The sequence below is a fragment of the Protopterus annectens genome, chromosome 1.part0, assembly GCF_019279795.1.
Source record: "Protopterus annectens isolate FY-2018-M chromosome 1.part0, PAN1.0, whole genome shotgun sequence".
Taxonomy (NCBI): Eukaryota; Metazoa; Chordata; order Ceratodontiformes; family Protopteridae; genus Protopterus; species Protopterus annectens.
The window spans coordinates 625,657,739-625,801,917 of NC_056725.1; positions in this window are offsets into that span (position 1 = coordinate 625,657,739).

The following is a 144,179-nucleotide window of genomic DNA, read 5'->3' on the forward strand; positions in this document are numbered from 1 at the left end:
AGCTCGTGAATTTTTTGTTTATTTGATATAACTCAGTATCCCCTCTTAAGTTACGTGTTCGAGACCTAGTCTCGATGGGATCTCTGACATACGGTCTTGGCTTTGGGGTGACAGCCGGGTATAGCGGAGGTGGACCAGCTTGTCCACTCACTTCATATTCTGGTAAGGGAAGCAGAGGGGGAGGAGGGACTGATGCTATTACCAAATTATTGTCTTCTTTATCTAGACACATAGCTTTTGAATTATTACTTTTTTGTTCCCTACTGTTTGTCTCCTCAATCCACCTGTGTGCCTGAGGAATGCCTAATTGATGTTGCTTTTTCACCTGACCTTTTGCATCAGTTTTAAGCTGTTTGATAAGTTTAATAAGTGAGGATTTTTCTAATTTGCCATCAAATTCATATTTATTAACCCATTTTGTATAGTACCTAACATTGTCGGCACACTGTAATTGCATATATTTTGCATCTTCAGTTAACAGTGGATCTTGGGAACGTTTTGTGCACTTATTACTCATATTGTTCTGACTGTTAAAATGTTACGTAACCCTCCTTATTTTCACGTGGTACCACGATTTCTCTTTTTGACAGTTTATCTAGAATAACTGCCTTACCTATTCTGTTTCCCTGATCTATGACAAGACTGCAATCTTCCTGTCCCTGACTTGTACAAAACAAATCTCCTGACAGATGATGCAAATCAAGTCCCTGATCTAAAACAGAAAAAAGGTAAATCTCACCTTACCTGAGCCTCCGTGCTTGATCACCTAGTTCGATGGAAAACCATTAACTTGTCCTCCAGTTGCAGATCAGAAAAGTGGCTGGCCTCTTTTGAACGACAATTCAGTCGGAGGTCTTTCAGAGCAGAAGAACCGATGTGGTCTCTTCCCCGTACAGTTTCATGCCACCTGGCCCATCTGACCTGAGGCGATGCGAGAGTTTCCGGTCTGAAGGACCAATCTGTAAAAGGAAAAACAACTTCAAAAAGATCAACACACGGCAGGTTCAGGTTAAGGCACTTTAATCTTGCAGAAAGGAGACAAAAACATGCTAATACAGAGTTTGTCTAACTAGAATCAGGAAGTGAAGCCATTCTTATACATTTCTTACAAGACATTGCCTACTAAGCTGACGTAATAAATCACAAGTTCTTTCAATATTATTTCATAGCAGCTGTTTATCCATGATTTTCTGCTGGCATATCAAGTTTACAAAAAAACTTCCTAAGAAAAACAACATGGCCTTGATGACCACCGGTCAGATACAACTTCTCACTATGCAATGTTACCATTCAAGGTACTATGGCTAATTCGAGCACAAAGCAAGTACAGATTATAGTTCATTTCTTCAAGCAGTCTTTGTTCAACTATATCTATCTTTTCTGCAGCTGTGCATGTTCTCATAACACGAACAGAGCTGATTGTTCAAGTTCAATAACATTATAGAAAACAGTATTGTTCTATTCATTATTTTCCTGACCTAGTAGATAATCACATGCTTCTCAGTAAATTTCCAAAAGGCATAAACATGAATTTTGCTCTGCTACCAAATACTAGGTCAGAGAGCATCTTGCAGTTTCAGAAAGCATATTGCAGTTTGAAAAGCATCTTGTATTTCATACAAAACTAAGCTATACATAAAATAGAATGAAATGTGTTAACCCTTTTAGCTTCTAATAAACATTAAACATATACATTAATACATATTTTTCTAACAACATCCTACTTTCATATGTTGTTGTAGTGTTGCATTCTGTAAATAGTACTGTAGTATTAAGGAATGTTCCCAGACTGTTGAACGCAGTTAAAATGTGTAGGAAGTTCAGTATAACAATGTTGGAAGTCCCAAGAGGTCAGTCATATAGAACAACTGATTGAGACTAAGAAACCATTGGAATGCTTTACACCAATTCCCTGATAGCACAGTGTACTGTGATGCCAACTGTAATATTTTTACCAGACACAGCAGGGGTTCGAATCCCGGGAGTGGTAGTAAGTTGTATGCTTAATCATACCCCACAACTATACCGATTTTGTGAGAATGCTCAGATAGAAACCTCTATGCATAATCAGACCCAACTGTACAGACTTTGCTAGAATGTTCAGATAGTACACTGTAAGCATAGTCATAACCATCAACTGTACAGACTGTGGCAGAATGTTCAGGTAGTAAGCTCTATGCATAGTCATACCCCTCAACTGTTCTGATCTGCCAGCATGTCCAAATAAATGGCCCAAATCTGCTTCCTGGTAACCTGTTCCCCTGACAAATCAGTGTGATGATCCAAGAAATGTAGGCAGCTTATACTGACATATAATGGATAGTCAGACCTGAACATAAAAAGAGACTGTATATGGAAACAAACCTGTCATTGTAGCATCTCACCCAAAGTGTATGACAGCTATTCCAAAATATGTCACATTAACACCTGCATCCTGTCAAGCCTTGACCAGAGTGTGTGCAATAACGGATTGTTAGATATGTGCATAACATCAACATGGAATCTTGGAGTATGTGTAGCATTTGTCAGGTTGTGTTAACAAAGATTTTCTCCACAGCTATAACAGGGAATAGGTGTAGACTGTAGGTACAACACAGGTCATGTATATACTTGTCTACAAGCATGGAATCTGGGAGTATTTGTAGAAATTGCCAGGTAGTGTTAACAACGATTTTCCCAACAGGTATATATGGTAAGAGGTGTAGACTGTAGGTACAACACAGGTCACGTACATACTTGTCTACAAGCATGGAATCTGGGAGTATGTGCAGAAATTGTCAGGTAGTGTTAACAATGATTTTCTCAACTGGCATAACAGGTAAGAGGTGTAGACTATATGTAAGACACAGTCCACGCATATACTAATCTACAAACATACCATTGTACAAAGTAAGGACATTGGGTCGTGTAATAATACATGTAAGGGACAGATCACTGCAGTGACTAAGAAAGTTGTGAAAACTACAGCGATATATTAGTTGTTACTTGACCTCTCTCTCTCTCACCCCCCTCCATATGTGGAACAATAACCTTATTACACACCTCAATGGGTACGTGTACACTCCAAACTGTTGTTGGGACATATGTCCTATTGGTTTATAAATATTCACATTTGGTTCTATGCATGTGCCATGTTAAAATACTCCCATATTGGTGGCCTGTTTCCATCAATGAAACCTGCATGCTGTTGTAATGGCTACTGTTGTCCCATATATGCATGTGTTCTGCTTGATCTGCAACAGTTGTAAACTGGTGTCTTGGGTTAATGGTAATACCTATGCACACTGTTATAACTAATCCTGAATGCTGTTGACTATGAATAACTGATATCTTTCTTAAAACTGCAACACAATAGCTTGTATGGGAAGGCCGGTCCCAGTGGACCACCTATTCCACCTCAGCTGGCCATGGCACAGGGCACCAGCACATATGGGGCCTAGCCTGGGACCTCCTCCTCAGTTGGCCCTGCACCACCTTCGGATGGAACCACTGCAGGAGATGGGGCTCATCCCCGCCTGGGAGCGGGGGTAGAGAGGTACCTGTCACCCAGTGTCAGGTCCTGGCCGTGGTGTGTAGGGAGCTTGACAAGGAGATTCAAGACCCGTTATGCCAGCTTGAAGGCCACATGGCACAATTAGAGGGTGAGCCTGCCCCTCTTACCCAGCCCCCAGCACATCCACCTTTGGGGCTGTAAAGATGCAGTGCTGACTGCCCATGGATAGGGACCTCAGTCCCACTGTTTCCATTTGGGGGCTCATGGGCTTGCGACTTCCAAACACCCCAGCCCGTCCAAGTGTTTACCCCCAAATGTGTCATATACCGCCCCTGCATGCATCTTGTTTGTCTTGTCTGTTAACCTACCAAACCTACCTCCCCAAATATACCTACTACCCCTCCCCAGTATCTCACTCTCACCAGCAAAAGAAACAAAAGGGCAATCTGTTCCCACAAAAAAACTCACCCCATACATAGCTGTCCATTTCACACACCTGTCCACTGGACACATGTAATCCAGTCTAATTGGCATCACAACTTATTATTGTTATCCTCATCTCCACCCAGGGGTTTGAATGTCCAAATCTTCCTCAAAATTCAGTGTATATGCACAGCTGTTGCTGTAGAAGAAATGGGCAGCTATTGACCTTCCCTACAGCCTTCCTGCACATCCCTGGCTATTTTCCCTACCGTCTTTCCCTCTTTGTGCCCCTTTTTTCACCACTTTCCTATCAACCCCTTTTTCTTATCTTTTAAAGAAATTAGCACATGGGTAAGCAGGAGTAAGCACTTTTAAGTAACACTATGTGTGGGTGATACAACAGCAGTGGACTGATGGCAGCAATGGCAGTGTGATATACTCACAGCCCACTACAGAACAATCCCCGACAGCATGTCATATGTGCAAAGCTTGGTATGTAGGTGGAGGACAGAGGCTGGAACACAGGCACGAATGTGGAAAGCTGTAGCCATACACTAAGCAAGTTACTGGTGTTACAGGATAGTCTACAACATACCCTTAGTCAGGGAATTGAGGTTAGAAACAGAAATGGATGTAGCCATGTACTGATAGCACTCAACACATGCACTGCCAGAGAAATATCTGATACAGGACCTGTGTGGTGGACAGACAACACATGATAGGCACACCTCTGGCCACCAAGGGGATAGGCCCACAGTTGAGAGCTATGCAGACAGACTGCATTCCAAGGTAAACTAGTATGTACACACACACCCTGTAACACCAGTACTATACAAAGCATAACACAACTCTACTCACACTCTGTCTGTAGTTCCTGAACCTCCTACAAATATGTAGCTGTCCTCAGTGTGCTGGTTCTCCTGTAAGATGTATAGCTACCTGCTGTCAGTAACACTGATGCCCACGCACAGGAAGGATGTCCATCACACAGGAAATGTAAAGGGACCACGCCCACATGATGTAGGTATTTAGAGTGGGTGGTTGCCATGACAGTGGTAATTGGAAGTACTGCACATGTGTAATCATATATATATATATATATATATATATATATATATATATATATATATATATGGCTATCTGGATAATAATATGTATATATATTTCCACCATATGTTCTGGACATGGAGTGTAGCCCTACCCCAGCCTCTATAGTTCCACAGTCATAGGTGCAAGGGGATGTCAGGTATGAATAGCAGGTATATTAGTAGACTATTGCTAATGTCATTGGGGTTATCTTCACAGACCTGGTGTGTGTGGGAGGTCACATCTGCTTATAACATGTGTGCCATTGGCTACTGACAGAAATCCTAAGGACATCATAGTAAAGTACCGCTGCTAGCAGGTAATGCCCCTGTGGACTGCAGCAGAGATATTGGCCAATATATGTGACATTCTGATGCACTCTGTACAGTCCAGAGGTATACACATAAACCTTTAGTGCTAAACATGTGTACTGTGCCTTACAATATGGATGTAGACAGCTATGTAGATGGGTATAACACATAACAATTGGAATACATTTGCCACCATAGGTTATGCATTCACACACCCCTATCTGCCCTGGCACATAATAACTGCTGGTACAGGGGTGCCACGGCCACATATTACCCACTAGATATTGACATACATCTGTACAGCATACCATTGCTCTGTCTGACATACATGACTGTTAAGGCAGGCCTGGAAGCAGTACATCTGGCAAGTATCTGCACATGACATCTCACTGGGTAAGTACACTAAGCTGCTAGGCATGTAACAATGCACCGTGCAGGCTACAGGTAGACTGGCTCAACACTGGCCTACATCTCCTATGGGGGAATGCACATGTACCTGCATATATAGCAGGCTCTACAGGCATGTCACAGCACAGGGCAAGATACACCTGTGTGAAAGTACATTACCACAACCAATGTGAACACAGCCACATATGTTAAGCTTGCATAATATTACAGTATATGGACTATCTGTTCGACATCATACTCATATGTGCCACTCACAGACTGACCCTACATATACTGGGCTGCTACACAGTTTGGTCTGATGGCTGTCTGTGGTATGGGGCATGTGTGTGTAAGGCCCTACAAACATGTATGCCAATACGGTACCATACAGTGGTGCAGCATGTAACATCGGATAGGATGAGACCTAGAACAATGACATCTACCACAGTCTGTACACAAGCTAAAGTACATATTAACAATATACACACTGTCAACGTTCAACAGAAGTACACAGACCTCAGTACTGTACAAACATCCACAGAATGTCCAGGTTATGCCATGAAATATAACCCCTACCATACATAACATGAGTAGCAGTCTGATATCTCACTGGCTTGTTATCAGATATGATGACACTAATTATGGTGTACAGCACATATGTACCACTTCATGCATGACATATGTACAACGGTTGACAGAGATGTGGCTGGAAGCACATACACAGGGACAACAATGACATGTTGCTGTGATAACCTCATACATTTACTGTTGTAACAGGGTTTTTACAACATATGTCCTTTGTGGGATATGAAGTCAGTAACTGTCACGGCTTTCACCATCTGCAGACTGCAATCCTCACACTACCTTCTGCAGTCCACAGATAGATGCTCCATGGGTAACACATGAAATCAAAGGCACAACACACAGCCCAGTCTGCAGATGACCCTGCAGATGGGGATTCCTCATAAACATGGAACTGATGTGGCAGGTATCGAGACATGTAGGACAGTCATATCCACACACACACTGTTAAACCAACAGTACTCCCAAATGCAGTATAGCAGCACTTACAGTCTGTAGTCAGGTCAGGTGCATCACCCTCCTGTGTGTTGCCCATTTTCCACAGTGTATGCTGTTAGAGGTAAATCCCCAATCCATCTAAGATGCTGTTTGCCAAACAACAGATCTAGTTCCTGTTCACAGTGAATGAAAAGGGCCAGCACCAACATGATGTTCCTAGATATTGGAGTGTGTTTCCATGCAATTGGCTATGGGAATGTTACCACAGCTGTGCCACTTGAAATCAGCTAGGGGAGGGCTGAAATTCATACAGAGACCATCAGATGATCATGAGCATCACTTAAAATACACATGCTGCTGCCAAGCAAAGCAATTGTAGGTCTCCACATCCACCAGAGAGGGAGTGAGAGAGGTAGACAGAGGCAAAGACAAGTCAGGGAGAGGTGGGAGAGTAAAATCTGAGCATGTTTGTGTCACACACCTATCAGCACAGGGTATCAAACCCCTGACACCTATGTAGTGCTATTACAGTTCTATGCAGTTAATGGATGTGCCACATGGGTTAGCTGCTGTGGAGCCCTCAGAACATATATGTGATGGTAACTGACATCTGCAACAGGGATATGGTAGCTATACGGTAGGTGATGTACATGTGCCTGTCCGCATGAACAGGTGCCAGCATCAACACAGCCACACTCTCACAGGGACGCACACACATTGACACACTTGGCAGGGCCAGGATTACAACTCACCTATAGTGGGATTGTCACAACACATCACTGTGCAGGTATCACATGCACCACACGGGTCATACGGGGGTTGTATGAGCAAAGGGTATGGGGAGGTGTTTGACATCAGACAGCATGCTTCAGTATGCCCATGGAGGGGTTGTAGGGAGTGTGGATGTGAACATATGCACCATACAACACACACACAAACACACAGGGTGCCAGTACTGCCATGCATGGGTGCATGTCTGCATGGGTGTGTGGTGGTCGACTGTGCCAGACGTCTGTACAAGTCTAGGCAATGGGTATACCTTGGCATCTGGCCACATGCCATTGTGGCTCAGGGCTGTAGTGTCTGCATCTGCCCACACAGGTGGGTATTTTATCCCCCATCCAGTCACCTGGGTGACTATTGTGTGTGGCCAATGTTGTGCATCACTTGCCATGTATGTGTTCCTTAGTCCATGACATGGACGGTGTCTGGGATGTGCACAACTCCCACATGCATGTACAGTGACATATGGAACTGTACCTGGGGTGTCTGGCCCATGTTGTGAACACAAATTATCATCAGATGTGCCAGTCTTGCACACCTGTGGCAGGATGTGGTAATGGGCAGCAGGTTTACCCTGCACCTACATTGATAGCATGCTAACAGCATTCCCTGGTGTCAGTGGCATCTGTCAATACAGGGTATGTTAAGCAAGTATATACTGCTGCAAAGTCAAAGGTACAAAGCACAACGAAAAAGTTGAGGTAAAAAACACAAACCTTTATCAAACACAAAGCTTTCAGGTACAAGACCCTTTCTCAATGATAGACACAGGTACATTAAAACACAGTTTCAAGTTTAGAGTAATAGAATGTGTTGTTAGCTCTATCAGGGGAGGGGACTTATGTAATCATTTAGATAATAAAGAATACGAGTGGATAGTAAGGCTAGCAGCTAATATATCCCCTGGATTAAATTTTGATGTTTCCTTAAAACCTGTTCTAATAAAAATACAACACACTAAGTTAAAATAACATAGGTAATGCATTTGCGTATATATGTGTGCATGTAAATATAAGTACACAAAAGTAAGCAAATATATGTATGTATGAATTTTATCTAATTTTACTTGTTTATGTTTTAAAATTATAAGTAATGTAATTATTTTAATGCATTAGTCACATGACCATGGCTGCGGGTCACGTGATGTATTGGGCGTGTATTTAATGTCTGATTTTAATGTACCTGTGTCTATCATTGAGAAAGGGTCTTGTACCTGAAAGCTTTGTGTTTGATAAAGGTGTGTGTTTTTTACCTCAACTTTTTCGTTGTGCTTAATACAGGGTATGTTGTCAGGCATGGTATGTTCTTTGTGGGTCACATGTGATGGCACCACAGGTGTTGCAGGTGTCCATTGGGGAACATGGGGAACGTGCACTGTCTGCATGTATGTGCATATTGGACAGATGGACAGGGTTTCATGCCCTCTGTAGCCCACAGCTATCACCCCATAGTTACTATCAGTAGCCAATATGCAGTATACTACCCACATACTGGCTGTTGCCTAGGCATGTGTGTGTGTGTGTGTGTGTGTGTGTGTGTGTGTGTGTGTGTGTGTGTGTGTGTGTGTGTGTGTGTGTGTGTGTGTATAAGACATGGGTTGAGAGTGTGCTCTGGGTAATACTGGGGGTGCTAACTGTGATTGCCTGGCGTTGATGTCACATGTATGGGTATAGCTTTGCACCCCAGCTATTTCACATCTGTTATCCCTGTACAGTGGACATTGTGATATATAGTAGGGCCACCATATAAGAAATATGCACAACCCACTCCACATGGGCCACACACACACACACACACACACACACACACACACACACACACACACACACACACACACACACACGCACACACACGCACACAAACACACACACACCTATCATGTCTGGGAGTAGAACCTCTGCCTAAACAGTTTACTACACTACAGCACTACGCGGTTATAGTACACACCATGGAGATTACTGTCATACCTTTTCCCCAAAGGTGTATATCACATTGGATGACATCAGCAAGATTGCCAAAGTAGGACATTCAAATTGTAGTGAGTGTGACTACCCTAAAATGCATCGCTCCCTACACATACAGTGACACACACACCAAACATTCACAACTGACAGGTGTGGGTATAGAGCCCCTAACAGAGGTCTATATCAAACTACAGCATGGAGCTGCTATAGGATGCACCATGGGGATTACTGAAAAACTCCTTCCCCAAAGGTGTATTTCACAATGATTGCCAAAGTAGGCCATTTGAAATGTATGCATGTGACTAGCCTAAAATGCATTACTCCCTACACAGACAGTGACACACACACACAAAACACCCACAACTGACATGTGTGGGTATAGAACCCCTAACAGAGGTCTATATCACATTACAGCATGGAGCTGTTATTGAACACACCACAGGGAATAGTGGAGAGCTCCTTCACCAAAGGTGTATTTCACAATGAATGACAACAGCAGGATTGCCAAAGTAGGCCATTTGAAATGTAATGCATGTGACTAGCCTAAACTGCATTGCTCCCTACACAGACAGTGACACACACACAAAACATCCACAGCTGACATGGGTGGGTATAGAACCCCTAACAGAGGTCTATATCACACTACAGCATGGAGCTGTTATAGGATACATCACAGGGATTACTGGAGAACTCCTTCACCAAAGGTGTATTTCACAATGAATGACATCAGCAGGATTGCCAAAGTAGGCCTTTTGAAATGTATTGAGTGTGACTAGCCTATAATGCATCCAGAACTGCCATGGGTGGGGATGGAACCCTTCCACAGTTTTAAATCACACTACAACAGTACGCAGGTACAGGATGCGCTATGTAGATTACTGGGCTACCACGCTATGTAGATTACTGGGCTACCACCTTCCCAGAGGTGTATTTCTAGGTGGGTGACATCAGCAGCCTTGCCAAAGTTGAGTATATGAATTGTAAGGAGTGTGAGTACCCTAAAAAGCATTGCTCTCTACACAGTCAGAGACAGACAGACACACATAAAAACACACACACAGTTGCCAAGTCTGGGGTTAGAACTCCTACCTAATTAGTTTATTACACTACAGCAGTACACAGTCATGGGACGGGCCACAGAGATTACTCGGGTGCAACTTTCCCAAAGGTGTATTTCCCATTGGATGACCTCAGCAGGCTTGTCATAGTAGGGCTATGGGGAGGGCAGTGTGTGAATGGGCCATAACCCATTCATCTAGGGGTTGACACGCCACATGCGGGCACATACGGGGTCATAGGTACGTGTATACAGCTGCTAGATTACTACTTCTTTGTACAGTCATGTTGCATAGCTGGCACATGCACCACATAGTCTGTAATGCTGACAGATACTGGTGGCTAGTATCTGCAGTGAGTGACATCTGCACCTCATGTGTTTGGGGCCCTTTGACTGTGTGCTGGGTGGGGCAGGCCTGGATGGCTCCTTGTCACAGTCACCCTCTTCCACATATCTATGTAGGTCTACCTTTAGCTTATTATAGTGTGTTGTCCTGACATATATGTCTGTATTCCTATCCACTGTGTGTGCAAGGCATGAGTGGTGCATACTGATGAGTGTCTGCACTAACAACTGCAACTGCCAGATATGTCTGGTCCACTGGTGTTTGCAGACATGGCCTTCATGTGTTTAAGTGTGTGAGCATGCCCAGTATGGCCGTCTGTATTGAATGTGTGGATCGTGTCCAGGTAGTTTGTGCTGCAGTGCTGACCTTTGTGTTGCACACCAACAGGTAGCATGCTGTCTCTGCAGGGTATCCATCGATCATTTGGCTTTGACTGTTACTACATTTCTGCATAGCAGGGAGGGCACACCTGACTTTTTCTACATTTCTAGAGAGGAGTGGGGGGGGGGCACACCTGACTGTTATTACATTACTATGTAGGATGGGGGCACACCTGACTATTACCACATTTCTACACAGGATTGGGGGGCACACCTGACTGTTATTACATGACTATTTAGGATGGGGGGGCACACCTGACTATTTCTGCATTTCTACACAGGATTGGGGGGCCCACCTGACTGTTATTACGTTACTACGTCGGATGGGGGGGGTACACCTGACACTTGTACACAATTGCTATGACTGTACTAAGATGTCAGGTACTCCATTTCATTCTGTATTCTTACCTATCATGCTGACTAGAGGCATAACAGTGTACTACAGATCGTTGCGTTGGTTGCCCTACATATTAGTGTCTGACTTCCTACCCTTCAGAACTAACAACCCACTGCCTGACCTGATATAGTTTGTCTGTATAGACCTGGGGGGAGGTTAACCACAACCTTCATTCAGGGGCCACAGTACAGGCTTTGCTTGTGTTTGTTTACACCTGTCTGCTGCCTGGGACTGTTGTTGGGTTTGTGAACCGACCTGACTGGCATGTGTGGGTCATATGGACACACATGTTGCTCAGCACATATCCTGCAGTGGGTTTGTCACCCTGTGTAGCACTGGCTACTATGGTGACTCCAGTATGTGTTACAGATGTCATGGTGCCACTATGGGTGTCTACTGTCTGCTGCCATAACATTCAGCCACCCAATTCCCTTGCATGCTCACATCCATACCATAGCTACAGGTAAAGACACATTCTACTCCATTTGGCAATTGGTAGGTTGATTGACTTGCCTTGAGGGTGTGCCAGGCTTGCAGAAGATGCTGGAAATCTGCCTATGTCGGATGCACATAGTACACTCCCTATACATGGTTGAGCACAGGTAGTGTCATGTTTGGCATCCCTTTTACTGTATGTGCGAGTCAGAGAGAGGTGCCATTCCCTAGATCCCTACTGTGTCAGTGCATGTGCTATGCATTGCCTCTTTTCTGCAGCCACGGCATACTGGGCACACCTCCATCTGCCTACTGGGGCAGGCTCAGATTGTTCCTCCTCTGCATCAGTCTGTGCCTGTGCAGGCCTTGGCATTGGTGGGGGGCTGTGTGGCCCTGCCCCATGCTGTTCCTGATGCAGCTGTTTCTGCAGGATCGTATTGTGTAGCATAGCACATACCATAACAATTTGGGTGTATGTAGCTGGTGAATACAACAAGGCTCCACCGGATGTGTCCAGACTCCGGAACCATGATATGAGTATCCCAAACACATGCTCCATTATATGTCTGGCCTGTGCGTGTGCCTCATTATGGTGTTCTTGTTCAGTTGTGTGTGCATTTCTGATGGGTGTCATCAGCCACGGCTCCAGTGTGTACCCAGCATCCCCCACTAGGTGACCGTAGGAGATGTCCCCATTGGCAAATCTCTGTTACAGCTGTGTCAGATGCCATATGTGGGAATTGTCATAGCTTCCAGGGCAGCCAGCACACACATTCATTATAATGCCCTGGGCATCACATACGACCTGGAAGTTGATGGAGAGGATGCCCCTGCAGTTGATGTAGAACCTACCCTACTCACCGGGTGGTGCTTTGATGCATATGTGTGTGCACTCTATAGCACTCACTACCCCAGGGTATTCTGCTATTTGGTGGAAGAGACGCATATTGCTGATCAACACCTCATGGATGTTGAAGAAATATACGTGCTTACTGGCATGTGCTGACATGGCATCCAGGAACTGGTGGAATACTCTGGATGCTGATGCCTGTGAGATCCCCATGATATCCCCAGTTGTGCTTTGGGAGGTGCCTGTGGCTAGTATACCTAGGCCTACACATACCTTGGTATCCACTGGGATGGGTTCCCCTCAGTCAGTTTGGTGGGTCAGGTGTGGCTAGCACAGCTCAACAATTTGCTGTAGGAGGTCTCTGTCCACCCTATAGCACTCCACTATTTCCAGCTCATGTAGCCCTGGTAGGTTACCCTGGGTCTGTACACTCTTCTCCATCTCCTCACTATGGGTTGTTCAGCAGCATTCACATCCTCACCACCCTCAGCCTCTTGCACATGTTTTTTGATGTTGCCTGCTGCAGCCCTTTTCATTTTGTAGGTTTGTTTGTTAAAATTTCCCCACTTGTATACACCAGTAGTGTAGAGTGTGGGAAAAACCAGAATGGTAGGTGTTAGCATAGTTTATAGTAGTGTTCTAGGCTGGGCTGGTCTGCTGCCTGTGTAATTGGCTGATTCTGATACATTTCACCTGCCAGCTAAGCTAGTACTCCTGGATTACCTTCCTACTGCTGTTTTCCCTTCCCATTGCCTTCCTGTTTAAGCCCGGGGGTACACCGCATGAACAGAGTGCTCAAATGTGCACACTGCTGTATTTCCTGGTTTAACTTCTTTTTTCTTCATGTATAACCTGGTGCGCAGTGCACACACTTGCTTAGGCTTTGTAAAGAGTGCTAGGCAGGTTTAGACATACCCCCTAGCTTAGCTGTGCTAAGCTAGGAGCAAACCCCAGCCACAGGGCTCCAATCTGCTTACACCCCCCCTGATGTCACCTAACTCCTAGGCTTTCACCAGGCTATTCCTACTCTTATACTGTTGGGACCTGACTCACATGCTGGGGAAAACTGGGATTCACTATCCTTCCCCTCATTTGCATAGGATTGCCTGCTAATGCAAAGTTACATGTCTCACACTGTGCCTCCCCCTTAGCAGCCACTACTCACTGGTCAGGTTGTCTTCTGCCTGCCATTGACTTGCATGGCAGAATACTGATTTTAGTTAGAATGCTTATTTTAGGTTTATTTTATTATTTTCCCCCGATCCCATTTGAGCGCCGCTGCCCTACACTTAAATGGCTGAGATCGGCTAAAAGAAATAAAAGTTTTTTTTTTTAATTTTTTGTTTTGTTTGCAATGCCAATGGCCTTATACTTGGCCATTGGCATGCTTACTACTTGATATGCAGCCTTTATTTGGAGCTGTCATAGCTCCATTTTGGATTTTGCAGAAATTTACTCGGTTACTAACCGAGTACATTTCTGCAGATAGCACTAGTTTTGCATGGACTGTTGCAAGCTTCCTGGATTGCAAAATCACCTTATTTGCATGGATTTCACCTGCAAATGGGGTGATTTGCATACCAGGGCTTAGTCCATGCAAGATTAGCGCAGGAGCGCTAGTGCATGCTCCTGCAGGCTGTTCCTGGATCGCACGGCAGACATATTGCCTGCTTGAGCTCCTGCACCGATCTTGCACTCTGTGCTAGCTTTTGAGTATCTGGGGTAGAATCCTTTTTAATCTATACTCCTAAATACTTCATTTTATTGTGCCCCCATAAATATGTATATTTCTGGACCAATTCATGTGTGGACATATAATTTACAGTTTTAGCTTTTGTTTTGTCTTCGTTAGTTGTTATATTCTGAAAAGACATGAAACTGATATTTCAAAACACCAAGATGTCCTTTTCTGGGTTTATCAGGCACAAAATAATATCATCTGCAGACAAAGCCAACTTTTCTTGATTACCTTACCAATTATATCTTTGAATTTATGAGTCCCTTTGTTTCTTTGCCAATGGCTGTTAATATAAAGCAAATATCAAAGGGGAAAGAGGACACCTCACCTGGTTCCTCTGTTCAAATGCAACTTGTTAGAGAGGAACCCTCCCAATTTAATTTTTGTATCTCATCCCTCATATATCTTCCTAATTAACCTTATTATTGTATCAAGGAATGCAAATGTCCTACTCATAAAATCCCAGCTTACTCTGTCAAATGCTTTTTCTGCATCAAGAGTCTCCATCAACAGTGGTATTTTCTTACACTCTGCTTCCCTCTGGCTCATCATTTTTCTATTAAAGTTGTAAAATGTTTGCCTCCCCTCCATAAAAGTATATTGATCTATATTTATCAGTTTTGGTAACACCTTTGCCAATGCTTTAGCTATTATAGACATAAACACTTTACAATCATGCTTAAAAATTGAAATGAGACAACATGAAGCTGGGTCTGATGGGTCTTTAGCATCTTTGCGTATTACAGCCACCATGGCCTTCTTTCAAGATGTTGGTGCTTTTGCTCTTTTTAAAATGCTGTTAAACAAATTTTTCCAGATCGTTATCACTTTCATCCCTCCTAGCTTCCAGATTTCCACACAAATAATATCTCTCTTCCTTTGGACTTTTTTGCACATTGATTGTACATCCTCATTTCTACCTCATTGCCTCCTACCTTCACTGTTAATTGTTGAATCTCAACTACCTCTAGCCATGGCATAATTAAGTCTTCCATAAATATTTACATTTTTACTTCTTGATTTCCACATTTCCATGCTTTTATACAAATTTTCATAAAATTTCCAAAAAATCTCTAATACTGCTACAGGATCTCTGGTTATTTTTCTTAATATAGGCACCCTAAGTTTGTCAACGACCCTTTCTACTTTATGTTGCCCACTTCATTGTGCTAAAGTGTTTGTGCTCTGGGGTTATAATCAAAAACAGTCGCTTAACAGCAATTGTTCTGAACTCATGTATATTATCTACATACTACCTAATTTTCTCTTTAGTACTCTGCACTTGTGCCACTTCTTTTTCTGTAAGATTTCTCCTAGTCTGCAAACTTTAACTTTTGTCAGCCTCTCTAAATAATTCATGTTACTTCTTAACCATATCTCTTTTTCTTTTATTGTGATTATATGTTTAAATTCCACTTTCATTTTATCCTACTTACTAACTATGACTTCTGAAGAAATTTCTGTCTCCCCTAATAACTCTTGAATAATTTCCATTACTCATTCCTTTAATTCCTCACTTTTAGCAGGTAAGTGGGGAAGCACCACTGTCTCATTTTTTAATTCATTACCCTGCATTTTTATCTTAGTTGTTTTTGGTGCATGATCTGAAATAATTATTGGATATGTGTCGAAGCCTTTAACTAAATGCACACGTTCCTGTGAAATGTAATGTCTGTCTAGTCCAGGCCAGTTACTGTACCTTGAGGAATACTATTTATATTTTTTCTGAGTTCCTACTACTGAATTCACATCTTCTGTACCAAATATTTTCATAACTTTCTTCAGTAATCTACAATTTTTGTTATATTTTCCCTTCTAGGTCTTGAGACCCTCACATTGTAAAAGTTGAAAATCATATTTCTGTCCCTACCTGCAAGTAATATTCCATGCTGAAATCTGATTATTTCTCTAAACTTTTCTTAAGCCCAATAACAACAGTTTTAAGTGGAATATAAAAACATAGCAGTGTAATCCTCCTCCTCTTTTCCCAGTAGCCCCTTACTATCACACATCTACCATTACTATCATATTTTTCTTTTTATATCAGTATTGGAGCTCCTCTATCAATTAGTATAAGTACTCATCTTTTCCTTTGTCTCTGATACTCCGCTGAAATTCCTTCCTGAAATCCTTTCTTTATCAAATTTACATGCTTACAAGTTTCCAAATGTGTCTCATGTAGCACTGATATTTACACTCTGCATTTCTTAATATAATTAAATACTCTTTCCTTTCTGTTCATACCTGTGAGGCCATTCCCTTTCCAAAGTAATATGGATAGTGAAGTCATTCTAAGTAATTATTATTCCCACCTATTATATAGAACAACTTTTTTAAATGTCTATTTCTAGCTTTTGTGTTACATGTATCCACTAATGTTTGGCAGGCTGATCTTCTACACGTTTGTTTCTTGTCATCTCCATTTGAGCTTATGTCACATTTTACCAGACTTTTTATTTTAATGAAAGCTCTCAACCTAAAAAACAAACACACTCTCAGAATACCCCCATAACTTGTTAACCCAAAGCAAATACATAAAGCTATGCACATCTTCAAATAATGTTTAACCCTCTTGATATGAGGAATTTCCCAAATTTACACCTGCAGCCACAGGCATTATCTAACCTATAATTAAGGAGATCCATGCTAAGATCCAAGTTACAGCTTGTGTTCCTGCTTACACTAATTGTTTTTGTTCTTGTTTTATATTTATTCCCTTCCCAGATGTGAAAAACAGCATGTATGCTTTCAGAAAGCATTATCTTTTTGAGTTTAAAAAGTGCTCTGTTGTTTGTGGCTTTCCTCTTATAGTCATCTTGTCTTAATGGAAACATAAGAACAAAATGTACAGCTGCCCTCAGCTGCAGACTTCTCAGCTCACATTGATCATTTATTTGCTAATGGAAAACTTGTAATTACATTCTGGGTTCTGTTATTTACTTGCTTACACAATTTTTTGAATTAGATTAAGCCAAAGGCCTTAATCCAAATATTCTCCTGTGCAAAAAGTAAGAGAAAATATATAAACTCTCTGTATATATTATAATATGTGCACTTTTACAACCCCATTCCTGACTTCAGCAACCCAAGATTACAACATATTAACTTAAATGTGCTTTTGTCCAGCCTTTCTCTTTTTACATTGCAATGCCTACATTTCTTAAAACTAAACAAGAAAAAAGAATAAAGACACTTGTTTAATTAATATCTCTATCACATGCAAAACTAACTGAAAATGCTTTACCATATAACATGCAAGGCATATCATAAAATGTTTTATACAAATACTGTTAAGAACAAAAAATGTTTTATTCACAGCTACCCTTTTTCATTTTCCCTCCTCTTAGTGTTCTTCCAAACATTAATGAGATAAAGTGGGGTATATGCTTCTCAGGCTTTATTGGCAAAGTCTCTGTATGAGCTTTATTATCAGAGGAATGAGAAGCAGAGTCTCCTTTTGTTTGATGGCTCACTTTTTGATGGACAAACTTTTGTATTTCCTTCTTAGCCTGTTCTGCATCCAAACACGATTGTGATCCCTAGGAAAAAAAATATTCTTAAGACAGCTAGATACAGCAGCTTGAATCTCACACCTGCCTCTCAGCATTCCTTGATTGCTGGGATAAATTTTGTAGGTCCATAGGATGTTACTAGGATAATGACCCTAGAGCCTTTACAAGCCTAGCCATATTCTTTCCCAGTTGCCTCACTTGTCAGTGGTTAGGTGAATGAAGTTCACAGAGGCAAGGTTCTGTGGTAGTTAATGCTGACTTCCTCTGTCCAGGAGGGACATGGGTGCCACCCCATGAGTCAATTTGCATTCACACATCCATTGATCAAGGTTGCATTTGAAGAAGATCAGGGAGGGGCTCTGTTTCACATGAATTGGAAGCTTGTTCTAGAAAAGTGGCAGTCTCTGGGAGATGTATATATCTCTCAAGCATGACCTATTCATGTCAGAGGTTAAATTAAGATCCTTGGAGCAAGTAACTCTCCTGCAGTTTGATTTACGAATGTGTAGCATTTCCATCAGGACCAGGTCAGAGACTGCCCTGTAAGTTAGCCACTGGTCACCCCTGGCTTACAAGGCAGTCTTTGACTTGCACTAGTCTCTCATTTTTTTTTTGCTTCTCTTCTGCCTGGTGTACAGTGAATAATCATTTTCCAAGCATTCTACTGTCTCTAATTTGTAATACTTTGCCCTTCTTCCACATTTGTGTCAGGATCAACTCTTTCTGCTTGTATGATTGCAACTTTACTAATACAGGTACTGACTGCTTTCTCGTGGCCAAGTTTGGAATATACAGACAATGTGCCCTTTCAATTAACAAATCCTGCTCTGGAATACCAGTCCAGTTGCTGATCTGTGCTTTTGTGAAATTAATAAAGTCTGTTCCTTCAAGTTTCTTTTTGTATGGCAGAAAATGTCAGTTTTTCCATGCGTTCTCTGTCCTTTAACTCTACCATTTTTTGAAAATACTTTTCTTGAGTAGTTTCATACTCAGCCAACTTTTTCTCAATTTCACCTGTGATTTTTGCAGTTTTATCAGTTGATATTAATAGCTGTTTAAATATTCTTCCATGTTTCCAACATTTTGTTATTCGAGTATGATATACTCCTTCAATGTGATATGAGCACATTTGATTTATTTTGATTTATTTTTTCCTATAGATTATTGGAAGTTATGTCTTACAGCAAAGCTGGAGCTTGAGACACTTTTTGCTGAACAGCTGCAGGATTCTTCCCACGTGGTGTTTTCTCTTCATTTTTTTTCAGGGTCTCTATGTTTCTTCTATGCTGGCATCCAGGCAGCATACTTAGTAGCCAGTAACTGAATTTACTAAAACTGGCAGAGTTACTTGTCCTTATCTCTCAGTTTTTTTTCACAATGGGAAAGCTGGAATTAAGCTGTCAATCAGTTTGCAAGTTTGCAGCTATCTCGGAATTCCCAGCGAATGTACATCTTATACTCTGACAACATTCTCTCACCATTCTTCTTCTTCTTTATCTATACTTCTTTTGTTCCTAACTCTTTATTCCTGTACTCCTTTAATTAGTATTACAACCCCTTCCTTTTGATCTCCTACTATTCTTGCAAAGAATATCTCTTTCCAGCATTTCAGTACAAAGCGTTCATGTTCTTTATCATTCACATTTTCATGTAACATTGTTATCTGTGCATTACTGTTGTGGCTATAAGTCTTGTCCTGTTTTTTCCTGTTTACCAACCCATTAACATTACAAACTCATAAGTCAAATTGTGCCATAGCAAAGTTGATATTTATTCCACTTATCTAATGCTCTTTTTATCTTTGTTAAGGTCAAGTACTTCATAATCTGTTTCTATCACTTTTGTGCTACCTTTTATACTTCTGTGTAATATTGTTCCCAAATGAACCGATTCTTTCATTGGAACACACAGTCCCTTGCCTACCCACTAAATAAAAAGCAGTTTAACTATATATTTTTTTCTCAAGGCAATAGCGCTACCACTATGTGGTAAAAATCAGTGAAAGCATCTGCTAGTCTTTTCTAATCAGACTTAAATGCTGATTTACTCGATTTACTCCTTTGGGATGGTCAACACCTAGTATGCATTACTGATCTGTTTATTTCAGTTGTCTGCAGCATTTTATTTCTGAAGCTATTTCTCTCTCTATCAGTGCATTACTATACCTGTTCATAAGTTAGTACTAGGCTAACTGCCCTTGTGGGCTATTTTAAGCCTAACCAATTACCCCATGTGAGTATCATACCCTGCACCCTGTGTCTGTAAAATAAACACATTAACCATTATGCCAACCTCCTTATAGCAAGGTTATCTGCATTGTTTCATTTAGTGTATTTAGTTTTATGTGTTGTTCATTCCTGCACATTTTTTTATACTTTCCCTGTAACTTTCATAAGATATTTTAAATTCTGTATCTGTTTTCCATAGGTCAAACTTAACTAACCAGGAAAACAAACAAACTTAACTATCCACCCACATTGACCTTACCCTCTTGCAATTAAGCACAACTTATCAAGGAAAGCAAATTGCATTCCAACAGCACTGGAGACAGGTCAGTCTGCAAAATACAAATTTCACATTCTCAAGCCAGTTAACAAAAATGACTTTAACGAAACAGCATACAGGGTGATGTGATTATTTGTAGGCTTTTTCTTATTAGTTTCAGAGTTTTTTTAATATCTTCTAGTGTGCTTATTTATATTTTAATTATACCAAGCATCCTTGGCAATATGTGTGTATGTATATATATATATATATATATATATATATATATATATATATATATATATATATATATATATATCTATATACATATGTAAACACACATGTATATATATCCCTCATTTAAACAACTCTCCTTAGTTTTCCTGATGCATTATTTTTTTGTGAATCTTGCTAACATTTGGTCAGCATACTTGTCTCATTAACTTTGCATTCATTCCTTGCTTTAGTGCATGCATTGCCAGAACGTTCTACAATATTTCCTTATTGTTTCCATTATATAATCGGTTTCCTTTTTCATTCAGAATTTACTTCTTTCCCTTGTGTAGAGTATTTGTTGAAAGAAATGTAATAGAATTTATAGGACTTTCATCAGACAACATGTAGCATAATCTCTCCATTCATTTATATATAGACTTTCATTTAATGTAAATATATTAATAAAATACTTATTGTCTCTCTGGTACTTGTTGATTTCAATGGTTTTAAAATATCAATCAGAATGCAATGCACATGTTGGTTATATCATATCCTTTTCCATATGCATATTTATCTTTTTAAGTCATGTCCGCACTCAATGTCTCCAGTGCATTTTTTATGGAATCTCTCACTGTCTTTAAAAACTGTTTCATTTTTCTTTGGCTTGTCCATTACTTTTGTTTGGAAAACAGGAAAGGACTTTGCAGGAATATCTCCCCCTAAAGTGTGGATAGTTTCTTATTCTACATCTGTTGACAGGTTGTATGTTTCCTGACATATTTCTCCTACCTTAAGTTCTTCTTTTCTTTTTCCCAGTTCATCTTGCACCTGTTAAGGGCCTGTGCATGTTTTTAATCCAAAAGGATAGAATTCTCAAAGTACTGAAAGATACAGTAAGTTTCATTTCTCTGCAAAGCTCTATGGAAGGAAGAAAAGCATTTCTATTATCTCATTTTTGTAATTAAAAGTCATTATCCACATAAATTCTTTGTTTTCAACCTTTAAGATTGTTCCCTTTCTCCACAAAATATAAATACTTTCCTTCTATAGCTGGAATGTCAACATTTTAATTAGTATATGTCTTAGTTGTTTTCTCAGCCTCAAATTAGGAAGACTTACTTAATGTACTCTTTCTAATCTAATATCAGCAATAGAAAATCCAGTCCACGTGTTGAGGTATTTTCTCAGAAAGTCTTTACAATCCTTCCCTTCATTTTGTTCTGGTTCTTCTGTAAGCCTCATGCTATCTGTGCATAACGTATCCTCAAGTTCAGCCAGTTTCAGTGTATTTTGCTCATCTTTTAATTGCTATTCCACCATTTTTTTTTCTTTCATTTATTTTTCTGTAGTTTTCATACTATTTATTTGCTCTGAATATATAGTCAAATATCTTCTGTTTCTTGCAGGCTTCTCTTATTTGTATCTATATAGTTCAACACCAGACCACTTATCTTGAATATTTCAGACTCCATTTGGTCATTTTTCTCTCTCAGTGGAGGCTGTGGAACTTTCTCCTTCAGGTACAATTACCATCTGCTTTCCTCACATCTGCTCCACCATGGTCCTTTCAGACTGTTTCCGAAGCTTCACAGTTTTTTTCCCTTTAACTTCACGTTTTTTCTTCTTTGTTAACTTACTCAACATCATAGGTACTTCAGCTACAACTTCTATTAACAATCTACAGCAGTTTGCAGAAGCCCTGTTTTTAGCTGCTTATACTACTGCCACCTTCTTGGAATCTCAGTCAACTATTTTGAAGGAAAGAAAGGAAGAAAGAAATAATAACGAAGACCATAAAACATGTTCTTATATTTATTTGTGAGGGCTTCAGCCCAATATTCTTGTGCCATTAACTGCCCATGCATGCTCATTATTAAGGTGCATCAGTACATTCTGAATGTGACATACACATTGTGCTGTATAAGCAGAACAAAATACTGGCTCAGTCCACATTGATAAATCAAAGGACTTTGACTTAACTATTCTCTTCTTGTCAAATAGATGCAAATCTATGGACTTAGCCTCTCTACTTTCAATTGGTATGCTGGCTATGTTTAGAGCAGAGGTTTCTGTATAATATTTAGAGCAATCTCCATTTCACCTTTACAACAGGAGTTTCCCAAGTCTTTGACCCCTGTTTCTTGCTCTGTACATTAATCATTAACTGTCATACTATCTTAGTTGACATTCAAAAAATACTGAATTATCTACATTCTTTAATCTCTTTCACTGCAAAACTACATGAAAAAATATCAGCATACAACCTACACAACCACTCAGAAATAGCTTGTATCATGGTTACTCCAAGATCCTTCTTCCAATCCACTAGATATACATACTCCATCCTAGGTCTCACCCCATGGCAATCCCCATCCCCAAAAGAAATCTTTAACTACTCAGCTTTAGAAAATATCTTAAAATCCACCTTATGAAAAAGCTAAATGCCAGGACAAGCCACATAATTTAACTCTACCACCTATCTTTACATGAAACAACCCTTCACCACTTGACAGCAGCTACAGTTTCTGTTTACTCTGCTGCATCATGCTAAAGTGGGTTTCCCACCAGGTGCTCTGGTTTCCTCACACATTCCAAAGACATGCATCTGGAGCATTTCTCTTTGAGCCTTCACTGAAAATGGTTTCTGTCCCAGTCGTACTTTCGTGTATAATGCAGACACTGCAAAATTCCTCAGTTTGCTAGAATTTCATATTAAAATTCATTTGCATGATTGCTTTTTATTTTCTTTGTTTAAATCCCACAGGTTTAGTTTTTTAGTTAACATTTGTTTACTGGGACAGAACCCATTTTCAGTGGAGACCTGGGGAGAAATGCTCCAGATACATGTATTTGGAATGTGGGAGGAAACTGGAGTACCCTGAGGAAACCCATGTGAATGCAGGAAAGACATACAGACTCCACACAGGATGTACCCTAGCCGAGAATGGGACCGGAGAACCTGTGAGGCGACAGTGCTAACCACTGTTCCACTGCATTGCCCATTTCATGTAAAAGTTCATTTGCAATTTTGACATCTCTGTAAAATTAGAATTGTTTATTCTTTTCTGATTGTTTTATCATTTGGGCTGTAGATCATAGTGTGTGTATGTACCTTTAAGAAGCTATCCAAGGGTTTGCACAAGTGTATAAATACTGAGCATGTGCAAGTCTGACTGCCATTTTGTAGTAAGCTGTTGAGATATAAGCATGTATGTATGCAAGGTCTGTCTGTTAACCAGTTCATTTATATTTTATGTTGCTGCTATCCATTCTGATGAGTTTCTGTGTATTAAAGCATCTACATGAAATACCCTGCCTGCTTGTCATCTACGTTAGACAGGGATAAGCGACATGGTGTTAGAAGTGGTATGTCTTAAAGGACATGGTTTCAGAAGCAGCATGTCTAAAAGACTTAAAGCCAGGATGGAATCCAAATTCATCAGTTCGAGATCGAGAGGCACTCAGTTGAAGTTAGAGGAATGTAGAGGTGTGAATCAGCCCTACAATAGGCATACTTCACAAAACAGGCCAGAAATGAATTTCAGATGTTACTTCTTACTCAGCACTATTTTTATTTGCAAAATATCAAATGAGGCATACAGAATGCTCTAAACAATTTTCACATAAACCAATATGTCCTGTATTGATAAAAATATTCGAATTGCTACGGAAAATGTTTGAAATAAAGTCTGAATTGCATAAAATTAATAAAATAAGAGTAAATGACTGGATATTTCACTAAGCACATATTTTTCATAGTGACTAAATATATCCGAGTTATCAGAAGTGTATTAAAGTGTTCATGTTTGTGCAGTATTACATTAAAGTTATGTACAGTATTTCAAAGAGTTCATCGTGCATTTGAATGTTATTACAAACTCACAGAACAATTTGTTCGTACATAATTACAAGGTTCATATTTTCAGTGTGTTCCTACATACTTTGTGGGCATGGCAAACGGATTTCAAAACCCAGTGCACTTGTGTTTGACAGTAATATTGCAGAGAACTGGAGAGCATTTGAGCAAGACTACAACATTTTCATACAGGCTGCATTTTCTGATAATGATGACAGTACAAAGGCATTTATTCTACTTAACTTCACTGGGTTAGAAGCCATTGAAAGGGGATGTTAGTTTGTGTATACACCAGTTGTCTGTGCAGGAGAGGGGAAAACCATCATATTGTTGTATATGCTGAATCAAGGGAGGCCCCTGAGTGCTTAAAATGTAAATTTAGAGAAATGTGTGACCCCCAGACAAATGTTACAATGGAAAGGCACTTATTTTACACAAGGGATCAAAAGCCTGGTGAAACTTTTGCAACATATAGAACTGACTTGAGAAACAAAGCTAAAACTTGCAGATTTGGTGAATTAGGGGATGAGTTGATAAAGGACAGACTTGTGTTTGGTATTAAAGGTGATGCTGTGAGAAAGATTTTGCTTTGTGACAATGATTTAATTTTGAATAAGGCCATTGAGATCTGTCAGATAAATTAACTTATAGAAAAGCACACAAATATGCTTACAAATGAGAGATGCATGCTTTCAGTAACTTCCAAAGCTCATGTTGATAGTATGCAGCATGTGGTTAAAAGAAACAGGCCCAAGCACATGGCAGAAGCTGTAGCCCCTGCAGCACCCACTAGTAAACCCCAGAACTTTCCAGCAAGTTCTAGAGTTCATACAGTTTCAATGAAGCATAAGAGTGAGTCAGCAAACTCAAAGCATGGAGCATGGGCCCCGACCTAGTTTCATTGCCAACTGTCATAATTGTGGTGAAAGTCATGAATCTAAAAAGAAAAAATGGTTAGCTTTTGGTCAGCAATGCCACAAATGCGATAAGTGGAATAATTTCAAAAGGTTTTGTAAATCAAAAGGCCCACATTCTTTTATTAAGAGGGAACATTTTGAGAAACAAGTTGATCAATTAGAAAACTGCAGCCTTACTCTTTATGTTGATGGTGATTTACAAGCCCAGCCCATGAAACAGTCAATGCAGTAGATTTAAGGGCAAAGACTGAAGTATTTTGTACTGTTCAGATAAATGACAAACCCATAGAGCTCAAAGTTGACACAGGTTCTAAGTGCAATGTTACGTCAGCAGAAACATTTGCTAGAGTGTGTCATGGTAAAAGGCTTGATTTGGCAAGGTGTGTGAAGCTTGCTGCTTATGGAGGTAAAGAAATTCAGACTGAAGACTCAGTAGTGCTTTCATATTACTCTTCTGGGAGAAGCTATGACTTGTTATTTTATCTGGTCAAGGGGCACGTCCAGTCATTATTAGGGCTTGTAGACAGTTTGAAAATTAGTCTGTTTTCATTTAATAAGGAAGTTCATCAAGTTAGTTTAAAAGACCACTACTCCAATTTTGCCCAGTACATTTTTTCTACATATGCTGATCTTTTCAATGACAAATTAGGGAAGCTTTCAGTTGTGTACTCGATGAAGTTAGATCCAGATGTCAGGCCAGTTATCAGGCTAGCTCAAAAAGTTCCAGTAGCCATGCAGGACAGAGTCAAAGCTAGATAAAATGGTGCAACAAGGTGTGATTTGTCTAGTTGCAGAACCATCTGAATGTGTGTCTTCCATGGTGGTTCATTATAAGAAAAGCTCAGATGACATCAGAATATGTACTGACCTATGAGATTTGAACAAAGTGCTAAAAAGACCTCATCATCCAATGCGCACGGTAGAAGAAGTTTCAGCCCTGATGCCAAATATCACAGTTGCTTCTGTCTTAGATGCAAGGAGTTCATTTTGGCAAATTCAGCTTGACAGGAAATCATCATTGCTCACTATGTTTAGTACTCCATTTGGCAGGTACAGATTTTTGAGAATGCCATTTGGGATAAATTCTGCAAGTGAAGTCTTTTAATGTGCAATGGAGCAAATTTTTTCTGGGTATCCTTGCTCTGTTATAGTAGACAACATACTAGTAGGAGGTCATGGTGAAGCTGAGCATGACAGAAACCTTAGAAATGTTCTGGAAAGGGCATGTCAAGTGAATCTTAAGCTCAATCCACAGACATGCAAATTCAGGCTACAAGAAGTTACTTATGTTGGTTATTTATTTACCAGTTCAGGCTTATGACCAGACCCTTCTAAGCAGCCATTCTTGAGGTGCCAGCTCCAGACAATGTTCAAGCCCTGCAACATTTTCTTGGCATGATTAACTATCTAAGCAAGTTCATTCCAGACTTGAGTCAACTATCAGCACCACTCAGAGAGCTGACACATACAAATGTATCATGGTTTTGGTTAGAGCAATACCAATGAGCATTTAATGTCCTGGAACAGAGAATTGCTAGTCCATCAACTCTCAGATACTATGATGTCCATAATCCAGTTACTCTTTCCTGTGATGCTTCGAAATTTGGTCTTGGTGTAGTCATTCTACAAGAGGGTCAATGTATTGACTATGCGTCGAAAACTCTTACCCTAACTGAAATGCAGTATGCTCAGATTGAGAAAGAGCTTTTGGCAATTATGTATGCATGTTCAAAGTTCCATGATTATGTTTATGGTAGACCTATCCAGACTGAAACAGACCACCAACCTTTAGTTACTATCTTGAGAAAGCCTGTGCATTTAGCTCCAGGCAGACTGCAATGTATGATGCTGAGATTGCAAAAGTATAATTTTACTCTTGTCTACAAGAAAAGCAAACTTCCTTATCTTACTGATACATTATCCAGATCACCTAGAAACACCACAGAACAGCACAAGAATGAGAACCTTGATTTTGAAGTCATGGAAGTGTGAAATATTTCTTCCACACGTCTTGATGAGTTGAGAGATCATACAGCCACAGATCCAGTTTTACAAAGGCTCAACCACTTTATCAATCAAGGATGGCCGTCAAAGCAATCTAGTTTACCTCAAGAAGTGCAACTTTATTTTCCATACAGAAATTAGATTTTGTCTGACAAAGGTATCATTATGAAAGGTCCAAAAATAATCATTCCAAAGTCCTTGCAACAAGAGTACATTACTATCTTGCATCGTGGTCACCCAGGAACTGACTCTACCAAAAGAAGGGTGAGAGGACTAGTATTTTGGCCTTCTATGTCACAAGGTATTGAGAGGGCACTTTTATCTTATTCCATGTGTAATAGTACAAAGCCACATCAACAGAAGGAACCACTTCAGCTAAACCAGATTTCTGAACTACCTTGGTCGACAGTAGCCACCAACATCTTTGAGTGGAATGGTCAACATTATTTGGTGTTAGTAGACTCTTACTCTAATTGGTTCGAGATTGACCTACTTCCTAACCTAGCATCCAGTACTGTCATTACTAAGATGAAGCTTCATTTTGCAGTCCATGGCAGTCTACATATAGTTGTTTCTGACAATGGTACACAGTTTACAAGCCAACAGTTAAGATTTGCTGAAGAATGGGACTTTATTCATGTCACAAGTAGTCCTGAGTACCTGCAGTCAAATGGTTTGGCAGAATGTGCAGTTCAAAGTGCAAAACAGTTACTAGAGAAGTCAAAATGAGATAATAGTGATGTTTTCCTGAATCTCTTGAATCTCAGAAATGTTCCTCGTGATAAATATCTTGGTTACCCTGCCCAGAGACTTCTGTCGAGACAAATCAGAACCATATTACCAATCAGAAGTCAATTTGTTGGTTCCATGTGTCAAGAACAACAGGTCAGTGAAAATCAATCTGTTGATGAAGTGCCTAACCCAGAAGTCATACTATGATAAGACCAGAAAACCGCTCAATCAATTATGAGAAGAAGTGGTAAGGATGTAAATGTCCAGAGGTTATGATCAGATTGGAGTCGTGAAGAATATTTGTCCAGAGCTGAGATCATACACTGTGGAATCACAAGGAGCAGAGTTTAGGTGGAATTGGAAAGATTTGATACCAGTGTCCAAGCCTATACCACAGCACATAGCCTGTGAGAAAGACTCTCAGAGTGCGTTGTCCAGTGTTCCAATTCCAGAGGAAGTTCCAGAGAATATTCCCATTCCTGTGACGAATCCAGAAGTACCTGATAAGAGTTTTTCACCGAAGACAGTTCCTGTTGCTAAATTTAGTCCAGATTGTTACGTTACAAGATTTGGTTGAATCTCTAAATCATGTAATAGATATACGGTAACGTGGACTTGAACATTGTGTTTTGTTTCTAATGTCTATAATAATGCACGTCTAAGTCTAATGTTATTTTTTACTAAGGGCAATCTTTTTAAGAGGAAGGATGTATATCAATGTGTATGTATGTACCTTTAAGAAGCTATCCAAGGGCTTGCACAAGTGTATAAATACTGAGCACGTGCAAGTTTGACTGCTGTTTTGTAGTAAGCTGTTGAGGTGTAAGCATGTATGTATGTAAGATCTGCCTGTTAACCAGTTTGTTTATATTTTATGATGCTGCTATCCATCCTGATGTGTTTCTATGTGTTAAAGCATCTAAATGAAATACCCCGGATGCTTGTCATCTATGTTAGAGAGGGACGAGTGACATGGGCTGGGCTTGTAAATCATCACTTGCTGAGTAGTCACCACCCTTACAGATAGATAGATAGATAGATAGATAGATAGATAGATAGATAGATAGATCGATAGATAGAGAGAGAGATAGTTTTACTTAGATGACTCTGTTATTTGCTAACATGGGAGTTCTCATCCTTTGCTTGTTAAATTTCTTACCAATAGTCTGGCATAACCATGCCCCTTCCTTGAGTAGCTTGGACTTAAAATGGATCAGAGTTAAGCCAAAATAATACAGATGGAAATGTGACTTAAAATGTTCCAAGGTTCATGGAACTTCTGTGGTCCAGATGACAGTTCATTTGAAAACATCCAGGCTTGCAACTACTGTGGTGTCAGACTGGACTCCTCTGTAACACTAACTACCCATTTTTGTAATTTAGACAGTAAAGACACTTCCATGGTTCATACCTTTTACAGTGTGGGCAACCTGCTGCCAGAACAGGCCACACTTATTATTTGTAAAGGAGTTATGTTTCAAGCCCTTTGGTATGTTCTACCAGATATTTGTAATATGTCCCCTGTTAGCTGAAAAAATGTAAACACTGCAGAAAAAAATTAATGGGAACTCGTGAACAGTGACAGCATTGTCTTACTGCTACGGAACTGGCTGGCTACCTACCACCAACACAGCAAATCTCTTCCTTTCTAGACTGCTCTACAAATTAATACACTTTGACTACTGACACTACCTAGGGATGACTGCTTTCAGTTAAACACAATATAAGAACTTAGAGTTCAGCATCTTGCTTGCCTGTCGTGTAGTTCCACATTATTCTTATACTCACTCATCCACTGCCCTTTTCATGACAGGTCTCACAGCTTGAACTCCTCCCAGTGATAGTAGACTACAGACTTCTTAGCCTGCTTTCACCACTGAGCTCAGGCTTTTGTTTCCACAAAAAGTGAAATTTTGTTGCACAGTTCGGGTTTTTTAAGGAACACATATTAGCCCTTACATCAATCTGCTGAATCATGCTGGCAGATGCTCACATGGGTGTCATCAACAGTTATGAGTACGTAAACGGCATTGTGCACATATGCTCTTTTTTAACCTGGTGTAGTTCTACTAATGTGTACTTATCACCTGATTGGCTTTTATATTTTCTGTAAATTGACTGTAACTGAAAAAGAGCCACAGAAGTTGAGTTGACCAACCTGTAAAATAAAATAAAAGTAAAATCTACAATATAATGAAAAGAGAAGAGCACAAAACAGGGTAAGGTATCACCTCATATAGAGAAAATGAAGTCCAAACAAAAAGAGGTAGATACTCCAAGACAATCGAAGCCAACCAGGAACTGCAAATCAAAATTGAAGTAAATATCCTTTTATTCCTTTGAACAGTAAGCGCTTTCGCATTGCTCAGAACGCTTCATCAGACTTTAATAAAAAACAGTTGTGCTTACTCCACTTAAGTGAAAATGTCAGACAGCCAAGGCTTAGTGCACTTTTTTACTCTATTCCTTTCTGTGGTATGCAAAGACTTCTTAAGAGGATTATTCAGGCATTGTTACTGTAGGTACATAGACATCAAATTGTTGCCTTTTTTCAGATTTATAGCTAGACACTGTCACATCAAATGGTTCCATGTTTATTTATTTATTTATTTTACATTTGTTTACCAGGAGACTCTGACTAGGCATGTTGCCCTTTTTCAGGCCCGGGGAGAAAAGCTCCATTGTTAGTACAAATTTTGTTAGTAAAAACTTTCTATTATTACAATGCAAGAAAGACAGAAACAAAAATGAATACAGTAATAATATCAAACAAAAACTAGTATGACTGGTCCAGAGTAAAGGCAAGACCTTAGATACTTTACATCTGGAAGACAGTTCTTGTAATAGTATAAAATAGTGAAATGTAGACAATAAGTGAGCAATGTAAGTCAAGTCCATTTACATTATGTACAGCATGATAGCATATTGAAGAATTAAAATGCTGGGTAATGTTTACAGAGAGAATGAAGGAATTAAACATAAAACAGTAATATGGCTGAGTTACCCATGCTCATCACATGTGCAAATCCAGATATTAACATAGAATAGTACAATGGTTGGGTTACCCATGCTCATCACATGTGCAAATCCAGTTATTAACACAGAATAGTACATTGGTTGGGTTACCCATGCTCATCACATATACAAATCCAGAAATTGGTGAGATGGGCTTTAATGCAATGCTTGAAGTTTTTTAAGTTAATTGTTCTAATTTCATATGGCAAGGCATTCCACAGTCTTGCAATGTAGGAGGAATAAAGAGAGTCGCCTGAGCTATTTTTACTTATTTGTTAGTGGATCTTAATGGATGGGAGCTTGTATGGGGGGGTAAGGTGGCCTTGTAGGGCTGGTGTTTTTTCCAGTTTGTAGAACATTTGGTGGGGAATAGAGAGTTGCGTGACAGTGAATTGATGGGGTAAGTAATTCTAGTAGGTAATTCTAACCAAGATAGTTGGCTTAGGGCTTTGCAGTGGTGTTTTTTAGGGGGGAAATCGGTGGCAAATTTTGCTATCGTATTATAGCAGATATCTAACTTGGCTAGGTCTGATTTGGTGAGGTTGATAAGAATGGGTGATGCATAAAGTAAAATTGACAGAAGATGGGTTCTGGCTGTAGTGGTTATAGAGTTTTTGGTTAGGTAATTTCTGCATCAGCATAGGGTTCCTATTTCTTTGTGGACTTTTTTCTTGTTTGGGCAATGTGTAAATCCAACTCAGATTTTGATCTATAATAACTTCGAGAAGCTAGGTGGATGGGACTGGCTCGATCAAAGTCTTGTTACCCTTACCTCATTGCCATAATGTTTTAAAGAGTAAGGGAGATGTTAAGGTATGCATAAATTATTTTAATGTGATGAAACAGGGTCACACAATTTGGCATGAAAATCTGAGAAGCTGGAAAGCAGAGACAAAAATGGAAATCTCCATCTTTTAGTAGCTTTTGTCTGAATTCACAGCCATGCTGCTCTTAAGAATTTCAAAGAACTTCAGTGGGGAATATAAATAAAGGGAACCATTAGCTACTTGTCCGAGGAATACAATTGCTTCTATTGTTTTAGAGACAAAAAGAAAAGTACAGTTGTGTAAGGAAACTAACCATAACAGTAGATGCTCGAATGATGACGGCTGCAGTAGCCTTAGCTATATGGGCTATATCCTGCCAAGGACATAACAGCTTGCCAGCTTGCTTCCAAAGCTTCAGGGCACTTTTCATGTTCCCAAACCATCTGGCAGCTAGAGCTAAGCTAACTAAAAGACAAATTTGGGTGCCAAGCCCTTCAGAGATTTCCTGCCAATGAGAGAGAGAGAGAGAGAGAGAGAGGCTGAGCCCTGAAAGGACAATGCTAGGAAGAACAAAAGAATAAATAACCACACTAGGAGGAACAAAAGAATAAATAACAACACAACACACCCTGACACAAATGGCAGAGCAAAATACAAGGCGGATGGATGGGAGGGAGCAACTACTGCAGTGGTGATCATTTAAACACCTACTGTTATGGTAAGTTTACTTACACAACTGTACTATGTTTAGCATATTGTTCACTGTTGCAGTAGCCTTAGCTATATGGATAAATTACCCTATGGATGGAAGAAGAGTCCAGGAGCCCCTGGAGAATGGTCTCTGCAAAGCCTGATCTAGACTTATAGAAGGAATCAAGCTTATAGTACTTCGTAAAAGTATGTACAGAGGACCAAATACCAGCTTCTAGAATAGCCCTAGAATTCAACCCTTTCCAAGAAGCCATAGATAAAGCCAAAGCCCTGGTAGAATGGAATTGTTTTGTTGTGATGAGTATAACAACAGGTACTAAAATGTTTTAGACAATCATTTGAAAATAGTCTGAATCAACACAGGGTGTCCCTTCTTCTTACCTTCCCAAGAAATGAACTGCTCTGAATTTCTGAAAGCTTTAGTTCTGTCAAGAAAGTACCCTGAGTTGTCTGTGGACATCCAAGGTATAGGGTATCCTTTCTCCTTCATTGTTTGGGTTCAGGAAAGAAAACATGGAGATGAATAGTTTGGCTTAAAGTAAACTTGGATATGACTTTAGGCATAAAAGAAGGATACGTTCTCAAATAACCCCTGTCCCTGTGGAAAATTAGATAAGGTTGACACCATAAGAACTTGCAGCTCAGATAACTTTATTTGAGAGGTCAGAGCAATCAGTTAAACTGTTTCCGTGTTAAGAACCTCAAGTCAGCCAGGTTAGCTGGTTCAGATGAAGCAAGTGTTAACTTCTCTAACACAAAATTAAAATCACAAGGTGCCACCAGTTTTCTTGGAGGCCTCTTATGCAAACCCCCTTTCAAAAACATTTTCACATGAGAATGCATTGAAAGAGAAGGATCCGTGGGCAAACATGTTGAAATGGCAAATAAAGAAAACTTGATAGAGGAGTAAGGAAGGCCATAGGATAGTAACTCACACAAATATTGTAAAACATGGGAGCATGCAAGCCTGAATACGTGCTGGTTTTGTTATATGCACCAAGTAGAAAAACCTTTTCTGTTGCTAATATATGATTTCCCAGTAGCAGTCTTTCTTGCCTCCATTAGTGCCTGCTGCATGTCCTCAGTAAAGAGGTGACTAAAGGGAATTAAGACCCTATCATCTAGACAGTCTATTGAAGTTGATTGAGGTCAAGGTTTATCAAATACCCCTATTCTTCTAAGAGTAGATCAATTCTGTGAGGAAGATTGTGGTAAGTGCCCCAGGTCATTTCCAAAAGAAGAAAGAACCAATTGTTGCCTGGGCCAGAAGGGAGTCACCACATTGATTTTGAGGGACTCCTTCTGAATCTTCAGAAGTACCATGGATTTTAGTGGAAAGTGTGGAAAAGCATGCAAGAATATTCCTGTGCAAGGAAAAGAAAAGAAAAGAAACAAACATCTATCTTCTATGCCTTCTTGCATAGAGTCCTGGAGCAGAATCTTGCCAGCTGATTGTCCAGAAAGGAGGCAAAGAGGTCTACTTGAGGAACTCTCCACAGATGGATCAAATCTCGGAAGACTCCCAGTTTAGTTTACATTCATGAGGGTTTGCTCTTGTCCTGCTCAGGTTGTCTGCCACATAGTTTTGCTATGATGGAATGTTGGATGCCTGTAGGGTGAGATTGTGCTGTGAGACTATATCCCGACCTATCATGGCTAGTCTGCAGAGTGGGTATGACCTGGTTCCCCCTTGCTTGTTGATGTACCACACGACTATGGTATTGTCTGTAACAATGTGAAGAGGCCCCAGGGACCAAAGATAGAGAGTTGACTGCCTTGATCAAGGCAAACATCTATTTTATATTTATGTATTTGCATCTGTCCCTGGTGTCCCACACACCTTGCACTTGCATCTCCTCCCAAGTAATGTAAGGTCTGAGGCATCTGTGGTGACTGACTGCTTTGGAACAGGGAGAAAGAATGAAAGACCTGAATTTAGGGATATGGGATCTGAAAAAACAAGGGTTTTGGTGCTGGGACCAAAGAGGTTTCAGATAATACTGTATTTTTCTCATGTGGAGTCTTGCCAAGGGTATCATGAGAATCATAGTAGCCGCGAGACCCAAAATCCTGAGGTATTCCATCACAGTGATTGAAGTCTGAGTGGAAAATCCCAGCAATAGATCTATAGCTATATCTATTTTTCCTGTGGAAGAAAAGCTATTTGGTGTCTAGTTGACATCCCAGGAACACAATTCTGTGGGAATAAGTCAACAAAGACTTTTAAATATTCTTTTGAAATCCAGCTTGTGTAAGAGATATCTCACCCAAGAGAGAGAGCGAGAGAGGTGGGAGAGAAAGAGAGAGAGAGAGAGAGAGAAAATTCTGTGGGAAGAAGTCAACAAAGACTTTTAAATATTCTTTTGGAATTCCAGCTTGTGTAAGAGATATCGCGCCCAAGAGAGACAGAGAGGGAGAGAGAGAGAGATATAGAGAGAGAGAGAGAGAGAATGAAAGAGTCTTCAAGGATATGCAAGACAACTAAATATGGAAAATGTGGATACCCTTTAGCCTGCAATGAGCTATAACTGAAGCTAGATATTTTGTGAACACTCTTGGTGCAGTGGATAGTCCAAAGGGTAAGGCAGAGAGCTGATAATGTGATCCAGACACACAAAACCTTAAGAAACATCTGACGTCTGGATGAATAGGGATGTGAGCATTTATTAAATCTAATATTACAAGGAAACTTAGAAGAGGAAGAAGAGGTTGCAGGTTGTTAACTGACATCATTTTGAATTTGGGCACTATCACAAACAGGTTTAGGAAAAAAAGAAAGAAAGATCTAGAAGTGGTATACAATCAGTTTATTTCTTTGGCACTGAAAACATTCTTGAATAAAACACCTTTCCCACCTGTGAAGAGGGAATTGGTTTGACCACTCCCTGTGGCAGTATTTGATGAAGGACAGATGGAAACAAAAGAGTCTGGTTTGGGGGATGAGGAATTACCCCATAGAAAGGAGGAATTTCCTTCCGCTGCCATTAGTAACTTTGATAAATAATTTTCTGAACCCAATTATCTGAAACTCTTTGTTGTCAAAGAGAAAAGCGGAGATTCAGACTTTCTGGAAGAAAAAAAGGGGGCTGCCACTGTGTGTGTAGGAGGGGAACAAGGTCCCTTAAATAGTAATTCTGACTTACTAGACTGTCCTTTTTTGGGAGTTTCCAGAATTCTTCTTGGAAGCTCCTTTCCATTTCTTCTTCAATATCTGCTTACCGCTCTTTTGTTGGGACTCTTTATTTTGTTTCTTACCAAATTTAGATAAGGAGTCAGAGAATCCCTTGGAAAACTTGGAAAAGGAGGGCTGAGAATGCTTAATAGATTTCCAGTATCAGCTTACCCCTTTCATCACATTTTGTGAGCACCTCTGCAGCAGAGGAGCCAAAAATTAAATCTCTTACCAAAGGAGTATTTAGCATCTCATTGTTAACATCATTTTGGAGGTTCTGAGAATGCAGCCAAGCAAACTTCCTCAAAACAGTACCAGTGGCCATAGCCCTGAAAGCAATATCAGCAGAGTCATAAACACACACACACACACGCACACACGCACACGCACACACACGCACACACACGCACACACACGCACACAGACGCACGCACACACACACACACACACACACACACACACACACACACACACACACACACACAGTATATGCACTGAGTTGTGACGTGAACGACTGAAGAATTCAATTATTTAAAATAGATTTTTCCTCACAAGACGAAATTGCAAATAAAACATTCCTCATACTTTCACAATTAGTCAGAACAAACCTTAACATATGAGCCTGACAATTCAAAATGAACATTGCAGACGCATAAACCTTTTCCTCATACTTATCAATAATCTTGCCATCATTATCCAATTATTTGCTGATTATATTCTTTTAACCTCAAATAGAAATGATAGTTCACTTTATGCTGTATTTGAGGCAATGGAACTATTTCAGAAAAAATCTGGACTCTCTTTTAATGATAGCAGAACAAAAATATTACCCATAAATGCTAATATTGATAATATAAGCAATAGATTCACTAAGTATTTAGTTCATGAGAAAAAATAAAATACTTATTGATAATTATAACTGATAATATTAACGATGCAATAAACATTAACTATAATAATAGTCTAACCATTATAAAAAATCTAATTAATAAATGGAATAGACTTTTTTTTTATTATGGATGAGAGACTCATTATAATTAAAATGATCATTCTACCAAAAATCTATATGTAATACAATCACTATGGTTACCTCCTCCAAGAAATTGTATAAAAGAATTCAACTCTTTAATCCTGAATTTTTTTTTTTGGTATCCTAACAAACCCTGAATTATTTTAAATCATCATATTAGAGATTGGTCTTTTGGAGGGACTGGTTTACCTGATTTAGAATTGTACTCCCTATCATCAATTATTAAAACAATATCTCTGTGGATAAATACCTATAACACTGCTAAATGCAAAGAATTTCAAGGAATTCTTTGGTTGAAATCTAATCATTCCTTACATCCTAACCACTATTTAATTTCTTAAAACGTTTTTCTCTGTTCTGGTTGTTAAAGGATTAATTTACAGATAGAAGCCATCAAATAGTAAATTCTTATTATATTTCTACTATATTAAGTACTTTTAGAAATTTTATTTATAGAAATCCAACATATTATTAACTCCCCAAGTGATGTAGACATCCTACAGAAAGGCCGCACTGAGACCAATGACTGGTGTCATAACCATGGCCTTAAGCTTAATGCCAAAAAATGCATAGTCACCCCTTTGGGAAAAACTCAGTTCCCACGAATTAATACATTGATGGAAGCCCACTGAACACTGAAGGCGTTATAAGAGATCTGGGGACACAAGTTGACAGCAACTTCTCCTTCAGCCACCACATTGCCACGGTATCAGAAAGTCTTTCTATGTGGCACAACTCATTATGAAGGGTTTTTTTTTTTATCCAGGAAGAAAGAGGTTATCATTTCTCTCTACTCTTCCCTCATTAGGCCAATAATTGAGTAAAATGGCCTATTTGGCATGTACCTCACTAGACAGATGCAATAGCTGGAAAGGCCACAAAAGTACCTCACGAAGAGGATCCTAGGCCTTAAACATACACATGTCCTACACTGACAGACTTAAAAAACTCCAGCTATTCTCTGTCTTATATCATCTACTAAGAGGTGATCTCTGCTTGACTTACAAAGCCATGTCTGACTCAGCTCTGTTAGAAATGCTACATCTAAAGAAATCCCAATCTCTCCACACTACACACTCCAGAGACCTCAACCTCATTACCACAATCAACAGAGCATGCTGGAGGGACAGGTTCATAACCCAGAGACTGCCCATGCTCTGGAATAGACGTCCCATACATGTCAATCAGAGCATGTCACTGGCCCTCTTCAAGAGAAACCTTGATGAGTGGATGGGAAATAGAAAGTTCACCCCGGGATCACTCCAGTGGCTCTACTTGATAGAGGCACTGGGAACTAACGTTGGGCGGCACAATGCTAGGGCACTTCTATGGGCCAGGCTTGTAAAAGCTTCTGGGCCATTAGCCTAGTACACACCTATGAACCTATATAAAGCATGGATTTTTTTTCTCTTTCCTATAGCGTATACTCAAAACAATATTTCTACTTCAAAGCTGTCAACAATTATTACATTTAAAGAGATGAGTCTGATATATTGGTTTCAGTTGTTGAATGAGAAACTGCATTTTGTTGATTATATAATAAATAAATATGATTTTGGTAATGACATGTGGTTAGATGTACAAAACAGTAGATTTTTTTTGTGGAAAGTAAAATTAAAACAATGCAAACAAAGAAAAGAAATTTAATTTTTTATGTTTATGATTCAGCAAAACATAATTGGTAAGGAGAAACTATATAAAGGCATCAAAAAAGAAACAAAAAGCTATAATAAAAATGACTGAGATTATTTTAAGCTTACTAATAAAGACCCTCTAAATGAAGAGGGCAAGAAAATAATTTTATTATTTTCAAAAGAGACAACTTCTTGTCTTAAATGGAGAATTTTTTTTCTTGGAAGTTTATACATAGATCTTTTTTTACTCCACACAGAACTGAGTTAATGTATAAAAAAAGGTTGTTTGTTAGAGATGTAAGCTGGAGGTTAAAACAGATTGGCAACATATGTTTTTTGATTATGTTGTAATTGAACCATTTTGGAATAACATAACTGAGGTTTTTCAGTCCCTCAGAAAATAGCAAGAACAGAACCAAATTTGTCATCTTGAACTAGTCCATGGTATTTTCTGAGGGAGTGAGAAATATCAGTGTTCTCTTACATAAAACACTGGCACATTCTAGAAATAGTTTCAAAGAAAAATACCCCCCTACAGGGAAAGTCAGAAAATGAACTCTCCTCTGAGTATGAATCAAAAATCCAAGCAATAACAGTGTCCTCTTGGTTAGATTCAGAATCTTGAATACCTCCAGGAAAAAGGTATCCTTTTTTCTTTTGCTAGAAACTACTACATAAGAAGGAATAATAGCTTGAATTAAACCCTGAGTCAGACCCAGTAAACTACTCATATTTAAGAAATTTGAGAAGGAGTAGATAAATGCTTCATTTTCTGTTTCTTTTTGACAGAAAAAAGTGGACCAACAGTGTTGTTAAAGGCAGCAGTTTCTTTAGGGATGGACTCAACATTCTGACTAAAACAGGGAAGCCTTCCCTGTTTCTTCTCCTGGGACAGACAAGAGTGCTCTACCTTGCCTGCTGAAGGGAACCTGACAGCCTTAGAGGGTGTGGCTAACCCCTGGTCCATAGTGGCTGTGGGTACCCCAGAGGGATCTGGGGTAAAAGATGAGTAGTCTGAGCTACAAATAATGGTCACAGCAGATTTACTCACCTGTGTGACTGAGGCAAATTGCTAGCCTTCTATGATGGCCACTGCTGTTTTCTTAACCTTTTCCTTTTGTGGCTGGATGAAGGTTCAACTGTGGGACTGACAGAATGTTCCACAGTCAATCAAAAAAATGGTGCTTCTTTCTTGGGGATAATAAAAAACAAATGCCAGTAAAAACTAACAGTCTTTAAAAGCCACCTGTCTCACTGACACAAACAGTAAAAAAGTACTTTAAGACACATTACCAGCTCCACAAAGGAAAATAAATACAATTTCTCCAAAGAAAAATGTTTTTCTGTTACTTTAAACAACTTTTAAATTGACAGGAACAAAAGGTCACTCCTGTTTAAAAGTACAATATAGTCTCATGACAATCTGTTAAACCACAAGGAGGAAAGTGTTATATTGAATGGAAGTTTTTTTTTCCCAAAGGGAACTTATCTGCCCAGCAAACGAACAGTAGAAGCTGACTGTTGATCCTGTAAAGCATCAGAAGAGTGTACTGTTCGGTGGCAGTAAAGCTCTGAAAGGTCTGTCACCCAAACTTGCCTTTTACATAGCTCAGCTCAAGCAACCAGACAGACTGGGTGCATGGAAGGTGCCTTGAAGCTTTGGAAGCTGTCACATTGCTATATCTCTGGCAGGATATAGTCCATATAGCTAAGGCTACTGCAACAGTGATCAATATGATGAACATTGATTATGTATATGGTGTTTTTTTTTTAATCTCAGTGCACTTTACACATAGAGTGCTTCAAGTTGGTAGTAAAGTGACTGAATAAATGGTTGCAGCCAGTGTGAAGACCATTACCCATACACATGCTAACAACTGCAAGGGGCAGTTTAATTTGAATGCATCTGTTTGCCAAGACTCCATGAAAATCCTTTTCTGCTTTTGCAAATAAGGCTTTGGGATTTTATTTCCAATGAGATGTCTAAAATAACAGCGCCAAGACTGGTAGAAGATATCACACTTTAATATCTCATCTGAGGATGACATACCCCACCAATAAGGCACCTCTTTATGCTGTACTCAGGCATCAGTGCTTTTCCCAGCATGACCTCAATCACCACTCAAGACTGGGACCCATGAACTTTGCAATCAAGGGAAAATGTGCTGCTCACTGGTTGCTCAAGATCTTGCCCTTTAGCACTACATGCACATTATTAGCAGAATGACCCTGCTATAATTAAATTTTTGCTGCTGACTACTTCACAGTTTGCTTTCAATAATTTTAGTTGATGAAAGTATAAATATTATTGTATGTCCAATTGTCCATAAAAATTTTTTAATGTGCTGGGTGATTGAGGAAGGTGTGATACAGACTTAAAACCCTACCTAGTGCCCTTTGGGCAAGAAAAGTATTAGTGAACTATGATAAGGAATGGGATCTTGGACGTAATGGCAAAAATGTAAAATACTGCGTACTCTTGGGGCAACATACTATATACTCCATCATTAACAATACTTTGTAAATTGAGGAATATGACATTAGGTTACATTCTTAATCCAACAGTACAACCAAATATCTATCTATCTGTATATTATATGCTTGTAGAGAACCAGGATCCATTTATTTGTAGGTGCTGCAGATGGTAACATGAATTGTATCAATAAATGCTTTTTCGATTACTTTTTATTTCAGAAGCAATCATATCTCTCTCTCTCTCTGTATATATATATATATATATATGTATATATATTGATGCATATTTATATATATGGGTTCCGGTACTCTCTCTCTATATATATATATATATATATATATATATATATATATGTGTATTTATGCATATGGCTTCCGGTAACTTTGTCAAATGGTACTTTTGATCAAAATCTGTTTAATTGACAAAACCTGGCTGACTAAACAGATGTTCACGAGGCATGCAAGATTAACAATCCCAGGGTAGGGGTTAGGGGAAATGTACCCTTTTCTTCAGTGATTTTGTTATCTCAGAGTTAGAATATATAATTAGCAGGGGGTGTGTGGGGTGCAGTGAGGCTTATCCCCCTGCAAAAAATGATACTTTCTTTGTGTTTTTTTTGTTTTTCATTTTGTTTTAATTCTTGGCACATGCACGGTAGGGTGTCAATATGCAAAATGCCAATCAGTTTGTTTCAAGATTATGCAAGCTAACATAAATGGTATTTTATCAATTTAAGTAATTCCATGTGTGTGTGTGTGTGTGTGTGTGTGTGTGTGTGTGTGTGTGTGTGTGTGTGTGTGTGTGTGTGAGCATGTCTTTTCAAATTATAACGTTGTTAAAATGTATTCTTGATGTATAGCAATTCTGTGTCTTGCTATTAAAGCTGTCTATGCAAATGTCTTTGTTGGTGAAAGAAAGTGATATTAAAGAAATGATCCCTTGCTGTTGATTTGTGGCTAGCTTGCTTTTACATATGGTGTAATTAAGAGAATGTTGCAGATTTTCTCTGAACTGTCAATGTTTTAACAGATTTTTTTTTTCAGGAGGTGCAAAACTCTGCTTTCAGTTTGTTTATTACAACTGTCAATCATTTACATGGCCAGCTAAACATGTGAATGGTGCCTCAACCCTCCTATTTGAGGCACAGCCTGGTATATTTTTGTCATCTTGCCTTTAAATTTGTAATTTGAGTTAATGTGTCCTTGAAATCAATAAGGATGCTCATGTAATTTTGTATGTTGGGTTCAGGCAGGTGTGAAATTCAGAAAAATATACCTTCATTTAACAGCTCTGGTTGGTCAAGGTCTTGTCTTTTAAAACCACATGTAAGCTGCCACCCAGGTGACCTTGCTGTAATTATTTAACCATTACCCATCACTGTTGTACAGCTTAGTTATGGCATTCTGAAAGACTTGCTTTAAGGACCTTGATGTTAGGTCACACGAACTATGTCTGACAATCTACCCTTCACATGCCATGTATACAGGTCACATTTACATATCTTTTTCATGTCATGCTACTTGAAGAAAATTAAAAGAGGAAGAAGGTCATTATTTAATCATCTGAATTGTATAAAGTGGAGAAAAATTGTCTGTAATTTAAACAAGTTGAATACCAGTGAACTTGTGAAAACAGTGGAAAAATTGCTTGCAGATTTCTAGAAGAGAAATACACACACACACACACACACACACACACACACACACACGCACACACATATATATATATATATATATATATATATATATATATATATATATATATATATATTAATATGTACAGAAAAGAGCTAATGATGTGACAAGTTTAAATCCTGTTAGTGGCCTGACATTTTCATTCAGTGGCCTGACATTTTCATTCAAACAGCAGTGAACATAATGGGTATCTCCTGAAAATAAATGTTAACATTCTATGTGAAGATTTTATTAGAAGGGTTGGACTGTGAATTCCTTTAGCATTAGAAGCTGTCTATTCAGCACTTAGTTCATTTTCACAGACTAGCTAGAACATTGTGACTCTTGAAGGATGCAGGGATGGTTCCTGCATCTCTCATTTAGGGAGTTGGGAGAGAAGATTTTGAATGTTGCTTTACTGAATTCTATCTCTATATTGGCTGCCATGTATTCTATTTTAGTTTTGTTTGTTCCCTAGTAAGGCTTGTTACTTCCTTGTGGAAATGACTTGGCAGCAGTGAATTCATAAAGGACTTTAAAACAACAGTTATATGAAGGTGTGGGGTTGAAATGAAGGTATTCAGGGGTATTTGTATATTCAGACCAATATATAATTTGACAAAAACTAATTCAGCCTGGCAAAAAAGGGAAAAAATGATTTAACTACTCTGAAAACTAACCATCTTACATCTTACCACCCAAAATACATATTCTCATAGAATAACCAAAAAAGTACACATTACATCCTGCCTGTAAAACTCACACTGCCTTTATCTGCACATGATACCCCCACTGTCTGATCCCATAAAGCAGACAATCATATGCACAAATCAGGCGCATGGATGGCACAGCTCACCTGTCTGCAGTATGACCAGCCATCTGACTAGATTATTGACAACAGATGTGATCTTTTTTAAAATGTTTCTACCCCTGCTAATGGACTAAACAGTGCAGTCAATTTCTCATGCAGCACACTGATTGACCAGTCACCTGTTGGACACATATGCTGCCAAACAGCATGGTGGGCACCCAAGCTATTCTCATAGAAAAGGTAACGCACTGGATATGTATGATCCTTATTCCAGACTCTACTGTCAGCTTAAGCTAGTCTCTTGAATAGTTTAACTAACTTGTGCTTCCCAGAATATTATACTTAGAGATGAAGGTGACGGTAAAGGACTTTTCTGCATTCAGGAGGCACGTGACAATACACTGTCACAGACCAAGGTAATGAAAAACCTTCATCAGTAATGCATTCCAAAACATATGACATTTATAATTTTATAATCCTTTAAATAAAATGCTTAACTACTGAATAAGTCAAGAGATGTAACAAGGGAAATTGGGCATCCCTGGCAACATTTAATGTTACCCATGCTGTCATAATAGTTTTAAAGGTAGCAATGAGTACTTAGGATTTGATATTAATAAATGCATTTGTATAAATGTTTTACACTGTCATTAAGCATGACATAACAGGACATTTATAAGAATATTTTCAATATGTGGCTATCTATCTAATAACCTATTGTTACTTTTGAAAGAGAAGAACACTTTTACAACTTGTAAACAGTAAGACTGTTCTTTTTTTCTTAAGGTAGTATATGTTGATCAAAGTCCCATACAAATTGACACCTTAGACAGACACCCCTCCACCGATTCCTTCTATGGCTGTGCTTTAAATTCTATTTCTAATACTGCTTACACACAGACACACACACACACACACACACACACACACACACACACACACACACACACACACACACACACACACATGCATGTAAAGACACCCCCTACACAAAGTTAACTGAATAAGCTAGGTAAATTAGCAAACAAATGAAAATTGCAACTAAATCATATCAGCAAGGTAGTTCTGTCAGTACCTGCTTTTTAATGGGGAAATGTAGTTGCCATAAATGTCTGATGCACTACACAGCCTTAAACAAAGCCTGCAGGCAGAAGCCAGGCAAAGATTCCTGTGTTTTATCATAGTGAGTAGTTGTATTTTCTTGTTCAGTAATCTGATCGACTGATTTTGAAATAAACGTCTCAGCTTATGTGCAGCTACAAGCTAACACCAACTCCTACAAGATTCTTGTGTCTGTTGTAGTGAGTTGCTATACAAACTACGAGTGGGGATGCACAAGATTATTTGTTTCACTGTTTATGGGATATCACTAAATGGTGTCACAGGTTACCTACATCCAGAAGTCAAAGACCGATTTCTGTTCACAGCAATATGAACATTGGTAAGTCATCGCTGCTTCCCAGGACCATTAGATGAGCTGGCTGACTGCACATCAGCTCTTTTATTGAAGCCTGTTGTTTACCTGAAGCCAGAAACTAAGTTATGATTTCTGAACATAGTGGGGGTGTAGCTTAGGCAAACCAATGTGTCAAAAGTCATACAGAAAACTCCATATCTACCATCTAATTGCCAGTAATTGGTTCTGAGGATATTATTAATCTTCAGCATTTATGAGTTACATTTTATGATGTGCATTGTATTTTCTTCCTGTTAGAACAGGATAGCTTCACTGTTTACACAGTCCAGACTGTTGTTAAGTTCTAGAATGCGATCATGTGCTTGATGGTACACAGCATGTATATGACCTGAGTTGTGCTATACTGTTCTGGGCCAGTGCACCAACTGTTCCTTATTAATTAGTCTGGAAACTACACAGGCATGATAGCGTGACCCTTCCTTAGTCTGGAAACTGTACATGCATGATAGAATTACCCTTCTTTAGTCTGGCAACTGTATGTGAATGATAGCGTGACCCTTCCTTAGTCTGGAAACTGTATATCTATGATAGAGTAACCCTTCCTTCGTCAGGAAACTGTACATGCATGATAGAGTGACCCTTCCTTAGTTAAGTCTGGAAGCTGTACATGCATGATACAGCAATATTTCCTTACTCTGGAAACTGCACACGTATGATAGAGTGACCCTTCCTTTCTTGACATACTTTTCAAAAAAGTGTATTACATTTCCTGACAGCTAATATACCTTAAATTAAAGGTAATTTTAGCTTAGTCCACAACAGCTTCCTTTACATCCTGATTGGTTGGTTCACTTTCACAAGTACTCTGTTCAACAGCACTATGGCTTAATTGTAGTGGACAGACAGACAAACATTCCAGTGCACAGTGCAAGGATGAAGCAGGGCTTGCTGATTCCCATGATGTGCCCCACAGATTTCCTCTTCACTAAGAATATGAACATCCATTTGTTTTCTTTAACAGGGTTCATGTGCTAACATAAGTGTCTCTGCTCCTCTTCTAATCTACACAGCCATTATGTGTCCCCTTGTTACTTTCCAATTTCCCATGTGGTTAGTCTAACATGTTACCCTGTGGTTTGCCCAAACATATCTGCAGTCTCAGGATGATCACCTTGTTGCAGCCTGACTACTGAATTTTTCTCCAGCTCATGTAAAAGTAATTTTTAAAAGTATTTCTGCTTAGTACTTCTCTCTTAAGGTAGAGGTATAAAAAATTCCACATATCTCTGGTGATGTGCATTTTTTACTGTATCTGACATTAAAAAGTGTTGCACTTGAAACAGGAGCTGAACTGCACTGCAGGCTCATAATGTCATGCAGCTGCTCCAGTGTATTAGCAGATGTTTTACTAACCCACTTCAGAGACTTTTTCTCCTCTAGCCAGTGATAAGTAAAGGCACATATATCCCTTAACAAGGTAGTATGGTTCAACTTAATAACATCTTATTTAACCTGATGTTTCCATAAAGAACATAACTAAAAATAAAATGGTGAAACCTTGACTAGGAGAATGCTTCTCCTCTTCAAGAGCTTTTATTTTTCTAGTCAGGGGCAGCTTTTCATAACAGTAGCACTGTCTAATTAGCATTAAGCCCACCTTGAGAAATGATCACACTACAATAAATATGTTGTGCATATGTTCTGCTCTATATCATATGACACCACAGAGATAATTAAAAACAAAACAGTAAAATCCCTTACAAGCATAGCTACCCCTCTTAGTAAGCAGTTCTGGTCAGCAGACACAGATGATTATTAGCATGTATAAAAAAAAAACCTTCATTCCAGCTCTAAGGAGTATTGAAGAGCCTACAGTAAAGTGTTACAGCCGATACATCCTAATAATGATAGGCAAATGGTAAATCTTTTAAGAACATATTCCAGACAACACCCTAATAATCATATAAAAATATAAAACTTATAAGAATGTATTCCAGGCACATTAAGAGTAGCTCAAACCATAAGCCACCAATGTGATGCAGAGAGGAGCCCGCAGGATGTTTTGCAGGGGTGTGCAAACAAGAGCCCCCACTCACCCCCCCCCCCCACGCAGCCATTCCAGTGTCCCATTACTTGGCTAGTTCTTCTCAGTTGCCATAAACACTGTTCAAAACTCTGTGTGGATACTGTTTTATGCTTTACTTCTACAGATATTTGGATTTAATTTATAACTTTTATTTCAAATTTTATAGCATGAAAACTAATAGGCATTTGCTAAACAAAGCAATACAGCCTTACAGTGAAAATAGACAGCATTAAAATTTCTCTGTCTTTGAAACTCACATTCACTGAAACAGCATTGAAACCCAAATTCAAAGAAAATGCATCTGGCCAGTGGCAGGTTAAGTTTACCTTTGTTTTGTTTTCAAATCATAGGAACCTTGCGCACATTTTTAGGACCATGCAAAAGTTCTTTGATTCAACTTTCTGATTGTATTAAATTGTAATATATAATTCTTCTTCTTCCGGCTTTTCCCAGTTAGGGGTCACCACAGCAGATCACCTTGTCTGCTCATGATTGGCAGTGGAGTTTTACAGTGTCAAGTTGCCAGCCTTGCCCAACCTTCCACAGAAGGCACACACATGCACACACTCACACCTAGGGCCAATTTAGAGTGTTCAATCCACCTGCAGCATGTCTTTGGGATATGGGAGGAAACCGGAGCACCCGGAGGAAACCCACATGACCACAGGGAGGACATGCAGACTCTGCACAGAAGGCACCCCAGCCAAGGATTGAACCGGAGAACCTCTTGCTGTGAGGCAGCAATGCTAACCACTGCACCACCATGGCCACCCATTAAATTGTAATATATAATAATTAAATTATATCTCTTGTATAATACAGCACCACTTACTTGTTAGAGTGTTTTAAATTTGTAGTTTTAAACATTTTTCTAGTAAGCAATGAAACAAAACATATGAACCAATAATGAAAAAGGTGCCCAATTCAGAAAATTTCAACCTAAAAGGCCACTCAAACTTCTGTCATTACAATATAATATCAGTCAAAATGCACAATCTCTGCAGAAGTAAGCATCTGAATAATTCCACATTAAAGAGATCTGAAACTAATGAAGAGGCTGCTGCTAGAAAACATTTTATATTTCAATATTTCATCTATAAATTCACTGCCTGTTGCCCTTGACGAATAAATTGCCTATGTTAAGAGAACATATTCAGCACTGCAGCACCTCACCCCCTTAAAATGCAAATATATATGCTGTAGGAGTAGAACCTACAACATTTTGCATCAAGATGCAAGTACGCAACCTGTTGTGCTAAGACTGCTTGAAAATTCTATGCCACAATAGTAATACCATTTGCTAAACAAAACAGTTGCACATTTTAAGCAGACTTAGCATGAGCAACAGTAAACTTATCTTCCCTTGAAGCTCACAATTCCTTGAAAATGCACTTGAAAATAAATTCCACCTGCTAACTCTAACTAGGGCATTTTTTTCTCTCACACACACACCTCAACCGCTTAGTGCAAGAAATTTGGACAAAACCCAAAATAAATAGGGACAGATTATAAATATTGTGCTCATGAATTTATAAAATCACTAGAATAACAGGATTTGTGTTAGTATCCATTTTTCTAAAGGATATAAAGTCTAAAACTCAAATGTCTGTCATTATTTAAGTTCATAGATGAGTACTAAGCTAACTGCTCTTGTGAGCCATTTTAAGCCTAGCCAATTATCCCTTGGGAGACTCAAACCCTGCACTTTGTGCTTGTAAGGCAAACACCTTAACCATTAGGCCACCCTCCCAACCCCCTTAAAGCAAAGCAACTTCAATCCTTTTTAGAAGGAACAGACAAAAGTATGGGGCAAAAATCTGGACATTCTGCAAAAGTTTGGACAGCTTCGGGCTAAGCTACCTCCCTCATACACACACACACGCACACACGCACACACACACACACACACACACACACACACACACACACACACACACACACACACACACACACACACACACACACACACACACACAAACACCCCCCACACACACACACATACACACACACACACGCACACACACACCTACTTTTACCTACCAAATTCTTACACACATGCACACAAACTCCTCTGGCATAAAGGATCAAAGCCATATGTCCCAGAAAACATCAGTTTGATTAGCATCTCTGGCTTCCAAGGCACTGGTAGGGAGTGATAGGTGGTTTCATCCTTAGAAGGATAGAGGGTATTCATTGATAACTCTCCCTGAGGGGAGGCATGATCCAATGAGGGGAGTAGCCCTTGGATAGTGGTCAGCAAACACAGGGGAGGGGGGGTGGGAAAGTAAGGTAGGTCATAAAGAAAAAAATGAGTTCTACACCTGTCTCAGCCCTATCAGAGAAAGTCTAGGCATTAGTGGTGGCTGATAGACACAGTGCTAAACATGGGTCACTGGGTACAGTACCAAGGAATGATGCAGGGAGGGGGGTAAAAGAGCATTTATGGTTTCCTTTCTGAGGTTTGCATTTTTTCTTTTAATTTCACTCTAATGAGTGTTTCACCATTGAAGTTCGCACATTTTTTGAATTCCATTTCTATTTGGGGCATGGAGCTTCTGGCTTTTCATTTTGTTTAACTTTTTCAGGCGGTTGCTATATTGCCACTTAAGGCTAAAGTTAGAGGGCTAGATTAAGAAGTGATTCCATTTTGCTAGCAAGACTGTTCTGCTGCTAGAGTTTTAGGTACATGTTTTAGCAAGTAAATGAGGGGAGATAAGCAAGACAACAGTAGAGTTTAATTTAAGTGAGGGCTAGATGGCTTTGCTGCTAGCATCAGTGGATTAACAGAAAGTACATTCAAGTTTGATACTGTAAAAATCAGAAGACTGTGGGTTCTATTATCACTCCAGGTGCTTGGATTAATTTTTCATTACTGAAACTACAGTGGAGCACAAGGGAGGTACTTTACTCCTGTGCACACCATCTTACATATGAAGTGTTAAACAGAGGTCTCATCTGCCTCTGCTCATTTTAGCTGAGGTGAATGTAAAAGATCCCATCGCATTTATGAAAAAGAGAAGATGAATTTTTAAAATAACAGAAAATAACGCATTTACAAACTTTTATTAAATAAGAAAATAACATCTGATGGTGTAAAACTTGGCTCTAGATGACTGTCACCATTGAAGTGACACTGACCTCATGCGCAAAAAAAGTGAGAAAAAGGGGTTGTGGATGGATGGATGGATTACAGTGGAAATCAAAATACGCATATATTTTCAATCTCCTCAACCTTTAACCCATAAGCAAAATCTGATTTTCTTTAAAAATAAATTCATTTGCAATCACCCTAATGCATGGCCGGCCTTAGGCATAGGCGAACTAGGCAACCGCCTAGGGTGCTGTACAGCCCGATCACATAAAAGGCTCAATTTTAGTTATTTATTTATTTAAATGATTTTTAAAAAAAAAACATTTTTAAGGACGTTCTTCTTTAAGAACTCCCTCCTTTTATGGCCGCAGATGACGAAAACAGGTCACAAACACCTGATATGCCTGTGCGACAGATTATGTGTGTCTTTGTTTTGGGGGCGCGGAATTTGAATTGCAGAAGACATTGCGTACTGGAGCAAGAATGGACAAGTGAGAGGTAAGGTGCCTGCCAGGAAACGGTATTGAGTGGGGTCAGCATTGTTTTCATCTGTTGTGATTAGATGAAATGTCTGAATTATATTATTGTCTCATGGGTGGTTTGCTGCTCTACTTCTAAGACAGTTCTCTATTTTATTTTGGTACTTTTGGTGTCTTTACTACTGCAGTGAGGTGACTGCTTTTTAACTTTGCAGTTTAAGATTTTTTTAGGTAGTTTAGAAGTATTTAGTGTAGTCTGACACTTTCGGAACTGATTTGCTGGTATTGCTATTTTCTGATCGACAAGTTTTCGTTTGTGCTTTACTTTTATTTTAGAATGTTCACTTCAGTTATGTTAATTTGCATTTTTAGGGATTGATTTATGTAAATGGTGTTTTAGTGTGTGTGTGTGTGTGTGTGTGTGTGCGTGTGGGCATTTGTATGCATTGTAAGTTGTGTTTATTAATTTATTTTTTAAGTTTTACTGTGAATGGAATTGAGTTTTCTTAAGCTATGGCATAGGACAGACAAGGTGATACATAAAAATATCTGCACTTATGCTGATCTTTTAATTTTTTTATTACAGATATTTAAGTGTATAGAACAATTATTTAGTTATCTTTTACGTTATGCACACATTAAAATGTTTGCTCATTTATAATAAAGAAATAGTTTAAACTTTAATTTGCTAAGAAAAATGTATGAGTATTTCATAACAGAGCATATCAGATAGGAAGAAGTCATTATCAAGGCTGAAATGGTAGAGATGTTTAAAACTTATAGTGACTGTCAATAGCGAATATCTCATAGGTTCTCACAAACAATAGAATAACCACAGTTATCTCTTGAGACACTTTTAGACAGTTTAGAATAACTATGCTAGCAATGCTTCAATGATTGTGAATTATAAAGTTATATCATATGTACATATACTTTTGAGAATTCCTTAGGTCATTTGTGAGGTCAACAGTAAGAGCTTATGGTGTACTGTTTGGCTATGAATTATACATTCATGGAAGAGCTTTAAATGATAATGCAAATTACAACTGATTTCAAGAACAAAAAATGAGTCCATTTGTTGGCATTCAAAGTGGATGAAGAGAACTTCAGTTTCCAAGATAAACACATATACTGTCATTTTACATTACAGCAGAATGGCTTCTTTGACAACTTTAAGGGTCACGGGGGTCAGACTGCTTTATCTAGGGTGTCAAAACTGCTCTGATTAATTCATTAAGCAGCTCTTAACAGAGCACTGTTTCATTTAAACAGTGGCAAAACTTTCCTTCTTAATAATCTGGAGCTGTTTTGATCTATCTGTTAAAAGCATGACATTTACTTTTATGCAGACATGCCATGCAACACTTCTGATGTAAATTAATTATGAAATGCGTAAACATGGAGCATAAGTACCTTGTTGTTGTCTTGTAGGCAAACTCTTTCCAGAATACCTAGAAAATGAAGTTTGATTTATGGATTTATTTCATTTATCTGAGTTGTTCTGAAAGCTTTATGGGAATATGGAACTAAGCTATACCAATGTAAACCTTTAGTAGGCAAGGGATCTTTCTGTTTGCAAAGGTCCCTATGTTCTAGTGCCAGTCTCTTGTACCTAAAACACACAGGAAAAGACTATACACATACTTATGAGGCTGTCCTCATTTTAGGTCAGCGATGACCTATTACAGAGGACATAAATGTCTGTGTCAGAGTAGTAACACCTTGAAGCCAAGATACACTGGGAACATCAGCAAGCAAGTCTAGATTCCTGCATTGTTTTGCTCTGCACAGGAGGAACATAGTTCTTCCTTAGTGTACATAAAAATTATTTCCATTGTATAAATGCAGTGAGGCAGTTAAGGGTAGTTGTAACCCATTGGCCTTTCCAGGTTGTACCTTACAATCTCCCTGGGTGTGCAGTAATTTAGGCACAATACCTCTAATGTATTATTGTTTAGTTATCACCACTCTGCAACCATCCAAGGCTTTAAAGTGTTACAAATAAGATGGGGAGTCATTATTTGAATGGTTAAATGCCACATTGTCCCACACACCAGTTTGTTTAGTGCCACTCTCAGTTCTGATCCTGCACTTCAGCCTGCCCATGCTGTGACTGACGCTTAAGAGGCAAGCAGTCCATCGAAGACTCTTATGCATCCCAGTTCATGGAGATGTTCTATTTAAATGGAAAACTGGTACATATTGCTAGTTAAATTCCAGTCTTGTGCTTTGGCCTTCCTACAAGTGTGAGTGATACAGGAAGATGGTCCATCAAGCTGAATGACACCAAAGTTTTTTTTTTTTTACTAGTTCTTCAACTTGGCTTCTCACTTCTCTTTTTTGTATTTGAGAAAGAAGAGAAGGTTAAAGTTTTATGTGTTATTAGTTGACATTGTAGTTATCCTGTTAGTGCTTAATAACCAGGTACAGTATGATATCCCCCAGTGAGGAGTGAGTGGATGCTTTTATTTCTGTGTTGTACGGTTGATTTCTGAATATAACAGAGAAGGCAGTGTACTTTATACATTGCAGTTGAAATGACTGCAGAGATCCTTGAACTTTACTGGATAATTATTATTATCTCCTGATATTAAAATGAGTGCATCTGTTATCTAGAAACATTAATATACTTTACATTTTAAGAGTATTGAAGCCATTTGGAAGCATTAAACAGCTTGCGCTTCTGTGAAAACATGCACTTGAGTTAGCAAATTAATAGTAATTAATAGTAATTAAAAAATAATCATCACCACCACTAGATATTTTTGTATGGTTAATCCAGTGCATGATAAATAAACATGAGGCAAGTAGGTTACTGTGGGAGGGATTCTGAAAAGTCTTACACTGAGCTACTCTGCAATCTTCAAGTGTAATTTAAGAGGCAATATAAAAAGCAACATCTTTCAGCTTTTCCCGGTTATGGGTCACCACAGCAAATCACCAGTCCAGAGATTGATTGGTAGTGGTGTTTTTATGGTGTTGAGTTGCCAGCCCAGCTCCCGGCCTTCACAGAAGGCACATGCAAACGCACACACACCTACCTGCATATCTTTAAAACTCACTCAACCGCAGGGAGGACATGTAGACTCTGCACAGAAGGCACTCCAGCTGAGAATCAAACCAGACAAAGTCTCGTTATGAAGCAACAATGCTAACCACTGCACCACCATGGCCACTAATTGAAGAGGCAATGTACCAAAGGCTATTCGTGTGTGATATGCAAAGGAATAGTACTGCTGAAAAGGAGGATTTGATCCAATGCACAATGCAGTGTATGTTGGCTTTCTTTACATTATTGGTCATATGTAAACATTCACAAGTGTTAATTCCAAAAATACTAGCACCATTGTATTTCAAAGATTTTTGAGTAATTAAAGGGGCAATATAACATGCATGTTCTTAAAGGTATAAATTCTTTGACAGAAAAGTCTGTCATTTGTGTCTGCAACCCTCAAGGATATGTTCAACAATCAGAAATTTCAGATAGAAAAGAATACATCTTTTTATGATGCATAAAGTGCATAAACTGTGAAAATCATAACAGGTGAGAACTGCGTGCATGAGAGATGTGGGATATGCCATTAAACTTGTGATGCAACAAGATGTACATACCTAACAGAAATGGAGTGTGAGCCATGCACCCATAATATCCCATAAGGTGAGTAGGGATAGAAGATGTGTTTTTCTCAAAGTGAGTCTACGTAGCACTGCAGTCAGCATGCCAACACACTGTAATGTCTATTGGAGACAATGTACATGTTATAGTGCAAATTTCATAAGAACATAATCAGAAGCATTTCTCACATGTGCAGGCTGATTGCAATATAACAGAGCAAATAATACTTCAAAGGAAGCAAACCCACAAAGTTTTCATGACAGATTTACCATACATAAACTGTAACAGTAGTCATCAGAGTGGCTACTACAGCAGTGATCATTCGAACAGGTACTGTTAAATTAAGTTTACTTAAATAAATGTACACTGTCCATCATTGGATCACTGCTGTAGTAGCCTTAGCTGTAAGGGTCGTTTACCATAGCATATACTAACTGGGTGGGGGAAGGATGAGGGTGCAGATGCCGCTGGAGAATGGTCTGAGCGAAGTCTGATCTAAACCTGTAGAAGCAGTTGAGTTTGAGTGTCTTGTAAAAGTATGTACTGATGACCAAGTTGCTGATTCTAGAATACTTCTAGAATTCATCCCTTTCTAAAAAGCCACAGATGAGGCCAGGGCCCTGGTAGAGTGAGCATTGTCCCTGCATGGAATTGCTTAATTCTGTTGAATGTAACAAAAGGTAATGGAATGAGACAATCATTTGGAGAAAGTCTATTTTGACCCAGTATGTCCTTTATTCTTACCTTCATAAAAAAATAATAACTGATCAGAATTTCTTTTTTTTTTGAAAATGTTTTTATTACATTTTTATAAAACATAATCTGTACAAAATTTGTAATCAGAAATGTATATACATATTTAAAAGTAAAAAAATGAAAACTAATCGTATAGGAAACATGGGTGAAATTCTTGGCTAGGCTTATAAGGGCCTCCAGGCCAATAGCCCAGTATCATCCTATGATCCTAAGAACCTATGAACCTTAATACAGAAACAAAGAAATAACTATTTACAAGAGTGTCCATCAGCCTTCTAGTCATTCCTGTTGCTGCATGCATGCCTGTTCAATTCCAGATTTTTTTTTTTGTATTTTTGCTTGTCAAGCAGTTCTTTAAATTTTGTCCATACATTGAGGCAAGATGTAATTCTGTTCATCCTTGATACTGTGTTGTATTTTAAGGGGGTGTGGTGCTGCAGTCCTGAGTATGCCCTTCTTTGGATGAGATGCCTAGTAACTATGAACCTGTTTTCAGTTTGCCATCCATTCCCTAGTCCAATATTACCAGCTTACCATTCTTTTTAATGTAACCTAGGCAATTTATTCTTCAGTGACAGCAGACACTGAATTGGTAGATGAAACACTGAAATATAAAGTTGTTTGCTTGCCGCAACCTTTTCATTAGCTACAGATCTCTTTAATGTGGAATTATTCAGATGACTTTTACTTCTGCAGAGATTGTGCATATTGACTGGCATTGGTGGATTGTAATGACACAAGTTTGAGTGGCCTTTATGGTTGAAATGTCCTGATTTGGACGATTTTGCCATTGGTTCATATAGTTTGTTTCATTGCTTACTGGAAAAAAATGTTTGTGTGTCTTCTGTGAAATGTGGCACAGCTGTGCGTAGGGTTAGTATCTATTGGTGGTGCTTTGGATTAAAACAGCAGTATAGAATGGTAAGGACAGCAAAAACTGTCCAGTCCTGTGCACTTGTAATAGTACAAAGGTTGCAGAGAAGATAACATCTGGAGTAAGTGTTTACTTTTCTTGTGTTAAGTGAATGTACCTGTGTCTTGTTCAGCTGTTCTCTGTGAATGTTTCATGTGTCCTCTCACCAGGTTTAGTTATAAATGGATGATATGATCATGACAGTGCTGTTTGCAGATCTTTGGTTGCTTACAAATCTGTGGTTGTGGCAGTTTACCTCTTTCACAACTGTCTTATTTTGACTCCAAATTTTGCTCTGCCCCTCTTAATCCCTCCTAAAACTGGCAACTTTTCAAAAAAAAAAAAAGGTGAATTGCATTTCATAAATTATTAAGACAATACAATCAAGAAGCATAAACAAGTAGATAAGAAACATAAGTGTTTTGCTGAAAAACTAGTGATTAATTTAAAGAAATAGCATGCAAAGTGAGTAGAAAAATGTAAACGGGTCTCCCTTTGTTTTTTGTCATTCCAGTCCTGACACAGACAGACCAAAAGTTATGTTCGAGGCAGGGGGGCTGTGGAATGTAACCTTGATCAAAACATTCTTCAATAAATGTCCTGTAATCAGAAGGACAAAGCCTCATATGCCTGGGTGAATGGTACCTGCCAGCTAATGGCACAGCTTTGGGCACCTGCTGGGACTGCATTGTGTGTGTGTGTGTGTGTGTGTGTGTGTGTGTGTGTGTGTGTGTGTGTGTGTGTGTGTGTGTGTGTGAGTGTGTGTCTCTCAGCTGGTTCTGATTTTTGATGTTATTACTTGGCAGATGAACTCTGGTATTAATTTTGGACTTCGTAACTTTCGGAAAATGCTTGGTAATTCAAAACCCATTACAGTAGAAACTTATTTTCATAAATTTAAAAAAATTGAAGGAAATAACTGAAGTGGCTTTCATGGGGAGTAATGTATCTGTGGGTGTGGCTCAAACAGGGGTGTATCATGAGTATGGGCCTAATGTTAAGGACATCAAGTTGTTATACAAGCTAAGATTTCTAAGAGAATGGCCAAACTAACCACTTCTGATGTACAGGTGAGTTCAGGAAAAGGGTGAAACATTTCACATTTACAGCAAGTGGTATTTGGCTTAAAATCTCTGAATGCATTAAATACTTTTAAAAAAGTTAAGTCGGTGAGCATTGAGAAGTTTTAGTGAAGACTCTTTTTTATCTGGATTTTTTTCTGTGTCCCATTTGCCCCTTATCTTGATTTCTTATTATATAATACTTCTCCAAGTCTTTCTTTCCACAAAGAACATAAGAAAGTAAATACCTCTTTATATATGAAATGTATTCAAACTGTAGATATGCAGATACAGTTACCACAAACAACTGCTAATTCAAGTCCATCAACCCAGTTGTGTCCAAAATAAAGAACATTTTCCTAAAACATATTAAACTTTGGGTATTCAAATAAGGCATGCATTATAGTTTATTCAGATGAAAAATGTGAACATTTTCGTTCATCATAACATTAATATTTCATATAGTCTTTAACAGGTAATTTGCCTAACAGACACATGTATCAAATTTTCTTTACATTCGACTGTATGTTTCAATAATGGTCTCTGTTATTTTTATTATACTTTTCTTTATGCTACTGTCAAACTGTTCCCAAGGATTTATTACAAAAAATATCAATTCATTTTATATGCAGCATTGTTTGGACTTGAGAAAGGAATTCCGAGAAGGTTTCAGTCCTTTATCATTTTGCAAAACAACAGATTGTTCGCCTATTAGACAGCTAATATAAAAAAAATTTAAATTTTTGACAAAAAAAAAATTAACTCAAAACACTCAGTGTCATAAATTATCTTGGTAACAAGCCAGTATAAATGTATGAAATTCAGAAAGATCATATTAACAAGACCCAGTCCATACTTCTCAAATGAATTGTCCCATATCAAAGAAAATACTATTCCAGTAGTCATTTCTCTGACTTGCTAGGCAACATATACATGCTACCCATATAATTTAATTTTCCCACCAAAAATGAATGTAATACATAAAACTTTTTATAGAAAGTTAACATAGATCTTCCATGTTTTGCCAATATTGTGCTAAGTGTCCAAACAACTCTCCAACTGATACTTATAACCTTGCCTTCCCCAAACTGAATCTTAGTATTTTAACAGACTTCATATTAAAGGTAATGTTTGCTGTAAGTTCCACATCCCCATAACCATAGTTTTTCCCTTATGAATGTATAGCTTAATCTTTCCTAATACTTTAATCAAGTATTTAAATGCCATCAAAACCCAAGACTTATGGTATACCAAAAGAACTAAACCATTTACGTAGCTCATAATAAGTGGAAGGTAAACAGTTGGAAAAAGCTCTATTCTAGTCTGTTAGCCCTGCTTACTTCAAGTATAACTCCATTCATAAGTAAACAAAACAATAAAGGGCTTAAAGCACAGCTCTGTTTACCACCAACATCCATCTTGATCTGCTTCCCCATCCAACCTTCAACTATTCTATCCAAGAGGCCTCATATATGACTTGTAATTGCTGCCTCAAGTTTATCAGGAGTCCTATACTCTTAAAAATTCTCAAATACTCTCATACCTTCAATTTTTAAATGCTTTCATTACATCACAGATAACTAACTTACCATTTCAAGGACAATCTCCTATTACTTACACAGTTTATTTTATCAGGAACAGCATATATTTAATACCATGTCCTTTTCTGCCAATCTGTTAGAAGTTTGCATGTCAGTTTCATACATTTATTTTGTAACATTACCATCAAAATCTTGTAGTCAGTATTATCTATGACCAAATGCCTCCAAAATTTAGATTTTTATTACACATTTTTTCATAACAATTTAACATGTTAATATGTTCCCAGAATCTATACTTTTTTCCAAATATTCATCAAAAACAGCAAAAAACACAGTTTTTCAGAATCTTCATGCATTTTTTAAAAAACAAAACATAAAGCCATCTTCCCCTGGCACTACAGTTTTACCATACCTCTCAACTGTCCAGATTTTTGCATAATCTCCAAATGTTTGGTTCATATTTTTGGTCTGTTCCTCATAAAATTTGTGGTTTTCTGGCAAATCACTAGGATGATCTGAGGATTGAAGTCACAAAATAATGACATGGATTTGAGTTTCAGACTTCAAATCCTTCACAAAATGTATGTTAAACAAACCCTGTTACTGTATCATCTTTATAAGTTTATGAGTGATATTTAAAATATGTCTCTATTGTTGGGCCTTTTCTGTCCTTTTTGTAAGGCTTTGTCTAAATTTCTTGCACTAAGAAGTTGAGAAGTATGAGTTTTACTACCTTTTTAAGTGTGATCTTATTCAGATCTTTTACTGTAAATGGATTAAAAAATGAATCCCTGTTTGCCTCCACTAATCTGCAGCCCACCATGTCCTGTCTATATAATCTCCTTTCTTTTTGTACAGCATTTCAAAAATTTATTCCACAGTAAACAATATTCTATTTAGTAAGAGTAAGAAAAAAAAACTTTTCGGCCCTTTCATTTTCTACTTCCCGTAACATATCCTTTTCCGGTTTTATTTTTTAGCGAAATAAGGGTTAACTTCTTCCCACCTTCCTCTAATACAGTGCTTTTGTCTAAATAAAGTATCATTTGTAAAAATTTTATTTTTATCATATTATACTAATCTTTGCACTTTACAATGCTGTATATTATCATAATCTTTTGCTCTGTCAGTCCTCTCACATTTCTTTAGACCCTTTTTTATTACAATAAATCCATTTTCTGTGTAACACAAGGTATCCATTTTTATTTGTTATGTTTGTAAGCAACCCCCTACTATGTCCAAGAAAACTAGTCCCTGATACGGCTATGAGCTGAAAAAGAGTTTTCCTCTCTTTCTTCATTATTGTTAAAAAATGGCATATACCAGTCAGTATTTTCATGTTTCCTTAACTCAAGGCTCTACCTACTTACTTCTTCCACACACACCTCTTAAACACTAAAAAAAAACACACGCACACATCTACCTCCTTGTTCATTCATCCACAGTCCAAACGTCTCCTGGAATTCAAATATGTGGGTGCGTTGCATGGAAGATGAAGCCGTAAACAATCGGTTACACAGACACCTGTTGTATCTGTGCAACAGAATGAAAAGGGCGTTCTTAAAGAAGAACATCCTTAAAAAAAAAAACACCCACCCACACACACACACACACACACATATATATATCCAACTTGTAACCAAAAACACACAAAACGTAACCCTCGAAATGCAGGACACTGTATTCGGTACAATAAAGGCTGTCTTTAAATTTATACCAGGACTCGAATTATCCAGACCGATGCAAAGGTCGTCAAAACAAGGTATATTTATTACAAAGAGCCCAAAGGCTAAAAATAAAACAAAAACAATACACGAAACATATAATTCGCTGATACTGATTTAGCGCTTTCATCTCCTGTTCAGGAGACTTCTTCAGAATCAATATATCCTAAGAAATTCCATAATTTATACAATTTTCAAAAACTTGTTAGGCTGTGCAATTGGCTGGCATTTAATTACCTCCTGAATTGAAGGTTCAAGTTTAAAGGCAGAATGTCCACATAAACGCAAAGGACTTGAATATACATAAGGGCATACATAACAATCAACTTATTGCTCATTTCTTATCTCAGTCTTATTAAATACAATAAATTCATTAAATAAATACATATAATTATATATATTAAATATGAATAAATATATATACATATATAAATATTATATATAAATATCAATAAATACCATTAAAAAGATGTTAAATAAAATAATGTTGAATAAAATGCTAATATATAATATATAACAATGAATATATATGGTAAACTGGTACCTACTCATAAAAATGTAAAAAATATAATATATATATATATATATATATATATATATATATATATATATATATATATATTCCAGTAATATTCCTAGGTAATAATTATTGTTGTATTAATATTATTATAGTTATTGTTGTTATTATTGTTATTATTATTGTTGTTATTATTGTTATTTCACCCATGTTTCTTTGGATCAGCTGCAAGTAGTTTTAATGCAGGGGTGATGGAAATATGGTCATTGAGGCCTTTGCCATAACATGCATCAAGTCTCAACTGCCAAATCATCTCACGAAATTCCAATAATGTTTCCCAATCACCCCCTCTTTCTGGGTATGCAACTTCTTCTATAACCCAGAATTTGTAATTAGCCTCCTTACATATTAATGCATGTCTGTACAGTGCGTTACTTTCACAATGTTTATTAATATCTCTGATGTGCTCATAGATTCTGGTCCTAAGGTGACGTTCCGTTTTACCTATATAGTAACTCCAACAAGTTTTACAGAAGGCCACATAAACTACTCCTTTTGAGTAGCAACTATTGTATTTCTTTCCCCTTAAAATAATTCCTAAACTGGGGATACTAACTTCTTTACAACCAGCAATATAAGTACATTGAGCGCATCTCCCACATTTGAAAGTTCCTAGTTTAGTACATGTCCCTCCTACTTTACTATTATTGCTTTCAATAATATTCTTGATATTTTTACTCCTCCTATAACTATATTTTATTTCACTCTGAAATACGTTGGTTTTAGTGGGCATATTCTGAAACATTTCCCAAATTCCGTTAATACCTCTTTTTAACCATTTAATTCCTTTGTAGTAAGTCAAGGTTAAATACGGTGTCATATATGTGTTACTAGATTCCTGCCTACTGAAGGATCTTCTTCTCCTGTTTTGATTAGTATCCATTATCAAAGTATCATCTTTGTTCAACAAAGGGACATATTTACTACCCCTTCCTAACTGGACATATTCCTTAATTGGTTTAATAAATTCAGATGGATATCCCCTTTTCAAAAACATCTTTTCAACATTATTGATTTCATTTAGAAATTCATTGGTATCAGAGATCATTCTAGCCATTCTAATCATTTGTCCTTTGACTATATTCTTTTTTAGTTGGTGGGGATGATCACTATCAAAATGCAGATATGAGTTAGAATAATGTTCTATTCTATAAATATTAGATTTGTAACATTTATTCTGATAATCTTTTTCTAATTTAACATCTAAATAATGTGTCATATCTTCCCCTGTTTGATATGTAAACTGTAGGAAACTGGTGGTATTATTAATATATTCTATAAACTTACTAATACTGTCATAGGAACCATTCCATAAAACAAAAATGTCATCTAGGAAACGAAAATATTTAATAATGTGTTGACTAAAATCCGAACTAAAAACGTACTGTCTCTCCCAACAGATACTGGGGCGCATGCTGACCCCATTGCAACCCCTTCTTTTTGGTGATAATAATCCCCTTGAAAATATACATAATTATATTTGAGAAATAATTCCATGTTTTCAAGGACTAATCTATACTCATCTGCTGTTAAAAAATCTGTCTCTGTCAACATCTTTTCAAACCAAATTAATCCCTCCATCTGTGGAATGACTGAGAAAAGGTCCCTTACATCAATAGTAATAAAAATAAAATTATCCATAAAAGGACTCTGTCCAATGTTACACAAAAAGTCCCATGAATCAATTAAAATGTGTTTATAATTATTATATAATTTCTTTAACTTAATGTCCACATATATCGCCAATGGTTGTGTCTTGGAACCTTGTGAAGAAACTATCGGCCTCAAAGGTGGATCACATAGGGACTTATGAATTTTTGGGATACCGAAGATAACAGGTATAACTTTAATAATAGCCAGCCCACAGTCATTTAATATGTCACATATAGTTTTAAAAAACATTTTATCATCAGTACAATTATTTGTAAACTTACTTAGTCTCAAACCTTTCGGTACAATTTTGTCTTTAACACATCTATCAAAATACCAATTTTCAACAGCCAAAGTTTTGTATCTCAATAATAAACTTTTAAATGTCTTACATTTGTCCTTATATGTCAGGCTACCCGTCGAAACATTCTTCTTAGCTTTAGTGTGAGCATTAAGTGACTGGTTTAGCCATGTATTAAAGTTCATGTCCTGGTAAAAATCTGGTATATTGTAGTCTTTGTTGCCCCTACGGGTATATCTAGAGTCTGTTCCACCATTCAGTTCCGTTTGCAAGTTGTCTCTAACAGTCTCGCCACCACGCTTGCTTTTTTTGACGTCTGACGTCATCCCATTCACGCCTGCCTCACTCGGGCTACTCTGAGCACATGGAATCTTGTTGTCGGATCCAGGTGGGGAAATCTCTGTTTGTGAATGGGTTTGAATAACCCTGATTAATTCGCTGAGCAGGGAACTGTTATCCATCTATGAAAGACTCCTCATGACCGAACCAGCAACCAGAAAAATCCAACTTGTAACCAAAAACACACAAAATGTAACCCTGGAAATGCAGGACACTGTATTCGGTACAATAAAGGCTGTCTTTAAATTTATACCAGGACTCGAATTATCCAGACTGATGCAAAGGTCGTCAAAACAAGGTATATTTATTACAAAGAGCCCAAAGGCTAAAAATAAAACAAAAACAATACACGAAACATATAATTCGCTGATACTGATTTAGCGCTTTCATCTCCTGTTCAGGAGACTTCTTCAGAATCAATATATCCTAAGAAATTCCATAATTTATACAATTTTCAAAAACTTGTTAGGCTGTGCAATTGGCTGGCATTTAATTACCTCCTGAATTGAAGGTTCAAGTTTAAAGGCAGAATGTCCACATAAACGCAAAGGACTTGAATATACATAAGGGCATACATAACAATCAACTTATTGCTCATTTCTTATCTCAGTCTTATTAAATACAATAAATTCATTCAATAAATACATATAATTATATATATTAAATGTGAATAAATATATATACATATATAAATATTATATATAAATATCAATAAATAAATATATATATATATATATTTTTTTTAATTAAAAGAAAATTAATCTGCCAGCCAGCCAGTGGGCCTATTATTGGAACCGGTTATGATCCAGGGGGGTGCAAGTGCACCCCCTTGCACCTGCAGTCACCCTTGGTGATGCACAAGTCTTATCATGTTCATCAATGTACATGTGCAAAGTACATGTCAAATACATAACAACTGATTCGTTGCACCCCCAGTGGAAGCACAAGGAAATACACTGACAGTACATAGTGGAGCTATTTAAAAAGTATGACAAGTCTTTTCCAAACAGAGTTATTATGTAACAGTAATAATGATCCTCTGACCATAGCCAAAGTCTGATTTACTTACTCTCACTGCTCATTACCCACTAGGGCACTGAACTTGTTGGTGAACTGCAATAATTATGAGTAAATCTAGTTTAATCTATAGAAGAGCAGCCATTATTACATTCTAGTGCTTGAACTGTCAAAGATTCATAGAAACTTCATTGTCATTTAGGAGACACAAGTGCTGCCTAAATGAAATTTTGAGTGTCAGTTCTTTTACAGGAGAAAACAAACACAAAAAACAGACACGATAGGTATTAAAGAATAAACAATAACTATTGTACAAAACTAAATATCTAAGTAGGTGTCACACAGGCTTGTACACTGTTTATTACATTGGAGAACACTGACTACTAGATAACACATGAAAAGAAAAGTACACTATAAACAGAGGTGAGATTGGGTGATACTGCACATAAGGAAGTGACTGGAATTGCACTTAAATGAGAATATATTAATTTTAGTATGAGGCACATAGAATTACTGTGTGGGAAAAAGAACAAGAATGAGACTGTAACAATCTATTATAGTTCTGATACATTCAGATTTATGTCTGCATTAATTAGTCTTATTGCATTTATGAATATGTCCTGAAATTGGGGAAAAGCTAGACTTGTTAACCACTTTTATGACATCAGAACTTAACAAGCTTTTATTAAATATCCCTCAATGCTATTAAACTCCAGACAGATGCTATAGCATTAAGAATGATCAGCAGCCATCACAGAAGAGCAGTGGGAAGTTGTTAAACATTTCATTCAGACTTTTTTAAGGAGAAAAACAAATAAAAATGTTTGAATGAAGAGTAAAGGATTCCCTTAACCTTTTTTAAGGTAACTGCTCTGTGTGTGTGCCAGAGGTAATTGTTTTAGAGCTTTCAAAGCTGTACAACACTTTGTGCTGCAATTTTTGTTTCTATGACTTTTGTAGTGCTTGGGAGTGCATGAAGCTCCATGCACTAAAAAGAATTATGATTGGCTATCTCCAGTTGTTACCCTGCTTGACTGCTCGAGTTTTGCTCTCAGCATGAATCAAAAACTTAACAAGCTGGTTATGATCAGAGACCAAATCATAATCCTTTTTAAAATAAACCACTACTAGGCCCTTAAACCAAGTCATGATTGTAGTACCTATCGTTTTCTACACAATCAAAAATGTCTCTTTTTAAAACAGAAATGACGGCAGAGCACAGAGATTGAAATCAAATTTTGAGACAAACTTATTGAGACTCAACTAAAAGATAACATTAGAATCAGGAGGTTACCAGCCAAATAGTCATAAAAGTAATACTTTATTAAGCACTTTCATTCTATTAATAGGACTTCATCAGAATATAGCAGTAACCTCCTTCCTTTTACATTTTATACAGGAATGGGGTTTGGGAGGAGGCAACTAGAGAAATTAGTAAAATACAAAAAATATATTATAAATATGTTAACCAATTATAACCTTATATATAAAATGACTTTTTATCAAGTCAACCATTGTTGAAACTAAATGCTTTGAAATTGTAATATTTGGGTAGGTTATGAACAAGTTGGTTTTAAAGGTCAGGTTAGGGTTATATTCCTTCTGTTTTAGCATACAAATTTTTATATATAAGGTTATAATTGTTTAACATAAAGTTATAATATGTTTTTTGTATTTTATGTGCAACATGGGTAGGTTTTTTTAAGGTTTTACTGGATGATTAATTCATTAGTATTCTAGTTGTCTCCTCTCAAATCCCATTCCTATATAAAATGTAAAAGGTAGGGATTACTATTGTATTCTGATAAAGTCTTATTAACAGGATAAAAGCACTTACTACTATTTTATGACCGCCTGATTCTAAAGTTATCTTTCAGTTGACTGTTGTTTTTTTTGATAACATTTGTATCACTAACTTTTTGGTTATATCTTTAGTGACACTGTCTTGTTTACTGTGCAGGCATATAATATGACAATGCTGGATGTGTAGTGTTTTTTTTCTGTTTTTTAGAGCAATGATCCACATGGACCTTTTTTAGGCGGGTCTACTTTAATTAAACAAAAGCGGAATCTGTCGAATACGAATCTGTCAACACATAAACAGCGAAATGCGATAACGTCGAACACGCAAAACCATGAAATTTAAACATTGAAACCGCAATAGTCGGCCAACCCCACCGCCCATAACATACTACCTACGCAAACACAACAAAAAACACATACATACACTAACCAAAATCCTACTACTAACCCTAAATTAAAGCACCAAAACCCCACTTGCAACCCTACACTAAACCTCACATACACAATTATCTATGCACTACCCTTAATCCCTCCTTAACCCTAAGGTCCGTAACTACCGCACACTTACCCTACAGAACTATACCCACACAAAGTAAATATTCCACAAACATACACTTAACAAAATCCTGCATTAAACCTTACATACATTACCTATCTATGCACTTACCTTAACCCGTACCCTAACCCTAAGGTCCGTAACTATCGCACAATTACCTTACGGAGCTATACCGCAGACGGGCCAACTATGACAATTCAACATTTCCAATTTCGCTATTTAGTGTGTTTGACGTTTCTGCATTTCGCTGTTTACATGTCGACAGATTTGTATTCGACGGATTCCGCTTTCGTTTAATTAAAGTAGACCCTTTTAGGCAGCCTGCGAGCACTGTCTGGTTAAGTGACTTGCTCAGAGTCACACAGCTAGGGAAATGGAGGTCGAGGGAGTCAAACACTAGACCACAGGAAACAGCTCAAGTAAGAGCTCCTAGCCTTAATCCTCCACACTAACTACCAGACATTGTCAGTGACAGTTACCGATGTCATAAGTATAGATACCTCTCTGTGGCTTAAGCATTGCCCACAAAATAACTACAACCAATAGGAATTTTAGATGTAAAAAAATATGTTTTTTGTTAATTTCCAGCTGTTTGCTGATTGTGCTCAGCAAATATAAAATCATGGTTCTAAATAGGCTTGCAAAAACTTCTACATTTTTACCCCCTACTTCTTCTTCATATCTTTTATTCCTCCCTTTCCTATACTGTCCTCCTCTGCTATTGTCCTCCTTACTGTACCTTTCACATTTGTCTATAGTTATCATGGGGTTAACACTACTTTAAACACCATCTATTATGATGTGTTATCTTAAGATTGCATGTGTAATGTATATGTCTCTTAGATAAAAATCTATTACTCTGTTTTGTCAATGAATGTATAACCAGTATTACACTGTGCTTCTTTTTATTTGTTTCTTTGTATCCTGAGTCTGAGCCTGAAAATGGCCAGATGAATTAGTGTCTTATGCCAGGTAACAAAATAAAATACAATACAATAAATTAAAGCCATGGGGATGCCTTGTTAATCCATATGCTGCTCATATCCACCACATATCAAACTTTATGAAGACTATACGTAATTGTTCACATTGTACTTAGATGTAGATATTGATAAGGATATCACATCTTCTGGTAATCCAACAAATAATCCCAGAACAGCATCTGACAGTCGGGTTAGCCCCATGGCATAGACAAATGAAACCTTGGCATTCATTCAGATGACCTGGGTTCAGTTAGGAGTAGCTGCCTAGGATGGGTGAGAGTGAGTGGCCCACAATCATGGAAAAAGGAGGTTGTCTAGTTTGGGACTATAGTGAGCAGCACAGGGGATGTCTACTTGGATCTACCAAGCTGTGATGCTCAGCGACCATCCAGGGGGCATGTGCAAGATCATGCATGATATTGTAGAGGGGGAAAAGGACCTGTGTTCCACCAGAGGTGGAGACTTAGGCCACAACAGAAAAACCCTGATGGCTGCCTGGATGATGGTATGATGGTGTTTTATGGCTGACTGTTGACCTAATCTAGGAGTTTTGGTGGTTGACTTGGTCTATTTACTCTGTTCTGTATCATCTTTAAACATCCTCTGATGTAACAACAATTATGTAATTTCCATGGCTTAAGCAACTAAATAAAAATTAACCTTTATTACCAAGATGATTGCAGTGGTACCCTAATATCATGGCATGAGAGAAAGTACAGAATCTCTTCCAGTTAATTAGGTTTCCCTGTGTTGCCAATTTCTTAGTAGCATTGTTTATTTATCATCCAATATTGTGTGTTAAGTAGCTAATGTAGGGTGATTCTAGAGAAGCACCACATTCTAGTCTGAATCCTATAGCACTATTGATGATATGAAGTATGAAGTATATTCTCTGGACCCTAGTTTTCATATATATAAATATACCCCATAATGTCCATTAGCCTAACCACATATATATTACATATTTCTGGCTATAAACCTAACCATTTTGCCCACTGTGATGCCAAGTTTGGATGTACCCAGTATACTCTCTTGTAGCCTTCTCTTTTGCACTGTCATGAATCCAGAATTTTTAAAACTGAAATAGCCAGCCAGTACCTAAGATGCATTCAACGATATGATCAAAACCCCAAGCAAACACATTTCTAAACTTTTCTTATATAGTAATGGTTCCGGGTTTGACATAATTTGTAGATTTTATGTTCATAGGTTCATGGGTGTGTACTAAGCTAATAACCACTGGGGCCTTTCTAAGTATAGCCATACATCTGAAATCTCTGACACGTTCTGGTAACTTTGGTAGTGTAAGCAGGGACTTGGGAGATGAACAATTTACAGGCTATCTGCATCCATTAGAAACATAGGTGCCATACCCGGGGTGAATTTCTGGTTCCCAATCCAGTTGTGCAAGCTACACTTGAATTGGGTTAGGAAGGCTAATAAACCCATACATTTCCAGATCTAGTAGATAAAAACTGAAAAAAAATCTAGGGCCCCCAATGAAAACCCTGAAATATCTCCATTCTTCATTCCCTTAATGTGCTTAAGTCCTCATCAGTCCGACATACCAGTTATAGTAAACAAAAGCTTTTCAACTAACATTCCCGTTAATCTATGTCTCAGGATTTAAGGATCTCAAAAAAATGAACCTTACATAATTATATGGTGAAATCTGCAGATTTATCCATAATCTTACTACTGTTGACACCCCACACATCAGCCAACTTCATTAATGAGTTTTATGGTCATATGGGCAAATGCAGTATCTAACTAAAGCCAAATAGAATAGGAAATTAAAAAAAACAAACCCAAATGGGGGTCAGCTGACATTAACAACCTGATTAACAAGTAAGAAAAACTCCTTAAACTGTACTGTAAGGCTAAAACTCCTCGGAATGAGGATAGCACCAAGAATGTCAACAAGAAACTGAAAAGCACTATAAAGACCAGTGAAGCAAACTATGACTGGACAGTAGCATCTGAAGTGAAGGGTAATTGTAAACCACTTTTTAATTATGTTAGAAAAGTAAGAAAATACACTCCACATCACTCTGAGTTGTTCCTTAATAGGACCCTACCCCAATCCCATTGACATTGCAGACATATTAACAAATGCTTTCTCTGCTAACTTTACCCTTGAAATTCCTGTTTAAATACCAGTCACCCCACAATCCCATACATCTCCTTACATCACTAAGGGACATGTTCTTAAGGTGTTCTCTAAAACTGAAACCACTTCCTCCATGGCTTAAGGAGTTCTCTAAAACCAAACCACTTCCTCCATGGCTTACATTGTTCTCTAAAACCAAAACCACTCCCCCCATGGCTTAAAGTGTTCTATAAAACCAAAACCAATTCCTCCATGGCTTAAGATGTTCTCTAAAGCCAAAACCACTTCCTCCAGGGGTCCTGACAACATAATTGGGTACTTATTCGACAGCATCAAACAGGCTCTTGACAAACCTCTCCTTAAACTGTTCAACCTGAGGTTGGCCACAGCTTTATTCCTGAATCTTGCATACTTTGATGATCCCCATCCATCAGAGTGGCTGTACCATGGACACTGGGAATTACAGATCAATGACCTTTACAATCTAGACCTGTAAAGTTAAGGAGCATATCATAACTAATCTCATTAATAATGATATCAAGAACCTCATCAGGCTTGACCTCCAGCAGTCTGGCTTCATTAAAGGAAGGTCACAACTGTTGAACCCACCTAATATTTTTAAGAAGTTTGTGCAAGTTGCAGACAGTGGTCATGTCATCCATACAGCATTATCTTGATCTGGGGAAGCCATTCAATACCATACTTCATGCTAGATGTGTAGGGACACCATCATTCTTAAACATAAATCCTTATGTGGTAAGATGGACAGACAATTGGCTGAAGGACAGATCCCATGTAGTTTTGTTTGATGGGTGCCTCTTTAAATAATGGTAAGGTAACCAGTGGAGTTCCTCAGGGATCTATACTGGGCCCGCCCCTGTTTGGCATCTACTTCTTTGAACTCAAAAATGATGACCAGGACATTTTATTAACCAGATTTGCAAACAACTGCAAACTGGGCATAATTGTTAAAACCCCCTTAGATATCTGTACTTTAAAGAAAGAGCTCACACTAGTTGATTCTTGGAGTATGAATAATGGGCTTAGACTGAATGCTAAAATGTGTAGTATCATCTCTTTCAGAAAGCAGAAATTGTTCATTTTATGCAGTATAGCTCACATGTCCTTTTTAAAAACAAAAAGGTAGTCAGGGACTTAGGCACTTGGGTTGATAGTTCCCTCTCCTTTAGTCATCAGGTGATAAGTGAAGTCAGGAAATCATTCTTCTTAGCATAACTAATAGGCAAAGTATTGCATCTAGAGCCAAAGATGTTATTGTTGTCCTGTACTCAACACCGATGAGACCCATTGTAGAGTACAATGCCCCCTTTGGTATGTACCTCACTCAACATATCAACAAACTTAATATGGAGATACAAATTCATCTCCCAGTGCACCCCCTTCTGTGGAATACACTTCCTCTGCATGTTAAGTAATGCAATTTAATATCCTCCTTCAAATTTAAGCCCAGTGATTGGATGGGTGCACTTAAATTTACCCTGGGACTAAATAGCCTCCACTTCTTGAGAAGGAAGACAAAGTCAAAGGGTGTGTATTGCTAAGGTGCACTTGGTCATTGACTAAATAGTCTTGAGGTTTTAATAAATCATATGTAAAGCAATGTATTTATTTATATTAAGTCCCACAGCTTGGCTTTTAGTTTGCCATCTATCACTCTGTCAAATGCCCTACTTAAGTTAAAATAAATAACATCCACTTATAAATCAGAATTCTCTCTCTTCAGACATCATCCGTTAAAAATGCAACTTGTTCAGATTAGATATCATCACTATAAAATTGTTTAGCACTATTTCTGTAGCACTTTAAGATCAAGTTCATTCTTTAAAAGCCCTAATATTACATTTATTTACAACCTGTACAGCACAGAAGGATAAGCTCTATGTCATATAAAACGCAAGAGAAGATTCACTGATAATTGTCTAATTTAGTTTTGTATTTCATGTAATGTCTAAAATATTCACTCATATGGCTCCTTAAGCTGCACATCAACAGCACAGATAAGACTGATGGAATAATGGTACAGAGGATTTCCATGCCGTGGAATAAAAATCCAAGAAAAATAAGGGATGCTAAGGCTTTTTATAGATTTAATTCATATAAGTCTTCAAGATGGAATGGCTGGAAATAATGCCTTGCTTGGAGAGAGATATGGAAGAGAGTGGGGAAATAATGAAGGAATGCATGCAGGCAACAGCATGAAAATGTAGAGATAGAGCTGGCTGTCTAAAATGTAGAGATGGGACTGGCTGTCCTAAAATGTAGAGATGGAACTGGCTGCCCAAAATGTAGAGATGGAGCTGGCTGCCCTAAAATGTAGAGATGGGACTGGCTGTCCTAAAATGTAGAGATGGAACTGGCTGTCCTAAAATGTAGAGATGGAACTGTCTGTCCTAAAATGTAGAGATGGAGCTGGCTGTCCAAAATGTAGAGATGGAGCTGGCTGCCCTAAAATGTAGACATGGAACTGGCTGTCCAAAATGCAGAGATGGAGCTGGCTGTCCTAAAATGTAGAGATGGAACTGGCTGTCCAAAATGCAGAGATGGAGCTGGCTGTCCTAAAATGTAGAGATGGAACTGGCTGTCCAAAATGCAGAGATGGAACTGGCTGTCCAAAATGCAGAGATGGAGCTGGCTGTCCTAAAATGTAGAGATGGAGCTGGCTGCCCTAAAATGTAGAGATGGGACTGGCTGTCCTAAAATGTAGAGATGGAACTGGCTGTCCTAAAATGTAGAGATGGAACTGTCTGTCCTAAAATGTAGAGATGGAGCTGGCTGTCCAAAATGTAGAGATGGAGCTGGCTGTCCTAAAATGTAGAGATGGAGCTGGCTGCCCTAAAATGTAGAGATGGGACTGGCTGTCCTAAAATGTAGAGATGGAACTGGCTGTCCTAAAATGTAGAGATGGAACTGTCTGTCCTAAAATGTAGAGATGGAGCTGGCTGTCCAAAATGCAGAGATGGAGCTGGCTGTCCTAAAATGTAGAGATGGAACTGGCTGCCCAAAATGTAGAGATGGAGCTGGCTGTCCTAAAATGTAGAGATAGAACTGGCTGTCCAAAATGTAGAGATGGAGCTGGCTGCCCTAAAATGTAGGCATGGAACTGGCTGTCCTAAAATGTAGAGATGGAACTGGCTGTCCTAAAATGTAGAGATGGAACTGTCTGCCCACAATGTAGAGATGGAGCTGGCTGTCCTAAAATGTAGAGATAGAACTGACTGTCCTAAAATGTAGAGATGGAGCTGGCTATCCTAAAATGTAGAGATGGAACTGTCTGCCCACAATGTAGAGATGGAACTGTCTGCCAACAGTGTAGAGATGGAGCTGGCTATCCACAATGTAGAGATGGAGCTGGCTGTCCTAAAATATGGAGATAGAACTGGCTGTCCAAAATTTAGACATGGAACTGGCTGTCCTAAAATGTAGAGATTGTAGAGATGGAACTGTCTGCCCATAATGTAGAGATGGAATTGGCTGTCCTAAAAATGTAGAGATGGAACTGTCTCCCCACAATGTAGAGATGGAGCTGGCTGTCCAAAATGTAGAGATGGAACTGGCTGTCCTAAAATGTAGAGATGGAACTGTCTGCCCACAATGTAGAGATGAAGCTGGCTGTCCTAAAAATGTAGAGATGGAACTGTCTGCCCAGAATGTAAAGATGGAGCTGGCTGTCCAAAATGTATACTCAGAGCTGGCTGTCCTAAAATGTAGAGATGGAACTGGCTGTCCTAAAATGTAGGGATGGAACTGTCTGCCCACAATGAAGAGATGGAGCTGGCTGCCCTAAAAATGTAGAGATAGAACTGGCTGTCCTAAAATTTAGAGATGGAACTGTCTGCCCACAATGTAGAGATGGAGCTGGCTGTCCAAAATGTAGACATGGAACTGGCTGTCCTAAAATGTAGAGATGGAGCTGGCTGTCCTAAAATTTAGAGATGGAACTGTCTGCCCACAATGTAGAGATGGAGCTGGCTGTCAAAAAATGTAGAGATGGGACTGGCTGTCCTAAAATGTGGACATGGAACTGGCTGTCCTAAAATGTCGAGATGGAACTGACTGTCCTAAGTAGAACTTAGGCACAGAAACCAGACTGGCCACCTCCCAGAGCCCTAAAAAATCTGACTACTGGGCTGGCAGCTCCACTGATGGAGAACTTCAACAGATCACTGTTCAGCATAGAAGTGTCATTGGACTAGAAGGCAGCAAGCATGGAACCCTTGTACAAGGTGGGTAGGGCAGAAAAAATCTGAGAAAGTAAATGCATCCTAACCTAATAGTGTCAGGAGCCCCATAAAAAGAGTCCTGAATGAAAGATTAGTTGTTTTCCTACAGAACAGCAATCTCTATGCCAACAACTGCCATAGGCTCATGGCCGGAAAGAGCTGCCAGTCAACCTTGATAAAGTTATGTAGCTGGATAACTGTAGAAATTGCCAAGGGAGTATCAGTAGATATGGTCTACCTGAATCTCACTATGACCCTGGACTCAGCCTCACAAAGGTAGGTATGAAATGAGTATGACTGAGAGTGAGGAACTGGATTGTTGCACAGTTGAAGGGTGAGACACAAAGCCTTGTGTGAAGAAAAAATGTCTAGAATAAAAAAAAAAGCTGACTATTGGAGGGGTACAGGAGTCTATATTGGTACAGTGCTCTTTGCTGGGTTTATTTCACACATAGTTAAGGGAACAGAAAATAGATCAGTATCTTTGCAGATGATGCAAAGAGAGACACATCAGTGGATGATGGGGGCAGGAATCCAATAATGATATGGAAAGGCTAGCTATAGGGGTAGAAAGACAGCAGAAGAGGTTCTGTATAGACAAATCCAATGTCCTGCACCTGGACGACAACAACTGTGGGGTGAGTATCAGCCTGTGAGTGGTAGCATTTGACTGGAGCAACTAGGGTTGACTAGCAACAGCTGCTGTAGCAGAGAGAGAGGCCGTGGAAGCAGCAAATACAATATTGAAGTGAATTCACAGGACAGACTCCAGAAAAAGGAGGTAATTCTCCTTCTCTTCTGCAGTCTGTTCAGGCCACTCCTTGAATTCTGTGTGTAGTTCTCAAGGCCAGACAGGGAAAGGGCACCGAACCTTAGAATGTTGGAAGGAGTGCAGAGGACATCCATCAGAAGGGTAAGTGTGATGGAGTTGAATGAGTACAATAAGGGAGTAGGGAGCTGGAGCCCTTCTCTAAACAAACCTGATGAGATTGTGCCAAGGGGGCATAAAACCATGCTATGGAAATAGGAAGGAATTCCCTCATCAGGAAGGGGAAGAGGTGGGCATGAGCAGCAAACTGGAGGAACCAAGCACTCCTTGAATCGTTGAAAGTACTTCTTCAGAAGGAAGGCTTTGGACACATGGAATGGATTACAGGAGTGAATGGTGGTGAGGAAATATAGAGAAAGATTTAGCAGGACATGTAACAGGTGAAGAAAGGCTGAGGGGAAGGAACGGATAAAGGAAAGTGGAATGTTAAATGCACTTTAAGGCAGACCAGGTAGGCTGTCTGCTGTTGTGGTCAAGCAAGGGCAACAGCTGGAAATGGAAGATTATCAGATAGAAAGACTAGAAGAAAAACAGAAAAACAGAAATATCACTGTCAGGACAAGATGCCTTTGGCATTAAGTGAATAATTAAATAATTAATGTACAGTACTTAGTGGTGGTACTAAGTAGACAAATCTACCTGTAGTTGATCATGGGGTTTCCTGGATCCCTGTTTATTTGGAGGTGCAGCTACAGCATTCTTTTAACAATTAGGCACCACCCTGATGGTCTGGGATGTATTATATAAGTACTCCTACATCTGTGATCTGTTATGCAAGTACTCCTACATCTGTGATCTGTTATACAAGTACTCTTACATCTGTGATCTGTTATTCAAGGATCCCAACATTTATGATCTCTTATTCAAGTATTCCTACATCTGTGATCTGTTATACAAGTACTCCTACATCTGTGATCTGTTATTCAAGTACTCCTACATCTGTGATCTGTTATTCAAGTACTCCTACATCTGTGACCTGTTATACAAGTATTTCTACATCTGTGATGTGTTATAGGTTCATACGTCCATAGGAGATCACTAAGATAATGTCTCGAGAGCCCTTAACAAGCCTACCATGTTTTACACAGATTTTAGCCAATTTTCTATACCTAGATGAAAGATAACAGGGGTCAGCATGCTGGGTTTTGACAATGTTTATAGACTGCCTCTGTCCATAAGGGACATGGGTGCCACACCAGGACTAAATTTGTGATTTCCCATCCATTGGTTCAGATTGCATTTAAAGATGGTCATTTAGGGGCTCTGCTTCATGTGTATAAGAAGCCTATTCCAGAGGAGGGGCAATCTCTGGGACACATGTCTATCTCTCCAGCATGATCTATTCATGCCAGAGATCAGGTTTAGATCCTTGGAGTGGGTAACCCTTGAGTTGTTAGTTGTACAAATATGCAGCAGTTCCATCAGGGCTGGGTCAGAGACTAACTTGTAGGTCAGAAAAAGATCACCTTTCAGTAATAAGTAGGAAACTGAATACATTGATAGGGCTTTTAATCAGTCTGCATATGACATGCTGGTTATACCTTGTATTTGTTTGGTGAGAAACCTCTGAGGATGCTCCAGCTGTTGCAGGTGCCTGGTGAGGTACATGCAATTGGGTACATTGTACTCGATTATTGGTCTGATGAGGGCTGAGTACAGTATTAATATGACATCCTTAGATCTAGATGCCACACCCTTACTTATAAGCTGAGCCACATATGCTGAGTACCCAGATCTGTCATCACTTGGTCCACTTTTAGGGGGGTGCTATGTTGTAATTTTCAGGGGTATTTGATTTCCCAAAGGGTGTTATTATGTATTTCTTCACATTTAGTTTGAGGCCATGGCTCTGACACCAGTCATTAGTCTGCATCAGTCCTCTCTATAGGATATCAGCATCATTTGGAGAGTTAATGATTGCCCTCAACTTTCAGTCATCAGCAAACATGGTCAGCCAAAGGCCACCTACATTTGCTTTGACATCTCAGAAGTATATCCCAAACAGGATGGGGCTCAGCACTGAGCCCTTTGGTACTCCACTGTTGACTGGCCTTTTGCTGGATGTGGATTTCTCCACTCTGATAACATGTGCCATATCCAAGAGCCATTTGGCTATCCATCTGATGGCATAGAGGTTTATGCCCAACATTGTGAGTTTGTCTATAATACCAAGGTGGAGTGTTGTGTCAAGTACCTTGGCCAGGTCAAGATAGGCAGTGTACACTGTCTTTCCCTCATCCATGGCCTTGGTGACCTTCTCACAGAAGTCCGCCAGATTGACCAGACAAGACCTGCACTTGATGAAGCTGAAATGGGTGGGCTCTAGAGTCTGGAGATTTCTTATGTCATTGTTAATCAGGTTCAAGATTGTCCTTTCCATAGCCTTGCATATGAAGCTAGTCAGACCTATGGGTCAGTAGTTTCCTGGGTCCATTGTTGGTCCCCCCATGTGCAGAAGGATAACTGTCACTGTCCTCCACTCTACTGGGACAAAACCTGTTTTGAGAATGTGGTTAAATAGAAATGTGACTGGGTCCAGTACGTCATGTTTCAAGCTATAAAAATGGTTTATTTCATACGGAGTGACCGGAGGTGATGAGGGTGTGAAATCTGAGCTGAATTTATCAGCCAGCAGGTTTGCTATTTCTTCTGGCTGAGTATAGGTAGTGTCACATACAGCCAACTCAGCACATTGCATTGTTGAGTGTTTCCCTTAAGATTTTGGACATAACTAAAATGCTTTGTGGTAATCCATTCCTTGGGAGCCTGTTTGAGTCTCATATTTAGCTTTTGAGGACTTGACTAGTTCTCTGATTTTCCTGCTGAGACTAATGAGGGATTTATTTCTCCATTGTGCACCCTCCCACTTGCTTCTGAATAGAAATTTCTTCCTTCTGTTCTATATTCTATTTATGTCAGAGGTCCACCAGGGTGACTTGTTTTTATGGCTAGCTCTGGGTTTAGTTCAGTCAGATTCTGCCTTTTCTATGCAGTCGTTTAAGTGGCTGCATAGGGCATTCATGTATACATCTGCATAGGCTTTCATGTTTTCGGGGTTAAAGGATTTTGGACCTTTAAAATTATTTATGCTATCACTTAATAGAAGGTAATTTGCCTTGGAAAAATTATTTAGGGTTTTAGGGTTTGATGGGATTTTTACCATTACATTTATTTCAAATGAAACCAATTTATGGTCCTATCTTACCAATGAGGACATTACACTGGGGGGATACAATGCCCTCCCATCTTTGTAAGTACTATGTCAGGGATATTTGAGCCCGTAGTGGGACTGCAGACCAGCTGTTCCAGAGCATTTGCACTGACAAAGTCCAGGAATCCTTGAGCCTACCTATTTGTGGTTGCATATGTTTCTCAGTTTATGGAGGGGTAGTTAAAATCACCCATGAGTAGTGTGTTGAGCTGAATGGTAAGTGATTCTAGTAACTTCATGTATGTGGAGTGGTTTATAGTTCATTGTTGAGGACCTGTAGCTAGCGATGATATGGTCAAGGATTTTGCCTGTGGTCAGCTGGGCATGGAGTAGCTCAAGTGAGTCACCCTGCTTGACCGATCTTGTGGTGTTGTTTTGTATGTAATTAGAAACACCTCCTCCTTTTGTTTTCTTCTTTTCAGATGGTGGTCTGAATGTGTGAGAGGCAGTGTAACCTTGCACTGCTGGGGTGCTATCTGCAGCCTTGAATGTACAAGTGCCCCTAAATATGTGATGCGTTATACAAGTATTCCTGTATCTGTGATCTGTTATACAAGTATTTGTACATCTGTGACCTGTTATATAAATAAATCTGCATCTGTGTTCTGTTGTACAAATGTTTCTATGTGTGATATGATAAACAACAAATGTGATGTTAAATCACTACATCTGTGATGTTTTAAACAAGTATTCCTACATCTGTGATGTGTTATACAAGTATTCCAACATCTATGATCTGTTATACGAGTATTCCTACATCTGTGATGTGTTAAACAACTACATCTGTGATTTGTTACACAAGTGTTCCTCCATCTGTGATGTATTAAACATGTTCCTACATCTGTCATGTGTTAAACAAATAGTCCTATATCAGTGTCCTGTTATACAAGTATTTCTACGTCTTTGTCATGTTAAATGACTACTACAGCTTATATATGTTAAACAGGTTTCACTTTGAAACCTGGAGATACTGAAATGTTGAATTTCAGTATCTCGAGACCATAAGAGTGAAAGCGCAGTTGCTTGAGACTGCATCTTGTCAAATATTAGTTTGTTGAATTTGTAGTAGGTGTGGTGTGTTCTGCTCTTCATGGTATGCTGTCTCTTTAAGGTGTAGTGGTGTACAGGTAGGAAAGATGGTGGCCAACCTGTGGTTATGTGCAGAGATTCAGATAGGTTTGCAGTTTGTTAGGGTTTTGCGTAGAAATGTGGTTTGGTGTACTTTTTTGGGAAGTTTTAGAAGTCGGTTAGGGTAGATAGGTAAGTGTGTGTGTGTTTAAGTGTTGGAAGTGGTGTGTTTTGTATATATGTCGTGTGTATGTTTCTCATGAGATAAGGATAACAGTGTGCAATGGGAGAGTAGGGAGCATTACATTAGCTTTGATTTTTTTTTTTTTGTGTTAGTGTGACCTCAGAGTTGGTATATATAGGTTGCGGGGGTGTGGGGGGTGCAGGGGGACTTGCCCCCCCCTGCTTAAATGTATGCTAGTGTTATGTGTATTTTTTTGTTGTTTTTGTGCATTTATGTAGGAGGGTTGGGCATTCATTTTGATTTGTTATTTTCAATATTTTAGATGTCGGTGTTCTGGTTTTTTGTTTTTCTGCACTTTCACTCTTATGGTCTCGAAATACTGAAATTCGACATTTCAGTCTCTCGAGGTTTCAAAGTGAAACCGTTAAACAAGTGTTGCTATATCTGTGATGTGTAAAACAACATCTGTGATATAAGCAACCAGATCTGTGATGTGTTCATTATGTATGTGATGTTAAACCAGTGTTCCCACACCTGTGATGTGTTAAACAGCTATAACTGTGATCTGTTAACAAGTGCTCCTACATCTATGATGCTTTAGACAACTGCATCTATAATGTGCCAAACAACTACATTTGTGATGTGTTAAACAACTACAGTGATGTGTTAAATACATGTTCCAACATCTGTGATATGTTGAATAATTACAACCGTGATCTGTTAAACAGCTATACCTGTGATGTGTTAAACATGTTCCTGCATCTGTTGAATGAAACAAATGTTCCTACATCTATGACTTGTTACACAAGTATCCGTACATCTGTGCTATGTTAAACATCTTAATCTGAAATGTATTAAACAATTATGTAAGTAATGTGTCAGGTTGGTGTTCCTACATCTATGGTGTTAAATAACTACATTTGTGATGTGTTAAAAATGTTCCTGCAAATGTGATATGTTAAACAAGTGTTCTGACATCTGTGATGTCATAAGCAACTAAATCTATAATATTTTAAACTAGTGTTTCTATTTCTGTGATGTGTTAACTGACTGGATTTTTGATAAACAACTATATCTGTGACCTGTTAAACAAGCGTCCCTATATCTGTGATGTGATAAAGAACTACAACTGTGATGCGTTAAACAGCTATACCTGTGATATGTTAGACAACTACAGGTGATATTCATAGTCATTACGTGAATGTATAAATTCTATCTGCACATTTCCACAGCATAGGCATGATTCATATAGGCCATTTACACTAACACACAAGATCCATGAATAGGCATAAGCATATAGCTATAATGACATGCAAATGAAAAATTATTTAAAGCAGCATATGCTAATGAGTCCTTTTCCTGTCTATTTGAGATTCATAATCAGAATTTCACACATTTCTATGCTGCCTGCAGATTCATTACAAAAGGTAGAATCACACCTTTCCTATCAAGTTTGCAATCCATATTATTATAATGCTGTCACTTGCATTTTCTGGTGTGAGCTGCTAATCTTAGTCAAGCCAAAACCACCTGAGCCCAGTGATGTTTGCCAGCCAAGAGGGCAGGGATATTGACAGAGAATAAGTCACTATAATTTTGAGATACTTGATTCAGAGTAGACAAACATATTTAAGCATCTTAGTGAGAATGTATTGCTACCACAGGGGCACTGGGAGCTGGGAGGTGGGTTTTATTTGTTTTTCTTTTAAGCAGTTATTCACAGTAAAATGTATTACTAAATACAAAACCACCTTTTCTTTGGTTTGTCTCGACTTTCTCTCTCTCTCTCTCTCTCTCTCTCTCTCTTTTTTTTTCTTTTAGGTGATGCTGGATATCCACTGGAGCCACGGATCATGACACTAGTGAGAAATCCAAGTGGACTTGCTGAACACAGTCACAACACAGCCCTGTTCCAAACTGCATTGTTACTGAGAGGGTCTTTGGCCTAGATGAGTCTTAGGATGCCCTTCACTATGATCCAGCTACTACATGCAGGATGTTTACTGCATGTTGCATTTTGCATAACATGATCATGTGTCAGTCTGGTGTAGTGACCCATGCTGTCACTGCTGCTCCCAGTTCCACTTCATATATGAGTGATGATGACTAGCTGGCAGCAGTTGAAAGTGAATCCATGCTGCAGGCTTGTGCATGGCATATGGCACAGGTAAAGAGGTGGCATCTAGTTCAGAACAATGGATCATAACATTCAGGTTAGTGTTTCCTATCCTGTTAAAAAAATCAGTATAACTGGTGTATGCAGTGATACCTTTGGCCCCTGGGTTGTTTTGTGTAGTGCATGGTGTGTTGTCATTTTTCATCAGACATTCCCTCTCATCTTTGAAGAAAAAAAAAAAAATATATAATTTTTTTTTTTTTCAGAACAGCTACTATTATTGTTTGTAAAAGTCATGCCTGAGTGCTCACTGACTCCTGTTTAGTGATGTTGTAAGCCATTATATAAGGAATAATCACATTTTTAAGTACTTCACACAATGCATTCTGTTGAGGTGTTGCACCTAAGTATGCAAGCACTGAATCTCCTGAAGTGGTACATTTAATAAGAATTATTATTTCGATCTTTAGGATGAGTTAATACCTTGCAAAGAATGAAAAAATATCACATTGTTCTTTGTTAAGTTACTGCATATCAAATTATTTCATTTTTGTCATATGCAATAATTTATGTCTTCAGGGACAAAAATGTCATCATTTGTGCAGTGGTGAGGGTGACGCAGCAGCAGTGTTATTTTACATGGCTGGATGCTCATTTTAATCATTAATTTTCTTTTTAGTGTTTCTCTGAATATTTGTGCATTACTGCTTTTAAGCTGTAGGTAATTGCTAGCTGTAACAATGGTAAAGCACAGAGCATTAATGATGTTAATCACTGCAATCTTATGCTATAACATACAGCTTTCTTTCCAAATTTCCATGAGGTTTTAAGCAATACCTTTATAGGAATGAAAATCATGTAGTTGGAAAATGTCCTAATTATACACAGTTTTTTACTTTATTTAATATCTTATTTCCTTTTCAGTTAAACAATGATATATCTGTGTGAAAGTCAAATTGTAAGTGACAGAAATGTCACTCTTGAATCAGAGCTGGTCAATGTAAAATGTGTCACACATCTCTTAAAGAATGGCTAGGTTATGGTGTAAGGGATTTTGAAGAGGGTCTCTCACTTGAGCTGGATGGTAAGTTGGCCTGATGTCATGACCTACTTGATGTAGGTGATACTGCAGATACCAATCTGGCAGTGCTGTGGGTATGTGATCCACACCTCGAATTAGAGGTTCTGCTAGGTATAGATGAATGCTGACTTAGCCTGCATGAAATCTGTTGTGCTCAACTCCCTCCCTGTCTACTAATTACAGTACTTTCATGAGAAATACTTGTAGTCTTATGTGATCAGCCCCACACATCCGGATAGTATGTCTTTTTTCCCTTCCAAGGCTGACTCCTACTTGATTTTGATAGCTGCTAACTACTGTATACATGGACTTGGCCACGGATGCTTGATATGCCAGCATACAATCTATCAGTAGTATCATGGCATTAAGCTACCCTGTGCCATTCCCATGTCATGCTGGAAATCCTACATACACAGTGGACGACTCTGACCATTTCCAGCTGACTCTCTGTGCAGTGCTGTGAACATTAACAATGTCAGGACACATTTGCTGATGGGCAGTCAGTGTTTTACATGCTTGCTGGAGTGGCTGTGACAACTTCCTGTGCCTGAAACCCCTTTGTAAAGGTGTCACCATGGACACTATTACCTCTGACTTTCTGCCATCATCCTGAAAATGTTTTTCTAGGTTTTGAAGATGCTGGTGTAGAGGTGCACTGTCACTTCCTGCAGAGTTACTGACATGTTGTGCGGTGTGAGATCCTTTCATTAAACTTGGGGACTGTGTGCTACTTTCCCCAGGCTACATTATAAATATAACTGTTTTATCATCATCATCATCATCAAAAGCCATTTTTGCTGTTGATATCCTCTGAATGTATAGTTATAGTGGAAATGTTTGTTTCCACTGCTGACCCTGTAAAAAATGAATACATTATTAATAAAGAAGTAGCATACTCTACTGTATATTGAGTAAGGAGGTGTGGGGGGGGGGGCACTTACCATGCACACTGCCTTCATTTACATTATGTGTAGAAACAAAGGGTTCACCTGTTAATAGTAATTGTCGTGTGCTAAATGTAATCATTCCATATCAGCATTTAATTCTCTATATATATATGTGATACTATTGTTCCTGCTACAGACGGTAATAGCCAGTGTCCACACCACCTCTGATTATTCCTGTCCCATCATCTTCTGTGTTACAGTCATCCCCTCAAATGGAGAGGAGGTATTCCTCATCAGGTGTTATGGGGATAAGTGTAAGAGGTTCCCCCACAGTACTGGTATGGGCAATTGCATTCTGCCTTGCCTTGGTTCTTTCACATCCAACCATATCATTTGCTATCTTCTTGCATTGTGATAATGTGCAGTTTCTCCCACAATAGCACTTGATTCCAGGCATTTGCCCTCTCAGCTTTACATTTTCCATATGTCCTAAGGGCTGCCATGACAATGCTGTTCTTCTCATGGTTAAATTATCCTTTTTCCTGCCTTAGTCACTGGTTTTACATCATTATTGCACTTAAAACAATATGCCAGAGTCATACACAAAAAAAACTTTTGATGTAATCATCAGTCAAACAACACAATAACAAAAGCATGCCTGCTATCACTACATTAAAAAAAAAACACAAAGGTTATGTGATACAAAACTCAGAATGATATACATGTACAGACTCTCATTCCAGTCAAGTAATATTTGCATCATGAATACGTTCACAACAACAGTTTGCTAACAGATCCATCCTTCACCTACCTCTTTCTTGTATTCATAATATTATTTTTCATTCAGCAGTGACACTCAAAAAAATCTCCCTGTAATCACATGTGAATGTTATGCCAACAAACACCCTTGACACTTTAGTACTTCACAATTAAATCACCACATTTCAACCATAAGTGCACAATCACCAAATGTCAGCAAAATAACTTATCTATCTCAGTGATCATTATACATTTCCTCTATTTCTGTAATGAAGTTTCATCTAGAAATGATAGTTTTACAGTATTTACATAAGTAATCCAACTCTGTCCATCGTATCAGCAGAGTATACATTTTTTCAAGTAAACCCAGTAATCAAACATCATTTTGAACTGTTTGATATTAATTTGCAATAGTTCTAATATTTATTGCTTACTTTAAAATGTCTACAGTTTTCTTAGCCATTTGCTACCTAACTCAAGTAATCTAAACTTAATATTGTGGTGTTACACTTATTTGTTTTAATTCAGCGTCATTTATGCATTCTATATATAAAATAGGCCTTTTAATACTTATCTCTATGAATCACAGTAATAAGTGAATTCAGCAAACAAAACTATCAGGACACACCACGAGAAACACTGGATTCTTCAAAAATTATAAATCCTTTATTCCAATCGAACAAATACAGAATAAGCGCTTTCACATGCGTCTTGCATGCTTCTTCAGATACAGTTTAAAGCACACAACTCGACCCCTTTTATACACATCATAACAAGCAGTTGTTATCAATAATACAATTACTCCATTATAACACTACTTGATTACTTAAGGTGAAATACGTCCCTATTCTTAAAACCATTGCAATACATTCAATTTTTGTAACTTGTAATTGAGCAAAACAAAATAAAATAAAATAAAACAAGGTAAGACAAAATCAGTATGTACATGGCTTGTGCTCTCAACATTTTTTCTTTTTGTTATTAACGCAAACAAAGCCCTACGAACATAGATCATGATCTATTAAGAACACATCTAACTCCTAATCCATAAAGATAGCAATACCCGCACAACCTGTTAAATGCATCTTTAGTGCCTAATTCATTAAAATAGCGATGCCATGAAATTACGTTCTACTTGTTGTAAGGTAGATCAGAACGGACATTTAATCCATGTACATAGCTGAGTCGATTAATACATCATTTGTAAAAATCATCCTTCATCGAACATATCAAAACAATGTCCGGTCAGAGGTAACGAACAACATTCATACTCCGCATTGTGCAAGCGTGAAAGAAGAAAAAAGAAGAAAAATGCTGTCTGCAATAAAACTCAATAATCATACATCGCATTGTGCATAACCAAGTATGTTGGTTGTAGAAGTTAGGGTAAGGCACCACACTGAAGTCAGAGACTTCAAAAATAAGCATTATCTCTGACTCCATCCACCATTATCTCTTCTTAAACCATATTTCAACGGGGATCTTCTAGACGCGTGACATGTATGACAAGTGTCTGTATGTGGAATATACATGTGCGCAAAACAAGATAAAATTAATATTAATGTGGATATAAATATTAATATTAATAGTTTGAAGACTATAGCAATACTAATAATGGTATGAGACAAAAATGAGTAGACAAACTAACCAATCACATTTCATAAATGGTGAACCTCTTCATACCATTAAGATTAAAATTAAAAATTAAAAATGAAAATGTCTAAAATTGTCTAAAAACACTTCTGGTGATTAAGGTGTGAATAGTGCTGGACCGTCAAAAATTAGAACTGGTAACTCATTGAGGCTGTCAGTTTCTCTTATCCACTTTGTCACTATTATCTAACTGAACCAACACCTATTCCGGGTATCTCCCAATAAGAGGTTCAATTCTATACTAAACTAGAAGAATTATTGGAGAATTTAGGTTCATCACATCTTATTATTTCTTATATTTTCTTATATTCCAAATCAAAGTGTATCTCTATTGTATATCTCCCTGTTAAATCAAACTTATCCTGACTCAGTTATCAATTAAGATTGAAATTAAGAGTTCAGGTCAGATGAGTATGGATATCTAGCAGAGTGGCCATCACATTATAGGCTAGCAACCAAGACAATAGGTTGAATGGGCTATAAAGTTCAAAATATCTTGTTTACCATAAGTCACATCCAGGGCACGTGTCAATTGCCAATATCATCATCAACACTAATACTAGGTGTTAAATGCAACAAACGAAAAGGAAAGAGAAGAGAAAAGAAGGGGAAAAAGGGGGAAAACGGAAGAAAAAAGAAAGAAGAAATAAAAGAAAGAAAAAAAGAAAGAAAAAAACGGGAGAGGGAGAGAGAACTTTGCCAATCGTGTGATCTAAAGATGTCCATTAATCTGTCTATCTGTCCAGTTGCTAACATTCCTATTTAATGCTATAAAATTATAAAATTACTATAAGATTACTATAAAGTTAATCATAAAATCAATTCCAAATAAACTTCATATTCCCAATTTCCAGAAGGAGTAAAATGTATAGTAGAAAGGAGATAGGCCTTTTAATACTTATCTCCATGAATCACAGTAATAAGTGAATGTGAAGGCAACTTATGAGCATAACCAGACCTTGGGTAGTTGTGAATGTGGACCCATGTATTCCTGAATGCACCAAGAATAGTGTCAGAGTCTGTCACAGTCTCCAGCAATCCCTAGAAGTCAGAAGGAATGCGTGGATAACCTCATTTATTCTCTCAGGTAACAATATTTAGAAAAGGGAAAATGGAATTATATGCATGTCGATTTGCTCAACCATAAAGCATAATCCTTGCCCATTTAACACCATCTGACACAGTTTATCACCTAAAATCAATCAACATTTACTAAAAGTTGTTACTGGCACACAATAGGATTAATTTCAGCAAAAGTAAATAAACAAATGAAATAAATAAATAAATAAATAAATACAATACTGCTGCTACACTGCAGAAGGATTGTAGAAAGAAATGATTTCTTCCTGACATTCAGGTGTAATTTTCCAAAAAGGTAGCAACTGCAAGGCACACAAGCATTAACAGTGGTAGGTAAGGTAAAAAAATATGACTTCATTAATACATTTTACTGAACATATAAATGAAATTTGAATGAGTCCCCCCAGAAAAAATAATGTTGTGATCATTTTTAGTAAAACTACGTTTGCCAATAATGACATTACCAGGTGAAATGCTCCTTCTTGCTAACTGGGTTTGGTTAGGGTGATGTCACACCCCACAGTGAGTTGTTCTAAATCTGTAGAGCACAGCCCTGATCATACTTTCTTCATTCTAGTACTATCACTTCTGATGATGATTCAACACCTGTGAAGGCTTGAGGCTGAGCTCCAAGCTGGTCTGATAAAGAGACCAAAATTATGTTCTACCTTGTTAGGGACTCGTACCTGGATAAGATCAAATCCTGTGTAAGCATTTCAGATTGGAAAAAGATTGACATCTGACAGGAGTTGTGTGAGCACCTGTGAACCCTGACAGGGATCACCTGCTCTGGCCACCAATGCTGACACAGATATGATGACTTACAGAAGCATAGGCCTGATCAGCTGGCTGAGAAAGTAGATCAGGTGATGGGGAGAAGGCGAGAATTCTATAGTAAGTATTCGCTATCATTTCAAACATAGGTCTAAATAATAAACTATACAAATGTTGCATAAATAAAGGTAAATGTTAGAAGAAATATGTGTAACTGAATTCTGTATTCTTTTATAAGGTTATAATACATAAGAAAGCATAAACATATCTGTAAACACAATTGCATCTGTCTGCAAATATGGATTGTTTGATAACATATGTTTGTTTATAAATACAAAAGTATATTATCAGTAAAGAAATGTTTGCAAGTATACAGATATATGTCTGTAATTTACTGATGCACATCTGCAGGTGTACACTTACAATTATTTTTTTCATGTATATAACTGTATGTATTTGTACACAAACAATCAAAAAATATTTGCCTTGACCCATAATTTCATGTATAGAAGATACTACCTTAGTACTCAAAACATATGCAGACAATTTTGTAAAGAAAGGATTTTGTTTGTGTTGGCCAGAAAATATTTATTAGTGTGATAATAATATAAGACAATGGCTTTTTCCCCACAGTATTAACTGAGGGTTATGGGGTGGCATAGTGGTTAAGATGTTTACCTCACAGGCACAAGGTATAGGGTTTGATTCTCACCCCTTGAGAACTGGGAAGGCTTAAAAAAATAACTAGCCTAGTAATTACATATAAACCTATGAAACATGGGGGACACTTGGAATGTGTTGTGGGAGATGCTGGACAACAAGGCTCAAATTCATCTAAGGTCAGACTTGGCTGTATCAGAGGTTTGAGACTGGAGGTTGGCATGATGGGTAAGGTGTTTGTCTCATAGACATAAGGTACAGGGTTTGATTCTTACCTTTGAGTAAAATTGGCTAGGCTTAAAATGGCTTGCAAAGGTAGCTAGCCTTGTACTTACCTGTGAACCCATTCATGTACAAGATGGTTTAACTCAGTAAGGCACCACACCCTAGCCGGAGGGGTGGAGGTCAGAGTATCAAGTGAATGACCAGCACTTAAACTAGTGAGAGATGACCAGTTGTATTACTTCTGTATACATTTATACACAATCTCCTTGAATGCTTACACTTATTAAGCAGAAAATTATCAAAGCACACATTAGTATCATGAAGTATATCTACTGCACCCACCAGTAAGGTACAGTTGTGCAAAATCTTAAAATTATCAAAGCACACATTAGTATCATGAAGTATATCTACTGCACCCACCAGTAAGGTACAGTTGTGCAAAATCTTAAAATTATCAAAGCACACATTAGTATCATGAAGTATATCTACTGCACCCACCAGTAAGGCACAGTTGTGCAAAATCTTAAAATTATCAAAGCACACATTAGTATCATGAAGTATATCTACTGCACTCACCTGTAAGGTACAGTTGTGTGAAATCTTACCTTAACGGTAGATGTCCTTGCCTTCACTGCTGCAGTATTCATTACCATATCCGATTCCCTGCTGCAGAAGCCCAAACATCCAGCCAGTCTACCAAAAACTACTTGTTGTTTATTTAAAAGGTATGCTGAATGCCGCCCAAACACTCCTTGCATAGCACAGGGCATAAATGTGACGTTCAGGCCTACCATAAACAAGACTGATTGCACCAGTAGGAACACCAGTCCAAGGAACCCAAGAGATAATCTGTACATCCAGGAAGGCATGAGACTAGGAGGATGGAGGGAGGGAGCGAATACTGCAGCAGTGAAGGCAAGGACATCTACCGTTATGGTAAGATTTTACACAACTTTACTATGCCCTTACATTCACTGCTGCAGTATTCATAACCATATGGGAGAGTGCCAAAGCTCAAGAGAAACCTGGGGAGGAGGAAGGAGCAGAAGATTCCCCTAAAAAGCCATGAAGAATGGCACTAGCAAAACCAGCCCTAGCTCTAGAGACATCATCTAACTTGTAGTGCTTGGTAATGGTATGCACGGAAGTCCAGGTATCTGCATCAAGAATAAAGTTAGTATCTAAGCCCTTGAAAAAAAGCACAAGAAGAAGCCACAGCTCTAGTAGAATGAGCCTTAACTGAAGAATGAAGGCTCTTGCCATGAAAAGTGCAACAAAAGGAAATAGCCTTAGAAATCCAAGACGAAATAGTTTGCTTGGATACAGCAATTCACAAAGATCTAGGATGAAAAGAAACAAATAACTGATCAGGTTTTCTAATAGCCATAGTTCTATCCAAATAAACCCTGAATTGCCTATTCACATCCAAAGTATGTAGCATTCCTCTCACTGTCATCTTGCAGAGAGGAGAAAAAATTAGGCAGATTAATAGACTGGTTAAGAGAAAGCTCATTAACTACCTTAGGCATAAAAGAGGGGTTAGTGCGAAAGGACACTCTGTCCTCATAAAAGATCAAAAAAGGAGGACAAGCCATAAGGGCCTGCAACTTAGACACCCATCTGGCCAAAGTAAGAGCTAACAAAAGTACAATCTTCTAGGAGCAATGATGCAAGGAGGCTGAAGCAGCAGGCTCAGAAGTAGCCTGAGTCTATTTCTCCAAAACAAAGTTAAGATCCCAGGGAGGAGGAACAGGCTTCCTGGGAGGTCCAGTATTAAGGATGACTTTAAGAAATTGTTTCAACTCAAATCTAGAAGCTAGAGGAGGAGAAAAAGGCAAACACGGAGAGATAGCCGATAAGTGGGCCTTAACAGAAGAATAGGCAAAATCAGCACTGAGCAACTTGCACAAATAAGAGAGAAGCAAAGGAACTTTCACAGTAAGTGGGTCCAGGTTGCGAGAGAGACACTAAATAGAAAACCTCTTCCATTTGGATAAGTATGATTTCCTAGTAGTTGTTTCCTGGCCTCCTGCATGACTTGTAACACACCCTTTAAAAACAGGTGTCTATGAGGAATCAAAATCCTATTACCCACAGTGTCAGTTGAAGTGTAGACAGGTGGGGATGGATGAGATTCCCCTTGTCTTGTGTGAGGAGATTCACCCTGTGAGGCAACTTGTGATGATTGCCCTTGGCTAGATGCAGAAGTCGATGGAGCCAGTGCTGTTGTGGCCAAAGGGAGTCACCAACAAGATTTTGGGAGCATCCTGTTGAATTTTGAACAGGACTTTCAGAATGAGAGGAAGGAGAAGGAATGAATAAAGAAACATCCCCTTCCAAGAAAATGAGAAGGCGTCCACCTTCCACACCAGAGGACATAGGACTCTGGCACAAAACAGAGGAAGTTGTCTGTTCCAGAGGGGAGGCAAAGAATCCACTTGAGGAGTACCCTACTGGTGGATAATGTCCAGAAACATGTCCTTGTGAAGCATCCATTCATGGGACTGAGTTAAGGACCTGCTCAGGGTGTCTACCACAATATTTTGACCAGAAGGGATATAAACTGCCTGAAGAGTCACGTGATACTTGACAGTAAGATCCCATACCAGACGTGCCAACCAGCAAAGAAGATAAGATCTCGTTCCTCCCTATTTGTTGATATACCACATCACTGTGGAATTATCTATGAAAACCTTGAGAGGCCGTGGAGAGAAAGGGGGATGAAAGGCCCAAAGAGCCAAGTAGAAGAGCTCACACTGATGTGCTCCTTCTGCTGATAAGGCAACCACACCCCCTGTACCTTTATTTTGCCCGATCCCATGGCTGAAGTGTCTGTGAACAATTCCTGAGAGGGAAGAGGGGGATGAAAAGCAATCCCTGGATTCAGAGACAATTGCTGAATCCACCAGTGAAGTTCCTGTCTGAGATAAAGAAGAAGAAGAACCACAAAGTCTAGAGGATGTGCATGCTGGAGTTACACTGACTTCAGAAACCACTGAAACTTTCTCATGTGATGTTTGGCCAGAGGGAGCATCGGAATGGTGGATGCCATGAAACCCAGAGTTCTCAGAAACTCCCTGGCAGTAATAGACGTCAGTGGAAGAAGAGTGTGAAAGAAAGTAGTGTGAGTTAAGGCCATTGGGAGGGGGCAGGGGTGCAAGCATTGGTACTGCATGAATCCTGCAACCCAGAAAAACATGATCCTGAGAAGGAGTCAGAGAAGACTTTTTGAAATTTATAGTGAACCCCTGGCTTTGAAGAAGGGAAATGGCAAAATGAAGATTTTATAAAAGAGTCGTTGGAGAGGAAGCCTGAATTGATGGGTCATCTAAGTAAGGAAATATTTGGAACCCTCAAAGCCTACAAAATGCAATCACAGGAGCAAGGCATTTGGCAAACACCGGTGGAGCAGCAGAAAGGCCAAAGGGCAAATCAGGGAACTGAAAATGCCAGGAAGCAACAGAGAAATGCAAAAACTTCCTGAAAACAGGATAGATTGGAATATGGTGATAAGCATCTTTGAGATCCAGAGACACCATATAGGCCTGAGGGAGCAAGAGAGGAAACAGAACCTGAAGGGACAACATCCAAAAGGAAGGCACTTTTAAAAAAGTATTTAGATGAGAGAGATCTAGAATAGGTCTTCAAGTGCCCTCTTTTCTCGTCACTAGAAACAGTCTGGAGTAGAATCCTTCCCCCTTTGGGACATGGGCACCTATTGAATAGTACCCTGAGTCAAGAGATTTATAAGAACCTCTGGGAAAAAAGGGAAGTTTTTCCTGAGGAGGATGAGAATGCCCATAAAAGGAGGATGGGATATCCATACCATGAAGTACCCCTGATGAATGATGGACAGAACCCAAGAATCCTGAGTAATATGAAGCCAAACAGGAAGAGAAAGAGAAAGGTGAAGAGAAAGAGGAATGTGAGTGGGAAGAGCCGGATAGTCACACAGCACCTGATTTGTTTGGAAAGTCCATGAAAACTGAGCAGCCTTAGCAGGAAGATCCTGTTTGCCACTCTTCCTACCTTTAGTAGAAGGGCAGGACTGCCTACGTAGAAAGGCAGGCTTAGTGGGGTAATTTCTCTGAAATTTAGGAACAGGAGAAACAAGCACATGTTTAAGCTCCTGTAAGGCCTTACCTTAAATCTTAAGGGACTTAAGCAAACCAGCAGCAGCTTCACCAAAGTTTAAAATCCAGAGGAGCATCCATCAACTTAGATTTAATATCATCAGGTAGAGGTTAACCTAAGCCCAGGAACATCTTCTTATTACTGAACCAAAAACAGTGGCCCTGGAAAAGACATCTGCTGCATCATAACTACATTTAATAGAATGATGAATGACTTTAGAGGAGGTCCCTAGCGAGGAAAAAACAGACGTTTTACCCTTAGAGTCTGGAAAATAAGAAATAAGTTGACAGGCCTGAGAAAGAAGAGCCAACACATACCTAGACATATGGGTCTGATAATTAATAGCCCTCAAGTTAGGGTAGCAGAAGTGTAAACCTCCTTACTCAGCCTTTCCATAGTTCTGCTGTACTTGTCAGAAGGCAATAACTTGGGCAAAGGAAGCAACTGAGATGGCTTATCAGAAACCACAGACACTACAGAACGGTCAGTAGCAGGACATTTATGTAGGCAAGAACAATCCTCGGTCACCCTATAAATCCTGTCGGGCTTCTTGGGAGCAGGGGGCAGAGAATCAGGCACATGAGAAGCATTGGAAAAAGTATCCAGCAAATCAGCCAAAACAGGAGGAATAGTCACAGGTTTAGAAGATTCCAACTGCCGCAACTCATAGTACCTCTTATGGATATCAGAGACCTGAGAACAATCATACTTAAAAAAAATCCATCATCCTAGAGAGTGTAGCTCCAAAGGAAAGTTCCTCAAAAGGAACATCAGGACTAATAGATTCCCCCTCCTCTGACCCAAAGTCCCAAGGAGGAGGAATCTGAGTAGAATAAGGCAGAGATTGATTATCAGAATCTGACTCATCCTCAGAAGAATTCTGTTTTCTAGGCATTTTAAAGAGGGTAGAGGACCAAGGAGGAGCAGGAATCGAAACCCATTGAGGAGGTTTGAAGAACATTAAAGCAGTAAATAGCACCTGAGTGAAGGCCTGCCACTCACTTTGTGGATCCTAGGAGTAGAAGAAACATGTTTAATTTTTTTCTTTCTTTTCTAAAGGAACTTCCCCTCCAAAAAACTGAGAAGGCTGAGACCCAGGACAAAAGTCGAGAACAATAGTAGGAACTTCTTCCCCAACTAAAGACTGAGGAACTCTCCTAGGCTACTTGGAAAAAAAATCAACTGTGGTTCCCCCTTAAAATCTGAGATGGATGGCTGTAAAGCCTCTCTGGATGTGCTGCCAACCAGACCCTCACTAGTCTCCAACACGGTTGCGGTAGGATAATCTGACAATGCAGCTGGGTGAGCCTCCTGGTTTCTAACAAACTCAGGAGAAACACCTGGCAGAGGCTGGGCAGAGGAATATTCCAGTCATACCTTTCTCACCTTCTTCTACCCTAATGGCTGACCGTCGGGTGGGAGATTCCTTCAATTGTATCTTTAGGGAGAAGCTTAAGATGCTGGTTCTCAAGATAAAGGGAAAAGGGAAGAACATCTACTGCAAATGGTTTTTGGAACAAACTCCTGACAAATAGAACAAGATGTATGGTCATGAGAGGCTCCTACGCAAAAACACACTTATCATGGGTGTCTTTATGGGGAATCTGTCTCACAAACTGGTATTTACCCTTCCTGGAAGACATTAACCTCAATCAGCACTAAAAAAAAAACAAGAGAAAAACAAAGCCCCCAACAGGGCACTTATTCTGCAAAGAAGTCAGCAAGCAGGCGTAGGTAGTCTCTGGAGAATGACAATGCATTCAACTGGCAGAAATGGACACAGGAAAACAGACCTTTGGTAAAAAGATACATTCAGAACTAATGGCAAAGAAGTTCTGTTTATGGTAGGCCTGAGCATCACCTTTTTGCCTGATGCTATGCAAGGAGCATTTGGATGACATTTGGTGTACCTTTTAAATAAGCAACAAGTAGTCTTTGGTAGACTGGCCGGATGTTCGGGCTTCCATGGCAGGGAATCCCATATGGTAATGAATACTGCAGCAGTGAAGGCAAGGACATCTACTGTTATGGTACGATTTTTACACAACTGTACTTTACAAATGGATACAGTAGATATACTTCATGATACTACGATGTGCTTTGATAATTTTCTGCTTAATAAGTGTAAGCATTCAAGGAGATTGCAGCAGGGTTCCTGCAGCAGGGAATCCCATATGGTAATGAATACTGCAGCAGTGAATGTAAGTGCGTCAGTAAATCTATTCTGATTAAGGCTGATGTGGAAGGAAGTTAAAACTTCCTTTCAATTGTTACATTTTTATGTGTGGACAGCTTCTACCTCTACCTAAAGAAAATTCACAGTGTGTTACCTAAACTGCAAGTTAAGTATGCAACCATAATAATAAAAGTAGAATCTACACTGAAACTGTATGTTACGATTCTAGACAACACCCCTCCCCAAACAGGCAAATTGTGCACACATATACAGGTGCAGCAATTTGACCGAAGATGTACTCCTACTATGTCAACTTGCATTAAAGGACCTATTAGCATAGTATGGCAATCTGCACTTTACTATTTCCATGCCTAACAAATGAGAGCATATTTCAGATATGAATAAATCTTTAAAGAAATAAGGACATACAGTAATTGCAGTGCTTTGCAGAGTAGTGCTAGTAGTCATATCATAAATACAGAGGAAAAAAACAGAGACAGGTTAACAACCTTGTTGTTACATATTCTCTATACAGCTGCTGAGGAGATAGAGTACAATTCCATTCAACAAAAACAGGAGATTGTCACGACTGACTGAGGGTGCTGCTAAGTATGAATAAAAACCTTACCGTTAAAAAAAAGAAATGTCAAGTAATAAATGCTATTTTATGTCTTTAACTGATTTCTTTACCATGTAAAACTGCAAGAATATTTATACATAATGATAATAGAAGGAGGTTGGTATAATGATTAAGGTGTTTAACTTACAAACACAAGGTGCAGGTTTTGATTCTTCTACAGGGTAGTTGGCTAGGCTTAAAAATGGCTCACAAGGGCAGTTAGCCAAGTACTATGACCGTAGGTGTTAGAGGGTGGCATAATGGCTAGGTGTTTACATTACAAACAGAAGGTGCAGGGTTTGACTCTCGCATGGAGTAATTGGGTAGGTTTGAAATGACACAAAAGAGAAGTTAGCCTAGTACTAATCTATGAACTAAGGTGCTTTTAGTACTGCATTGTAGCCAAATCCATATCAAACAGAAATTTCAACTGTGTTACCATTTTTTTATGTTAAAACAGAATACGTCATTAATATCAATAGATTGCAAATGTAAAAAAAACACAAGCACTTGATAGCAATACCCTTATTGTTTTCATGTATGCATAAGCATCTCCAAGACATTTTGTTTTAGTTGAATAAATATTTAATACAAATAAAAGTCACTGCTAATAAAGATTGCAGTAATGGGTAACACCGTGAGTGGGTTTATTCTCTGCATTTCTTCGTTGCCCCTCATTTCTTTCTTTTTCTTATTTTAATTATGTATTACTTTGTCCTGCTTTATTTTCTTTCTCTGCCATTTCTGTTCATTTTCCTACAGGTCCAAAATCCTTAGAAGTAATCACATTGTGTGCCTCCCAGGTTATGGAATGCTCACCTTCTGCCAGACCAGTGTTGTCCTCACAGGGTTGGGGATGGTGGCACTGGTCATGTAGGTACCCTGGTGCATGGCAGCTTAGCAAATCTCTCTGAATGTAGACTTTGGGACTTGGTTAAGGAAATGATGGAACAGATAGTGAATAGACACAGTCACCCAATTCAGGATTCTTTTTAGCTGATAGAAAACTCACTACCCAGTTGGCATTGACCACCATGCCACAACATCTACATTTGTAATTTGTTAAACAAGTGTTCCTATATATGTGTTGTGTTAAACATTTACATTTGTGATGTGTTAAACAAGTGTTCCTACACTGTGATGTGTTAAACAAGTATCTGTATCTGTGCCTATATCTGTGGCCTATTATTGAAGTAATCATCTCTGATGTGTTAAACAACAACATATGTGATGTGTTAAACGGGTGTTTCTATATTTGCGATGTGATAAATATTTATTTATTTCCATTTATTTACCGGAAGAGTCTGACTGGATCTAAGATGGCCCATTTTCAGTGGAGGCCCAGGGAGAAAAGCTCCACAAATACAATGTTAACATAGTAAAACAATTTTTGAATACATAATGTATACAGTACAAAAAACATGTAGAATACCTGGATAGAAATTAATATGAAATTATAAGCAGAAAAAAATGACAAGCATAAAAACTGAAATTAGCCTAGCACTTTGAACAATAATAAACTTTTAGTAAAACAGATTTAATACAATTTTAAGGTGAGGGAATGCTGCTGCTTAGCAGCTTAAAAAATGGAAACAGGCAACAGAGAGATAGGAGAAGGAGGTAAAAGGTAAGGAGAAAGAAGGTGAGGAATAAGGGGGGAGAGCTACATCTGTGATGTGTTAAACAACTACATCTGTGATGTGTTAAGGAATATCTGTCATGTGTTAAACATGTGTTCCTACATTTGTCATGTGTTAAACATGTGTTCCTACATCTGTGATGTGTTAAGCAGGAATATCTGTCATGTGTTAAACATGTGTTCCTACATCTGTGATGTGTTAAACAACTATGTCTGTGATGTGTTAAGGAATATCTGTCATGTGTTAAACATGTGTTCCTACATCTGTCATGTGTTAAACATGTGTTCCTATATCTGTGATGTGTTAAGCAGGAATATATGTCATGTGTTAAACATGTTCCTACATCTGTGATGTGTTAAACAACTACATCTGTGATATGTTAATAGGAATATCTGTGATGTGTTAAACACATGTTCCTACACTATGATGTGTTAAACAGCTATGTCTGTGATATGTTAAGGAATATCTGTCATGTGTTAAACATGTGTTCCTACATCTGTAATGTGTTAAACAACTACATCTGTGATATGTTAAGAGGGATATCTGTGATGTGTTAAACACATGTTCCTACACTGTAATGTGTTAAACAACTATGTTTGTGATATGTTAAGAGGAATATCTGTCATGTGTTAAACATGTGTTCCTACAGCTGTGATGTGTTAAGAGGAATATCTGTCATGTGTTAAACATGTGTTCCTACATCTGTGGTGTGTTAAGCAGGAATATCTGTCATGTGTTAAACATGTGTTCCTACATCTGTGATGTGCTAAACAACTACGTCTGTGATATGTTAAGAGGAATATCTGTGATGTGTTAAACACATGTTCCTACACTGTGATGTGTTAAACAACTATGTCTGTGATATGTTAAGAGGAATATCTGTCATGTGTTAAACATGTGTTCCTACATCTATGATGTGTTAAGAGGAATATCTGTCATGTGTTAAACATGTGTTCCTACATCTGTGATGTGTTATGCAGCTACACATGTGATATGTTAAATATGTTCCTACATCTGTGATGTAGTAAACAAATGTTCCAATATCTGTGATGTGTTATGCATTACATCGGTGATATGTTAAACATATGTTCCTGCATCTCTGATGTGTATTGCAATGATATCTCTGATGTATTAAACAAGTGTTCCTACATCAGTGATGTATTAAACATCTACATATGTGATGTGCTGAACAACTTGACATGTTATGTGTTAAACACATGCTCCTACACTGTGATGTGTTAAGCAAGTCTTACTTTATCTATGATGTGTTAAACAACTTCATCTGTGATGTGCTTAACAAGTGTTTGTATATTTATGATTCATTATACAAATATTCCTACATCTGTGATGTGTTAAGCATCTACATCTATCATGTAATAGACAACTACATCTTCAAAGTGGTAAACAAATGTTTCTACATATATGAAGTGGTACAAAATTACATGTAATGTGATAAATGACTACATATGTGATGTCTTAAACAAGTACATCTGTGAGATGTTAAACAAGTGTTCCTACATTTGTGATATGTTAAGCAACTATACCTGTGATGTTTTTAACAACATTTCCTATATCTGTGGTCTGTTATAATAGTAATTTTACACCTGTGGCATGTTAAATAACATTTGTGATGCATCAAGTGATTACATCTGTGACTTGGTAAACAAGTGTTTCAACAACTGTGACATTTAATAAGTGTTCCTATATTTGTGACCTGCTATAGAAGTACTTCAACATCTGGGATGTGTTAAACAATTACATTTATGACGAATTAAACAATTACATCCATGATGTGTTAGGCAGTTATATCTGTGATGTATAAATGAACTATACTTGAGATGTGATAAAAAAGTGTTCCTGCATCTGTGATGTGTTAAACAACTGTGTTTATGATGTGATAAACAACTACATCTGTGATGTGTTATGTATGCATTTCTCCATCTGTGATATGTTAAAAGTACAACTGTGTAAGTAAACTTACCATAACAGTAGCCTAAGGTATATGGATTATATCCTGCACAGGATAAAACAGATGGCTAACTTCCAAAGCTTCATGGGACCTTCCATGTGCTAAAACCATTAGTCAGCACAAGCTGAAATACACTACCCATTTCAGTGCCAAGCCAACCAGAGCTTTCATGCCAACTGAGAGAGGGAGAATGAGCCTTGAGAGGACATTTCTAGGAACAAAAAAAGAACAAACAAAAGTACATACACAGGCATAAAAACTCACTACAAATGGGGGTGGAGGGATGGAGCAGCTACTGCAGCAGTACTCATTCACACATCTGCTGTTATGGTAAGTTTATTTACATATCTGTACTATGTTCTTCATATTGATCACTGCTGCAGTAGCCTAAGCTGAACAGGTAGATTACCATAACTTAGAAGAAGTGAGAGGTAGAAGGAGAAGTGTCCAGGAGTCCCTGGAGAATGGTCCTAGCAAAGCCTCAACTAGACATGGAGAAGGGATCTAGATTGTAGTGATTTATAAAAGTATGTAGAGATGACCAGTTTCTGCTTCTAGAATACTTCTTGAGTCAGAGGAGTGCCAATTATAATTCCATCATACTCAGCCCACAACAGACCAATAATTGAGTGCAATGCTCCCTTTTGCATGCACCTCACCAGACACCTGCAACAATTGGAGAGACCGCAGAGGTTTCTCACCAAAACATTACAGGGTGCACAAAACAAGTCTTATGCAGAAAGACTGAAAGCTTGTTCACTGTATTCTGTCTCCTAGAGGTTGCTAAGGGATGACCTGTGTCTGGCTTACAGGCCAGTCTCTCTAACCCGACCCTGATGGAAATGCTACACATTCATAAATCAAACTGCACAAGGGTCACTCGCTCTAGGGATCTTAACCTAGCCTCTGCCATGAACAAATCATGCTGGAGAGATTGATACATCTCACAGTTTCCCTTGTGAATGCCTCCATTCTTTTGAAAGATGACATCCTATGGCTAAGTTCAGATTCACTGCTATTGATCGTATTACTGTTAAAGGAAGTAATAAATTAGGTTAGCATAATATATTGAACAAAAAAGAAAAGTTTTGGATAATCAAGCTAGGGGCTTTGTTTCCTCCAGGTTTAAATGCCATGTTGTAATTGGTGAAAGGTAAGGGTGCGTGTCTTTTTCTGTGTATTTAAGTGTAACTGGGGGTAGGTTTTTGATACTATTTTCATTTGTGTCTGCACTGAAGGAAGCTTTTGCTGAAACCGGTCTGTAGCATTTGATCTATTTATTGTTTTTACAATAAATAGTTATTGGTGGTTCACTTATTTTGTGCTGGCTGTGCTTGTTTTTTGTGCTTTTGGTATCTTTGCAGCCATGCCCTCTTGCCATACTTGTATACTGATGTGTGTAATACTACCATAGACCCTTACCTCTGTGAACTTCACTCACCTAACCATCAACAGTTGGGGGTAATTCCAGATAAACATGGCTAGGCTTGAATGGCTCTAGGGCTGTTAGTCTAGTAACTTTCTATGTACCTATGAACCAGCCCTTTCAAAAAACATAGATGAACCCAAGGACAGTGTGGAATGTGTCTTAACCCAGGTCAGAACAGTTTTGTTGTGGTGGGAAAAAGGTAATAGCCTGAGTCAACCATTTGGAAACAGCCTGCTTTGACACAGTTTGTCCCTTCCTCTTACCGTCACAAGAAATGAACAACTGATCAGAAGTTCTGAAAGATTTTGATCTGTCAGCACAGTACATGAGTTGTATGTGGACATCCGATGTATGAAGTATTCTTTCTTCTTCATTCTTGCATTCAAGGAAGAACACAGACAGATGGATAGTTTGGCTTAAAGTAAACCCAGATAGCACTTTAGGTATAAAAGAAAGATATGGAAAATAAGATATGGTTAAACTACCAAAAGAGTCTGCAACTCCAGTATGCTTCTTGTAGATGTCAAAGCAATCAGTAAAACTGTTTCTGTTGATAAAAACCTAATATCAGCCAGATGAGCTGGTTCAAATGGAGCAAGTGTTAACTTCTCTAACACAAAATTAAGATCACAAGGAGAAGCCGCCAATTTTCTTGGAGGTCTGTTATGCAAAGCCCCTTTCAAGAGAATCTGACATGAGAATATCATGAAAGTGGGGAATCATGTGTTAGCATGCTGAAATGGTCAACAAATGAACTTTGATAGAGGGGGGAAAATGGCCATAGGAAAAAAACCTCCACAAATATTGTAAAACCAGAGAAACAACTAGCCATGAAAGGGTGGTGCTTATGATGTTGGTACCCTTTCCTTTTGCCAATATATGATATATGATTTTCTAGTAGCAGGCTTTCTTGCCTCCATTAGTACCTTCTGCACGTCCTTAGTAAACTGGTGCCCAAATGGTATTAAGACACTATCATCCAGGCAGTCAGTTGAAGTTCCTTGGGGTTGGGATGTATCAAACATGCCTGTTCTTGCATAAGCAGACCCAGTCTAGGAGGAAGATTATGGTAATTGCCCCAGGTCAATTCCAAAATATGGGACAACCACTGTTGCCTGGGCCAAAAGGGAGTCAACATAATGATCTTAGGGATTCATTCTGAATCATCAGAAGTACCCTGGATATCAGTGGAGAGGGTAGAAAAGCATACAGGAACACCCTGTTGAAGGAAAAGAAAAGGCATCTGTCTTCCAGGCCTTCTTGCATGAAGTCCTGAAGTAGAAGTTTGCCAGCTTTGAGGAACTTCCCACATATGGATCAAGTCTTGGAAGACCCCAGAGCTAGTTTCCATTTGTGAGGGTCTGCTTTTGTCCTGCTCAGTTTGTCTACCACGGTTTTGCTCTCACAGAATGTAGGATGCCTATAGAGTGAGACTGTGTTATAAAGCTGTATCCCATGCTAACATGGTTAGTCTGCATACGGTGTTAGACCTGGTTCCCCCTTGCTTGCTTATGTATCACATCACTGTGGTATTGCCTGTAATGACATGAATAGATCCTGGGAAACTAAAAGTTGAGTGTCTTGATAAGAGCAATGTTTTTTGTTTATGTTTATGTACTTATGTCTGTCTTTGCTGTCCCAGATACCTGCACTTTTATCCCCCTTCGCACTGTTCCTCAAGCAAAGTCAAAGGTGTCTGTGGTGACTGAGTGCTTTGAAGCAGGAGAGAAGGGGAGACCTGGATTCAGGGACATTTGATGTCTCTACCAAGGAATTTCTCTTCTCACAAATCCCAGAAGTGGAATCTGAAATGGGTGTTGATGCTGGGATCAAAGAGACTTCAGATACCGTTGTATCTTTCTCGTGTCTTGCCAGAGGTATCGTGAGGATCAATGATGCCTTGAGACTTTGAATCCTAAGGTAGTCTCTCATACTGACCGGAGTCTGAATGGAAAACCCCTGAATAGATCTAAATATAGAGCTAATTTTTTCCTGTGGAAGAAAAACTCTTTGTATTAAGGTTGCAGACACTCCAGGAGCACAATTCTGTGAGATGGAGTCAAAAAGGACTTTTGAATGTTCTCTTGGAAGCCCAGCCTGCATAGGAGAGCTGTCACCCAATTAAGAGGTTACTGACACATTGAGAAAGACTTAGCAAAGATAAGAAAGTTGTCTAAATATAGAAAAGTGTGGATACCCCTTAGCCTGCAATGGGCTATAACTGGAGCTAGACAGTTTGTGAACAGTCTCGCAGCACAGTATAGGCCAAAGGGTAAGGTAGAGAGGGAGGGTGGCCTAATGGTTAAGGTGTTTGCCTTACAAACACAAGGTGCAGGGTTTGAGTCTCACAAGGGATAATTGGGCTAGGCTTAAAATGGCTCGCAAGAGCAGTTAGCTTAGTACTAACCTATGAACCAATAATGTGATCCAGACACATAAAACCTTAAGAAATGTCTAAAGTTTGGATGGATAGGAATGTAATGATAAGCATCTTTTAAATCTAAGGTTAGTAAAAAAAACTCAAATGAGGGAGAAGGGATAATATGTCGTGAAGTGAACGTATTTTGAACTTGGGTACTATCACAAACTCGTTTTGGAAATAAAGTCTAGAACTGATCTCCAAGCATTGTCTTTGATAACAGAAGCTTCCTTGAGTAAAAATCTATCCCCTCTGGGAAGGAGGAACTGTTTTTATAGATTATTTGAGAAAGGATATTCTGCATGACAAGAGAGCAGAAGGGTTTGGTCTGGTGGATGTGGAATAATTGCCTGGAAAGAAGGGCTTTCTTCTTACTGCCATCTTTACCAGCTGCTGAATCAGTCTCAGAACCTGTTTGAAACAATCTGTTGCCAAAAAGAAAAATGCAGGTTCATTTTCTATATCTTCTGGGGGGGTTCTGAGAACTCATTCAGGCAAACTTCCTCAATACAGTACCTGTGGCAACAGCAACTCTGGATGTATTATTTAAAGAGTCATATAAACACTTTAAACAATGAGTAGTGACCTGAGAAATTAAGGAAATGAAACCACACAAAGCAGATTTTTTTTCTTCACAGGAAGGAACTGAAAATAAACATTCCTCATATTTCCACAATTAGTCAGAATAAACTTTAGCATATGAGCGTGATAACAAAACATTCTAAAAAATAAAGTTGCTGAAGCAAACACTTTTTCCCCAAACTTATCAATAGTTTTCCATCATTCTCAGAAGGGAAGGGGTGGCCCATGCTATTGGACTGCCGGACTGCAGCCCCCCCCAGCTGTAAAACATAAAGAAATTAGAAAATAAAAGAAAGAAAAAAAAATTCAAAATTTGCAGACTTCGCGCATGCGCACTAGTCCGGACTGCTGCTGAGACAGTCTGGAGCATGCGCAGACTGTTTCAGCAGCAGTCCGGACTAGGAAACATGTTAGAGCAAGATCTCAGAAGTCTATGCAGTACAACTGCAATAGACTGCCCCGGAAACTCGCTGGGAAACCTCATCGGAGTCAGACTGCAACGTCAGCAGTCTGGAGTTTGCTGCAGTCTCGTCAGGAAGATCTCGCGATTCAGAGCTGGACGGATGGGGTCTTATGTGGATTTATGTGTTTGCAGCTATGGTGGAGACATGGATTTATGTGAACAGAGGGATTTATTTGCTTGTAGCTACGGCGGAGACATGGATTTACGTGAACATAGCCTGAGGGATTTATTTGCTTGCAGCTACGAGATCAGCCTACTACAGGTAAAGGGGTGTGTGTGTGTATGCCCCAGTTGCTATATACTGGTGGCTAGACTCATGGTGGTGTGATAGGGAATACCTCAGGCTTGAACCCTGTACCTTGTATGCAGGTGCTAAAGATCTGAATTCCATACCCACCACCAAAAAAAAAATTGCAGATTTTTGCCTCATATTTGATTTGATCTGTTCCTCATAATATCTGTAGTTTCTAAATGTTGCAATGCTTGATATTTGATGGTGAGTGGTAGCACTGCTGCCTCACAGCTACAGGTTCTCAGGTTTGATTCTTGGTTGGGGTGCCTTCTTTGTGGGGTCTGCATCTTCTCCCTGTGTTTGTGTTGTTTGCTTTTGTGTCCTCCCATGTTACAAAGACATGTCTGCATTATTTCTTCCTGGGCCTCTGCTGAAAATAGTTTTTTTGTTGTTAAAATTGACAGGCATTTGAATTTCAGACTTCAGGTTTCTGAATGTTTAACTCCTTGCATATTTGATGGTGTAGTGGTATCATTGTTGCGTCACAGCTATAGGTTTCCTGGTTTGATTCTTGGCTGGGGTGCCTTCTGTGTGGAGTCTGCATCTTATCCCTGTGTTTGTGTGGATTTGCTCTGGTGTCCTGCCATTTTACAAAGACATGTGTCTGCAGTATTTCTCCCTGGGCCTCTGCTGAAAATTGTTTTTGTTCCGTCAGAAGTAAAATTGACAGGCATTTGAATTTCAGACTTCATATTCTTCAGAAAATACATAGTAACACAACCTAAGTTTATAAGATGAATATTTGAAATTTGTCCTTATTTTTGGGACTGTATTACCCCATTATTGGCTTTCTCTAGGTTTTTTGTGCTAAGGTTGACAGCTATGACAATAACTGAATTCACTGAATATGTTTGAGGGCTGTATTCCCTCATTACTGGGTTTGTCCAGGTGTTTTGTGCTAAGAGGTTGACAGCTATGGTGAGAACTGAATTCGTTAAATGATAGCCATTTAAGTTTCAGTCTTCCGCTCTTTCACAAAGCAGCTGATTTGGCGTAGTGGTAAGTTGCTCTGACTGTTTTGCACAGGGACCTTGGCAGTAAAATGTATGGTGGTAACACAGCATTTTTCTTTCACAAAGCAGGTGATTTAGCATAGTGGTATGTTGCTCTGACTCTTTTCCACAGGGACCTTGGCAGTAAAATGTATGGTGGTAACACAGCATTTTATTCTAGCAACTTTCCAAGATTATACAAGCAATGTTTAATGTGTTCCTGTTTTTTGGGCTTTTGACCACCCCCCCCCAATAAATTTGGCTTTTTCCAGATTTCTTGTGCTGCAAAGTTGTGATGCAGTTGAGTATTGAGTAGATTTTACAAGGAGCTGGGAGCTGCAGGGGAAGAGAAGTTTAGTGCTGCTTATGCTAAGTCAGCTTGCATTGTTAATAGCACAACAGGTTGTGTACTTGCTTTTGATGCAGAAGGTTGTTGGTTCTACTCCCACAAGGGGTGAATGCTGCCGTGCTGAAAAAGTTAAGATACTTACTATGAGCCTGTTATCAGTTTGCCATCCATTTCCTATTGCAATATTACTAGCTTATCATTTTTAATGTAATATAGGCAATTTATTCCTCAGGGGCATCAGCCACTTTATTTTTCGATGAAACCATGAAATATAAAGGTGTTTGCTAGCAGCAACCTCTTCATTAGTTACAGATTTATTTAATGTGGAATTATTTAGATGACTTTTTTACTTCTTCAGAGATTGTGCATATTTACTGATAATGGTGGACTGTAGAATTGTGCATATTTACTGATAATGGTGGACTGTAGAATTGTGCATATTTACTGATAATGGTGGACTGTAGAATTGTGCATATTTACTGATAATGGTGGACTGTAGAAGTTTGAGTAGACTTTTATGATGGAAATGTTCTGAACTGGGCAGTTTTGTCATTATGGGTGCATGCATTTTGTTTCATTGTTTACTAGAAAGATGTTCTGAATTGGGCAGTTTTGTCATTATTGGTGCATGCGTTTTGTTTCATAGTTTAGTGGAAAAATGTTCAAAACAATAGGAAGGTGTATCAAAGAGCACATGTATGTTTCATATGCAAGGGGCCTATGATTTGAAAACAGCCCAGAATTAATCTTTATCTGCCACTGGTAAAATGTATTTTCTTTGAATGTAGGTTTCAATGCTGTTTCAATAAATGTGAGTTTCAAGGGCAGAGAAGTTTTAATGCTAAGTTTGTTTAGCAGATGTCTTAGTGTTTGTGCTGTAAAATGCAAAATAAAACTTTCAAATGAAGCCCAAATCATCATAGAAGTAAATCAGTATGCACATTAGTGTTTATGGTAAATGGAGTGAAATAGCCAAGTAATGGATCATTGGAATGGCTGCAGGGGGAGGCTCCATTCGACCATGATTTTGTGAGGGGGAAGGGTGGCAAACTTAAAGACAGCCCCAGCTGAACTATACCTCCCAACTGTCCAGATTTTCAAAGAATGAATACATCTTTGCTTCTTATTTTTGGTTTGTTCCTCATAAAATTTGTGTTTTTTTGGCAAATCATTTAGGAATTAAGTCACTAAATAATGACACACTAGTTTCAGACTTCATAACCTTCAGAAAAATGCATGCTAAAGTAAGACCTGTTGTTCTATCAACTGTCTCAGTTTATACAAGAGCAATTTTTAGTACTGTTTATATGTTCCCCCAATATATTTGGCCTTGTCCAGATTTATTGCATTAACAGGTTGAGAGGTACATGCAAATAAATTGCTTTATAGAATTAGGCATAGCCAAACCTCTCAACTGTCCCTGATTTTGGCTCAAAATGTTGCTCTTCCCCCTAATAATCCCTTCGCAAAATAGCAATTTTGGAAGAAAACATGGAGGGTTTACAATTAAGAAATAGCTGTAATAATCAGAGTTATAGATTACTTTTATTTCAGAAATGCATGTAGATTCTTTTATTTTGTCAGCTGCTCAAGTTAGCAGTACTAATATTAAAGTGTCCCTTCTTTGACAGGTTCCCAGCTGTATTGTGTGGCTATTTTATATTTTTACATCACATTTTTGGTCCATTTTTCATAAAATTGTGTTTTTTTGGCAAATTAGTGACAAATTATTAAAGACTGAAGTTAGAAAATAATGACAGACATTTGAGTTTCAGATTTCATACCATTCAGAAAATTCATACTAATGCAATACCTATTCTATTATCTTTCTAAGTTTATAAGAGCAATATTTAAAAATTGTCCTTATTTTTGGGCCTTTGTCCCACTTCTTTGTATGGCTTTGTCCAGATTTCTTGCTCTGAGGTTGAGAGGTATGACAAATGTGTCAGGGCCATCACAGTCAGCCAGAGACATTTCAAATTGTGACATACTTGTTGCACCCCACTCCCCCATGTAGTGACTGGATGTGTCGAAGCAAGGCAAGGAGTAGTTATGCAGTGTAAATGTGCAGAGTATCCCCCCCCCCCCCATCAGAGGTAGACACAAGTACTAGAGTGACTTTTCATCTGTCCTTGATTTTTGCAGAATGGTCTGGTTTCTGTCATATTTTTTTGTACTGTTGATTTATGCTTATTACTCAAAGTGCCTGTTGCTCTGTGTTTAAGTAGCAATACTTTAATGACCATCAGGTAAGCTTGGCTGAGATCGTAAGATGCAAGTAAGCTTTAATAAGCATACTGTTAAAGAATTTCCAGCATTGAAAGCCTTTCTGTTGTTGCCATGTAGAGAATACTTAACTAGATAATGTATAAGCCTTGGGTATTGAAATGCATATGACAGTATTTGTAATAAAGGACAGGATTACATTATTTTAAGAAGCTCATTACACTTGGAGACTTCCAGTCATCTCTGCAGGCTTTACCCGTAAACTAAACAGAATGCCAGTCGTGTGGTCCATAACCTGTACAGTAATCCTTTTAAGCAGTGTATCTTGAGCTTATTTCTTGTTTGCTTTTCATTTTTTACTTTGATCATATTTCCCCATGAAACAAGTAGATAGTTGTCAGGAAGCAAGTCTTTTTTGGATAAGAAACATTTTTACAAGTGAGGGCATCAGAGATTTCTACTTTCAGCATGTTACTTGTTACTTTAATAAAGCTGAATATAAATGATAATTACAACTGCAATGCAAGAAGTGGTTTGAGTTGAGTGCTGCTTGTTTTTCTTATACATGATTTTGACTGGCATTCCATTAATGTATTTAAAAAGTAATTTATTTGTTCATGCCTCACAACCTTTTTGTTTCCATCTAGATATTAAGTAAGCTGTCATGCAGCCAATGCATTGAAATATTTTTATTCTTCTACACTTAATTTTGTCTTGATTGGACTCTCATAATGACAGGTTGGCACCCAGGGCAGTGTATTTAGTTAGTTTTTGTGGTTTTGAGCATAGCTCCTCCCCTTTCTAGTTGGCAACACCCCTTCCCATTGACCCATTCAGCTGTCTCCTGCAGCCCCCCTTTGATTTGAAGTCACCAGCCACCACTGCAGAAGGGGAAGGATTAGAATTGACAAAATGCTTGGCAACAGCTGGATTAGCTGTAGCTGATGGGGCCAGTCTGGGAATAAGTCTATAAAAATGTGAAAGCTTAAGGAACTTTATACATTCTACCTGCTTTCTTAGGTGCAGCAGGCTGACTATCAGGGAAACCACAGATTGTGACAAATACATCATCTAATGCTGACAGCACTGGTGGGTATGGAAGGAGATACTGCGAATTCTGGGAATTCCACTTGTAACGATGGAAGGGGCTGAAAAACCTCAGTGTTTTCCCACTGAAAACACTGGCACATCTCAGAAATAGTCTCAGAAAAAGAGACTCCTTGATATGGAAATTCAAATAACATGCTCTCCTCAGTCTAACTCAGAAATCTGAGGAGAAAAGCTTGTATCTGTCCCATTACATTCATCTCCAGATTCCTTTTCTTGAATCTCTTCTGGAAAGAGGAATACCTTTTTTTCTTTTTGCAGAAACCATCTGATAAGAAGGATCAGTAGCATGTACCAGCTGTGAGCTGAGCTTAATAAACTACTCCTGTCCAGTGGAACTGGAGCAGGAGAAGATACGTGTTTAATTTTCTGTTTCTTTTTGACAGGAAAGTTAGGACAAACAGGGTTAGTAAAATCAACAACAGCTTCCCCAGGGATTGGCACAACATTCTGCCTAAGCAGGGGCAACTTCCCTGCCCCTCCTCCCAACAACAACAAAAGTGGCTCACCCTTGCCTACTGAGGAGGAATCCAACAACCACACTGGACATTGTTAAACCATGGTCAATAGTGACTGTATGGTCAACACCAGAGGGATCTGAGGAAAAAGATGAGTGGTCTGAGGGACCAACTTTGGCCACAACAGTCACCCATGTGTGGCTGAGGCAGTTCCGAGCTCAGTGTCATGACAAAAGCTGTTTAGGTAACTTTTTCTTTTTATGACTGGAAGAAGAACCGACACTGGAACAGGTAGTTTATTCCATGGTCAAGCTAAAATGTTGTTTCTTTCCCAAGGAAACTAAGCAGCACAAGCCAATAACATTTTTGAATCAGTATACAGTCAATTTTCCCAATAAAAGTACAGTAAAAAGCACTGTAATATGCTTTAACCCAATTTAAATACAGTTATTTCCACAGAAAAAATGGTTTTAGGATGTTTAACCCAACTGTGAAGCTGTCAAACACAAAAGTGCAATCCCATTTAAAAGTACAGCAAAGTTGTGTGACAGTCTTTAGAAACACATATTCCAAACTTAAAACATAATTTCCTAAACAGGGAAGTACATTTAAACATTAAAAATAATATGTGGAAGGTTTTTCCCAAATGGAAATTGTCTGCCCATTAATGGAAAAGCACAAGTTGAATGTCAACCCTTGAATGCTTGCAGAAAAACACTCTGCTCGGTGGCAGGAAAGCTCTGAAGGGCTTGGTGTAAAAAACAGTCTTTCAGTTAGCTCAGGTTGATATAACTAATGGTTTAGGTATGTGAAGGGTGCCCTAAAGCTTTTGAGGCTGTCTAGCTGTTATATCCTACACAGGATATAACCCATATAGCTTCAACTACTGCAGGAGTGATCAATATGAAGAATAAAAAGTGTTCCTAGATTCTTGCTACTTCTGGCCTTGAATGATCAATTTCTTAACCAGCATGAGTACCTGATCTTAGAATTTTCTTATAGGTTCATAGGTGTTTACTAGGCTAATGACCACAAGGGCCTATTTAAGTCTAGCCATGCATCCCAAATCTGAGAAGTTCTGATATCCTTAAAGTGTAAGCATGGGTCTGGGAGATGAACCTTTTTCGGGTTACCTGTATCCATTAGAGACATAGGTGCCAAACCAGGGATGAATTTCCATTTTCCCATCCAATTGTCTAAGTTGCACTTGAATTGGGTTAGGAAAGAACTCTGCTTTACATAGATGGGAAGTCTGTTCCATAGACGGGGTAGTCTCTGCGATACATACCTATCTATCCAGCAGGTCCTTTTTATATCACAGGCAAGGGTTAGCTCTTTAGAACAGGTAATTCTGGTGCTGTTTGTTTTGTGGATATGCAGGAGGTCCATCAGAGTGGGGTCTGACAATGCCCTGTATGCCAGGCATAGATTGCCTCTCAAAAGCCTGTAGAAGACAGAATACAGGGATATGGCCTTGAGGCGGTCTGCACAGGACATTTTACTTATGCCCTGTATTGTTTTAGTGATGAACCTCTGTGGACATTCCAATTGTTGAATATGCCTGGTAAGGTACATACCAAAGGGGGGACTGTACTCAATGACAGGTCTGATGAATGCCAAATGCAGTGGAACAATGACTTCCTTGGACCTAGATGCTATACCTTTGTTTATAAGTTGAGCAACATAGAATGATTTCCTTACCACTGTAGACACGTGATGATCAAAGGCTAGATTACTATCTATGTGTGTCCCTAAGTCCCCAACTACTGGGTCAACTCTAAGGTATGTGTTGTCAATATGATAGTTACCAGGAATGGATGACTTCCCAAAGGACACTATTATGTATTTCTTGGCATTTAGTTTTAGTCCATGGCTCTGACACCAGTTGTTTGCCTGTGTCAGCCCCTCTTGGAGAACATTTGTGTCAGTGTGAGATTCAATGACAGCTCCTAATTTGCAATCATCTGCAAATTTAGTCAGCCAGAGACCACTGACATTGGCCTTGACTTCTGAGAAGTAAATGCCTAAAATGAGTGGTCCAAAGACTGATCCCTGAGGGACTCCACTTGTGACTGTCCTCTTTGTAGAGGTGGACTCCCCAGTTCTAACTTTCTGGGTCCTGTCTGTGAGCCAGTTGGTTATCCACTGGATGACCTATGGGTTTGTACCTAACCTCTTGAGTTTGTCAACCATGCCTGAGTGGGGCATTGTGTCAAATTCCTTGGCCAGGTCAAGGTAGGCAGTGTGAATGATTTTGCCCTCATCCATTGCTTTGGTGACCTTCTCAAAGAAGTCAGCCAGGATGAACAGGGATGATCTGCCCTTGATGAAACCAAACTGGGTTAGGTCCAGTATCTGGAGGTTTACTATATCTCTGTTGATCATCTCCCTGATAATTCTTTCCATGGCTTTACGCAAACGACTAGTGAGACTTATGGGTCTGTAGTTTCCAGGGTCTTTAGATGGCCCGCCTTTGTGTAGAGGGATGACTGTTGCCTTTCTCCATTCATGAGGCGCAAAGCCTGTTTGGAGGCTATAGTTAAATAGTAATTCCAGAGACCCTGACAGGTCATGTTTCATGCTATTTAGAAGGCATTCTGGGATATTGTCTGGGCCTATTAATGCAGTGTTCTTAGTCTTAGAGAGAGCATTAAGGACCTGTTCCCTAGTGATAGTAGGGGTGTAATATTTAATGATGTTTCCTGAGGGAAGGTTAAGGGGGAGAGAAGGGTAACGTTGGAGCTGAATTTATCAGCCAGGAGGTTTACTATATATGCTGGCTCAGTATAGGTAGCTCCATTTACAATGAGTTCTGCACACAATTGTGTATTGCTTTTGAGGTTGCGGACATAGCTAAAGAATCCTTTGTCATTGTCCTTGGCCTGGAAGGCCAAACCTACATCAGATTTGGCTTTGGTAGACTTTATTTGTCCCCTGAGTGCTTTAGTTTGATGAGAGTGCTTTTATCCTGCTGGGTGCTGCACTTCCAAATTTTTGCCATGATTTTCTTCCTCCTGTTATACAGCCTATTGATTTTGTGATTCCACCAGGGTGGCTTGTTTTTTGAGTTAGATCTGTACTTCTTCCTGGTGGGTACAGCTGCCTCTATGCAGCTATTAACATGCTTGTACAGGGTTTCTGTGAACAGTTCTGCATAGGAAGCATTGTTCTTAGGGTTTATAGTGGCTTGAAATTTTGCCAGGTTCTTACTTAATAGCAGGAGGTTAGCCTTAGAATAGCTCCTGAATATTCCAGGTTTAGCTGGGGGTCCAGGTTTTATTTTTACTTGAAAGGAGACCATTTTGTGGTCTAACCTTACCAGGAAAGGCATTACAGTAGGTGGGTGCAGCCGTCTCCCATATTAGTGAGTACCATACCTCTCAACCTGGAAATGTCAAAAATCTGTACAAAGGTCCATGAAAATAGGTACAAATCTGTACGCTGATTAACATACAATTTGCATACATAATTATGTAACCCCGCCCACTCCAACAGAATTGTGGGATATCAACTTTCAAATGCAAACTGAAGAACAGAAGACCAAAATATGGCCTCAGAGTCCCCCTACAGCCATTCCGATGCCCCATTTCTTGGCTATTTTGCCCCATTTACCATAAACACTGTAATGTGCATATTGCTTTACTTTCACAATGATTACTTGGATGGATTTCTTTAAAACTTTTATTTTACATTTTATAGTATAAACACTAATAGCCATCTGCTAAACAAAGCAACACAGCCTCACAATGAAAATAGACACCCTTAAAACTTCTCTGCCCTTGAAACTCACATTCATTGAAACAGCATTGAAACCCACATTCAAAGAAAATGCATCTGGCCAGTGGCGGATAAAGATTACCTTTGCTTTGGGTTGTTTTCAAATCATAGGCCCCTTGCACATGAAACATACATGTGTTCTTTCATACACCTTCCTAACTGTATTAAATTATGTTCCTTGTATAATACAGCACACTTGTTAGAGCATGTTTTAAATTTATTGTTTTGAACATTTTTCCACTAAGCAGTGAAATTGCCCAATTCAGAACATTTCCATCACAAAAGTCTACTCAAACTTCTACAATCCACCAGTATCAGTAAATATGCACACTTTCTGCGGAAGTAAAAGTCATCTAAATAATTCCACATTAAAGAGATCTGTAACTAATGAAGAGGTTGCTGCTAGCAAACAACTTTATATTTTGTTGCTTCATCTACAAATAAAATGCCTGAGGAGTAAATTGCCTATGTTACACTAAAAATGATAAGCTAGGAATATTGCAATAGGGAATGGATGGCAAACTGATAACAGGTTCATAGTTACACTAAAGAGGACATTCTCAGGACTGCAGCATCCACCCCCTTTAAAAATACAACACAGTACAGTATCAGCAATCCATCTACATACTGCGGGAGTAGAACACATAGCCTTCTGCATCAAAAGCAAGAATTCAACTACCTGTTATGCCAAGTCCATTTGTGTTGTTAGTAGCACAAGCAGTACTAAACTTCTCTCCCGCTGAAGAACTATGCAGCACAAGAAATCTGGAAAAGCCAAAATCTATTGGAGGAGGGCGGGGCAAAGACCCAAAACTAGGGACACATTTTTAAACATTGCTTGTATAATCTTAGAAAAGTTGCTGGAATAAAATGTTTTGCATTACCATGCCTTTCCTGAAAGATAGAAAGACTGAAACTTAAATGGCTATCATTATTTAGTGAATTCAGTTCTCACTGATTTGCCAGAACATTTTAAGAGTAACAGACAAAAAGTACGTTTCAGACATTCTGTAAAATAATCACAAGTGTTGGGGTATGGGTAGAGAAGTTAGGCTCTTGCTCATTGTACTTAAGGCTCAGAGCTTGAGTTTCAGTAATCCTAACCATCATTTACACCTAACTGGGGCATTTTACACACACACACATACACACACACACACACACACACACACACACACACACACACACACACACACACACACACACACACACACACACATTCCATCAAATAAAATATGAAAGGAGCTGCCATCAAATAAACACACATAGCTGCCATCAAATAAAATATGAAAGGAGCTGCCATCAAATAAAATATTAACCACACACACTGACAAGTGTAACATTTGAATTAGTAATCTGCTTAATACACAAACCACTCTGCTCAAATAAAATAATGAACCATAGCACATTGCTTAATACACCGGAGTGGAGCTGGCTGCCAATAACGAACCCCTCTGCTGTGAATAATAACCACTCTGCTTAAAATAAAATAATAAACACACACCATGACACCAAAAATGCTTAGCAGTACATTGCTTAAATAAAATAGCTGCCGCCACCAATAACGAACCACGCACATTTGAATTATCTTCTTAAATAACGAACCACTTTGCTGCCAATAACCACTCTGCTAGTCTGCTTAAAATAAAAGTAGCCAATGTCTTTATCAGATAATGTATCTGACAGAGACTCTGCACAATTCAGTGTCATAGAAAATACTTTCTTAGAATCCTTTATTATATTACAGTCTTCTTGTGCACTACAAGTATGTGAATACAGTAATTGTGTGTTTTGTTTGCAGGCTTAAACACTTATCCTTCATGCTCCAGTTCATATTAATATAAGGTCATTTTTACATAAAAACGATAGATGCCCCCCTCCCACAACACACACTTCTCTGACAGGTATTTTCTTAATCCTTACTTCACACTCACAGTACTTACCTCGCAGAATAATTGCATCCAAACAATTTCTTCATTCCAATGGCGACGAATGATGCTGTATATAATCCAACAATCTTACCAGTCCGATAAATTATGCAATAATGATAAAAGAGCAGCCAGAACATGAAATAGAAGTTAATCCAACACCGGCAGCAACTGTTTGTTGCCGTTCCAGGTTCCCGCTCGCATTTCAGACAGGCCGGAAATGCGTGAGCTCCTTGAGCTCAATTCCGACAAGCTGGGAGAGTGAACTGACATCATCGCGCAGGCTGGTAACCCTGAGGGAGCTGATGTCATCACATACGCAATGATGTCAGCTCTAACAGCCACGAAAAATTAAAAACAAAAGAAAAAAATCAGAACTGAAGGGGTGCCACTCGGGAATCGTGGCACCCCTTCATTTGAACCCCAAAACTCGGTAAAAACCGAGCAATTAGGCACTGTTGAGAGGTATGGTGAGTACCAGATCCAGTATGGTCGTACCCCTAGCTGGTGTATTGACTATTTGGTCCAGGGAGTTTGTGTTTACAAACTCCAGGAATCTCTGTGCATGTACGTTTAGTGTCGTATAGGGTTCCCAGTTAATAGCGGGATAATTAAAGTCACCCATGAATATGGTATTGAGTTGGATGGTTAATGTTTTAATAAGGTTAAATGCATGGTATGGGTTTTCTGGGTCATAGAAGGGGACCTATATACCTTGCAAGGAAGTGGTATTGGATTTTGCCTGTGGTGATTTGAACATGGAGCAGCTGAAGTGCATTGTCCTGTTTGACCCGCCTTGAAGTATATTTATTTTTGATGTAAATAGAGACACCTTTACCTTTAGTCCCTGCCTGGGGAGTAGCTAGCCTAAATGTGTGGAAGGCATTCTAACCTTGCACTGTTAGTGTGCTCTCTATGAGTTTAAACCATGTCTCAGTGACCGCACAGACATCCGCATTCTCTAGGGTAAAGAGAGCTTCTAGGAAGTGGAGTTTTTTGTTTAGACTCCTAGCATTGAGCAGTAATACCTTTGGATTTTCTTGGTTTTGATTTGCTATGTCAGAAGTATTTTCAGTTTGGTCTTGCCTAAAAAAGGTACTATGGGGGAAGACAATGTTTTAGCTAATATTCAAAAGCCTTGAGGGGAGAGGTGCAGACCATCCCTGGCAAAGCAGTGTGGTCTGCTGACCAGCTCCTTCAATGCTGATAAATATTGCACCCCCTCTAGAATGACACCAGACACTAAGCCAGTTATTAAAGTCAATCATCTTTTGTTCATATTGTGGCATCAATCTTGGAGAAGGTAAATGCTGCTCAATGCTAGGCTCATACCAGCCTGAGACACATATTCTGAGAGCTCCATGTCTCTCTTCATATAGTCTAGGGAGGTACGTCTCTGATCATATAATCCCACATGGACTATGACTGAGTCATATTGGTAACTGTGGTCCAATTTCCTGAGTGCATGCGTAATGTGGCAGATCCTAGCCCCTGATAAGCAACTGATTGTAACTTTCTCCTTACTCAGCCTGGTGAGAGGGACATCACTGTGTCTCATGATGGAGTCTCCAATGACTGGAATGTTGGATTGTGTGGTGGCTTGCCTTATGGGCTTAGAGGTAGAGGCACCATGAGATTTATCTGTATGTGTTGATATGGGTGTTGTTTTGAAAGAGTGCATTTGGAGCTGCAGAGCGTATTTGTTATGTGTACCCTGTCTAGGAGGTCTTTGTGGTTTAGGAAGGTTACATGTAAGTGCCTCAGCATATGTGGGTCAATATGTCTGCTTTGAACTATGCATGATGGGTGCAGCGTATGTACTACTGACAACCTTATTGACATTAGAAGTACTTTTATGTGAGAGCTTTGCCTCCAGTGTAAATACATCTCTCATATACCATATCAGTTTGAGAATTAACTGGTGGTCAGTAAACATGAGACAATTTCTATATTGCCTCAGGATGACCATATTCAGCAAGCCAGTAACTGAGACAGTAGGTAAGTTCATATCCATAGCAACAGACCATTATTTATTGATTAGGCAGTTGTAGTGAGAATATCAATCACTGTCAGGAGGATCCGGTTTGCAACTATGTGGACAGTGCTTTTCACTGCAAACTAGTTGTCCTGTGTGCAACTACATATTGGAGAAATTTCAATTGTGCTTTTACAGGAAAAATGCCACTCAAGGTGTCTGAGTCTGTACAGAGCACTGTAAACACTTGAGGGGAAACTAATACGCAGACCCTGAAAATTTAAGGATGAAGTATTTAGGCAGATATCCTGAAGTTAGAAACAAATCAAACATTACTTACTGAAACCAAAGAATTAGCTTGTCAAGAATGATGAAAAGAGGGGAGTCGCATGAATGGCTAATGCTGGTCTCACCACAGCTTCACTCTGCTGGGACACAATGCTCCTTTGCGTCTTCTCTCACCAGAAGCAAACTTTTAGCACCAATCCCAAGAAGAGAAGCAGGCCACAGCCTGTTTGGTGATCCACAGTCTTCTCCCAGATGATGCAAAGGTCTGTAGGCTTGTAGCCTTTTTCTGGTAGATGCCTTGAATAGCAACCAGATCAAACAGGAACATTAAGCACAGCCACTCACTCTCCAACCAGAAACAGTCAGGAATCAATGCACTCTAGTCTTTCTCTCACCAGGACCAGAATATAAGCACACATTCCAAGCTGTCACCTATAAAGCAGTTATTAGGCTTTCTGGTGGTCAGCAGTCTCCAGGAAACAATGTCCCCGTACTCCTCTCACCAGAAGAAAACAAAAGCACTAATCCCAAGATGTCTACTGAGAGGCAGAAAGTTGGCTCTCCAATAAACGGAGGTCTTGCAATAGATGTTTAAAGGTGAGATGAAAAAATTGGTTTATAATAAACACTGCAGTGTGCACTGAGCAGTTAGATATGAAAGTGGGTAACTTAAGTTTTAGCTGTCTAAGTGGAAAGCCACTATTTTTAAAAGAGGAAGATAGACTGAAAAGTTGTGGGCACTTTTGTATTCTGGTACTATGGAATACAATGGGATGGCCAATAAATTTAAATAGTTGAAGGGGAGTGACTTCACAAAATGATAATTTTGTGCTTCCTTAAACCAGCCAGTGAAAGGATCCTTTGATACCTAATTTCTTTGAACTCTAGTGTTCTATGGGCTGTGAGTCCATCTGACTGGGATCCATGTTAATGAATTTAGTATGGTCTGTATTACGTACATAATTTATTTACTTACTTATGGTTCTTTACCAGGGTAGTGCAGTGATCAGAACTGATCAGTTGCAGGTACAGCCATAGAGAATACAATCTTAAGTACAGTTAAGTACAATAACTTAAAAATGATGCATTAGTGAATTAAGTAGTGTATATATATATATATATATATATATATATATATATATATATATATATATATATATATATATATATATATATGTTCGATCCTCGGCTGGAGTGCCTTCTGTGTGGAGTCTGCATGTCCTCTCTGCATTTGTGTGGGTTACCTACAGGTACTCTGGTTTCCTCCCACGTTGCAAAGACATGTGTCTGGAGTGTCTCTCCCTGGGCATCCACTGAAAATTAGCATTGTTCCAAGATGGACTTTCCTTGTAAACAAATGTTAAATAAATAATAGAATCAAACCATTGGTGCAAGGTTTGATTCCTTCAGCCTCCATTGCCTAACTGGCAAATCACTTAACTGGACACTGCTCCCAGGCTGAGTCTTAAAAAGGTCTATGCAGATCAGTTTTCTATCCTTGAAAATAAATAAAATTAAAGATGCAGCATAATGAACAATGTATTAGCAACATCCTACTGAGACATGCATTACATACAGTGTGTGTGTGTGTGTGTGTGTGTGTGTGTGTGTGTGTGTGTGTGTGTGTGTGTGTGTATGTATCAGAGTGGAAAAGATTTGAAAAGAGGCATGGTAATGTGGACAATTAGGCAGAACTGCCTGAAGGTGCATGTGGTTAGGTGATGTGACCTATTGTAAAACATGTAGACTGACACGTATCATGGCAGAAGGCTTTGAATTGTACTGCAACTTGGAGTAGAAGGATAACCCTTTTTAAGTAGGGGATACAGATTCCCGGAGTTTAAGAGCAAGTAGTTTAAGAGCAAGTATTGAGAAGCAATGGCCAGTACAGAAGAGTTTGATTTGTGGTATTTGAAGAGTAGAAGTAGGGTTTTTTGGGGGTTGTGTTTATAGTGAGTGAAGGAATAAGTCTGGTTGAAGGAAGTCTGTATGAGGTCATTGTTTACAAGAAATTCTGCTATGTCAGTGGAGTGGGGACTAGACAGTTAAGACTGAAGTCACCAAACATGATTATGCTTTTTGTGTCTGTGGGAGACGATAGTAATACTATGAATATAGGATTAGAATTTTGCAAATGAAGAAGAGGTGGATGCTAGAGCGGGGCTGGAAAAAATGGATGTTTTTTCAGGAGGGGAATGTTAGTATAATCTAGTACGAGAATGAGTTTGAAAATAAGTTTGCTTGTGCAATGATCTTGGTTCCTCTATGTGGTCTTTTGCCTGGTCTTAAGTCTGAGCTGTAATGGTAGGGCGGGAAAAGGTAATGAAACCTGATAACGTTGTTTGCTATTACTGCAGCACTGTTGAGAGAAGGGAAGGATAAGAAAATATTAACTGGTCACATTTTTCACTGATGCTTTGGACAGTGATCAGGACACTTGAGCTGGTGGATGATGTGTTGTGAAAGGTAATGGGAAATTAATGGTAGGTCCCGGGACTGGATTCTGTGTTTTCCCTATGAAGAAATACAAGGAAGATTGGAGTAAATGTATCTAGACGTTTAGTGCTATTTGACTAGGTGGGGTGGGAGAAGATGGAGATGGGAAGTATTAGGATCTAATTGTTTGAGGGCAATAGAGTTGATTGTTGTCAGGGGTGTGTTAGGGGTATGAATGGTTGAGAGGAAGTAACAGGTTCTGTAGTATTGGAGTGTGGGAGAGGTTGAAAACTTAGGGAGAAAGAGAAACACTGTAATAGTGTCATAGCTTGGGGAGGGTGAAAAGAATGGATAGTAGGGTTTGTGAGCATAATCAGTATTGTATGTGGCTGAGGTGAATATTGATGTGTAAAGTCCAAGGTGCAAATCACAGTAGCATAGAGAAAAGTTGAAAGCAGTGGGAAGGGATAGTGGTGTGTATTTAGGGTGGATAGATGGATGGCATGGAGTGATAAAAAGAAAGGGATGGTAAAATAGGAAAGTTGATAGGATGCATTTTTGCCATCTGTGTTTTCTAGCATTAGTGCTGAAAACATGTTATAGCAGGAGCACACTAAGGGAAGTAAAGTTAAGAAGCAGTGTGTTAGTAGAATGAATTGAGGGTGTGAAGGAGTCTGCAATAAGAGGAGTGGCAGAATGGGTGAAGACAGGGAGGAGATAAAGGAATACATTACAGGATATAGGAAGTGGCTAAGGAATTGGTAGTGGGAGGGGAGTGAAACATGTTGCATAATCCCACCAGTGGGAATCAATCAGTGTAACAAACTGCTCAGAGAATTCTTCCAGTGCTGTCCATTGCTCAGATGCAATGAATGAATAATAGACAATAATGGTATATTTGTAATGTTGCCTGCACATCTCTCTTGTAGTTATGTTTAGTACTCACAGACATTCATGTTCTTTCTCTTCCTTTTTTCTGTTTCACATTGTCCTCTTCATGTTACTTGCAAGATACTGACACTCCTTCTAAGATATTTCCTGCTCTTAGATCTAATTAAACGATATAACATTTCTTTCTTTTAAGAATTTTTAATTTTAAGAGTACCTTAATACAAACAGGGAGTTCAGCCAAGGTGTTGCAGCGGTAGCGTTGTTGCCTCACAGCAAGAGGTTCTCCTGTTCAATTCTCGGCTGGAGTGCAGGGAGGCCTTCTGTGTGGAGTCTGCATGTCCTCCCCGCGATTGCGTGGGCATTCAAAAGACATGCATAAATGGGCGTGCCTTCGTTGAAGGTTGAACGTCATGCTGGCACCTCGGCGTTCGTAAAAATCTACTGTCAATCATTAGTGGACCGGAGTTCCGCTGTGGCGACCCCTAACCGGGAAAAAGACGAAAGACAAACAACAACAACCTTAATACAAACAGGGAAACTTGAACTGTTCTTTGCATGACCTATAGTAGTTCACACAAGTGTCCTTCTAAAAAGTTTATTTGTTTAATATCTTTCCACATTTATTTTCTCTAATTGGTTACTTACACGAGTTTGCTAACATCTTAGCCAGATCTGTTAATAACTGCTCAGTGTTATATACTTTTGTATCACTGAAAATTAAGTTATGAACTCCTGAGTCATATAGTTAAACCATACCACAAACGTTTTGCCACTTGTTATAATCATTCTAAAAGGACTTGTTATTTAAGATCCCAAAGAGATTTTCAAAGTTGTTGCATGCATTGATGTTTGAAATATGACCAATTATAGCAAATAGATATACTCACCTAAAACATACACACATGTGCACACATATAACACACACACACACACACACACACACACACACACACACACACACACACACACACACACACATACACCACACACACACACACGCTACAAATGGACATCTACATTTACATATGCACCAGATTAACACATTTTCTCATATTAGTGGCTCAGAGCATGAGTCAGCTGATGGTTATCCAATGTGTCTTAACATCGTCAAAGGCGGAAGGCAACATTGTCTTGGCAAATGGAGCTTCCCAACCTTGGCATTTCTCAGCATTGTCACTATACACACAAACTGGCCTTTTCTTCAGGTTTTCTTAAAGGCAGCTATATGCTGAACATGGCAAATAAATGGATTATCTTGTGACATGCTATAGACATGGACATTTTTCTTTTTAAATTATACAAGTAAATACTGAAACATATATTGTGTTTATTATTATTATTTTTAAATCTAACAATTATTCTTCAGTTATGGGGGTGGTCACGATGGTGCAGTGGTTAGTATTGCCGCCTCACAGCAAGAGGTTCTCTGATTCAATCCTCGGCTGGGGTGCCTTCTGTGCGGAGTCTGCATGTCCTCCCTGTGATCACGTGGGTTTCCTCTGGGTGCTCCAGTTTCCTCCCACATCCCAAAGACATGCTGCAGGTGGAGATCCGCTGTGAAGACCCCTAACCAGGAAAAGCCGACAGAAGAAGAATTCTTCAGTTATAGGTGAGCATTGATTACTGTGCTGTAATACACATATGCATTAGATGTTCATATTTCACCTACCTTCTATGTATGTCATAACTTCAAAGGACATAAAATGTGTAAAATCCTTAAACAGGCCTCCTTAGTTTGAATACTTGCTATTTAAGGGTGCAGCTGGTAGTTTAATATTTTTGGACTCTCTCAGACGATACCTCCTTTCTATCACAAGACAAAAAAATAATTCACAATGATAATAATACCACTTTTGAATCCACTTAGAGAAGAATAATCCAAACCCGAGGGAGGGCTGCAATGTACAACTGCTCTCAACAAGCATCTTGTCATATCCTAGAAGGATCATTTAATGGATGTCAATAACACAACTATTTGTTTTACCGCCCAACATTGCAATTGTTTTCATAAATTGCTGAGGTATTGAAAATAAGTTACATTCATATTTAATTCTGAATAGAATGATGTGACTTTAAGACTGGGTAAAAGTTCCTCTGTAGACTTTGACCAGGTGGTTATTCCACGTCATTTATATTCCCTTAAATTTTACATGACATGTAGCCACTGAAACATCTTGCTTCCAAGTGCTTAAATGAGTGGTCACATAAAGGAGTCTGGGCAGGCTGGACGTTTGCAGTAGTAGTAATGCTACTGTAACAGAAAATAAATGGTCTGTATGAAGTCTGAAAACTGACTAGAATAAACTACTTCAGAAATGTTTTTGTACAGATTACCTGCTTAGAAAATGACTCAAAAGGGCTTTCAGTTATGTAACTGGTGCTATTCACTCCATTTAGCTTAAGACATGGAATCTAAGAAGAATGTTAGGGATATGTTGCTTCTGAGAAAGCCCAGTAAGCTCTGACTGCAGTGTTTAAAGTATATGTTTGAAGACCTATAATTTATTTATATGCAGTATTCATGTGATAAAACCTGTGATACAGATCTTCCAATGTCATGAAGTCAATCAAAAAAGACGGAGGAGCCTCTGTGCACTGTTTCATAACAATCTCTCTCTTTCTCTCCCATTCTAAAAAACACTATAATTTGTATGGCTGCTTGACCCAATTCTGTATTGCAAGGATCATGATTTACTCTCATCTTTTCATGTAAAAATGCTGACTTGATGCATTAAATGACATGAATGCTTCAGTTTCACAAGGGAGCTCTGTGCTTACAAAGAGTGGTCAGGTTTAGAACTACTGACCTCTGTTTTTGTGTGCTTTTCCAGCTGCCTGCCCTCTGACAGTTGCTTCTTTCTCTGTTGCTTAAACCATGACATCTGGGAAGGAGTGAACAGCACATTATACATACTTACAATTAACTGATACTTGGGAGCTTGACCTTTAAAGGATATGGCTGCCTGATAGGTATTACTTTACATACAGCAGCTCCATCATGTTTGTTACATTGTATCTTCAGCAGACAGATCATATACTCCAGCCATCTTAGAACAATTTCATCAATCATTGTAAGAACTGTTTATTCTTGCCAAAAATCAGGACAGCAAAAACTACTTTCTCAAGAAAAACACATATTTAATCATCAAATCTAAGCCCCTATTACTTTAGCTACAGCTTATGCAGCCTTGTGTAGCTATAATTGTTAGTGTTGCTTAATTGCCTTTAAAGTAAAATAAATTCAGTTGTCCAAACTTTCTATTGAATGAATATAAACTGCAAATTAAAGCATGCTTTATGTCATAGGTGTTGATTTTTTTTAAATCAATATGGTTTACATATCTTTCTAAGATTCACATCCTGCAATCAGCACAGGTACTTGACTTCAATAAAACTGATTGTTTGCACTAACCAAACAGCTATTTTGGTAATGACTTGCAAACAGTTATAGATAAAAAATCTGTAGTATGTGTGGCTAGATAAAAATATAATCAAAGTAAAGATCTCACTTGAATATAGAACCACTTTTCATAAAATCTAGCACAACAAATAAGGAAGGAGAAAAGATAAATCAATTAACATTCATGGACAGAAAGTAAATATATTCATTTGTGTGTGTGTGTTGATTGTCAATTTTGATGCCTAGGTTAGTCAATATTTTTCCCCATTTAAGAGTCTCTTTTATAGCTTACCCTCAGAATTTAGGACCAAATCTTCTCAAAGAAAAATAAGGGAATGCAATACAATAAGAGCAAATAAACAGCCCTACACAGATGTCAATAGGTTTTGTCTTCATTTGTTTATTTATTTATGCATTTATTTATTGATTGATCGCTTCTGTTTACCAGGGTGGTTTGTCTGGGTCATGCAAGACTCCTTTTCAGTGGAGACCCAGGTAGAAAAGCTCCATCACACCAATACAGATAAGAAACAATTTCCATAGTTAAAAAAAATATATATTAGAGACATAATATTAAAGGATCTCTACTGCCTATAGTAAAACAAACTAAAAAAGGAAAAAAAAATCAGATTTGCAGTAATCTTAGGTATTTAAATTAAGTGTGATACAGCGCTTTATTAAGATGCTAAAATACAAGGAATTAAATAGTATTATACTAACTACTGTATGTATTGTGATTTTATCAAGTTTAAACCCGGTGCAGAGAGAGCTCTAGGTGAGCACAGCGAGTTAGACTTGTATTAAATATACGATCTGGAGCAAAGAGATTGAGGCTGGTATTTACAATATACACAGATTGATATCACTAAAGAGTAGAATAGTAGTTGTGGTGGAGAGAAGCAGAGATCTTGGAGTGAATTGAAAATGTGAAATGATAGGAAAATTTAGTTGGTACTGTATAATGTATAGTAAAGGCATTAGCAGCAGTGGGGGAAATGTTCTCCCCTCCTCTGTGCAGGAATCTCAGAGCTGATGTCAATAAGTATGGGCTACATGTAGTGGGGTCTATATTAGATGAACAAACACTTAAAATTTTGAGTACAGCATGCTCGACAGCTTTTAAGTGAAAGTTCATCTAAGCGAAACCCCATAATGTTGAAAAAAGAGTTTCAAAAACTTATAGTTGGCCAGCCGTCAGGAATCCAATGGCTGACAGCTAAAATGTATTATACACCATTAACACTCCCCCCCAAAAAAACAAAAACAAATCAACAAACAAAATAAAGTGGGGGGATTTGCCCCCCCATCCCCCTACTTAAATATACCAACTCTGAGATCGCACCACAGTGGAGGACTGTCATAACATTACATAGGGTGAATGACGAGACTGCACCACAGTGGAGGACTGTAAGAACGGTTAGACACAGTGAACGTTCTGACATCAGCCATTGGCTTCCTGACGGCTGGCCAACTATAACTTTTCGAAACTCCTTGTTTCAACATTCTTAGGTTACACTTAGATGAACATTCACTTAAAAGCTGTCGAGCATGTCGTACTTGACATTTTAAGCATTCATTCATCTAATAGGGAACCCATGTAGTTTGGGTTTGGGTTATGTGAGAACATCTACATCCTACATAAAACAGTGTTTGTTTATTTATTTTTGTTGTAATACATAAACAATGCGACAGTGTTTATTAATTTATACCTAGCTGCAGTTTTGGCTATAATAGATAGAGCCTTGTGTTAGTAAATGAAACATTCCCCCGGATTTACTAATCATCCATGCAGGACTAATCTAGTCCTGCACAGAAGTAGACAGTTTAGGAGGAGGACGGCAGCGTGCCATGCATATCAATGAAGGAGTGCTGCCTGACTCCCTAATCCTACATGGAGAGTGGACGAGTGCGGGGGCGTGTATGAGATCAGAGCTCTCAGAATAAACATGCCCCTGCATAGCAGAACAGCAGAAACTGTAAATAAATGAGCGAGACCACTCATAGGTGTCCGCATAACCCCACCAACTGTCTCCATGTGTACAACAGGAACAGTACATATAAATAAAACAAAGAAACCCTTTTATTTTTTTTTTTAAACCCCGAGTACAGCTAACCGTAGGTGCGCGGGTTTGGCCATCACTTAGCTACAGTTAAAGAGTTTAAAAGGCTGAAGAGGATAACAAGGAAGATATATGCAAATGAAGCAGCACAGCAATAGTTTAGTTGTCAGAGCATCTGCCTAATGAGCAGGCATTCCGGGTTCGAGTCCCAATACAGCACATTCCATTTTCTATGTGAAATCTGTTTATGAACATTTTTTGACATTCTTTTGCAGTATAACCTACTAAATAACATTTAAATGTGAACCAGAGTACTGCATTAAATGCACATGTGAAGTGTCAGTGTCATAATGAATAAGGCACTAGTAAGCAGGTTTAAGCACAAATAAGCAGTAGTAAGCATATATAAGCACTAGTAAGTGTGTTTAAGTGCGTTTGCATGGGGGTAAGCATTGCCTACACAGATTAAGTCAAGTAGAAGCTAACTGGATGTAAGAAACTATAACCGGAGGTTAGCATTGCTTAGTTCTGCACAAACGCACACACACCCGCTTACAACTGCTTTAAAGTGCCTTAATCACTCTGTGCCCAACTCTGTGTTCTGCCCAGTAACAAAATAAACAACTTCTGCAAGGCTCAAACTCAGGGCCCTGTACACAACAATCGCAGTAGTTAACCACTAAGCCATCATAGCAATGCATATAAATGAGGTATCAGCAAACTAATCCACACCACAGGAAAATCAAATCAAACATGTGAACTGAATCTATGCACAGTGTGATGTTGTATAACCTGCCACAGAACATAAATATGTGAAATGGAGTACTGCAGTAAGCATAGATTTGAGGTGTTATTGTAATTAAGTGTAGAAGTCCGCAGGTCCCCATACAGTGTATGTACACATGAATCATGGATACCAGACACATATATAACCTGTAATGAAGAATACATCACTGCCAAAAGGCAAATATAGTGCTAATTAACTATTAAGCAATGTCAACCGCAGCACAGCTCAACTTAGTAAGTGTAAGCAATGTGTTGGGAAGCCAATTCAGTCTGCCCAGTGGTATACCTCTGTAAACAATGCCAACCTTAGGTAAGCAGGTTTGCCCATAGCTTAGGCTTTTAAAACTGGCCAATCACAGTGCGGGAAATCGGCCCTACTTAAACTCAATAGGCGGGAATACAGCTCATAACTGGTTGTAGCTTCCCCTTGCAGACAGTATGGCAGTAAGGGGAGAAGAGGTGCGCTTCCGGGTGCAGCGCTGGTGCATCCAGAAGTCCAAGGTCATGGCTGGACTCCTAGTTAAAGATCATGCACAGAGACTGCTGCAAGACCAGTACCAGGGCTCCCAATATAAGGCGGAGGCCTGGGACCGTCTCGCCTGTGACCTCACCAGTGCCACTAGCATACCCCGAACTGGTGAGCAGGTCAGGCACCACTATGCTGACCTGAAGCAGCGGAAGGGGAACCTCTTGGAGGAGTGGCTCCAAGAGGCTTGAGCATCAGAAGATGTCCCAGCTGTGTGTAAGTGTCAGTCCACTACTTCTTTAATAATGGTCAGCTCAGGTATATCATGGATATGTATGGCTAAATATTCCTCTTATGTCCCCCACAGCTGCAATGGAGCAGGCCACGAACAAGGAGGCCCACATCTGCCGCCTGGCTCAGTTGCGATGAGAGGCAGGTCAGTAATACGCATGCTTTTACTGTCATAGGAAATAAAAATAAAAGTAGTAGTAAAGTAATTTCTAGTATAAAACCTGTATTGTTCAAGGCAAGTACTGCATACACTAGAGAATATGGCAGGAAGAGTCTATTATTGTTGGTATGGGAATAAAAGTGTAATACCCTGACAAAACAGGTCCAATGGCTGGACTGTATGTGTATATTCTGGTATCATATGGTAATGTAGATTTGCAATCATGTAATACTACTGTGGTATTAAACACTGTTACCCACACCATGCACCATAATGTGAATGTGTAGGAATGCCTGTATATGACAGGTGTAATCCCCAGAGGTCATTTAGTACAGCTGAGAGACACATAGACAGTAAACAGGGAAAATGCAGACAACAACACCCAAATAGCACATGCAGCAGAGTTGTGAACTGTTGTTTTATTAGCATACACAGCCACAGTTTGAATCCTGCCAGTGGTAGTAGTCTGCATACAGAATTATACACCACGACTGTACAGATATGTCCAGACTGTCTATTAAAGGGGCCCATATCTAATGCCTATCAACATGTCCCCCTGGGAAATCAGTGGGATGATCCCAGACATATAGGCAGCAAACAGGGAATGCAACTGATTGACACACATCTATGACAACAAACCTGGCACACTAGCAACTCCCCAATACCTTATGTGACTAAGAAGCCACATATGTCCCATTTACACACCAACCTGTTAAGCTGTGGTCAGAGTGTGTACAGTAACAGAGTGAGTTGTATGTGCATAATACTAATGTGTAATCTGGAACCTTGTGTGGCAACAGTCAGGTAGTGCTAACAAGCATTGCTCCCACAGGTACATTGGATATGAACACGGTGCTGTGAAATCCACCCTGGTATTGTATGGAATTGTGAGTGTTGCAGTTTCTCTGAATAATAAAGTATCAGTGGTCACTGTCGGCCACACTGTGCTACATAATATAATGGTGTAGGAAAGCATGTATATGTGTATGTCAGGTCACTAAAGGTGGAAGATGGCAATAGTCTAGATATGTCCAGGCATACCAGCATGTGGTCAACACATGGCCAGAGTCTGTGCAGAAAGAGTTGCAAATCATCAACCCGTAATCCCACCGTATGTGTACAGTTAGTGTTAAAAAAACATTCCCTCCACAGGTATACTAGGTAAGAGGTTTATACTGCAGGTAAAACCGGTTCATGTGTAATGATGTTGACAGCCATATCAGTGTCCGATATAGGTCTATAGGGTAGTGCAGTAACACTTGTAAAGTACAGATAACAGCACTGACTAGGAAAGTAATGTGGAGTACAGGAATATACTACTTGTTAACTGACAACCTTTCCTCCCTCCACCTTATCTCCAACAATAATCATCATACCCATCCCAACTGTATGTACTGACTCTGATAATGGCCAATCATTTGATAAATATTCTAATGGTTTCCATGCATATGCCATATTGAATTATTCCAACATTGTTGGCATGGTGCCAGCAATGTACCTGCATGCTGTTCGTATTACCACTGTGGTCCCATATATGCATGTGTTCTGTTTGCTATGCAACTGTTCTGTATCTGGTGTCTGGGTTAATGGGAATATCTATGCATGCTGTTATATCTAACCCTGGAATGTGTTGACTATAACTAACCCATATGTTGTTGTGTCTTTCGGCTTTTCCCGGTTAGGGGTCGCCACAGCGGAACTCCGGTCTGCTAATGATTGGCAGTGGATTTTTATGTGCCAAGTTGCCAGCCCTGACGCACAACCTTCAACGAAGGTACACCCATTCACGCATGTCTCCACACAGAAGACGCTCTAGCTGAGAATCGAACAGGTCGTCTTACTGTGAGGCGACAATGCTACCGCAGCACCACCACCGCTATGATGTTGAAATCTAAACACTATGGCACGCTTGGGAAGGCCGGTCTCAGCAGACCCACCTGTCCCACCTCAGCTGGCCAAGGCACCGGGCATCAGCATGTCTGCGGCCCAACCCTGTACCTCACTGTCCATTGGTTCTGCACCACCCTTGGGTGGAACTGCCTCAGGGGATGGAGCTCACCCCCTGGGAGTGGGTGCAGACAGGCACCTGCCACCTGTGGCCAGGTCGGGGCTGTGGTGCGAAGAGCGATCAATGACCAGGTTGGTGATCTTCTACTCCAGCTTGAGGGCCGTGTGTCACAATTAGAGAGTCAGCTTGGCTATGTGGCTCAGCCCCCAGCACAACCACCTTCGGGACTGTGAAGGTGCAGTGGTCACTGCCCATGGGTGGGGACCTCAGTCCCACTGTTACCACTAGGGGCTTGTGGGCTTCCGATATCGCAATACCCCTTACCATCAAAATGTTTACCCCCCACATGTGTCATATACCACCCCTGTATGCATCTTGTGTGTCTTGATTGTTAACCTACCCAACCTACCTCCCCAAGTATACCTACTACCCCTCCTCAACATCCCACTCCCACCTGAAAAAAAAAGGGCAATCTTTTTCCACAAAAAATCTCCCCCCATACTTAGCTGTCCATTTCACACACATGTCCACTGGACACATGTAATCTGGTCTAATTGGCATCACAATGAATTATTGTTGTCCTCACCCCTCTCTTAGGGGGTTGAGTGTCCAAATCTACCTCCAAATACAGTGTATATGCTCAGCTGTTGCTGTAGAAGAAATGGGCAGCTATGGACCTTCCCTACACCCTTCCTGCACATCCCTAGCTATTTTCCCTACTGTATTTCCCTCGTTGTGCCCCTTTTTTCACCACTTTCCTATCAACCCCTTTTTCTTTTAAAGAAATTGGCATGGGGTATGTGGGAGTAAGCACTTTTAAGCAGCAGTAAGCGGGATTAAGCCTGTTTGCACGGGTGTAAGCAATGCCTTCACAGGTTAAGCATTTCAGGAGCTAACTGAATATAAGAAACAGTAACCGTAACTTAGCAGTGCTTACCATCACACAAATCCATGCAAACCCGCTTACACCTGCTCAAAAGTGCCCTAATCACACTGTATCCAACAGCCTTTGTTCTGCCTAGCATCAAAATAAACAACTTCTGCTAGGATCAAACCCAGGACCCTGCACACTATAGCTTAAGTGATTTACCACTAAGCCATCTCAGATATGCAGAGCCTTGATGTATTCACAAACATATCATCTAGCCCAGTCATTCAGCAGTACAGAGAATGTATTCCAACATGTAGATGTATGTGTGTGAGTAAATATATTAATGTCTAAACAGGTACGGCATATTAATATATGTGTATATATATATATATATATATATATATATATATATATATATATATATATATATATATATATATATATATACACATATAAACATGCAAATGCCTACATCTATAGATGTCCACATCTACATGTCTAAATATTTATGGCAGGTTATATATATGTCAGCAGATATGTATATATATATATATATATATATATATATATATATATATATATATATACGTATATACGAACATACATCGGTAGATAACAATGGAGAAATAAAAACATATATGTCCTCATGCAACGTTAATGGGGTTGAGAGGCCCCACACAATATATGTCTGGTACAAATAGGTATACCCCCCAGCCGAGCACGTCCCCCCTGTAATACAGTACCAAGTGTTGCAGATCCCATAACCAGGACCAGACATGACATGACCATCCCTAGGATACATATACACAGACACATATATGCAGAGACAGATATAGATATATATATATATATATATATATATATATATATATATATATATATATATATATATATACACACACACACATATATATAGATATATATGTAACTACGCATACACACACACAGATATGTACCGTAAGATACATATGTAGTACGTGCACACAATATGGGGCAGCCAGTATTCCTACAGTCACCACCTTACCAAATGGAGACTGTATGAGCCACCCATACAAATGACATTCATAGCCTGCAACATATACCCACAGAGATATCAAAGGGTATTACACCACACACAGGTGTGCATACATGAATGTGAAAGCTTTATTTGTGTACTATGACAGTTGTATATGCCATGTCATATAGCTGTTTAGACATTGACATCCATATGAACAGTGTAATGCAACTGTGAAATAGTTATACTAAGACAGTAGTCTGGAAAGGTTGACATTTGTTGCTGTCCAGGCCGTGGCCTTCAAGTAGTACAATAGTAATGACAGACTGGGCCACAGCATACCAGACAATCAACAGTACATAATGCAGATGTATAGGTCAGCAGCCTCTATCTACACTCTGTACACATTCCCTAGGGTGCACAGACCACAGCTGACACAATGGGATGTATCTGTTACATAATAAGGCATACCTGACACCATCACAATCACACTGACAAACAGAACATTCTGTATGGCAGGAGGTCGTAGGTCTGCATTTACCCAAGGTGGATTGTATGGTAATGTACATCCAGATACCTTAAGGCAGCTTACCCCAGATACCCACACATGTTGTAACAGCCTAGGTTAGTCATGGTGCACCCCCCCCCCACACTCATTAATACTGGGCCATATACTACTGTTACATACACTGGCCTCTGGAGTGCATTAGGGCACACATGTATTGTGTAGGTGAAGCCCACACATATATGGCCGCAACCCCCAGTATGTGTGGGGGACACAACAACATTGGAGTGTTGACAGGAATGACAGCATGACATACACACAACCCACGACATAACAACCCCTGACAGCATGTCATATGTGCAAAGCCTGGTATGTAGGTGGAGGACAGAGGCTGGAACACAGGCACATATGTGTAAAACTGTTGTCATACAGTAAGCAAGATATGTATATGTGTATATCTTGTGGAAAGGTAGCCTTGATGGGTTGAAACTTTTTGTTGAGTATTTAAACAGCAGTACAAATTTTCTGAAATTTACTTTCGACTATTCTTATACAGGAATCAGTTTTTTAGATGTATATATAGATTTAGATGAAACAGGAAAAGTAAGTACTAGGATGTACAGGAAGGAATGTAGGGTAAATAATTTGTTTGATCGACAAAGTATGCATCCGGATTTTGTATTTGATAATGTAGCTCGCAATCAGTTTTATAGGGCATCTAGACTAAGTGTAGATCAAGTAGAGTATGACCGCATGATGCTTAATACCAGTAATGAGTTGAAACAACGTGGTTATCATACTAATTGCATCAATAAGAATGAAAAGATGGTGAGACAAATGAGATCTAGTAAAGCAAAACCGTACTTTTCAAGTAATGGACCTAGACATACTACGAATAATGAACTGAAATTGAATGTCTGTATTACTTATGCTAGGAATGTCAAACAATATACTGATGTTATTAATAAATATTGGCCAATTTTAATTACTGAGCCCACAATATCCTCTCTTATCAGTACCAGACCACAGTATACATTTAAAAATAAGAAGAATTTGTATAGGAGGTTATGTGGTGTGAAAAATGTAAAACCACCTGTGATGTTTAAAGGAACACGACCTTGTGGTCATTGTTCACAATGTTCATCTATAGATATGAGTTTATTATTCCACCACCCTGACACTAGAAGAACCACTGAGTTTAGGGTAGGTGCTACATGTGACAGCTCACATGTGGTTTATCTAGCAGAATGTCAGTCATGCCATTGTTTTTATATAGGCAAAACTGACAGAACCCTTAGAGAAAGGATCAGGGAGCATCTTTATCATGCTAGGAAGAAGTCAAAAATTAATGCTCTAGCTAAACATATTAGTGCCATGGGAGATGACCATGTATTCAAATTTAGAGTTTTATCTCTTATATATGAGAATGGCAGAGGTGGTGACATGAGAGTTAGAACTGAGGATACTGAAGCAAAGTGGATTGTGAGCCTCAGGTCTACTTTTGGGCATGGCCTCAATGAATGCATTCCTATTAAACCTGTACTTCATAGTAGACCATTGAATAGATGAATTTTGATATAAATTTTTAAGTATTTTCAAATATAAATGTAAATATATTTATGATTTTATAATTTTATATATATATTTTACATAAACAAATGTACATATTTTAATTATATATATATGTGTATATATTTGTACTTTTATGAATATATTTATACATATATTTTTATAATTATATACATATATATACATGGATAGTTCACTATCAATTATAATTCACTGTCCACTAATTATTGTACTAGCATTATAAATGTATGCATTTCAGTTAGGTAACATTTATTTATTCATGTCCTTAGGTGTAATGTCTCTTTAAAAATGTTTTAGTATGTTAATTGATTGTTTGGATTAATTAGGTAGAGTATATAAGGTGTGGATTTTCATGGAGAAGTTACACCTGAAGAAGCTATTGTGAAAGCGCTTGTGTCTTCTGTGAATAAACTGGTACCTGCACGTATATCTGTGGATTCTTTGCTGTTATTTTGGAATCATTCTCAGCCTGGATTTTTTGCCCTTTGATTTCAAGGGACTTTACATCTGTTTCTGTTATATGGATATATGTATAATTATATATACATATCTGTTCACCATACGTCCTGCACATGGAGTGGAGTCCTATCCCAGCACCAACAGTCCCAACCTCTCAGTGCAAGGGAATGTCATGTATGTATTGCAGGTATATTTGCAGACTATTGCTACTATAATAGGGATTGTCTTCACAGAAATGGTGTGTGTGGGAGGCCACATCTGCTGTTAACATGTGCGCCATTGGCTACTTACAGACATCCTAAGGTCATCATAGTACAGTAGCACTGCTAGCACAGTAACACCCCTGTGGACTACAGCTGCGATATGGTGAATATATGTGGACAGTCTGATACACTCTGTTCAGTCCGGGGGTATACACAGAGCCCCTTCATGCAAGACATGTGGACCAGACCTGTCAATGTGGATGTTAACAGCCATGTAGATGGGTATAACACATACATACTGGTATAAATTTGTCCCATAGGTTATGCATTCATACACCCCTGTCTGTCCTGACACATAATAACCACTAGTACAGAGGTGCCATGGCCACATACTATCTACTAGTTAGTGACATACATCTGAACAGCATCCCACTGCTTTGTCTAACATACATGACTGTTATGGTGGCCCAGCAGCAGTACATCTGGCAAGTATCTGGGCCTGACATCTCACTGGATAAGTACAGTAAGCTGCTAGGCATGTAACAAAGCACAGTGCAGGCTACAGACAGACTGACTCAACACTGGGCTACATCTCCTATGTGGGAATACACATGTACCTGCATAGATAGCAGGCTCTACAGGCATGTCACATCACAGAGTAACAGACACCTGTGTGAAAGTGCATAACCACAACCAATGTGAACACAGCCACAGCCACATATGGTAAGCTAGTGTACTATTACAGTATATGGACTATCTGATGTACACCATCCTCATATGAGCCACTCTCACAACAACCCTACATATACTGGGCCACTACACAGTGTGGTCTGATGGCTGTCTGTGGTTTGGGACATGTATGTGTTCGCCCCTACAAACATGTAAGCTGATAGGGTGACATACAGTGGAGCAGCATGTAACATCAGATAGAACAGGACCAAGAACAATCACATCTACCGCAGTCTCTACACAGGCCAAGGTACAGATTCACTATACACACACTGTCGACAATTACTAAACTTACACATACCTCAGTACTGTACACACAACCACAGAATGCCCAAGCTATTTCCTCAAATATAACCCCTACTCTATATAGCATGTGTAGCAGTCTGATATCTCACTGGCTTGTTATCAGATATGCTGTCAATGAATATGGTGTACAGAACATACGCACCCCCTACTGCATGACACATGTACAAAGGTTGACAGAGTTGTGGCTGGAGGCACAAACACAGGGCCAATATTGACATGTCACTGTGATAACCTCATATATTTCCTGTCATAACAGGGTTTGATGCAACATACGTCCTATGAGGGATATGACGTCAGTAACTCTCCGGGCTGTCACCATCTACTGACTGCAATCCTCACACTACCTTCTGCAGTTGAGAGATAGGTGCTCTGTGGGTAACACAAGGAACACAAGGTACCACACACTGCCCAGTCTGCAGATGACCCTACAGATGGGGATTCCTCATAAATATAGCACTGACATGACAAGTATTAAAACATGTAGGACAGCCATAAGCACACACCCTGTTAAACCAACTATACCCCAACTGCAGTATAGCAGCACTTACAGTCTGTAGTCAAGACAGGCACATCTCCCTCCTGTGTGTTAGCCTGTTTCCACAGTGTATGTTGTCAGAGGTAAGTCCCCAATCCATCTGTGATGCTGTTTGCCAAACAACAGATCTAGTTCCTGCTCACATTGAATGAAAAGGCCCAACACCAACATGAAGTTCCTAGATATTGGAGTGTGTTTCTATGCAACTGACTTTGGGAATGTTACCACAGCTGTTCCACATGCAATCAGCTGGAGGAGGGCTGTAATCTGTGCAGAGGCCATCAGCTGATCATGAGCATCACTGACAATACACATGCCACTAAGTAAAGCAGGTGTAAGTCTCCACATCCACCAGAGAGGGAGTGAGAGAGGCGACAGAGGCAAAGATAAGTCAGGGTGGGTTGGGAGAGTAAAAGGCAAGCATGTTTGTGTCTCACACCTACCAGTCCAGGGTATAAAACCCCTGACTGACTATGTACTGATATCACATCTGTTATCCCTGCATGGTGGATATTGTGATATATACTAGGGGCACCATATAAGAAATGTTAAAAACCCACCCAACACTGAGTCCAGTTGTTACACACTCACAACCACCTCCACACAGGACACGAATGACAAACATCTACACATTAAGATACACACACACCTGTCAGTGAATATAGTGTACAGAACATATGCACCCCCTAATCGTGGATTAGAACTCCTACCTAACTAGTTTTTGCACTACAGCACTATGCAATTATAGAACACGTCACGGAGATTACTGAAGTACAATTTCTCCATAGGTTTATTTCACAGTGAGTGACATCAGCAGGATTGCCAAAGTAGGGCAAATGAATTGTACTGAGTATGACTAGCCAAACATGCATTGCTCTCTACACAGGCATAGGAACAGACACAAAAGCATCCACAACTCCCATAAGTGAGAATAGAACCCCTACCAGAGTTCTATATCACACTACAGCATTCTGCTGTTAAAGCAAACACCACAGAGACTGCTGGAGTACTTTTTTCCCATAGGTGTACTTCACAGTGATTGACATCAGCAGGATTGCCTACGTAGGGCATTTGAATTGTATTGAGTGTGACTAACCTAAATGGCCCTAATTAGTCTGTATGCATTAACCGCTGTTCTGGCCAGAACAAAAATAACCTGCCGGTGTAGGTCATGAACCCAGAACCCTGTACACGACAGTCACAGTAACTAACCACTAAGCCATCACAACAGTACATGAGACAGAGGTTTCACCAAAGTAATCCCATCATAGGCTAATCAAACTGAACATGTGAAAGGAATGTATATACAGTTGTCCATAAAGGACTTCTCCAAAGCCAACTTCATGCTACTCATGGCAGAAGTGACAATGTTTGTGACACCCATGAAGACAAGAGCTGACAGTTCAACTGACGAATCCTGCACTAAGGCACTAAGGCACTGTATGAGCACATCCACTTGTGCATGACATCCCACGTAGAACCACGATGCTCACCTCCCAAATAAGCAAGCCCGTCTGGTGGTCTCCTGCCATTAACAGAGTATACAACAGAAGGTAGACACTGTTGAAGAAAAAAATGATAATCCAACGATGCAAACAACTCCCTTACCAGTCCCAGTAAGACGTTGAGATCCCTCATGGAATCCTACAAAGCTGGTTATGTAACTAAAATTGCCACAGATTCTACAGGCAGCCACACAGCATTCTATAGTTATGTCCAGTATCTAACTGGCAATGCTCAGAAGTGCTCTGAGCTACAACAGAATGGCATTACACAGACTGCTCCCACGGATTGTGCCAATATCCTGGCAGATTGATTTAGTGCCACATTCACCACCTCTCACCCCCAAAAAGGCCCATGTCAATACAAAAAGAGTTCCATTGCCCAGTAATCACAGCCACACGGGCAAAAAAACGCACTATCCACAGCTAAGAATACAGCATCCATGGGACCAGATAACATCCTGGGCTGTATACTACATAAACTACAAAATGAAATGGCAATTCACTTAACTGTCATGTGTAATCATGGCCTCGCATCAGGCCTGGTGCCCACTGAGTGGCACACAGCTGCAGGTGTCCCACTCTACAAGGGGGGATCCACCTTGGATCCCTGGAACTACCATTACATCAGTCTGATGAGCCTGATCTGCATGGCCATGGAAGGCATTATCAGGGAAGTTTTGAACGCAGACATTGGCAATCCTCAAACACTGGACTCCACACTGACTGCACTCATGGAGGGCCAGTCTTGTCTTCTGAAACTAATTGACTGCTTTGACTCAGTCTGCATAGCTGTTGAAGAGGGTAAGGCAGTCAACAAAGCCTATGTGGCCCTCACCAAGCCCTTCAACACCATCCCCAGTCTGGAAACATAGATTAACGTACTAATCCAGCCATATATCCCCTATGCCACCCGATGGTTTGCCACATGGCTTATTGACAGAACTCAAACTGTGGGTGTAACTGACTCCAAATCCATCTCCAGACAAGTGACCAGTGGAGTACCTCAGGGTTCAGTCCTGGGACCACTGTTGTTTGGCATCTACATCTCTGAAGTACAGGTCAAAAGTATGGGACTCTAGCTAACAAAGGTAATAGATGACTGCAAAATGGGAGTAGATATGAGCCTGACTGTACTGCATGATATGTTACTGATACCAGCCTGACATCATACAGGTGGGATGGAGCACTGTTAACATCTTGTGCCCTTGTCATGTAAGGTCCTGGTTATAGGATCTGCAACAGTTGGTAGTGTATTGCAGGGCAGACGTGCTTGGCTGAAGGGGGGGATACCTATTCATGCATGACGTATGTTGTTTGTGCCTGTTAACCACATTAATGGTGCATGTGGACATATATGTTTCTGCTATGTTCCCACTTCATCTACAGCTGTATGTCTGTATATACTTATATAGATATAAATATCTGCTTATATATATATATATATATATATATATATATATATCAATATGTTGTATCTGCTTAGAAATTAATATATTTTCACACACACACATACATCTACATGTTGGAATACATTCGCTGTACTGTTGAAGGACTGGGCTGGATGATATGTTTGTGAATACAGCAGGGTTATGTATATCTGAGATGGCTTAGAGGCAAATCGCTTTGGCTATGGTGTGCATGGTCCTGGGTTTGAGCCTAACAGAGGTTGTTTATTTTGTTGCTAGGCAGAACAAGGGCCGATGGATACAGAGTGATTAAGGCACTTTAAAGCAATTGTTAGTGGGTTTGCGCAGAGGTAAGCACTGCTAAATTCTGGTTACAGTTTCTTATACTCAGCTTCTGATCTGCTTAACCTGTGTAGGCATTGCTTAGCTTCACGCAAACCTGCTTACAACTGCTTTAAAGTGCCTTAATCACTGTGTATCCAACGGGTCGTGTTCTGCCCAGCAACAAAATTAACAGTTATTGCAAGGCTCAAACCAAGGACCCTGCACACCATAGACAAAGTGATTTACCATTAAGCCATGACAGACAGAAAGAGATGTGATGTTTTCAGAAACATGTCATCCAGTCCAGTCATGCAACAGTAGAGAGGATGTATACCAACATCTAGATGTATGTGTGTGTAAATATATTAATATCTAAAGAGATACAACATATCTATATATATATATATATATATATATATATATATATATATATATATATATTAATTTCTAAGACTATATACATATATATATTAATATATATGCACATATATACATGCATATGCCTAAATCGACACATATATGTGTCTATACCTATATGTCTACATATACAATGCACATTACATATGTGTATGCAGATATATATCTATATAGGTATATACGGACATAGTTATATATATGTTAGCAGATATATATATATATATATATATATATATATATATATATATATATAGGTATATATGGCCATACATCTGCAGATAGCAATGGCAGATTAACAAATACACATATGTCCACATGCACCGTTAATGGGGTTGAGAGGCCCCACACACTATACATCTTGTACGAATGGGCATCCCCCCACAGCCAAACACTTGCACCTTGCAATACACTACCAAGTACAGTCTGCCTCTCATAGTACATGTAATATGTGGAAGCTATCAACATCCCCAGGATACAGATACACAGACACAGATATGCAGATACAGATATACATAAATATATACATAAATATATATATATATATATATATATATATATATATATATATATACATGTGACTACATATACACACGCAGATATACGTGCAGTAAGACACATATGTAGAAGGTGCACACAATATGGAACAGCCATTATGCCTACAGTTAACACCTGAACAACTGGAAACTGTATGGGCCATCCATAAAAAATGTCAATCGTTGCCTGCAGCATATACCCATAGAAAGGTCATAGGAAAGATACCGCACACAGGTTTGCAGAAATGGGAACCTTTAATTGTGTACTCTAACAGTTCTATATGCTATGTCATATAGCTGTTCAGATACTGACAACCATATAAACAGAGTACTGCAACTGTGAAACAGTTACACTAATACAGTAGTCTGGAAAGGTTCACAACTGTTGCTGTCCAGGCCAAGCCCTTCAAATTGTACAATAGTGAAGACAGGATACCAAACAATCAACAGTATGTGTGTAGTTCAGTAGCCTCTATCTTCATTCTGTAAAACTCAGTAGGAGGTAAAGCCATTTTGTGATCAAATGGGTTGTAACTGGTACATAACAAGGCATAACTGACACCATCACGAGCACACCGACAAACAGAACAGTCTGTATGGCAGGAGGCAGTAGGCTTGCAGTACCCCAGTTCATGTAAGTAATGTCAATATAGGTGAAGTATACCGTACTGTACATCCAGATACCTTGTGGCAGCTCACCCCTGATACCCCCACATTTTGTAACAGCCTAGGTCATTTATGGTGCTCCCCAGCTACACTCAGTAATACATGCCCATATACCACTGTTACATACACTGGCCTCTGGAGAGCATAACGGACACTTGTATTGTGTAGGTGACGCCCACACATATATGGCCCCAGCTTCACTGTATGTGTGGGGGATGGGGGATACAACAGCAGTGGACTAATGGCAGCAATGGCAGTGTGATATACTCACAGCCCACTACAGAACAACCCCCAACAGCATGACATATGTGCAAAGCTTGGTATGTAGATGTGGGACAGAGGCTGGAACACAGGCACATATGTGGAACACTGCTGCCATTCACTAAGGAAGGCGCTGGTGTTACAGGATAGTCTGCAACATATCCTTAGTCAGGGAATTGAGGTTAGACACAGAAATGGATGTAGCCATGTACTGATAGCACACAACACACACACTGCCAGTGTAACATCTGACACAGGACCTGTGTGGTGGATGGACAACACATGATAGGCATACCTCTGCCCAGCAACAGGATAGGCCCACAGTAGTGAGCTATGCAGACAGACTGCATTCCAATGTACACTAGTATGTACACACACACACACACACACACACACACACACACACACACACACACACCCTGTAACACCAGTACTATGCAAAGCATAACACAACTCTACTCACAGTCTGTCTGTAGTTCCTGATCCTCCTACAAATATGTGGCCGCTCTGAGTGTGCAAGTTCTCCTGTAAGAGGTATTGCTACCTGCTGTCTGTAACACTGATGCCCACACATAGGAAGGAAGTCCATCACACAAGAAATGTAAAGGGACTACACCCACATGCTGTAGGGATTTATAGTGGGTTGTTGCCACAACAGTGGTAATTGGAAGTAGTACACATGTGTAATTATATATATGTGGCTATCTGGATAGGTATATGTACATATATTTCCACCATATGTCCTGGACTTGGAGTGTAGCCCTACCCCAGCCCCTATAGTCCCAAAGTCATAGTGCAAGGGGATGTCAGGTATGTATAGCAGGTATATTACTAGGCCATTGCTACTGTCATTGGCATTGTCTTCACAGACAAGGTGTGTGTGGAAGGTGACATCTGCTTATTACATATGTGCCATTGGCTACTGACAAACATCCTAAGGAAATCATTGTAAAGTACCGCTGCTAGCATGTAATGCCCCCTGTAGAGTGCATCAGAGATAGTGGCCAATATATGTGGAACTTCGGACACACCCTGTACAATCCAGAGGTTTACACTTAATCCTTTAGTGCACAACATGTGTACCAGGCCTGACAATATGGATGTAGATAGCCATGTAGATGGGTATAACACATAACGACTGGTATACATTTGCCACCATAGGTTTTGGATTCACACACTCCTGTCTGGCCTGACACATAATGACTGCTGGTACAGGGGTGCCATGGACACATACTACCCAATAGATATTGACATACATCTTTACAGCATCCCACTGCTCTGTCTGACATACATGACTTTTAAGGGAGGCCCAGCAACAGTACATCTGGCAAGTATCTGCACATGACATCTCACTGGGTAAGTACACTAAGCTGCTAGGCATGTAATAATGCACTGTGCAAGCTACAGGTAGACTGGGTCAACACTGGCCTACATCTCGTCTGGGGGAATGCACATGTACGTGCATATATAGCAGGATCAACAGCCATGACACAGCACAGGGTAAGATACACCTGTGTGAAAGTGCATAACCACAACCAATGTGAACACAGCCACAGTCACATATGGTAAGCTAGCATAACATTACAGTATATGGACTATCTGTTCTACACCATCCTCATATGTGTCACTCACAGAATGACCCTACATATACTGGGCTGCTACACAGTTTGGTCTGATGGCTGTCTGTGATATGGGACATGTGTGTGTATGGCCCTACAAACATGTATGGCAAAATGGCACCATACATGTAACATCACATAGAAGGGGAGCTAGAACAATGACATCTACCACAGTCTGTACACAGGCTAAAGTACATATTAACAATACACACACTGCCGACATTCACCATCACTACACAGACCTCAGTACTGTACAAACATCCACAGAATGTCCAGGTTATGTCATAAAATATAACCCCTACTGTACATGACATGTGTAGCAATCTGATACATCACTGGCTTGTTATCAAAGATGATGACACTATTTATGGTTTACAGTACATATGCACCATTCCATGTATGACATATCTACAAAGGTTGACAGAGGTGTGGCTGGCAGCACACACACAGGGCCAGTATAGACATGTTGCTGTGACAACCTCATAGATTTACCATTGTAACAGGGTTTGTTGCAACATATGTCCTATGAGGGATAGGAAGTCAGTAACTGTCATGGCCTTCACCATCTACAGACTGCAATCCTCACACTACCTTCTGCATTCCACAGATAGATGCACCGTGGCTAACACATGAAACCATAGGCGCAACACTGCCCAGTCTGCAGATGAGCCTGCAGATGGGGATTCCTCATATACATGGAACTGACATGGCAGGTATTGTGACATGTACGACAGGTATATCCAGACAAACACTGTTAAACCAACATTACTCCAAATGCAGTATAGCAGCACTTACAGTCTGTAGTCAGGTCATGCACATCTCCCTCCTGTTTAATGACCTCTTTCCACAGTGTATGTTGTTAGAGGTAAATCCCCAATCCATCTGAGATGCTGTTTGCCAAACAACAGATCTAGTTCCTGCTCACAGTGACTGAGGACCAACACCACCATGATGTTCCTTGGTATTGGAGTGTGTTTCCAAGCAATTGGCTATGGGAATGTTACCACAGCTGTTCCACATGCAATCAGCTGGGGGGGGCTGCAATTCGTGCAGAGGCCATCAGCTGATCATGAGCATCACTTAAAATACAGATGCTGCTGCCTAGGCAAAGCAGGTGTGGGTCTCCACATCCACCAGAGAGGGAGTGGGGGAGGCAGACAGAGGCAAATACATGTCAGGAAGGGGTGGGTGAGTAAAACTGAAGCATGTTTGTGTCACACATCTATCAACACAGGGTATTAAACCACTGGCAACTATGTAGTGGTATCACAGTTCAATGCAGTTATTGGATGCGCCACATGGGTTACCTGCTGTGGAGCACTCAGAACATATATGTGATGGTGAGTGACATTTGCAACAGGGATACGGTAGATATATGGTAGGTGACTAAAACATGCTTGTCTGCATGAATAGGTGCCAGTGTCAACACAGGCACACTCACAAAGGGACACACACACACACATTGAC